Genomic DNA, 144179 nt, shown 5'->3' with positions numbered 1-144179 from the left:
AGCCTGTCTCTCCATGTGACTCCCCACAGGCTCCTCTTAAATAACTCATTTCCACTGCTCTCACTCTTGACTTGTGTCCTTCCAACAACGTCCAAGCTTCACTTCCATACGTTAGAGCTGGTATCACAATACTGTCATGTAGTAACTTTTTCACTTCCATGCTCACTTCCCTGTTTCTTATCACTGCTTTCAAAGAACCAGCAACCTTTCTTCCCTGCTGTACCCTTTCAAGCACTTCACCCTCCAAACCTCCATCCTTACTCATCACACTACCCAAGTACTTAAACGTACTCACATTTTCCAATTCCTCACCATCCAACCTCGCTGTACATTCACTGACTTCACCTCTCTCAAAGACCATCACTTTACTCTTCCCTACATTCACCTTTAGATTCCGTTTCTTACACACTCTCCCAAACTCAGAAGAAGCGATGAGAAATATGATTGATGGAGAGAACTCACTGACAGAAGAAGAGGGGAGACAGACTGGGAAAGGAAAATAAAATTCATCAGAAGAGGAATCACAAACTGAAGAGGAAGGTGAAAAGGCGAGGGAAAAGATGATTAGTGAAAAGAAAGCACATTAACAGAAGATAAAATTGACGTGTGGACAGAAGGGGAATAGGCAGAAGACCAGACAAGCGACAAAGAAGACTAGACACACCCATGTAAACAAAGGAAAATAAGACTCACGGATGGAGTTTCCGCCCGAGCTGGCGATTTCGGAGACCCATGAGTCCAGTGTACCGTCGTAGCCGCCGTTGCCGAAGTCGTAGCCATAGTTGTTCCAGGCGATGTTGCAGCCGTTCAGGAACACCTTCTCGCCCTTGTATGTCAGGTCCGTCCCAGACACCTGCCGCAATATTTACATTTATTTAGCTTGACTTCATACAAGTAATTTGCGTGCAGTACGTGCATTCCTAAAACTTCTCTATTAACTTACCATCATCGTTACGTACACACATATTTATTTACTCAAATTCTTCTTTTTTTATTATTGTTAGTTTTATGCTAAGTAGCATGCTCCTCCACATATAACTGTTTTGCCCTTTCAGGAAGTGAAAAGTCTCTCGTGTTACTTTTTTCCTACTGCAAAACTACTATATTAAGTAATGAAGTGATTTATCTTAATCTAAAGGTGAATGATCCTTCAGTTTTATTTTGCAAAATGTCAACTTTCAGCCTTTTCGCTCCTACTCTCGTATAAATTACACATTGCGTTTCTAACGCTGAGCACACCTCTTGGATGCAGAAGATATTGTCTGACACCGACACATGTCACCACCTGGGAATTTATACCAATTCTTCCTCACTGAATAGGTGTTACTGGTGCCTCATTTAGGACTGGCCAGTTGGAATTAGTGGTGTTGTGCTTATGACAATTTCGGTGTGTCTTGTACAGGACGTGTTAAGAATTTTTTGACGAAATTCAAATCCCCATGCTGGGATCGATGTGATATACAAGCAACTTCATTCCTAATAACCACATGTTACTGGTAAACATGAAGTGGTATGGATTATTTTACGAAAGTAAAATGCTTACCGAGAGTCTGGCAGCGGAGGTGGATCCAAGGAGAGCCAAGAGTGCTAGACACAGTGCTGTTGCCATGGTTGCGGCTGCTGCTGTTGCTGCTGGTCTGAGCTACTCTCTTCTTTTATACCCTTAGTGTCACCTCCTCCCCCACCCCCTCTGCCACCTCTCATCACTCTCACACTTGCTATTGCTGAGCGTGTTTATCTGGTGGGAGAGTGCAAATGACCAGACAGCTGACTGTCTAGCCGTGTTCATTTTTGTGCTGTTTTTATGAGTTCTGGTGATTTGGTGAGTGTGCGTGCCTGCGCGCTTGCGCGTGCGTGCATGTATGTATGTGTGTGTGTGTGTGTGTGTGTGTGTGTGTGTGTTTCAAGCTCATGTAACATCAAAGCATCACCTCAACACGTCATGCGATTTTTTGTCATTCAGTAATGAATTACGACTGTTTTTATTGGTTGAAGAGAGGAAGAAAAAAAAAACAGATTACTGGCTACAGGTTCCTATAATAATCTTTTGTAATATCACTATGCAAGCGTCTCTATACCCCGTTCACTCTAACCTGGCTAAAACTGCACAGTCCCTCGAATCCTGAGCTGAAACAATAGACTAACACGATGCTAGTCACGAATAAGTGCTGTGGAAAGGATGTGGAGCCGCAGCATTGTCTTTCTCTGCTACTTAGGTACCATGACACAACCTGCAAAAGGACAGGAATTTGGGCCAAGTTAAAATAATAGAGGCATAGTGCTAATTCTGCTTTATTTATGTTCTTGTTTTGTAAATTCTTTGTGTAATGTATATAGGAAATCATCAATAAACTGATTATCATTTTATTATTATTATTATTATTATTATTATTATTATTACTACGACTACTACTACTACTACTACTACTACTACTATTCTTCTTCTTCTTCTTCTTCTTATTATTATTATTATTATTATTATTATTATATTTATTTATTTATTTATTGCCAGACGCCATAATCCTGTAAGGGGTGGCCATTTGACTTTGAGTTATTTGTTTTACGAGGAGGGGCACTAACCCTCCACCAACCCACTTGTTGACACGTAGGGAGCGCGTATGGTTTGGTTATATGGTTACCACCCAGCGCTGTAAATGGTTTCCTGGCTTACAGGAAACCATTTGGCTTGTCACTCAATGTAAAGCCACCCGTAAAGGAAAGAAAAGCAATAAGACACTAATTACAGACTGGTAAAAGGACTAACAAAAGAAAATACTCCCATATTTCTCCATGACACACTGAACACAGAACAATCCAACTATGTCTTCTACCATCACAGTGTAAAAATGCCACATCAAATATAAACTGCCATAGAATCAGGATGAAGAGTAAATGCTAAACTGTACAATGAAGGGTTTTCAGTAAGTCTGGAGGATTGTCAAGTAGTGGGTTCATGGACAAAATCTGACTCATTGCCTATACAAAGTGATCCATACTCCACCTGAATCTCACCTATTATCACCATCCAATGATCTTAACATCGTCTAGCTCAGTATTCCATTTAGTATCAAGATCATCATTGCCTCTATAAACTCTTCCTTGACAAGATTTTAAAGACATGAACGGAAGCAACCAGCCAACTCATAATGGAATCTGATCCTTCAAGTTCATCTATTTAATTGTATGTTGATAGACTTGTGTCATTCTACGTTCATCTTAATTCTTCTGGCATCTATATCCAATTTATTATTATTATTATTATTTTTCAATTAATGATCCTTATCTTCCTTGCCTGTCTCGATGCTGCATGAATTTCCATCTGTTTTTCCGTAAGTGGGAAGAAACAGAGACTCTTTATTCAGTGCTAGAATTGTAGCTGATGGCAAATAACGAAAAAAAGTTGTTGATATATACACGTATTTGAATGACAATGAAATGATACCCATATAACGTTTTGAAATAAGTTTGTACTCGGGAGACCTCACCATCACACACACACACACACACACACACACACACACACACACAAGGAATTTACGATCACCATTAAGGGGAAGAAAAAAAAAACGACCTATGACTTCCAGGGTTTTAAAGCAATGTACCCTGACATGTCGAAGTGAGGGTATCTAGAATGTGGTTCTCTTTGTCCAATTTTATCCAGGAAGAACAGCTTTTCTGCAGACTTCCAGCGTTGGGTTCCTTCATCGTCGCATGGAAATTGTTTTTTTTGGGTTCGTTTTGGTCAGGCGATGGATGCGTGGGTCGTGGGAGCCAAGTCATCAGGGTGGGAAGGCGGCCGGGTGACGTGGGTTTGGGTTGACACTACGGATGCACGTGAATCATTATTTTTACTGTGATTTCTGTGCATCATTTTTGTGCATGTGGACTGTTGCTTTCTCACTTATTTCCTCATTGTGATAGAAACTCCCGCCAGTAATTGCCGTACCATTATCATTTTTACAAGGAAATGAGACACAAACAGTCACGTACTTCTCAGGCTGAAATTCTCTAAACCAGGAATTCCCAGTCTTTTTCGTTTTGCATGCCACTCAGTTTTTCCATCAACAGCAGCGTCCATGGTTGCTGTCACATGAGGAAAGGTGTACACGGGGCAGTTTTAGTCATGATTTCACTATGCCCTTTCTGCTCTAAACTTGGCCTAGAATTTCGTAGCTCAGTTGCTGAAAGAGACAATGCTACCGCTCTACATAATTTCCCTGTCATTTCTTTGTGACTACCGTCATAATCTGATGTCAGTTTTTCCTTACAAGTCAGGATTCAAGATGGAGAGATGGTAATTTTAGGCCAAGTTTAAGTAAAAAGAGTATAGTAACCAACAGCAGGATGATTACGCAAGTTCTAGCATTTCCTTCCGCTCTCATTCTGCAGACAGGGACTTGGACAGGTAAAGTAACAGTATAAAAGTGCCAGATAAATACGGAACTACATGGGCCTTGGCTGAAGTGATGCATCTCATGTGTGAAAATGCCCAGGGAGCTGACGTGTGGCATCGTACTGAGCCGCGCTTGAGTGCAGCATTCTGTTGTTGACCTTCCTTACGGTGTGAGTGGCCAGGGCGCTCCTAGAGATGATCCAGCTAAGAGAGAGAGAGAGAGAGAGAGAGAGAGAGAGAATCCCGTTAGTCTGTATATAAATGTACGGTACAGCTTTCCATACATACGGGAAAACTCACTTCTGAAATGCAGTAGAAAAAGAAACATTAGGATCTTTGGCAAATGCAATATTAAGTAATTGTTAATCTATTTTTGTGTACTTATACTACTGTCACGAAGGCATACTTATTCCGTCTCGCTGTATGCCATTTCCTACATCCAAACAAGAGTATGTAGGGATGGTACCGAAGCGCCCGTACTCCTTAACAAATATAATCCTTCCTGACCCCCCCAAAAAGGAAGTATTTAATATTCTTTAAGTATCTCGCCTTAATCCTCATGTCCTTCTATACCTAAAATTCTTCTAAATTACCAAAACATCTCCTAAAATACCCTAAACATATAAACTACCCCAGACATCCCCTAAAGTGCCTAAAAAGTTTCCCAAAGGACTCAAAATATCTCCTAAAGCACCCAAAACATCTAAAGTACCCCAAACATCTCCTAAAGTATCTAAAACATCTAAAGTTCCTAAAACATCTCCAAAAGTACCTAATACATCTCCTAAAGTACCCCAAACATCCCCTAAACGACTCAAAAGTCTCCTAAAGTACGCAAGACATCTCCTAAAGTACTCAGAACACCTAAAGTACCCAAAATCTCACCTAAAACATCTCCTAAAGGACCTAAAACATCTCCTATACCTAAAGCATCTCCTAAAGTACCTGAAACAACTCCTAAAGTACCCCAGACATCTCCTGAAGTACTCCAAACATCTAAAGTACCTAAAACATCTCCCGAAGGATTCAAAACATCTCTTAAAGTACGGAAGTATCTCCTCAAGGACTCAAAACATCTCCTAAGGTACCTACACATCTCCTAAAGTACCCAAAACATCTCCTAAAGTATCGAAAACCTTTAAAGTACCCAAAACATCTCCTAAAGTATCTAAAACATCTGAAGTACCTGAAATATCTCCTAGAATACCTAAAACATCTCATAAAGTTTCCAAAACATCTAAAGCACCTAAAACATCTCCGATAGTACTGCAAACACTGGGGGAGGCGGTGGCTGAAACAGTAGAGAGGCGGCCTGCAGTACTAATTGACCCAGGATCGAATCCAGGCTGGGGCAGGGAACAATTTAAGGATCTGAATTTCCTAAACGCAGACTTTCCTGATCTTTCCTGATGACCTGCCGAAATGTCGTAAAATTACCCCCACTAATACCAGTACACCAGTCCTGTATGAGACAGCCCCAGCATGTATTCAGTATGGACGGTGGGTGTTAGCGCCGAAGTGGTGACATGTGGAGATGTAGGAGGACTACTGGGCCTTGGGATAGGTCACTGCCCCAGAGAAAAAGGCCCTGAAGCCTTTGCCCAGAGTCGGACACGTAAAAAAAAAAAAGTACCCAAAACATATCCTAAAGTATCCAAAACATCTGAAGTACCTAAAACATGTCCTAAAGTACCCAAAACATCTCCTAAAGTACCCAAAACATCTCCTAAAACACCTAAAACATTTCTTGAACTATCTAAACGATACGACTACGATATATTTACAACTACGATATATTATTTTTGTGTCTGTGCCAGCGTTTGCTGATAACACCATTCCCACCACGGTTAAGATCGGTGAGTAGAATATTTACTTCCTTTATATACAATACACTGTGACAGACACAGTGATAGACAAACATTCTGCACAGACACAGTGATAGACAAACATTCTGCACAGACACAGTGATAGACAAACATTCTGCACAGACACAGTGATAGACAAACATTCTGCACAGACACAGTGATAGACAAACATTCTGCACAGACACACAAAACGTGCTTTAGAATGACAACTTACGACCACTAAATATAATATATCGTAGTTGTAAATATAATATATCGTAGTCGTCGCCAAGCTACTGTAACAGTGTGTTGATTTGTGGAGATTTTACAAAGGAGAGAAAGTTCTTTGTACTTGTCGTAGATGGCAGGAGAAAGATAAAGATGCATCTGGGGTTTGTTTGCAGTTTATTTTCTTCAAATGGGAGTATCTCACAAGAGTAGTACTGAGGTGAGTTTTCTAGGGAGTATCTCATACGAGCAGTACTGAGGTGAGAGCAGATTTATACTGGCTAACCCCACTCGCTCCTTCCTTCCTCTCCTCTCCGTGTTTCTATTCTCTTCCAACCCCTCCTGCCCTGTCTCTCCCGTTTTCCCTGTATATGACTGGTTGTGTCACATGTAGGGGGACGGGTGTGTGGAACCTTCCAGAGCCTGGGGAGTTTCCATTCGGTGTTACACTCTGTGTTTCTTTTCAATTCTTTTTCCTTTTTTTTTTTTTTTTCATAGTTGCTGAGTGTGTACAAGGGTCTTATTTGTTCACTATAACATACAGTTCTTAATTGCGTGTGTCTTGGGGGTAAGGGTCGGGTCTCCACTCTTTCTTAAGGAGGTGGGAATGTCCTTCATCTTGTCAAATCACTTCACATTCCCCGTCTAACTTTCCCTTCTCTTCGCAGTGGCGTTGCATCTGTGTGTGTGTGTGTGTGTGTGTGTGTGTGTGTGTGTGTGTGTGTGTGTGTGTGTTTTAAACTCTCTAGTACACACTCAATCTCGTCTTCCAATCTTTTATGTCTAGAAAATATTCAGCTCTGGTACAGTCTCTTCCACTTTACCTTACGTCCCTAACACCTTTTCCTGAGCGATTTATTTTGCTTGTTACACCTTAATGTATTCTGTTAACAAATAATCCCTCTTATATCGCCATTCTCTGCAAAAATAACGCACAAAAGAAAATTAACCAAGCATATCCAAAAATAAATCGCTAAAGAAAAGGTGCTAGGGAATACAGGGCTAGGCATCTCGGACTGAAATGATCATGAAACCTAAATTTTATTCTGCTGTTTTTCTTGGCGGGAGTTTCGTGTTTGGGGGGAATTTGGCCATTTCTCTTTTGCATAAACATTTAACATAGAGTATAATTATGTTTAAGTACAATTATATTTAGTACAATGATGTTTAGTAAAATTTTAGTACAATTGTGCATTACAGTTTGTCATGAGAGATAAAGAGAAGACCGACAGGAGTGGCTGATGCATGTTGAGGGGTTGGTGAAGTGCAAGGTTAATGGCGACCTTGAATACCTGGTTTGCTTTGTTATTACTCATTGCGTTTGGCTGTATCAGATCTGGCCCACCTGAGACTGTGTGTGAAGTTCTCAGGGGTGAAAGTTAGAACACACACACACACACACACACACACACACACACACACACACACACACACACACTTAGTTTTTGTTGTCTAGATATCCATTTAGGTGCTGGCGCTACCTTTACGTGACTCCACACTGAATGACAAGCACCTCTTCCCATTGCTCTCTCTCTCTCTCTCTCTCTCTCTCTCTCTCTCTCTCTCTGTAGACCAGGGAAACATTAACCACGTTGCATGATAACCACATAACCAAACGGAACGAGATCATCAAGTCGCGATGTGGTCAATTAGAGTTAACATTCAAAGGGCGATTAAGGCTTTTTATTTTTTAAAAGATGATGAAAAGAGGGAGAGCCTAATTAAATTTTTTAAAATCCATACATCATACAGGTGTTCTTTGTCGCGCTCTCACAATGCCACCTTCATCTTAAAATTCTCAGGTAAGCAGCCTAATCCAGAGTCTGTGTTCCTGTTATAGCAATAAGGTTTGGGTGATATGAAGATAATTCGGTATTCTTAACTTATAAAATGCATATAATGATACTTTGCAATCTATCTATCCATCTATCTGTCTATGTATCTATCTATCTATCTGTCTATCTATATCAGTGGTTCTTTACCCCTGAGTCGCCCCAAATCGAGAGGATCGGCAAGGATCTGTAGCGACTGTCCCAACTTGCCTTTGCACACCATCAGTGACTGCGCCGAGGATCCGAGATGCCACGGTGTACTGAGAGTCAAATTAGGTTTTACTGAGGAGAAGGAGGTTGAGATGACAGAACCTTCTCTCCTTAGTTTCTGAACCCATAGATTTGATGACTACCTTATTGACCCTTGAACAAACACACACACACACACACACACACACACACACACACACACACACACACACACACACTCACACTGGCGACTTTACCACCTCTTGGATGGGCGCTTCTGTGTTTAATGTAAATAACTGTGAATGAAGCAGCAATAGTTATCAGTGATTCCAAGGCAGCCACGACCCCTATGTCAAGGTAAGTCCTAAGAAAACCATTGGGCTATGTCTGAACACGGTTATTGTGGTGTTTTGTGTGTGTGTGTGTGTGTGTGTGTGTGTGTGTGTGTGTGTGTGTAGTATACATATGTAAACTGGATGCATAACCCCCCCAAAAATATCTATACATATTTTCAAAGTAATCTGAACGTACAGAAATAACCAATCAGGAAATTATGTAGTAGTATCTGGTAATTATTGTACTTTCTTTTCTCTGGCTGTCATGATATTAAAATAAGTTTCAGGTAGGCAAGTTATATTACCGATAATTTAGTCTGTCATCACCTGTATTCACCTGGATATGTTACCTGTGAAATCAATCGGTGTGACGTCATAGGTCTGCTTATTTCCGAAAAGGTTAAGAAGCATTGATCTCAATAAATGAAACGTTTACATTAACTCTAGAATTTATGATTTTTATTCTTCAATATATCATACTGTACTTTTTTTGCATTTATATTCTTATCAAAAACATAAGGATATATTTACCTTTACCTGCGTGATATTTGCCACTTGAAAAAAAAAAAATGACCCAGCAGTTTAAGATAAGGATAGTCAGAAAAACAATGCAGTGACGAGCAGCTAAACGATTAAGAGCTGAATTCAAGATGCTTTGGATCAATGCTAAATAGATAACAAGATATTTCTCAGGTGTTTTCATGTGGAAGTATTAAAAAAAATAATAATGCATGGAAAGGGACCTTTTACAACAATAAATATTTCAATTCTAATAAATGGTAAACTGGTTATATTTAAAGGGCAGAGCAGAAGGAATGTTCTATATAGAGGGACTTCATCACGACACAGTGTGCTCTTCACTTTTTCTCTTCAGATGAGCTGCAGAGACTCCGGTCCGCCAGTTGCTTTTACTCCCAGCCGAAACATTGAAACCAACACACACACACACACACACACACACACACACACACACACACACACACACACACACATACTTGTAACTAAAATTAACGAAATAATCAAGTCCCACAAAATTTCCTCCACTCACAAACAGATCTAACACTCAAACACCACAAGCAAGACAGAACATGCGATATGACAGGGAAGGGGTGGCCTCATTACCCTCAAGCCAATACACCGAGACATTCCAATTATCAACACAACAAACAATGTGTACCAGTGACATTACCCCCTGAAAGTTAAAAGTCAATAAAAAAAATACATAAAGCAACACGAAACATAGGTTAATTACAACCAACATATCTCCACCCAAATGATGCCCCTCACACTAAGGAACATCCCTAAGAGTTTTAAGAGGGTAAAGTGGGGGTGAAATAAGACTGGAGTTGACTGAAGAGTAAAACAGAAGATGAAAAAAGCGAGGGTCTGAAAGTTTCGGGGGCGGTCCTTAATGTGGTTGGCAGGAAGTTCTTGCCTCCCCGTTGCTTCTCGTTGTCTGGTGCTGCAAGTGGTGGGCGTAGGATACGAGGGTGGTTCCATTTGTGCGTTTTCTTGATGTTTTTGCTTCCTGATATTCTTAAAATGGCAACTGTTGTAAATGGCAAGCCACTGTTCAATCTGATTCTTCTACGACTAGATCTTCTTTGGTTTTGCTGTAACTTGCACTCCGTCGAAGTACTGTAGCATGTTCTTAGACGAGGAGCGCCCTGATCTTCAACAGATGGGTATGAGTCCTTTACCTTGACTTTCTCGTCGTCTTTTTCATCGTCTACTTCAGTCGGGTCTTGCTGATCGTCAAGAGCATTTTTTCTCTTCTCGGACTGCTTCTTCCTCTGTCCCCACATTCTTGGTCGAGCTTCTGTTAAGTAGGACGTCGAGTTGCAGCCATTTCTTCTTCGGTGTTTGCCTTGATTCTTCAAATCTCTTCTTCTTCCTCCTCACTCTCTCGCTCTTCCCAGTCTTTTTGATCGCAGCTGGAGAGGTGACCGAGTCGGGAATGGTGATGGTAAGCAGGCCATTAGCTGCATAGATCTCCGGCAGTATGTTGGTCATAACCCGATCGTCACCCTTCGCGAATACTCCACACACATTTGGACCTAAGTGGTAGTGCCAGCAACTCGACAGGGAGCAGAGCACAGGAGGTACGACTTAGGATCCACTCACACCTGGTACGGCCCTGGTGGCGCCTATAAGCATAAGAGGCACCCCTAACAACGGCTCCGCCAGGTACAGCAACCTGTTGAGCAACTATACTCCATTTCACCAACTCTGGCACCATCAGTGATGTCCTCAACCCCTGTAGTGTTGATGTAAATCCCCTGCATTTAAGTCAACCTCTATTTATTACCTTGGAAACTAGATATGAAAAGGCAATACAAAGAGGTATATCCAGTACTGAGAACCTTTATCAATGCTACAGGTCTTGAGGACATCACTTCTGGTGTCAGAGCCGGTGAAAAGTAGTGTAGGCACTTATCTGCACTGCCTATGGTGAAATCGACTACTCTCTCACCGGGGGATGTCGTAGGTTGTCTTTGACAATGGTAGACAGGTGGTCGGAGATGTCTGTCCCATTGTCTCCTCCAGTAATAAACACACAGTCGTCTCTTCAGTTGTACCATGCTACCACACCCTTGGTCTTCATGGTGAAAGTAGGAGAATGATTATAATGTTGCCATGTTTGTGGTGACCTCAGTGCAATAACCCTTCAGAACTAAACACTTAGACACAGAACAACCGATGGTTCCTAATTTTAGAACAATTCAAACCTCCAAACATCCTGACCAACCGTGACTCCCTAACACTGCCTATACATAGACATAACTAGAAAGCACTCACGGAGCGCATACCTCCGCCGACTCTAATAGAATTTTTGATTTATGCCTACATCATGATCCTGATCCTCCTAAAACTCTAACCAGGCAAATAAGGCCTCACATACGCATTCAAGTCTACAGTGTTAGTCTGCCCTATTATACATTCTCTTGGGAGTGCATACCTCCACCTGCGACAATAAAATTTATGGTTTATTCATGCATCCTGGTACGGATCCACATCAAAATGTAATAAACTCTTTCTTAACTCACTAATCGTCTATCCACCACATGTCATTCAAATCTGATGATAACCTTTTGTGATATACTGAAAAAAAACAAGTACACATACTTACAGACACGGGTGAATACATAACCTACTTCAAATTCGCTGAGGGCGATAATAACGATGTCTGTTCCCTCGCTTTCGCCTTTATCTACCCTTACAATATCACTTGCAAAACAGTCCATTATTTCCCATCAGTCCACTTCCCCATTATCATTTCACAACCAGAGCAACAACAGTCAAAAACACAATACCTCCACAAATTACAAGAAAGATGCCTGAAAATAAATTCAAAGTATGTATGGGGGCAGGTGGTGGCCGGATCAATAGGGAGGTCTGCTGTCTTAATGGACGCATACTCGGCTCCTGATTAGGGTAGGAATTTGAAATTTACAAGAAAACGTTGTACTAATCCACCATAAGCCCCTCCTACATGTCAAACCACCTCCGAAAATACCAATACACCAGGCCTGTGTGAGATTAAATGAAGCCTGATGATTTGATGGACCAAGCTGAATAAAACTGTCTTTAGGTTACATTCAAAAACATCATGGCGCGTAACAAGAGGTCATTGCACCCGTAGGTCTGAAGCTAGCTAGAAAAAAAAAAAATGCCACTGATCTGAAGCTGGTATACTTACACTGTGTCTCATCCCCGCGCCACCCTGGTGTATTATACAGAGAAGACAGCAGAGGACGGTGACAGACGACCTGATTGCGAATAAGGCAGCAGTGATGCGTCACTAAAACCGTAGTATTTCCACATATACCGTGGATACAGTGCAGTGTATGAAGATAAAACTCTCTCTCTCTCTCTCTCTCTCTCTCTCTCTCTCTCTCTCTCTCTCTCTCTCTCTCTCTCTCTACAGTATACATAATATACTTGTATATACACTCGCCAGACTGACATTATGGAAATTTTTCGTATTTGATGCAAGTTATTACCAAAGGAAGGTAAAGTAAAATAAAATAATGTATTATTGCTATTGAGTTTTATTGACTGATGTATAATCCAGAGAATATTCAAACAGGAAGCGCATGTAAATTCTTCTCAGCCTTCTAGAATGTTCCAGACCAATGGTACATACAGAAAAAATTTGCTTGGTTGATTAATGTAGGTGAGTGAGTCAGTATGGTGTTGTAATGAAGCTAGTTGTAGCAGACAGAACCGACATCTCTTGTAGGCAATGAACATCAGGCTGTGTGTGTGTGTGTGTGTGTGTGTGTGTGTGTGTGTTACATCAGAAATTCTCAGAAATGGCCTGTTGTATATTGACCCGTGACATCAGAGGTCAGGTGGGTAGGCAGGTGAGTTAGTCCACAACGATGTCCACGACGCCATTGTCAGTGCGTCCCGCCAGCTGGCCCAGGGCGTCCCTTTGGGCATCGCGGGAGTCGCTACACTCGCCAGAGGCCGAGTAGTGCCAACTCCATCCTCCCTGCACACACAAACATGTACACACTTAGTACTATACACAACACTCTTGGCTGTTTCACCTGTACACTATACCTCCAGCTATTTCACCCATCTACCACATTTACGGCCATTGTATTACCAACTACAACCACAAACTTGTTATTGGCCACACACAACATACATGATTTTCACTACAACCATGATTTTGAAACGTGAACACCTTCTTTATGCATTGACACAAATAATGTGAAATGATAGTCTCAGATTTATTTTCCATGAAAATGCTAGGTATTTGAATTAGTGGTATTGATAAACCTAAAATCCATTTATTACTACTCTCGTCACATTTACTGTATTGTCTATCAGCTTCAAAGATAATACAACAGTATTAACAACAGGGTTTTGTCAAAAGGTGATTAAGCCATATATATATATATATATATATATATATATATATATATATATATATATATATATATATATATATATATATATATATATATATACGACAATAACTTTTTTTTTTTTACTGCAGTTGTTTCTTTAATTTAGGAAACAAAACTACTTTTCGAACTGGAGGGGTTAGTTAAAGTCTTCATCAATTTTGTGCAATACAAGAGATTTTCCCTAAGTTGGATAAAATAGTCACGATATTGCAAGAAGAGGAAGAAAAGGAATAGGAGGAAGAGGAAGAGGAAGAAGAGGAGGAGGAAGATGAAGAAGAGGAGGAGGAAGATGAAGAAGAAGAGGAGGAGGAAGAAGAGGAGAGGAGGAAGAGGAAGAGGAAGAAGAAGACACTAAGACATGCATCTCCAAAATGAAGGGAATGACAAGGAGGGGAGTACTGAACAAAGCCTGGTACTGACACTGTAGCCGTGGGTGTAGGTGTACTGAACAAAGCCTGGTACTGACACTGTAGCCGTGGGTGTAGATGTACTGAACAAAGCCTGGTACTGACACTGTAGCCGTGGGTGTAGGTGTACTGAACAAAGCCTGGTACTGACACTGTAGCCGTGGGTGTAGGTGTACTGAACAAAGCCTGGTACTGACACTGTAGCCGTGGGTGTAGATGTACTAAACAAACCCTGGTACTGCTACTGTATTAATGGGTGTAGGTGTAATCAACAAAGCCTAGTATTAACTCTGTAGCCGTGGGTGTAGGTGTACTGAACAAAGCCTGGTACTAACACTGTTTTAATGGGTGTAGGTGTACTCAACAAAGCCTGGTACTCACACTGTAGCCGTGGGTGTAGCCGTACTCGTACAGGTCTCGCAGCGAGGTACCTGCGGCACACACAGACGCGTACTCTCCGATCACAATGGGTTTGTCAAGGCCGTAGTCAGAGGCGCTGACCTGCGGGATCAGGTCAGCTTAGGTTAGGGGTCATGTCTGGTGACCTTAGCAAGCATCCAACACCTCGACCTTAGTGACTTATATGCTTCAGGAACACATTCTCTTTTGTGCTTGTTATGTTTTCAATGTGGACAGTTTGGATTTCTTATGTATCATAAAAGAGAATATCAAAATGTTATATGCTGATATAAACTGGCAGGGAAATGATGATGGAAAGCCTCCTCACTCATCAAGAACACAACTCCTGGCAATGGAGGAGGGGAAACTATGGTTATGACAGACTTGTGCACAGCAATCATGAGTGACACTAGACAGATATCTATTCGCCACTCTCTCTCTCTCTCTCTCTCTCTCTCTCTCTCTCTCTCTGTAAATTTGGAAGTCATCCTCTTGGTGGTCCCAGCTTGATAACTGGGTGGGTCAGTTGGTGTAACCCAAGCAAAGGCAGCCAGCCGCCGCTTGTCAACTCACGGTGAAGGGAGCGTCGGGGCTCCAGCTGCCGCCCCAGTCGTAGGTGTGCATCTGGTAGAAGTCGAGATGAGCGTTGCTTCCCCCCGCGGCCTGGTTGAGGCAGGCGTCAGTGTAGTGGTTGTGGGAGTTGGAGAAGGCGTCGTTCTGGGAAAACTGACCTGATCCATACAAACACAAACCATTACCATAAATAACAAAGAGTTGGATACATGGTCTTCCCATCACTTTAACATCATCCATTACTATAATTAAATAAGTGCCTGATTAATGGCAATTTCAAGACACCAGCAGCAATCAATACTGTTATCAAGTGCTGCATACATGGTCATTTCACCAGCCGAACACCGACAATTCGTAATAATCAACAGGATTATTCTACCACATCCAACGTCAGCCATTTATATAAAGGATCAGGTGCTGGATACGTAGTCGTCCCATACAATCTGTGGCTAAAGGATGGTGTACCAGCCATATTGATATATACAGTTCTTCTTGTGATAACTGCTGCAGCCTACTAGCAGTGGGGGCCGGCCCAATAATGCATTAGTGTCTGAGTCACTCGTTGTAGCAAGGAGAGGACTGGGCTAGGCTGGAGCCTCCAGGACGGCTCCAACTATTATTCCTGTGTCTAACTGGATGCTAGCTGATGTTTACCAGACATAAGAAGTATTTTCACGAGGAGTGAAGTTGGAAAATTTTATATATACCTTAAGATTCTTTATGAATACGAAGTCAGATTTATAAAATAACCTCTCTAGGTTCATGTTAGGTTCTTACTCTTCCATTTTAGGCCAAGAACCCTGAAGGGTTGGGCAATAAATTGCTTGGCTGTTTTACTTAGTAGTGTACATAATTCCAAAAATATAATGTGTCACTATTCCCCACTGTTGTAGCCGGGAAATACTACTCGGCGGTTACGATGTTACTTAAGGTTAAAAGTACAGACTGTGTTGGTGTGACTGACCCCAGGAGCCGATGGTGATGAGAGCCTCTGAGTCGATGGCACGTACCGCCTGATTCTGCCGCCCGATGAACCTCAGGAATCTGCCACAGAAACTCGCCATAGTCAATGATTAGATTGACACTGATGATGTTTGTGGCTACCAATACAATGAGATGAAATGATCTAACCACTTATTTGTTCAGTTATTGCAAATATTTCGTGGTCTCTGATTCGGTATAAGTAAGCCAATTTGCCACATTAATTTATATTGACAAACCCGAGCCATTGGGTAAAATTTTAATCTCGGAAAACAATTAGGAACCAAACATTGTTCGCACCCAAACACACTACTGACTATAATGAGGCAGAGTTTCATCATCATTGCATCCCGTGACGAGTTCCTAAAGTCCTTGAATGGTTCAGTGAATACGATCATATATATATTTCTTGTAACCAAGGGTAACCTGATCACTGTTAACACTCGTAAACAGCCCTTGTAATCCGGAAAGGTTGATGAACTGGAGTCTATCACTGACTGGTGGCGAAGTGAGCTTAATGTTAGCAGTCACAAGTTGATAGGTTTATGATTTCTTCTTCTGGATATCAATTTATCTATCTATTCCTCTGTTCATCTGCCAACCTACCTACCGATACAGTGTGTGTATATGTGTGTTTGCCTACAAGTAATATTTCCAACATATATCACTGCATTCCTGTCACTGTCGTACCATAATAATTCCTGGAGTGTTTGCCACTACAGCAGTCCCAGTCAGGGCAATAACAAAAAATTATTGTTCACGGCAACTCTTGTGTGATGGTGGGTCTGATCTCATAACGTCCTCATAGGTATTTACAAGAAACTGCCAATTCCCTGACCCTAGTGACGTGGCCTGACCAAAGTAACCTGACCTGACTCCAGTGATGTGACCTGACCCCCGTAATGTGATCTGACCCCAGTGATGTGACCTGACCCCTTTAATGTGAGCCGATACTGACCTCTCCATGGGGACAGAGAGACCAGTCCAGCCAGCGCCGGCCTGACCGATGATGCTGGTGTCATAGCAGTAGTCACTGTTGCTCTCCACCTGCAGGAGGTTATCAAGGTTATAGCCAGTCCAGTCATAAAGGGCATAACCAGTCACATGGAACACTTACTACGGTATTCTTTAACAGCAAACAAATATGGAATTGCTTATTACTTAGGGTTAAAAGTACGAACTACTGTTGTTCTCGCCATGTGGGAGGTATCTGTGACTGTAACGCATCTCCCTCAATAATTTATTTTGCAAATGACTCCTTTTTGTCCTTTTGTGTGCTATCGTGGCAAAGCAGGTCTGTATTAGATATACATATTTAATATAAAAGTGAATATTTAGATGTAATATGTATTGAAATTCACTAATAACTCGGTGCTACTAAGTATATGACCCATAGATATACCCCACGTGACGTCACCTGGATGCTGGCTCACTTACCAGGACTGATCCCTCAGGCTCGTTCACCGCCTCAAAAGCTCCAAAGGCCGGGTGTCCCTTAATGGTGTTTATCAGGCTCTGAGGAAACACAGAGACATGTAAAAAAGCAGAAACAAAAAACAATTATACTTTGGCAATAATCACAGTAGAAATGTTTATATATTGGTTGTAACCATACTACCAATAAAAGAGATCTAAGAATGCACACACAAACATACACACTAGAACAAAAATCTTCCCTTTTTAATGATCACTGGTTCTCATTGTGAAGAGAGGGGAAGTGAAACTTTCTATTAGCGATGGACAATATGACACTGGAGTAGCTGGCATGTATACGTTCTTCCATTGAATAACTGAGTGATCCACAACACTTCCATGACGGCACATTTGATGGTGTTGTTGTTGGAAAGTGAAAGGATGACCTATATTTAAATGAAGTGTTCTCTGTTTATATTTAAGCGAAGTGTTGTCTCTATATTGAAGTGAAGTGCTGTCTGTCTATATTTAAGTGTTGTCTACTAAAGAGAGTACTCACGTTAAGGCAGTTGTTGATGTAGGAGTCCAGTTTGGAGTCGTCGTAAATCAAGTCGATTGCCGGCTGGTTGGTGAGGTAGGCCCCGTTCCACATGGTCAGAGTCACCAGGACGTCGTTGGCTTGTGCAGTGTCCAGGAGTTGCTTGACGTCGTTCTCAAACTGACCTGAGTTGTCACAGGAGGTCACGTAGCCGTCACCGTCGAACGCCGGCGTGCTGTAGCCCTCCACGTGCACCCATATACCTGACGTGTACATAACATGCTGTAGTCCTGCACGTGCACCCACACACCTCACGTGCACATAATATGCTGTAGACCTACGCATGCACCCACGCACCTGACGCGGACACAGACTTCTAACAAACTCATGAACCAAGTCCACACACCTGAAGAGCTCAGTAAGTAGCTATTTGAAGATAAGGCAAACAATCTGATTAGAGAAGAAAGAAGAGTAATTAAAATAAGGATGAGGAGGCAGATGGCCACATTAGCGAGGACGGATGGACCAGTGGATAGAGATGAATAAATATACAATAGAGGCAGACCAAAAACAAACCTTTCCGTACAATACAACCATATTTCACACTTACAGCATGCACATCACATCCCTCCCGGACTCGTTGTATCAAAGAGTATCATCCTTTGCCAGATAAATATATCAAGCCTCTCTCAGCCTAGGATCATAATGAACAATGGAAAGGGAGAAACAGAAGAGGTGATACGCGAACCTACCTCCCCGTACCCACACACGAAGGAGATTAATAAGTTAGGAAGTTTTAAAAGAAGACAGGATGGACAATGGGTGAGATTAGAAAGGCTATTGAGTAACCCACAGATGGATTGAATCAAATGGATTGGCATAATGACATTGTAGTCAGGGAAGAGAAGACTCATGGATTAAAAATAAAAAAATTAAGGATAAAGGAATATGGAGCAGAAGAATCTATCTATCTATCTATTGCCAGACGCATCAATCCCGTTTGGGGTGGCCACAAACAAATCGCCTCCAAGTCGCCCTGTCCCCCACCATTTCACTCCCCTGCTCCCAACTCACACCCCCCTCTCTCATGTACCTCTCCACCCCATCCCTCCATCTCATCCTCGGCCTCCCCCTCCCTCTTGCCCCCTCCACCTCACTTACATACACTCTCTTCGTCAGTCTTTCACCCTCCATCCTCTCCACATGGCTAAACCACCTCAGTATATTCCTCATAACGCTTCCTATCACATCCACATCCACACCACAACGCTCCTTTATATCCTCATCCGTCAGCCTGTCTCTCCATGTGACTCCCCACAGGCTCCTCTTAAATAACTCATTTCCACTGCTCTCACTCTTGACTTGTGTCCTTCCAACAATGTCCAAGCTTCACTTCCATACGTTAGAGTTGGTATCACAATACTGTCATGTAGTAACTTTTTCACTTCCATGCTCACTTCCCTGTTTCTTATCACTGCTTTCAAAGAACCAGCAACCTTTCTTCCCTGCTGTGCCCTTTCAAGCACTTCACCCTCCAAACCTCCATCCTTACTCATCACACTACCCAAGTACTTAAACGTACTCACATTTTCCAATTCCTCACCATCCAACCTCGCTGTACATTCACTGACTTCACCTCTCTCAAAGACTATCACTTTACTCTTCCCTACATTCACCTTTAGATTCCGTTTCTTACACACTCTCCCAAACTCAGAAGAAGCGATGAGAAATATGATTGATGGAGAGAACTCACTGAGAGAAGAAGAGGGGAGACAGATTGGGAAAGGAAAATAAAATTCATCAGAAGAGGAATCACAAACTGAAGAGGAAGGTGAAAAGGCGAGGGAAAAGATGATTAGTGGAAAGAAAGCACATTAGCAGAAGATAAAATTGACGTGTGGACAGAAGGGGAATAGGCACACCAGACAAGCGACAAAGAAGACTAGACACACCCATGTAAACAAAGGAAAATAAGACTCACGGATGGAGTTTCCGCCCGAGCTGGCGATTTCGGAGACCCATGAGTCAAGTGTACCGTCGTAGCCGCCGTTGCCGAAGTCGTAGCCATAGTTGTTCCAGGCGATGTTGCAGCCGTTCAGGAACACCTTCTCGCCCTTGTATGTCAGGTCCGTCCCAGACACCTGCCGCAATATTTACATTTATTTAGCTTGACTTCATACAAGTAATTTGCGTGCAGTACGTGCATTCCTAAAACTTCTCTATTAACTTACCATCATCGTTACGTACACACATATTTATTTACTCAAATTCTTCTTTTTTTATTAGTGTTAGTTTTATGCTAAGTAGCATGCCCCTCCACACATAACTGTTTTGCCATTTCAGGAAGTGAAAAGTCTCTCGTGTTACTTTTTTTCCTACTGCAAAACGACTATATTAAGTAATGAAGTGATTTATCTTAATCTAAAGGTGAATGATCCTTCAGTTTTATTTTGCAAAATGTCAACTTTCAGCCTTTTCGCTCCTACTCTCGTATAAATTACACATTGCGTTTCTAACGCTCAGCACACCTCTTGGATGCAGAAGATATTGTCTGACACCGACACATGTCACCACCTGGGAATTTATACCAATTCTTCCTCACTGAATAGGTGTTACTGGTGCCTCATTTAGGACTGGCCAGTTGGAATTAGTGGTGTTGTGCTTATGACAATTTCGGTGTGTCTTGTACAGGACGTGTTAAGAATTTTTTGACGCAATTCAAATCCCCATGCTGGGATCGATGTGATATACAAGCAACTTCATTCCTAATAACCACATGTTACTGGTAAACATGAAGTGGTATGGATTATTTTACGAAAGTAAAATGCTTACCGAGAGCCTGGCAGCGGAGGCGGATCCAAGGAGAGCCAAGAGTGCTAGACACAGTGCTGTTGCCATGGCTGCGGCTGCTGCTGTTGCTGCTGGTCTGAGCTACTCTCTTCTTTTATACCCTGAGTGTCACCTCCTCCCCCACCCCCTCTGCCACCTCTCATCACTCTCACACTTGCTATTGCTAAGCGTGTTTATCTGGTGGGAGAATGCAAATGACCAGACAGCTGACTGTCTAGCCGTGTTCATTTTTGTGCTGTTTTTATGAGTTCTAGTGATTTGGTGAGTGTGCGTGCCTGCGCGCGTGCGCGTGCGTGCATGTATATGTGTGTGTGTGTGTGTGTGTGTGTGTGTGTGTGTGTGTGTGTGTGTGTGTGTGTTTCAAGCTCATGTAACATCAAAGCATCACCTCAACACGTCATGCGATTTTTTGTCATTCAGTAATTAATTACGACTGTTTTTATTGGTTGAAGAGAGGAAGAAAAAAAAAAAACAGATTACTGGCTACAGGTTCCTATAATAATCTTTTGTAATATCACTATGCAAGCGTCTCTATACCCCGTTCACTCTAACCTGGCTAAAACTGCACAGTCCCTCGAATCCTGAGCTGAAACAATAGACTAACACGAGGCTAGTCACGAATAAGTGCTGTGGAAAGGATGTGGAGTCGCAGCATTGTCTTTCTCTGCTACTTAGGTACCATGAAACAACCTGCAAAAGGACAGGAATTTGAGCCAAGTTAAAATAAAAGAGGCATAGTGCTAATTCTGCTTTATTTATGTTCTTGTTTTGTAAATTCTTTGTGTAATGTATACAGGAAATCATCAATAAACCGATTATCATTACTTTATTATTATTATTATTATTATTATTATTATTATTATTATTATTACTACTACTACTACTACTACTACTACTACTACTACTACTACTACTACTATTCTTATTATTATTATTATTATTATTATTATTATTATTATTACTACTACTACTACTACTACTACTACTATTCTTATTCTTATTATTATTATTATTATTATTACTACTACTACTACTACTACTACTACTATTCTTATTATTATTATTATTATTATTATTATTATTATTATTATCATTATTATTATTATTATTATTACTACTACTACTACTACTACTACTACTACTACTATTATTATTATTATTATTATTATTATTATTATTACTATTACTGCAACTATTACCACCATCCAATCATCTTCAGATCGTGTAGCTCAGTATTCCATTTAGTATCAAGATCATCATCGCCTCTATAAACTCTTTTTCCCTTGACAAGATTATAAAGACATGAACGGAAGCAACCAGCCAACTCATAATGGAATCTGGTCCTTCAAGTTCATCTATTTAATTATATGTTGATAGTATTAAATTGTGTCATTCTACATTCATCTTAATTCTTCTGGCATCTATATCCAATTTATTATTATTATTTTTTTTCAATTAATGATCCTTATCTTCCTTGCCTGTCTCGATGCTGCATGAATTTCCATCTGTTTTTCCGTAAGTAGGAAGAAACAGAGACTCTTTATTCAGTGCTAGAATTGTGGCTGATGGCAAATAATGAAAAAAAGTTGTTGATATATACACGTATTTGCATGACAATGAAATGATACCCATATAACGTTTTGAAATATGTTTGTACTCGGGAGACCTCAGCATGACACACACACATACACACACACACACACACACACACACACACACACACACACACACACACACACACACACACACACACACACACACACACACACACACACACACACACAAGGAATTTATGATCACCATTAAGGTGGAAAAAAAAACGACCTATGACTTCCAGGGTTTTAAAGCAATGTGCCCTGACATGTCGAAGTGAGGGTATCTTGAATGTGGTTCTCTTTGTCCAATTTTATTCAGGAAGAACAGCTTTTCTGCAGACTTCCAGCGTTGGGTTCCTTCATCGTCGCATGGAAATTGTTTTGTTTGGGTTCGTTTTGGTCAGGCGATGGATGCGTGGGTCGTGGGAGCCAAGTCATCAGAGTGGGAAGGCGGCCGGGTGACGTGGGTTTGGGTTGACACTACGGATGCACGTGAATCATTATTTTTACTGTGATTTCTGTGCATCATTGTTGTGCATGTGGACTGTTGCTTTCTCACTTATTTCCTCATTGTGATAGAAACTCCCGCCAGTAATTGCCGTACCATTATCATTTTTACAAGGAAATGAGACACATAAACAGTCACGTACTTCTCAGGCTGAAATTCTCTAAACCAGGAATTCCCAGTCTTTTTCATTTTGCATGCCACTCAGTTTTTCCATCAACAGCAGCGTCCATGGTTGCTGTCACATGAGGAAAGGTGTACACGGGGCAGTTTTAGTCATCATTTCACTATGCCTTTTCTGCTCTAAACTTGGCCTAGAATTTCGTAGCTCAGTTGCTGAAAGAGACAATGCTACCGCTCTACATAATTTCCCTGTCATTTCTTTGTGACTGCCATCATAATCTGATGTCAGTTTTTTCTTACAGGTCAGGATTCAAGATGGAGAGATGGTAATTTTAGGCCAAGTTTAAGTAAAAAGAGTATAGTAACCAACAGCAGGATGATGACACAAGTTCTAGCATTTCCTTCCGCTCTCATTCTGCAGACAGGGACTTGGACAGGTAAATTAACAGTATAAAAGTGCCAGATAAATACGGAACTACATGGGTCTTGGCTGAAGTGATGCATCTCATGTGTGAAAATGCCAAGGGAGCTGACGTGTGGCATCGTACTGAGCCGCGCTTGAGTGCAGCATCCTGTTGTTGACCTTCCTTACGGTGTGAGTGGCCAGGGCGCTCCTAGAGATGATCCAGCTGAGAGAGAGAGAGAGAGAGAGAGAGAGAGAGAGAATCCCGTTAGTCTGTATATAAATGTACGGTACAGCTTTCCATACATACGGGAAAACTCACTTCTGAAATGCAGTAGAAAAAGAAACATTAGGATCTTTGGCAAATGCAATATTAAGTAATTGTTAATCTATTTTTGTGTACTTATACTACTGTCACGAAGGCATACTTATTCCGTCTCCCTGTATGCCATTTCCTACATCCAAACAAGAGTATGTAGGGATGGTACCGAAGCGCTCGTACACCTTAACAAATATAATCCTTCCTAACCCCCCCAAAAAGGAAGTATTTAATATTCTTTAAGTATCTCGCCTTAATCCTCATGTCCTCCTATACCTAAAATTCTTCTAAATTACCAAAACATCTCCTAAAGTACCCTAAACATATAAAGTACCCCAGACATCCCCTAAAGTGCCTAAAAAGTTTCCCAAAGGACTCAAAATATCTCCTAAAGCACCCAAAACATCTAAAGTACCCCAAACATCTCCTAAAGTATCTAAAACATCTAAAGTTCCTAAAACATCTCCAAAAGTACCTAATACATCTCCTAAAGTACCCCAAACATCTCCTAAACGACTCAAAAGTCTCCTAAAGTACGCAAGACATCTCCTAAAGTACTCAGAACACCTAAAGTACCCAAAATCTCACCTAAAACATCTCCTAAAGCACCTAAAACATCTCCTATACCTAAAGCATCTCCTAAAGTACCTGAAACAACTCCTAAAGTACCCCAGACATCTCCTGAAGTACTCCAAACATCTAAAGTACCTAAAACATCTCCCGAAGGATTCAAAACATCTCTTAAAGTACGGAAGTATCTCCTCAAGGACTCAAAACATCTCCTAAGGTACCTACACATCTCCTAAAGTACCCAAAACATCTCCTAAAGTATCGAAAACCTTTAAAGTACCCAAAACATCTCCTAAAGTATCTAAAACATCTGAAGTACCTGAAATGTCTCCTAGAATACCTAAAACATCTCTTAAAGTTTCCAAAACATCTAAAGCACCTAAAACATCTCCGATAGTACTGCAAACATTGGGGGAGGCGGTGGCTGAAACAGTAGAGAGGCGGCCTGTAGTACTAATTGACCCAGGATCGAATCCAGGCTGGGGCAGGGAACAATTTAAGGATCTGAATTTCCTAAATGCAGACTTTCCTGATCTTTCCTGATGACCTGCCGAAATGTCGTAAAATTACCCCCACTAATACCAGTACACCAGTCCTGTATGAGACAGCCCCAGCATGTATTCAGTATGGACGGTGGGTGTTAGCGCCGAAGTGGTGACATGTGGAGATGTAGGAGGACTACTGGGCCTTGGGATAGGTCACTGCCCCAGAGAAATAGGCCCTGAAGCCTTTGCCCAGAGTCGGACACGTAAAAAAAAAAAAAAGTACCCAAAACATATCCTAAAGTATCCAAAACATCTGAAGTACCTAAAACATGTCCTAAAGTACCTAAAACATCTCCTAAAGTACCCAAAACATCTCCTAAAACACCTAAAACATTTCTTGAAGTATCTAAACGATACGACTACGATATATTTACAACTACGATATATTATTTTTGTGTCTGTGCCAGCGTTTGCTGATAACACCATTCCCACCACGGTTAAGATCGGTGAGTAGAATATTTACTTCCTTTATATACAATACACTGTGACAGACACAGTGATAGACAAACATTCTGCACAGACACAGTGATAGACAAACATTCTGCACAGACACAGTGATAGACAAACATTCTGCACAGACACAGTGATAGACAAACATTCTGCACAGACACACAAAACGTGCTTTAGAATGACACCTTACGACCACTAAATATAATATATCGTAGTTGTAAATATAATCTATCGTAGTTGTAAATATAATATATCGTAGTCGTCGCCAAGCTACTGTAACAGTGTGTTGATTTGTGGAGATTTTACAAAGGAGAGAAAGTTCTTTGTACTTGTCGTAGATGGCAGGAGAAAGATAAAGATGCATCTGGGGTTTGTTTGCAGTTTATTTTCTTCAAATGGGAGTATCTCACAAGAGTAGTACTGAGGTGAGTTTTCTAGGGAGTATCTCATACGAGCAGTACTGAGGTGAGAGCAGATTTATACTGGCTAACCCCACTCGCTCCTTCCTTCCTCTCCTCTCCGTGTTTCTATTCTCTTCCAACCCCTCCTGCCCTGTCTCTCCCATTTCCCCTGTATATGACTGGTTGTGTCACATGTAGGGGGACGGGTGTGTGGAACCTTCCAGAGCCTGGGGAGTTTCCATTCGGTGTTACACTCTGTGTTTCTTTTCAATTCTTTTTCCTTTTTTTTTTTTTTTCATAGTTGCTGAGTGTGTACAAGGGTCTTATTTGTTCACTATAACATACAGTTCTTAATTGCGTGTGTCTTGGGGGTAAGGGTCGGGTCTCCACTCTTTCTTAAGGAGGTGGGAATGTCCTTCATCTTGTCAAATCACTTCACATTCCCCGTCTAACTTTCCCTTCTCTTCGCAGTGGCGTTGCATCTGTGTGTGTGTGTGTGTGTGTGTGTGTGTGTGTGTGTGTGTGTGTGTGTGTGTGTGTGTGTGTGTGTGTGTTTTAAACTCTCTAGTACACACTCAATCTCGTCTTCCAATCTTTTATGTCTAGAAAATATTCAGCTCTGGTACAGTCTCTTCCACTTTACCTTACGTCCCTAACACCTTTTCCTGAGCGATTTATTTTGCTTGTTACACCTTAATGAATTCTGTTAACAAATAATCCCTCTTATATCGCCATTCTCTGCAAAAATAACGCACAAAAGAAAATTAACCAAGCATATCCAAAAATAAATCGCTAAAGAAAGGGTGCTAGGGAATACAGGGCTAGGCATCTCGGACTGAAATGATCATGAAACCTAAATTTTATTCTGCTGTTTTTCTTGGCGGGAGTTTCGTGTCTGGGGGGAATTTGGCCATTTCTCCTTTGCATAAACATTTAACATAGAGTATAATTATGTTTAAGTACAATTATATTTAGTACAATGATGTTTAGTACAATTTTAGTACAATTGTGCATTACAGTTTGTCATGAGAGATAAAGAGAAGACCGACAGGAGTGGCTGATGCATGTTGAGGGGTTGGTGAAGTGCAAGGTTAATGGCGACCTTGAATACCTGGTTTGTTTTGTTATTACTCATTGCGTTTGGCTGTATCAGATCTGGCCCACCTGAGACTGTGTGTGAAGTTCTCAGGGGTGAAAGTTAAAACACACACACACACACACACACACACACACACACACACACACACACTTAGTTTTTGTTGTCTAGATATCCATTTAGGTGCTGGCGCTACCTTTACGTGACTCCACACTGAATGACAAGCACCTCTTCCCATTGCTCTCTCTCTCTCTCTCTCTCTCTCTCTCTCTCTCTCTCTCTCTCTCTCTCTCTCTCTCTCTCTCTCTCTGTAGACCAGGGAAACATTAACCACGTTGCATGATAACCACATAACCAAACGGAACGAGATCATCAAGTCGCGATGTGGTCAATTAGAGTTAACATTCAAAGGGCGATTAAGGCTTTTTATTTTTTAAAAGATGATGAAAAGAGGGAGAGCCTAATTAAATTTTTTAAAATCCATACATCATACAGGTGTTCTTTGTCGCGCTCTCACAATGCCACCTTCATCATAAAATTCTCAGGTAAGCAGCCTAATCCAGAGTCTGTGTTCCTGTTATAGCAATAAGGTTTGGGTGATATGAAGATAATTCGGTATTCTTAACTTATAAAAGGCATATGATGATACTTTGCAATCTATCTATCCATCTATCTATGTATGTATCTATCTATCTGTCTATCTATATCAGTAGTTCTTTACCCCTGAGTCGCCCCAAATCGAGAGGATCGGCAAGGATCTGTAGCGACTGTCCCAACTTGCCTTTGCACATCATCAGTGACTGCGCCGAGGATCCGAGATGCCACGGTGTACTCAGAGTCAAATTAGGTTTTACTGAGGAGGAAGAGGTTGAGATGACAGAACCTTCTCTCCTTAGTTTCTGAACCCATAGATTTGATGACTACCTTATTGACCCTTGAACAAACACACACACACACACACACACACACACTCACACTGGCGACTTTACCACCTCTTGGATGGGCGCTTCTGTGTTTAATGTAAATAACTGTGAATGAAGCAGCAATAGTTATCAGTGCTTCCAAGGCAGCCACGACCCCTATGTCAAGGTAAGTCCTAAGAAAACCATTGGGCTATGTCTGAACACGGTGGTTGTGGTGTTTTGTGTGTGTGTGTGTGTGTGTGTGTGTGTGTGTGTGTGTGTGTGTGTGTGTGTAGTATACATATGTAAACTGGATGCATAACTCCCCCAAAAATATCTATACATATTTTCAAAGTAATCTGAACGTACAGAAATAACCAATCAGGAAATTATGTAGTAGTATCTGGTAATTATTGTACTTTCTTTTTTCTGGCTGTCATGATATTAAAATAAGTTTCAGGTAGGCAAGTTATATTACCGATAATTTAGTCTGTCATCACCTGTATTCACCTGGATATGTTACCTGTGAAATCAATCGGTGTGACGTCATAGGTCTGCTTATTTCCGAAAAGGTTAAGAAGCATTGATCTCAATAAATGAAACGTTTACATTAACTCTAGAATTTATGATTTTTATTCTTCAATATATCATACTGTACTTTTTTTGCATTTATATTCTTATCAAAAACATAAGGATATATTTACCTTCACCTGCGTGATATTTGCCACTTGAAAAAAAAAAAAATGACCCAGCAGTTTAAGATAAGGATAGTCAGAAAAACAATGCAGTGACGAGCAGCTAAACGATTAAGAGCTGAATTCAAGATGCTTTGGATCAATGCTAAATAGATAACAAGATATTTCTCAGGTGTTTTCATGTGGAAGTATTAAAAAAAATAATAATGCATGGAAAGGGACCTTTTACAACAATAAATATTTCAATTCTAATAAATGGTAAACTGGTTATATTTAAAGGGCAGAGCAGAAGGAATGTTCTATAGAGGGACTTCATGACGACACAGTGTGCTCTTCACTTTTTCTCTTCAGATGAGCTGCAGAGACTCCGGTCCGCCAGTTGCTTTTACTCCCAGCCGAAACATTGAAACCAACACACACACACACACACACACACACACACACACACACACACACACACACACATACTTGTAACTAAAATTAACGAAATAATCAAGTCCCACAATATCTCCTCCACTCACAAACAGATCTAACACTCAAACACCACAAGCAAGACAGAACATGCGATATGACAGGGAAGGGGTGACCTTATTACCCTCAAGCCAGTACACCGAGACATTCCAATTATCAACACAACAAACAATGTGTAACCAGTGACATTACCCCCTGAAAGTTAATAGTCAATAAAAAAAATACATAAAGCAACACGAAACATAGGTTAATTACGACCAACATATCTCCACCCAAATAATGCCCCTCACACTAAGGAACATCCCTAATAGTTTTAAGAGGGTAAAGTGGGGGTGAAATAAGGCAGGAGCTGACTGAAGAGTAAAACAGAAGATGAAAAAAGCGAGGGTCTGAAAGTTTCGGGGGCGGCCCTTAATGTGGTTGGCAGGAGGTTCTTGCCTCCCCGTTGCTTCTCGTTGTCTGGTGCTGCAAGTGGTGGGCGTAGGATACGAGGGTGGTTCCATTTGTGCGTTTTCTTGATGTTTTTGCTTCCTGATATTCTTAAAAGGGCAACTGTTGTAAATGGCAAGCCACTGTTCAATCTGATTCTTCTACGACTAGATCTTCTTTGGTTTTGCTGTAACTTGCACTCCGTCGAAGTACTGTAGCATGTTCTTAGACGAGGAGTGCCCTGATCTTCAACAGATGGGTATGAGTCCTTTACCTTGACTTTCTCGTCGTCTTTTTCATCGTCTACTTCAGTCGGGTCTTGCTGATCGTCAAGAGCATTTTTTCTCTTCTCGGACTGCTTCTTCCTCTGTCCCCACATTCTTGGTTGAGCTTCTGTTAAGTAGGACGTCGAGTTGCAGCCATTTCTTCTTCGGTGTTTGCCTTGATTCTTCAGATCTCTTCTTCTTCCTCCTCACTCTCTCGCTCTTCCCAGTCTTTTTGATCGCAGCTGGAGAGGTGACCGAGTCGGGAATGGTGATGGTAAGCAGGCCATTAGCTGCATAGATCTCCGGCAGTATGTTGGTCATAACCCGATCGTCACCCTTCGCGAATACTCCACACACATTTGGACCTAAGTGGTAGTGCCAGCAACTCGACAGGGAGCAGAGCACAGGAGGTACGACTTAGGATCCACTCACACCTGGTACGGCCCTGGTGGCGCCTATAAGCATAAGAGGCACCCCTAACAACGGCTCCGCCAGGTACAGCAACCTGTTGAGCAACTATACTCCATTTCACCAACTCTGGCACCATCAGTGATGTCCTCAACCCCTGTAGTGTTGATGTAAATCCCCTGCATTTAAGTCAACCTCTATTTATTACCTTGGAAACTAGATATGAAAAGGGAATACAAAAAGGTATATCCAGTACTGAGAACCTTTATCAATGCTATAGGTCTTGAGGACATCACTGCTGGTGCCAGAGCCGGTGAAAAGTAGTGTAGGCACTTATCTGCACTGCCAATGGTGAAATCGACTACTCTCTCACCGGGGGATGTCGTAGGTTGTCTTTGACAATGGTAGACAGGTGGCCGAAGATGTCTGTCCCATTGTCTCCTCCAGTAATAAACACATAGTCGTCTCTTCAGTTGTACCATGCTACGACATCCTTGGTCTTCATGGTGAAAGTAGGAGAATGATTATAATGTTGCCATGTTTGTGGTGACCTCAGTGCAATAACCCTTCAGAACTAAACACTTAGACACAGAACAACCGATGGTTCCTAATTTTAGAACAATTCAAACCTCCAAACATCCTGACCAACCGTGACTCCCTAACACTGCCTATACATAGACATAACTAGAAAGCACTCACGGAGCGCATACCTCCGCCGACTCTAATAGAATTTTTGATTTATGCCTACATCATGATCCTGATCCTCTTAAAACTCTAACCAGGCAAATAAGGCCTCACATAGGCATTCAAGTCTACAGTGTTAGTCTGCCCTATTATACATTCTCTTGGGAGTGCATACCTCCACCTGCGACAATAAAATTTATGGTTTATTCATGCATCCTGGTACGGATCCACATCAAAATGTAATAAGCTCTTTCTTAACTCACTAATCGTCTATCCACCACATGTCATTCAAATCTGATGATAGCCTTTTGAGATATACTGAAAACAAACAAGTACACATACTTACAGACACGGGTGAATACATAACCTACTTCAAATTCGCTGAGGGCGATAATAACGATGTCTGTTCCCTCGCTTTCGCCTTTATCTACCCTTACAATATCACTTGCAAAACAGTCCATTATTTCCCATCAGTCCACTTCCCCATTATCATTTCACAACCAGAGCAACAACAGTCAAAAACACAAAACCTCCACAAATTTCAAGAAAGATGCCTGAAAATAAATTCAAAGTATGTATGGGGGGAGGTGGTGGCCGGGTCAATAGGGAGGTCTGCTGTCTTAATGAACACAAACTCGGCTCCTGATTAGGGTAGGGATTTGAATTTTACAAGAAAAAGTTGTACTAATCCACCATAAGCCCCTCCTCCATGTCAAAACACCTCCGAAAATACCAATACACCAGGCCTGTGTGAGATTAAATGGAGCCTGATGATTTGATGGACCAAGCTGAATAAAACTGTCTTTAGGTTACATTCAAAAACATCATGGCGCGTAACAAGAGGTCATTGCACCCGTAGGTCTGAAGCTAGCTAGAAAAAAAAAAAATGCCACTGATCTGAAGCTGGTATACGTACACTGTGTCTCACTCTGCCCTCAGACCTGTGCCCCCGCGCCACCCTGGTGTATTATACAGAGAAGACATCAGAGGACGGTGACAGACGACCTGACTGCGAATAAGGCAGCAGTGATGCGTTACTAAAACCGTAGCATTTCCACATATACCGTGGATACAGTGCAGTGTATGAAGATAAAACTCTCTCTCTCTCTCTCTCTCTCTCTCTCTCTCTCTCTCTCTCTCTCTCTCTCTCTCTCTCTCTCTCTCTCTCTCTACAGTATACATAATATACTTGTATATACACTCGCCAGACTGACATTATGGAAATGTTTCGTATTTGATGCAAGTTATTACCAAAGGAAGGTAAAGTAAAATAAAATAATGTATTTTTGCTATTGAGTTTTATTGACTGATGTATAATCCAGAGAATATTCATACAGGGAGCGCATGTAAATTCTTCTCAGCCTTTTAAAATGTTCCAGACCAATGGTACATACAGAAAAAATTTGCTTGGTTGATTAATGTAGGTGAGTGAGTCAGTATGGTGTTGTAATGAAGCTAGTTGTAGCAGACAGAACCGACATCTCTTGTAGGCAATGAACATCAGGCTGTGTGTGTGTGTGTGTGTGTGTGTGTGTGTGTGTGTGTGTGTGTGTGTGTGTGTGTGTGTGTGTGTGTGTGTGTGTGTGTGTGTTACATCAGAAATTCTCAGGAATGGCCTGTTGTATATTGACCCGTGACATCAGAGGTCAGGTGGGTAGGCAGGTGAGTTAGTCCACAACGATGTCCACGACGCCATTGTCAGTGCGTCCCGCCAGCTGGCCCAGGGCGTCCCTTTGGGCATCGCGGGAGTCGCTACACTCGCCAGAGGCCGAGTAGTGCCAACTCCATCCTCCCTGCACACACAAACATGTACACACTTAGTACTATACACAACACTCTTGGCTGTTTCACCTGTACACTACACCTCTAGCTATTTCACCCATCTACCACATTTACGGCCATTGTATTACCAACTACAACCACAAACTTGTTATTGGCCACACACAACATACATGATTTTCACTACAACCATGATTTTGAAACGTGAACACCTTCTTTATGCATTGATACAAATAATGTGAAATGATAGTCTCAGATTTATTTTCCATGAAAATGCTAGGTATTTGAATTAGTGGTATTGATAAACCTAAAATCCATTTATTACTACTCTCGTCACATTTACTGTATTGTCTATCAGCTTCAAAGATAATACAACAGTATTAACAACAGGGTTTTGTCAAAAGGTGATTAAGCCATATATATATATATATATATATATATATATATATATATATATATATATATACATATACGACAATAACTTTTTTTTTTTACTGCAGTTGTTTCTTTAATTTAGGAAACAAAACTACTTTTCGAACTGGAGGGGTTAGTTAAAGTTTTCATCAATTTTGTGCAATACAAGAGATTTTCCCTAAGTTGGATAAAATAGTCACGATATTGCAAGAAGAGGAAGAAAAGGAATAGGAGGAAGAGGAAGAGGAAGAAGAGGAGGAGGAAGATGAAGAAGAGGAGGAGGAAGATGAAGAAGAAGAGGAGGAGGAAGAAGAGGAGAGGAGGAAGAGGAAGAGGAAGAAGAAGACACTAAGACATGCATCTCCAAAATGAAGGGAATGACAAGGAGGGGAGTACTGAACAAAGCCTGGTACTGACACTGTAGCCGTGGGTGTAGGTGTACTGAACAAAGCCTGGTACTGACACTGTAGCCGTGGGTGTAGATGTACTGAACAAAGCCTGGTACTGACACTGTAGCCGTGGGTGTAGGTGTACTGAACAAAGCCTGGTACTGACACTGTAGCCGTGGGTGTAGGTGTACTGAACAAAGCCTGGTACTGACACTGTAGCCGTGGGTGTAGATGTACTAAACAAAGCCTGGTACTGCTACTGTATTAATGGGTGTAGGCGTAATCAACAAAGCCTAGTATTAACTCTGTAGCCGTGGGTGTAGGTGTACTGAACAAAGCCTGGTACTAACACTGTTTTAATGGGTGTAGGTGTACTCAACAAAGCCTGGTACTCACACTGTAGCCGTGGGTGTAGCCGTACTCGTACAGGTCTCGCAGCGAGGTACCTGCGGCACACACAGACGCGTACTCTCCGATCACAATGGGTTTGTCAAGGCCGTAGTCAGAGGCGCTGACCTGCGGGATCAGGTCAGCTTAGGTTAGGGGTCATGTCTGGTGACCTTAGCAAGCATCCAACACCTCGACCTTAGTGACTTATATGCTTCAGGAACACATTCTCTTTTGTGCTTGTTATGTTTTCAATGTGGACAGTTTGGATTTCTTATGTATCATAAAAGAGAATATCAAAATGTTATATGCTGATATAAACTGGCAGGGAAATGATGATGGAAAGCCTCCTCACTCATCAAGAACACAACTCCTGGCAATGGAGGAGGGGAAACTATGGTTATGACAGACTTGTGCACAGCAATCATGAGTGACACTAGACAGATATCTATTCGCCACTCTCTCTCTCTCTCTCTCTCTCTCTCTCTCTCTCTCTCTCTCTCTCTCTCTGTAAATTTGGAAGTCATCCTCTTGGTGGTCCCAGCTTGATAACTGGGTGGGTCAGTTGGTGTAACCCAAGCAAAGGCAGCCAGCCGCCGCTTGTCAACTCACGGTGAAGGGAGCGTCGGGGCTCCAGCTGCCGCCCCAGTCGTAGGTGTGCATCTGGTAGAAGTCGAGATGAGCGTTGCTTCCCCCCGCGGCCTGGTTGAGGCAGGCGTCAGTGTAGTGGTTGTGGGAGTTGGAGAAGGCGTCGTTCTGGGAAAACTGACCTGATCCATACAAACACAAACCATTACCATAAATAACAAAGAGTTGGATACATGGTCTTCCCATCACTTTAACATCATCCATTACTATAATTAAATAAGTGCCTGATTAATGGCTATTTCAAGACACCAGCAGCAATCAGTACTGTTATCAAGTGCTGCATACATGGTCATTTCACCAGCCGAACACCGACAATTCGTAATAATCAACAGGATTATTCTACCACATCCAACGTCAGCCATTTATATAAAGGATCAGGTGCTGGATACGTAGTCGTCCCATACAATCTGTGGCTAAAGGATGGTGTACCAGCCATATTGATATATACAGTTCTTCTTGTGATAACTGCTGCAGCCTACTAGCAGTGGGGGCCGGCCCACTAATGCATTAGTGTCTGAGTCACTCGTTGTAGCAAGGAGAGGACTGGGCTAGGCTGGAGCCTCCAGGACGGCTCCAACTATTATTCCTGTGTCTAACTGGATGCTAGCTGATGTTTACCAGACATAAGAAGTATTTTCACGAGGAGTGAAGTTGGAAAATTTTATATATACCTTAAGATTCTTCATGAATACGAAGTCAGATTTATAAAATAACCTCTCTAGGTTCATGTTAGGTTCTTACTCTTCCATTTTAGGCCAAGAACCCTGAAGGGTTGGGCAATAAATTGCTTGGCTGTTTTACTTAGTAGTGTACATAATTCCAAAAATATAATGTGTCACTATTCCCCACTGTTGTAGCCGGGAAATACTACTCGGCGGTTACGATGTTACTTAAGGTTAAAAGTACAGACTGTGTTGGTGTGACTGACCCCAGGAGCCGATGGTGATGAGAGCCTCTGAGTCGATGGCACGTACCGCCTGATTCTGCCGCCCGATGAACCTCAGGAATCTGCCACAGAAACTCGCCATAGTCAATGATTAGATTGACACTGATGATGTTTGTGGCTACCAATACAATGAGATGAAATGATCTAACCACTTATTTGTTCAGTTATTGCAAATATTTCGTGGTCTCTGATTCGGTATAAGTAAGCCAATTTGCCACATTAATTAATATGACAAACTCGAGCCATTGGCTAAAATATTAATCTCGGAAAACAATTAGGAACCAAACATTGTTCGCACCCAAACACACTACTGACTATAATGAGGCAGAGTTTCATCATCATTGCATCCCGTGACGAGTTCCTAAAGTCCTTGAATGGTTCAGTGAATACGATCATATATATATTTCTTGTAACCAAGGGTAACCTGATCACTGTTAACACTCATAAACAGCCCTTGTAAACCGGAAAGGTTAATGAACTGGAGTCTATCACTGACTGGTGGCGAAGTGAGCTTAATGTTAGCAGTCACAAGTTGATAGGTTTATGATTTCTTCTTCTGGATATCAATTTATCTATCTATTCCTCTGTTCATCTGCCAACCTACCTACCGATACAGTGTGTGTATATGTGTGTTTGCCTACAAGTAATATTTCCAACATATATCACTGCATTCCTGTCACTGTCGTACCATAATAATTGCTGGAGTGTTTGCCACTACAGCAGTCCCAGTCAGGGCAATAACAAAAAATTATTGTTCACGGCAACTCTTGTGTGATGGTGGGTCTGATCTCATAACGTCCTCATAGGTATTTACAAGAAACTGCCAATTCCCTGACCCTAGTGACGTGGCCTGACCAAAGTAACCTGACCTGACTCCAGTGATGTGACCTGACCCCCGTAATGTGATCTGACCCCAGTGATGTGACCTGACCCCTTTAATGTGAGCCGATACTGACCTCTCCATGGGGACAGAGAGACCAGTCCAGCCAGCGCCGGCCTGACCGATGATGCTGGTGTCATAGCAGTAGTCACTGTTGCTCTCCACCTGCAGGAGGTTATCAAGGTTATAGCCAGTCCAGTCATAAAGGGCATAACCAGTCACATGGAACACTAACTACGGTATTCTTTAACAGTAAACAAATATGGAATTGCTTATTACTTAGCGTTAAAAGTACGAACTACCGTTGTTCTCGCCATGTGGGAGGTATCTGTGACTGTAACGCATCTCCCTCAATAATTTATTTTGCAAATGACTCCTTTTTGTCCTTTTGTGTGCTATCGTGGCAAAGCAGGTCTGTATTAGATATACATATTTAATATAAAAGTGAATATTTAGATGTAATATGTATTGAAATTCACTAATAACTCGGTGCTACTAAGTATATGACCCATAGATATACCCCACGTGACGTCACCTGGCTGCTGGCTCACTTACCAGGACTGATCCCTCAGGCTCGTTCACCGCCTCAAAAGCTCCAAAGGCCGGGTGTCCCTTAATGGTGTTTATCAGGCTCTGAGGAAACACAGAGACATGTAAAAAAAGCAGAAACAAAAAACAATTATACTTTGCCAATAATCACAGTAGAAATGTTTATATATTGGTTGTAACCATACTACCAATAAAAGAGATCTAAGAATGCACACACAAACATACACACTAGAACAAAAATCTTCCCTTTTTAATGATCACTGGTTCTCATTGTGAAGAGAGGGGAAGTGAAACTTTCTATTAGCGATGGACAATATGACACTGGAGTAGCTGGCATGTATACGTTCTTCCAGTGAATAACTGAGTGATCCACAACACTTCCATGACGGCACATTTGATGGTGTTGTTGGAAAGTGAAAGGGTGACCTATATTTAAATGAAGTGTTCTCTGTTTATATTTAAGCGAAGTGTTGTCTCTATATTGAAGTGAAGTGCTGTCTGTCTATATTTAAGTGTTGTCTACTAAAGAGAGTACTCACGTTAAGGCAGTTGTTGATGTAGGAGTCCAGTTTGGAGTCGTCGTAAATCAAGTCGATTGCCGGCTGGTTGGTGAGGTAGGCCCCGTTCCACATGGTCAGAGTCACCAGGACGTCGTTGGCTTGTGCAGTGTCCAGGAGTTGCTTGACGTCGTTCTCAAACTGACCTGAGTTGTCACAGGAGGTCACGTAGCCGTCACCGTCGAACGCCGGCGTGCTGTAGCCCTCCACGTGCACCCATATACCTGACGTGTACATAACATGCTGTAGTCCTGCACGTGCACCCACACACCTCACGTGCACATAATATGCTGTAGACCTACGCATGCACCCACGCACCTGACGCGGACACAGACTTCTAACAAACTCATGAACCAAGTCCACACACCTGAAGAGCTCAGTAAGTAGCTATTTGAAGATAAGGCAAACAATCTGATTAGAGAAGAAAGAAGAGTAATTAAAATAAGGAAGAGGAGGCAGATGACCACATTAGCGAGGACGGATGGACCAGTGGATAGAGACGAATAAATATACAATAGAGGGAGACCAAAAACAAACCTTTCCGTACTATACAACCATATTTCACACTTACAGCATGCACATCACATCCCTCCCGGACTCGTTGTATCAAAGAGTATCATCCTTTGCCAGATAAATATATCAAGCCTCTCTCAGCCTAGGATCATAATGAACAATGGAAAGGGAGAAACAGAAGAGGTGATAGGCGAACCTACCTCCCCGTACCCACACACGAAGGAGATTAATAAGTTAGGAAGTTTTAAAAGAAGACAGGATGGACAATGGGTGAGATTAGAAAGGCTATTGAGTAACCCACAGATGGATTGAATCAAATGGATTGGCATAATGACATTGTAGTCAGGGAAGAGAAGACTCATGGATTAAAAATAAAAAAATTAAGGATAAAGGAATATGGAGCAGAAGAATCTATCTATCTATCTATTGCCAAACGCATCAATCCCGTTTGGGGTGGCCACAAACAAATCGCCTCCAAGTCGCCCTGTCCCCCGCCATTTCACTCCCCTGCTCCCAACTCACACCCCCCTCTCTCATGTACCTCTCCACCCCATCCCTCCATCTCATCCTCGGCCTCCCCCTCCCTCTTGCCCCCTCCACCTCACTCACATACACTCTCTTCGTCAGTCTTTCACCCTCCATCCTCTCCACATGGCTAAACCACCTCAGTATATTCCTCATAACGCTTCCTATCACATCCACATCCACACCACAACGCTCCTTTATATCCTCATTCGTCAGCCTGTCTCTCCATGTGACTCCCCACAGGCTCCTCTTAAATAACTCATTTCCACTGCTCTCACTCTTGACTTGTGTCCTTCCAACAATGTCCAAGCTTCACTTCCATACGTTAGAGTTGGTATCACAATACTGTCATGTAGTAACTTTTTCACTTCCATGCTCACTTCCCTGTTTCTTATCACTGCTTTCAAAGAACCAGCAACCTTTCTTCCCTGCTGTGCCCTTTCAAGCACTTCACCCTCCAAACCTCCATCCTTACTCATCACACTACCCAAGTACTTAAGTACTTAAACGTACTCACATTTTCCAATTCCTCACCATCCAACCTCGCTGTACATTCACTGACTTCACCTCTCTCAAAGACTATCACTTTACTCTTCCCTACATTCACCTTTAGATTCCGTTTCTTACACACTCTCCCAAACTCAGAAGAAGCGATGAGAAATATGATTGATGGAGAGAACTCACTGACAGAAGAAGAGGGGAGACAGATTGGGAAAGGAAAATAAAATTCATCAGAAGAGGAATCACAAACTGAAGAGGAAGGTGAAAAGGCGAGGGAAAAGATGATTAGTGGAAAGAAAGCACATTAGCAGAAGATAAAATTGACGTGTGGACAGAAGGGGAATAGGCAGAAGACCAGACAAGCGACAAAGAAGACTAGACACACCCATGTAAACAAAGGAAAATAAGACTCACGGATGGAGTTTCCGCCCGAGCTGGCGATTTCGGAGACCCATGAGTCAAGTGTACCGTCGTAGCCGCCGTTGCCGAAGTCGTAGCCATAGTTGTTCCAGGCGATGTTGCAGCCGTTCAGGAACACCTTCTCGCCCTTGTATGTCAGGTCCGTCCCAGACACCTGCCGCAATATTTACATTTATTTAGCTTGACTTCATACAAGTAATTTGCGTGCAGTACGTGCATTCCTAAAACTTCTCGATTAACTTACCATCATCGTTACGTACACACATATTTATTTACTCAAATTCTTCTTTTTTTATTAGTGTTAGTTTTATGCTAAGTAGCATGCCCCTCCACACATAACTGTTTTGCCATTTCAGGAAGTGAAAAGTCTCGCGTGTTACTTTTTTTCCTACTGCAAAACGACTATATTAAGTAATGAAGTGATTTATCTTAATCTAAAGGTGAATGATCCTTCAGTTTTATTTTGCAAAATGTCAACTTTCAGCCTTTTCGCTCCTACTCTCGTATAAATTACACATTGCGTTTCTAACGCTGAGCACACCTCTTGGATGCAGAAGATATTGTCTGACACCGACACATGTCACCACTTCGGAATTTATACCAATTCTTCCTCACTGAATAGGTGTTACTGGTGCCTCATTTAGGACTGGCCAGTTGGAATTAGTGGTGTTGTGCTTATGACAATTTCGGTGTGTCTTGTACAGGACGTGTTAAGAATTTTTTGACGCAATTCAAATCCCCATGCTGGGATCGATGTGATATACAAGCAACTTCATTCCTAATAACCACATGTTACTGGTAAACATGAAGTGGTATGGATTATTTTACGAAAGTAAAATGCTTACCGAGAGCCTGGCAGCGGAGGCGGATCCAAGGAGAGCCAAGAGTGCTAGACACAGTGCTGTTGCCATGGTTGCGGCTGCTGCTGTTGCTGCTGGTCTGAGCTACTCTCTTCTTTTATACCCTGAGTGTCACCTCCTCCCCCACCCCCTCTGCCACCTCTCATCACTCTCACACTTGCTATTGCTAAGCGTGTTTATCTGGTGGGAGAATGCAAATGACCAGACAGCTGACTGTCTAGCCGTGTTCATTTTTGTGCTGTTTTTATGAGTTCTAGTGATTTGGTGAGTGTGCGTGCCTGCGCGCGTGCGCGTGCGTGCATGTATATGTGTGTGTGTGTGTGTGTGTGTGTGTGTGTGTGTGTGTGTGTGTGTGTTTCAAGCTCATGTAACATCAAAGCATCACCTCAACACGTCATGCGATTTTTTGTCATTCAGTAATTAATTACGACTGTTTTTATTGGTTGAAGAGAGGAAGAAAAAAAAAACAGATTACTGGCTACAGGTTCCTATAATAATCTTTTGTAATATCACTATGCAAGCGTCTCTATACCCCGTTCACTCTAACCTGGCTAAAACTGCACAGTCCCTCGAATCCTGAGCTGAAACAATAGACTAACACGAGGCTAGTCACGAATAAGTGCTGTGGAAAGGATGTGAAGCCGCAGTATTGTCTTTCTCTGCTACTTAGGTACCATGAAACAACCTGCAAAAGGACAGGAATTTGAGCCAAGTTAAAATAAAAGAGGCATAGTGCTAATTCTGCTTTATTTATGTTCTTGTTTTGTAAATTCTTTGTGTAATGTATACAGGAAATCATCAATAAACCGATTATCATTACTTTATTATTATTATTATTATTATTATTATTATTATTATTATTACTACTACTACTACTACTACTATTCTTCTTATTATTATTATTATTATTATTACTACTACTACTACTACTACTACTATTCTTATTATTATTATTATTATTATTATTATTATTATTATTATAATTATCATTATTATTATTATTATTATTATTACTACTACTACTACTACTACTACTACTATTATTATTATTATTATTATTATTATTATTATTATTATTATTATTACTATTACTGCAACTATTACCACCATCCAATCATCTTCAGATCGTGTAGCTCAGTATTCCATTTAGTATCAAGATCATCATCGCCTCTATAAACTCTTTTCCTTGAAAAGATTATAAAGACATGAACGGAAGCAACCAGCCAACTCATAATGGAATCTGGTCCTTCAAGTTCATCTATTTAATTATATGTTGATAGTATTAAATTGTGTCATTCTACATTCATCTTAATTCTTCTGGCATCTATATCCAATTTATTATTATTATTTTTTTTCAATTAATGATCCTTATCTTCCTTGCCTGTCTCGATGCTGCATGAATTTCCATCTGTTTTTCCGTAAGTAGGAAGAAACAGAGACTCTTTATTCAGTGCAGGAATTGTGGCTGATGGCAAATAACGAAAAAAAGTTGTTGATATATACACGTATTTGCATGACAATGAAATGATACCCATATAACGTTTTGAAATAAGTTTGTACTCGGGAGACCTCAGCATCACACACACACACACACACACACACACACACACACACACACACAAGGAATTTATGATCACCATTAAGGGGGAAAAAAAAAACAACCTATGACTTCCAGGGTTTTAACGCAATGTACCCTGACATGTCGAAGTGAGGGTATCTTGAATGTGGCTCTCTTTGTCCAATTTTATCCAGGAAGAACAGCTTTTCTGCAGACTTCCAGCGTTGGGTTCCTTCATCGTCGCATGGAAATTGTTTTGTTTGGGTTCGTTTTGGTCAGGCGATGGATGCGTGGGTCGTGGGAGCCAAGTCATCAGGGTGGGAAGGCGGCCGGGTGACGTGGGTTGGGGTTGACACTACGGATGCACGTGAATCATTATTTTTACTGTGATTTCTGTGCATCATTGTTGTGCATGTGGGACTGTTGCTTTCTCACTTATTTCCTCATTGTGATAGAAACTCCCGCCAGTAATTGCCGTACCATTATCATTTTTACAAGGAAATGAGACACAAACAGTCACGTACTTCTCAGGCTGAAATTCTCTAAACCAGGAATTCTCAGTCTTTTTCATTTTGCATGCCACTCAGTTTTTCCATCAACAGCAGCGTCCATGGTTGCTGTCACATGAGGAAAGGTGTACACGGGGCAGTTTTAGTCATGATTTCACTATGTCTTTTCTGCTCTAAACTTGGCCTAGAATTTCGTAGCTCAGTTGTTGAAAGAGACAATGATACCGCTCTACATAATTTCCCTGTCATTTCTTTGTGACTGCCATCATAATCTGATGTCAGTTTTTTCTTACAGGTCAGGATTCAAGATGGAGAGATGGTAATTTTAGGCCAAGTTTAAGTAAAAAAGAGTATAGTAACCAACAGCAGGATGATGACACAAGTTCTAGCATTTCCTTCCGCTCTCATTCTGCAGACAGGGACTTGGACAGGTAAAGTAACAGTATAAAAGTGCCAGATAAATACGGAACTACATGGGCCTTGGCTGAAGTGATGCATCTCATGTGTGAAAATGCCAAGGGAGCTGACGTGTGGCATCGTACTGAGCCGCGCTTGAGTGCAGCATCCTGTTGTTGAACTTCCTTACGGTGTGAGTGGCCAGGGCGCTCCTAGAGATGATCCAGCCAAGAGAGAGAGAGAGAGAGAGAATCCCGTTAGTCTGTATATAAATGTACGGTACAGCTTTCCATACATACGGGAAAACTCACTTCTGAAATGCAGTAGAAAAAGAAACATTAGGATCTTTGGCAAATGCAATATTAAGTAATTGTTAATCTATTTTTGTGTACTTATACTACTGTCACGAAGGCATACTTATTCCGTCTCGCTGTATACCATTTCCTACATCCAAACAAGAGTATGTAGGGATGGTACCGAAGCGCCCGTACACCTTAACAAATATAATCCTTCCTAACCCCCCCAAAAAGGAAGTATTTAATATTCTTTAAGTATCTCGCCTTAATCCTCATGTCCTTCTATACCTAAAATTCTTCTAAATTACCAAAAACATCTCCTAAAGTACCCCAAACATATAAAGTACCCAAGACATCCCATAAAGTGCCTAAAAAGTCTCCCAAAGGACTCAAAATATCTCCTAAAGTACCCAAAACATCTAAAGTACCCCAAACATCTCCTAAAGTATCTAAAACATCTGAAGTTCCTAAAACATCACCAAAAGTACCTAATACATCTCCTAAAGTACCCCAAACATCTCCTAAACGACTCAAAAGTCTCCTAAAGTACGCAAGACATCTCCTAAAGTACTCAGAACACAAAAAGTACCCAAAATCTCACCTAAAACACCTAAAACATCTCCTAAAGCACCTAAAACATCTCCTATACCAAAAGCATCTCCTAAAGTACCTAAAAGAACTCCTAAATTACCCCAGACATCTCCTGAAGTTCTCCAAACATCTAAAGTACCTAAAACATCTCCCGAAGGATTCAAAACATCTCTTAAAGTACGGAAGTATCTCCTCAAGGACTCAAAACATCTCCTAAGGTATCTACACATCTCCTAAAGTACCCAAAACATCTCCTAAAGTATCGAAAACATTTAAAGTACCCAAAACATCTCCTGAAGTATCGAAAACATTTAAAGTACCCAAAACATCTCCTAAAGTATCGAAAACATTTAAAGTACCCAAAACATCTCCTAAAGTATCGAAAACATTTAAAGTACCCAAAACATCTCCTAAAGTATCTAAAACACCTGAAGTACCTGAAATATCTCCTAAAATACCTAAAACATCTCTTAAAGTTTCCAAAACATCTAAAGTACCTAAAACACCTCCCATAGTACTGCAAACATTGGGGGAGGCGGTGGCTGAATCGGTAGAGAGGCGGCCTGCAGTTCTATTGGACCCAGGATCGAATCCCGGCTGGGGCGGGGAACAGTTTAAGGATTTGAATTTCATAAAAGCAGACTTTCCTGATCTTTCCTGATGACCCGCCGACATGTCGTAAAAATATCCCCGCTAATACCAATACATCAGTCGTGTATGAGACAACCCTAGCATGTATTTAATATGGACGGTGGGTTTTAGGGCCGAAGTGGTGACATGTAGAGGTGTCTTTACTAGCTATTATGTAGTGTGCTATGATATTTTAGAGTTCTGACAAGTGTCCTCTTGATTTCGGAAGAAGTCAGGATCAAGTATTCAAAATATGATTAAAGACAGCGACATTTTGGTGAGCTAGGTCGACTCTGTGTTTCTTTTCAATTCTTTTTCCTTTTTTTTTTTTTTCTCATAGTTGCTGAGTGTGTACAAGGGTCTTATTTGTTCACTATAACATACAGTTCTTAATTGCGTGTGTCTTGGGGGTAAGGGTCGGGTCTCCACTCTTTCTTAAGGAGGTGGGAATGTCCTTCATCTTCTCAAATCACTTCACTTTCCCTGTCTGACGTTCCCTTCTCTTTGCAGTGGCGTTGCATCTGTGTGTGTGTGTGTGTGTGTGTGTGTGTGTGTGTGTGTGTGTGTGTGTGTGTGTGTGTGTGTGTGTGTGTGTGTGTGTGTGTGTGTGTGTGTGTGTGTGTGTGTGTGTGTGTGTGTGTGTGTGTGTGTGTGTGTGTGTGTGTTAAACTCTCTAGTGCACAGGCAATCTCGTCTTCCAGTCTTTTATGTCTAGAAAGTATTCATCTTGGGTACAGTATCTTCCACCTTACCTTACGTCCCTAATACCTTTTCCTGAGCGATTTATTTTGCTTGTTACACCTTAATGTTGTATTCTGTTAACAAATAATCCCTCTTATATCGCCACACTCTGCAAAAATAACGCAAAAAAATAAATAAATAAATAACCAAGCATATCCAAAAATAAATCGCTAAAGAAAAGGTGCTAGGGAATACAGGGCTAGGCATCTCGGACTGAAATGATCATGAAACCTAAATTTTATTCTGCTGTTTTTCTTGGCGGGAGTTTCGTGTCTGGGGGGAATTTGGCCATTTCTCTTTTGCATAAACATTTAACATAGAGTATAATTATGTTTAAGTACAATTATATTTAGTACAATGATGTTTAGTACAATTTTAGTACAATTGTGCATTACAGTTTGTCATGAGAGATAAAGAGAAGACCGACAGGAGTGGCTGATGCATGTTGAGGGGTTGGTGAAGTGCAAGGTTAATGGCGACCTTGAATACCTGGTTTGTTTTGTTATTACTCATTGCGTTTGGCTGTATCAGATCTGGCCCACCTGAGACTGTGTGTGAAGTTCTCAGGGGTGAAAGTTAAAACACACACACACACACACACACACACACACACACACACACACACATTTCGTTTCTGTTGTCTCGATATCCAGTTAGGTAATAAGTGCTGGCGCTACCTTTACGTGACTCCACACTGAATGACAAGCACCTCTCCCCATTGCTCTCTCTCTCTCTCTCTCTCTCTCTCTCTCTCTCTCTCTCTCTCTCTGTAGACCAGGGAAACATTAACCACGTTGCATGATAACCACATAACCAAACGGAACGAGGTCATTAAGTCGCGATGTGGCCAATTAGAGTTAACATTCAAAGGGCGATTGAGGCTTTTTTTTTTTTTTTAAACTGAAGATGAAAAGATGGAGTGCCTAATTAAATTTAAAAAATCCATACATCTTACAGGTGTTCTTCGTCGTGCTCTCACAATGCCACCTTCATCTTAAAAGTCTCAGGTAAGCAGCCTAATCCAGAGTCTGTGTTGTTCCTATTATAGCAATAAGGATTGAGTGATATGTAGATTATTCGGTATTCTTAACTTTATATAATGCATATAATGATACCTTGCAATCTATAAATCTATCTGTCTATCTATATCAGTGGTTCTTTAAACCTGAGTCGCCCCAAATCGAGAGGATCGGCAAGGATCTGTAGCGACTGTCCCAACATGTCTTTGCACACCATCAGTGACTGCGCCGAGGATCCGAGATGCCACGGTGTACTGAGAGTCAAATTAGGTTTTACTGAGGAGAAGGAGGTTGAGATGACAGAACCTTCTCTCCTTAGTTTCTGAACCCATATCAATGATGTCTACCTTATTGACCTTTGAAAATACACACACACACACACACACACACACACACACACACACACACTGGCGACTTTACCACTTCTTGGATGTGTGCCTCTGTTTTTAGTATATATAACTGTGGATGAAGCAGCAATAGTTATCAGTGCTTCCAAGGCAGCCACGACCCCTATGTCAAGGTAAGTCCTAAGGAAACCATTGGGCTATGTCTGAACACGGTGGTTGTGGTGTTGTGTGTGTGTGTGTGTGTGTGTGTGTGTGTGTGTGTGTGTGTGTGTGTGTGTGTGTGTGTGTGTGTGGTGTGTGTGTGTGTGTGTGTGTGTGGGGTATACATATGTAAACTGGAAGCATAACCCAACCAAAACTATCTATACATATTTTCAAAGTAATCTGAACGTACAGAAATAACCAATCAGGAAATTATGTAGTAGTATCCGGTAATTATTGTATTTTCTTTTTCTGGCTGTCATGATATTAAAGTAAGTTTCAGGAAGGCAAGTTATATTACCGATAAATTAGTCTGTTTTCACCTGTGTTCACCTGGATATGTTACCTGTAAAATCAAGCGTTGTGACGTCATAGGTCTGCTTATTTCCGAAAAGGTTAAGAAGCATCGATCTCTATAAAATGAAACGTTTACATTAACTCTAGAATTTATGATTTTTTTCTGCAATATATCATACTTATTTATTATACATTTATATTCTTATAAAAACCATAAGGATATATTTACCTTTACCTGCGTGATATATGCCATTTGAAAAAAAAAAAAAAATGACCCAGCAGTTACAGACAAGGATAGTCAGTAAAACAATGGAGTGACGAGCAGGTAAACGATTAAGAGCTGAATTCAAGATGGCATGGGCTTCGAAACACCTCTTCCTCAGCGACTCATTCCGTAATTGCACCTCAGCATGCCAGAGGGAGCATGTAAGGTAGATTGTCAGGCGTGAAAGGATTAACTTTGCTGGGGAGTCTCTTGAGTGTGTGGAGGAGTCTTATTGTTTGGTTTACAGGTTATGTGCTGTTTCTAGGGCAACGAGTGGTTGGAGGAAGTTCAGGGAGCTGCTGCCTCTCCTAACATTGAGAGCGCTCTCCTTCCATGCTAAGGGATCTCTGTATGCGGCATGTGTTAGGAGTGCAATGCTGTATGGTTGTGAGAGGTGGACAGAGAAGCAAGAGGATATTTGTAAACTGAAACGTATAGAAATAACAATGATTAGATGGATGTGTAGTGCGTCCTAGAATGCAAGGCCTGAGAGGGTGCTAGGATTGCAAATGAAGAGCTGAGAGAAAGGATGGAACTTGAATGTATTGCTGTGACGACGGGGGGTAGACTGATATGGTCTGAGCATGGTGAGGGGATGGAGGATGAGAAATGGATGCAGAAGGTGAGAGGTGTGAACGTCGGGAGAGGAGCTGCGAGACGCAGACCAAAAAAGTCCTAGGACGAGGTCATAGACTGTGACCTCAGGGATAAGGGACGGAAGAGGAATGCTGCCAGAGATCGAACAGCTTGGAGAGCCGCCGTTAGGTGGCCAAGGTTGACGTACGCAAACACTTTGGAGCCTTTATAACAATAATAAAAGATACGGTTCTAATTATTATTATTATTATTATTATTATTATTATTACTACTACTACTTCTATTACTACTACTACTACTACTATTAATACCTCCGCCAAAGAAGTTGGAGGAAGTTATTTATCTAAAGTACGTTTGTCTGTTTCCTTGCCCAAGCAATATCTCCAAAAGTTCTCAATGAATATCACTGAAATATTGTGGATGGATGGGTAGGTATGAGCTCTCTGAGTGCAAAAGTTCTCAATGAATTTCAATGAATTTTTGTGGAAGGGTGGGCCATGGATCAAGAAAGAATAGATCAAGTTTGGGGACGGATCCGGATCAGGATCTGGATCCTATGTATCCCGCACAGTTTCCCCAAAAGTTATCAAGAATGTCAATAAAATTTTGTGAAGGAGTGAGCCATGGGTCAAGGAACAATTGGTTAAATTTGGGAGTGGATCTGGATCCTATGTACTCAACACAATACCTACACGGATCCGGATCCGGATCCTTTGTAATGGCAATGGCATTGGCGGGGGTATGCTCTCTCTGAGCACTTATTATTATTATTTTATATTATTATTATTATCATTATTATTATTATTATTATTATTATTATTATTATTACTGTAATGTACCTAACGCCACTGACAGAATTATTTTTCACTTATATTATTCTTGCTACGACAGACGATCTGGTTCACTTTAGATATATTTTTCGACGAAGTGTGTTCGATAATAAACTTTACTATGTTCTCTGCGAGGAAGTCTTCCAATCTAAATAAAATTATATGGAATGAGGAAACACACACACACACACACACACACACACACACACACACACACACACACACTCAAAGATTTCACTAAACTGGAAGAGGAGTAAAACAACAACAATAAAAAGAAAAACAAGAACAAAGACAAAGCTAACCATATCACCACCACCACCACAACAACATTAACAGCAGCAACAACAACAGCAGTAAGACAACAAGAACAAGGATAAAACAACCAGAATACCACCACCACCATCACCACCACCACAACAAAAACATCAGCAACAATCACAGCATCATCAGGAAGACCACAACACACAGCACATGACACAGTAGAAGCTTTACAAATATCATCGTAAGTAACCACGAACCATGCACGCCCTGATCACGCCTTAGCACCGTCATCAAATCAACATCTTGCACGTGTAAAAGACGTCATAGCCAGTGAAATTCCCATCGCTCTCCCCCTCCTCCCTCCTTTTCTGCTTTTATCTCCGTGCCGTAATCAGATAGTGCTGTGTTTGCCATGTATACTGAGGCACATATATAAGGCACTGGTATAGATGGTACGAGCATAAAGGAAGCTCCAGCAGTTTAAGAAGACAGTAGCTGCAGTACTTTCACCAACGCCAGAAGCAGCAGTCATGAGGGTTTCATCTTCTCTTACTTTCTTGGCACTGCTTGGGACCACCTTTGCTGCCAGGCTCTCGGTCAGCAGTATACACATTTAGCTCCTTTAGCACTAGAACATTTTCTTTATCTATACTTATTTTCTCTGGATATCACAAGACAGTTTTATTCATCCCAGGGGCGAACCTTCTACCTGAGAGCTGCACTTAATTTGATATCGTGGGCAGTATACATGAAAAACTAGTTAGTCAAAGCCCCTTGCCTCTAAAAGGTGCTTTGATTGACCTAGAAGCAAACTATATGCATTACTTTATTCCAAATCTAATACATGTTATGCTATTAGAATCCACATATCTTGATAGGCACAGATTTTATGTTCATTTACATAGCTTTCTGATTTTTGTTTTGTCGTAATGCGTTGTTGCCTTAAAAACAAAATTACACTTGAAAAATTTGCATGATTTTAGAAAAGCATGAAGAGATTCGTCATACGTCTCCGGGTGTAAAGAAGTAGTCATGGAGCTAGTGCAGTTTTGAGCAATATTTTGTGCTCATCCTTCACCGACATCCATGGCTGAGAGGAAGTTCTAGCCTGTGCGCCACTGTTATTATAATTATTATTACTATTATTATCATTATTATTATTATTATTATTATCATTATTATTATTATTATTATTATTCAAGGTGTCAGGGACGGACCTGACGTACAAGGGCGAGAAGGTGTTCCTGAACGGCTGCAACATCGCCTGGAACAACTATGGCTACGACTTCGGCAACGGCGGCTACGACGGTACACTGGACTCATGGGTCTCTGAAATTGCCAGCTCGGGCGGAAACTCCATCCGTGAGTCTTACTTTCCCTTGTTTACATAGGCGTCTGTCTAGTCTTCTTCTTTGTCGCTTGCCTGGCCTTCTTCAATTCCCCTTCTGTCCACGTGTCTTCCTTATCTACTGTTTTTGTGTTTTCTTTCCACTAATCATCTTTTTTCTCGCCTTTTCACTCTCCTCCTCTGTCTGTGATTCCTCTTCTGATGAATTATATTTTCCTTTCCCAATCTGTCTCCCAACTTGTTTTGTCAGTGCGTTCTCTCCATCAATCATATTTTTTATCATTTCTTTTGCTCGATCTTCCTTTATCCTTTTTTTTTTTTTTTTTTTTAAATCCATGAGCCTTCTCTTCCGTGACTAAAATATCATTATGCCAATCCATTTGGTTAAATCCATTTGTGGGTTACTCAATAGCCTTTTTAATATCACCCAATGTCCATCGGGTCTTCTTTATAAAACTTCCTAATTTACTAATCTCCTTCGTGTGTGGATGCGGGGAAGTATGTTCGCCTATCACCTCTTCTGTTTCTCGCTTTCCTTTGTTCATTATGGTCCTAAGCTGAGAGAGGCTTGATATATTTCTCTGGCAAAGAATGACACTCTTTGATACAACGAGTCAGAGAAGTGACGCGCATGCTGTATATGTGAAATATGGTTGTATAGTACGGAAAGGTTTGTTTTTCGTCTGCCTCTACTATATACAGTATATATTGATCTTTATCCACTGCTCGATCCGTCCTCGCTAATGTCACTAATGTGGTTGTCTATCTCCTTTTCCTTATTTTAATTACTCTTCTTTCTTCTCTAATCAGATTGCCATATCTTCAAATAGCTACTTACTGCTTACTTCAGGTGTGTGGACTTGGGTTCATGAGTTTGTTAGAAGTCTGTGTCCGCGTCAGGTGTGTGGACTTGGGTTCATGAGTTTGTTAGAAGTCTGTGTCCGCGTCAGGTGCGTGGGTGCATGCGTAGGTCTACAGCATATTATGTGCACGTGAGGTGTGTGGGTGCACGTGCAGGACTACAGCATGTTATGTACACGTCAGGTATATGGGTGCACGTGGAGGGCTACAGCACGCCGGTGTTCGACGGTGACGGCTACGTGACCTCCTGTGACAACTCAGGTCAGTTTGAGAACGACGTCAAGCAACTCCTGGACACTGCACAAGCCAACGACGTCCTGGTGACTCTGACCATGTGGAACGGGGCCTACCTCACCAACCAGCCGGCAATCGACTTGATTTACGACGACTCCAAACTGGACTCCTACATCAACAACTGCCTTAACGTGAGTACTCTCTTTAGTAGACAACACTTAAATATAGACAGACAGCACTTAACTTCAATATAGAGACAACACTTCGCTTAAATATAAACAGAGAACACTTCATTTAAATATAAGTCACTCTGTCACTTTCCAGCAACACCATCAAATGTGCCATCATGGAAGTGTTGTGGATCACTCAGTTATTCACTGGAAGAACGTATACATGCCAACTACTCCAGTGTCATATTGTCCATCGCTAATAGAAAGTTTCCCTTCCCCTCTCTTCACAATGAGGACCAGTGATCATTAAAAAGAGAAGATTTTTGTTCCAGTGTGTATGTTTGTGTGTGCATTCGTAGATCTCTTTTATTGGTAGTATTGTTACAACCAATATATAAACATTTCTACTGTGATTATTGGCAAAGTATAATTGTTTTTTGTTTCTGCTTTTTTTACATGTCTCTGTGTTTCCTCAGAGCCTGATAAACACCATTAAGGGACACCCGGCCTTTGGAGCTTTTGAGGCGGTGAACGAGCCTGAGGGATCAGTCCTGGTAAGTGAGCCAGCATCCAGGTGACGTCACGTGGGGTATATCTATGGGTCATATACTTAGTAACACCGAGTTCTTAGTGAATTTCAATACATGTTACATCTAAATATTCACTTTTATGTTAAATATGTATATCTAATACAGACCTGATTTGCCATAATAGCACACAGAAGACTAAAAAGGAGTCATTTGCAAAATAAATTATTGAGGAAGATGCGTTACAGTCACAGATACCTCCCACATGGCGAGAACAACGGTAGTTCGTACTTTTAACGCTAAGTAATAAGTAATTCCATATTTGTTTACTGTTAAAGAATACCGTAGTAAGTGTTCCATGTGACTGGTTATGCCCTTTATGACTGGACTGGCTATAACCTTGATAACCTCCTGCAGGTGGAGAGCAACAGTGACTACTGCTATGACACCAGCATCATCGGTCAGTCCGGCGCTGGCTGGACTGGTCTCTCGGTCCCCATGGAGAGGTCAGTATCGGCTCACATTAAAGGGGTCAGGTCACATCACTGGGGTCAGATCACATTATGGGGGTCAGGTCACATCACTGGAGTCAGGTCAGGTTACTTTGGTCAGGCCACGTCACTAGGGTCAGGGAATTGGGAGTTTCTTGTAAATACCTATGAGGACGTTATGAGATCAGACCCACCATCACACAAGAGTTGCCGTGAACAAGAACTTTTTGTTATTGCTCTGACTGGGACTGCTGTAGTGGCAAACACTCCAGCAATTATTATAGTACGACAGTGACAGGAATGCAGTGATATATGTTGGAAATATTACTTGTAGGCAAACACACATATACACACACTGTATCGGTAGGCAGGTTGGCAGATGGATAAACAGATGAACAGAGGAATAGATAGATATATTGATATCCAGAAGAAGAAATCATAAACCCATCAACTTGTGACTGCTAACATTAAGCTCACTTCGCCATCAGTCAGTGATAGACTCCAGTTCATCAACTTTCCGGATTACAAGGGCTGTTTACGAGTGTTCACAGTGATCAGGTTACCCTTGGTTAGAAGAAATATATATGTGATCGTATTCACTGAACCATTCAAGGACTTTAGGAACTCGTCACGGGATGCAATGATGATGAAACTCTGCCTTATTATAGTCAGTAGCGTGTTTGGGTGCGAAGAATGCTTGGTTCCTAATTGTTTTCCGAGATTAAAATTTTACCCAATGGCTCGAGTTTGTCGTATAAATTAATGTGGCCAACTGGCATACTTATACCAAATCAGAAACCACGAAATATTTGCAATAACTGAACAAATAAGTGGTTAGATCATTTCATCTCGTATTGGTAGCCACAAACATCATCAGTGTCAATCTAATCATTGACTACGGCGAGTTTCTGTGGCAGATTCCTGAGGTTCATCGGGCGGCAGAACCAGGCGGTACGTGCCATCGACTCAGAGGCTCTCATCACCATCGGCTCCTGGGGTCAGTCACACCAACACAGTCTGTACTTTTAACCTTAAGTAACATCGTAACCGCCGAGTAGTATTTCCCGGCTACAACAGTTGGGAATAGTGACACATTATATTTTTGGAATAATGTACACTACTAAGTAAAACAGCCAAGCAATTTTTTTGCCCAACCCTTCAGGGTTCTTGGCCTAAAATGGAAGAGTAAGAACCTAACATGAACCTAGAGAGGTTATTTTATAAATCTGACTTCGTATTCATAAAGAGTCTTAAGGTATATATAAAATTTTCCAACTTCACTCCTTGTGAAAATTCTTCTTATGTCTGGTAAACATCACCTAGCATCCAGTTAGACACAGGAATAATGGTTGGAGCCGTCCTGCAGGCTCCAGTCTAGCCCAGTCCTCTCCTTGCTACAACGAGTGACTCAGAATCTAATGCATTAGTGGGCCGGCCCCCACTGCTAGTGGGCTGCAGCAGTTATCACAAGAAGAACTGTATATATCAATATGGCTGGTACACCATCCTTTAGCCACAAACTTTATGGGACGACTGCGTATCCAGCACCTGAGCCTTTATATAAATGACTGACGTTGGATGTGGTAGAATAATCCTGTTGATTATTACGAATTGTCGGTGTTCCGCTGGTGAAATGACCATGTATGCAGCACTTGATAACAGTACTGATTGCTGCTGGTGTCTTGAAATAACCATTAATCAGGCATTTAATTATAGTAATGGATGATGTTAAAGTGATGGGAAGACCATGTATCCAACTCTTGGTTATTTATGGTAATGGTTTGTGTTTGTATGGATCAGGTCAGTTTGCCCAGAACGACGCCTTCTCCAACTCCCACAACCACTACACTGACGCCTGCCTCAACCAGGCCGCGGGAGGGAGCAACGCTCATCTCGACTTCTACCAGATGCACACCTACGACTGGGGCGGCTCCTGGAGCCCCGACGCTTCCTTCACCGTGAGTTGACAAGCGGCGGCTGGCTGCACCCTCCTTTGCTTGGGTTACACCAACTGACTCACCCAGTCACCAAGCTGGGACCACCAAGAGGATGACTTCCAAGTTTACACACACACACACACACACACACACACACACACACACGCACGCACGCACGCACGCACGCACGCACGCACACAGTCAGAGGAGAGAGAGAGAGAGAGTGGCGAATAGATATCTATCTAGTGTCACTCATGATTGCTGTGCACCACTCTGTCATAACCATAGTTTCCCCTCCTCCATTGCCAGGAGTTGTGTTCTTGATGAGTGAGGAGGCTTTCCATCATCATTTCCCTGCCAGTTTATATCAGCATATAACATTTTGATATTCTTTTTTATGATACATAAGAAATCCAAACTGTCCACATTGAAAACATAACAAGCACAAAAGAGAATGTGTTCCTGTAGTATATAAGTCACTAAGGTCGAGGTGTTGGTTGCTTGCTAAGGTCACCAGACATGACCCCTAACCTAAGCTGACCTGATCCCGCAGGTCAGCGCCTCCGACTACGGCCTTGACAAACCTATTGTGATCGGAGAGTACGCGTCTGTGTGTGCCGCAGGTACCTCGCTGCGAGACCTGTACGAGTACGGCTACACCCACGGCTACAGTGTGAGTACCAGGCTTTGTTCAGTACACCTACACTCATGGATACAGTGTTAGTACCAGGCTTTGTTCATACACCTACACCCACGGCTACAGTGTCAGTACCAGGCTTTGTTCAGTACACATACACCCATTATTACAGTGTCAGTACCAGGCTTTTTTCTAGCACTGTCCTCCTTGTAATTCCCTTTGGTTTGGTGATGTATGTCTTAGTTTTTTCCTCCTCTTCTTCCTGTTCCTGTTCCTATTCCTCCTTGTCATCTTCTTTTTCCCCCTCTCTTCCTCCTCCTCCTCCTCCTCCTCCTCGTCTTCTTCTTCTTCCTCTTCTCCTTCTTCTCCTCCTCTTCTTCTTGCAGTATCCAGACTATTTTATTTAACTTAAGGGAAATCTCTTGTAATGCACAAAGTGATGAAGACTTTACCTAAGCCCTCCAGTTCGAAAAGTAGGCTATTTCCTAAATTAAAGAAACTCGTTAACTGTATTAAAAAATGCTAAATATGTTATTGTGCTAAATGTATTTATCACCTTTAGACAAAATCCTTTTGTCAAAGCTATTGTATTATCTTTGGAGGTAATAGACAATACAGTAACTGTGACGAGAGTAAATGGTAATGAATGAATTTTGGGATTAGTAATACCACTAATTCAAGTACCTAGCGCTTTTTGAAACAACCTTTTTTCAATCTAGGAGTAACATTTAGCATTAAGTATACCTGCGAATAACAGAAGGTGTTCAAATTTCAAAGTCATGGTTGCAGTGAAAATCATGAATACTGTGTGTGGTCAATAACAATTTTGTGGTTGTAGTTGGTAATACAATGGCCGTCAATATGACAGATGGGTGAAATAGCTAGATGTGTAGTGCGCTTTTTTTTTTTTTTTTTTTTTTTTGGTCTGACTCTGGGCAAAGGCTTCACAGCCTGCTCCCAAGGCCAAGTACTCCTCCTACATATCATACACTTCTACATGTCACTACTTCGGCGCTAACACCCACCGTCCGTATTGAATACATGCTAGGGCTGTCTCATACAGGACTGGTGTACTGGTATTAGTCGGGTACTTTTACGACATGTCGCCGGGTCTACTGGTAGATAAGCAAAGTCTGCATTTCCTAAATTCAAATCCTTAAACTGTTCCCTGCCCCAGCGGGGATTTGAACCTTGGTCTGGTAGGACTGCAGGCCACCTCTCTACCGACTGAGGTACCGTCTCTCCAGTGTTTGCAGTACTATGGGAGATGTTGTAGGTACTTTCGATGTTTTAGGTGCTTTAGATGTTTTGGAAGCTTTAAGAGATGTTTTAGGTATTTTAGGAGATATTTTAAGTACTTTAGATGTTTTAAGTGTGTACATGTTTGTGTGTGCAGGGAGGATGGAGTTGGCACTACTCGGCCTCTGGCGAGTGTAGCGACTCTCGCGATGCCCAAAGGGACGCCCTGGGCCAGCTGGCGGGACGCACTGACAATGGCGTCGTGGACATCGTTGTGGACTAACACACCTGCCTACCTACCTGACCTCTGACGTCACGGGTCAATATACATCAGGCCATTGATGAGAATTTCTAAAGTAACACACACACACACACACACACACACACACACACACACACACACACACACACACAGCCTGATGTTCATTGCCTATAAGAGATGTCGGTTCTGTCTGCTATACTGACTCACTCACCTACAATTATCTACAAAGCAAAAAATTTCTGTATGTACCATTGGTCTGGAACATGTAAAAGCTAAGAAAAATTCACATGTACTACCTGTCTGAATATTCTCTGGATTATACATCAGTCAATAAAATTCAATAGCAGTAATAGATTATATTATTTTACTTTACCTTCCTCTGGTAGGAACCTGCATCAAATACGAAATATTTGCATAATGTCAGTTTGGGGAGTGTGTTTGTGTGTGTGTGTGTGTGTGTGTATATATATATATATATATATATATATATATATACTATATATATATATATATATATATATATATATATATTATGTATACTGTAAAGAGAGAGAGAGAGAGAGAAAGTTTTATCTTCATACACTGCACTGTATCCACGGTATATGTAAAAATGCTACGGTTTTAGTAACGCATCATTGCACCTTATTCTCAGTCAGACCGTCTGTCACCGTCCTCTGATGCCTTCTTTGTATAACACACCAGGGTGGCGGTGGCACAGGTCTGAGAGCAAAGTAATGAGTGTCGTTGTTATGTTACAGTCTGAATACAGCAGGTGATCAGGGGGTTTCGCTCAAGTACACAGTAAATGCTGGCAGAGGTGTAGCTGAGAATGGTTAAAATGGTTCGGAGTACAGAAACAAAGCCTTGGTCTCACCTCTCCTTCTGGTCCCCTGGAGCTCCAAAAGTGGTCGGAGTTTTTTAAGCTACTGGATGCAGAACACCTCTTGCCCTTCTCTCATCCTTGCCTCTTTCTCACCAAGACCTTGCTGTGTGAGACTGCTGGCAACAGGTATTTTCCATATCCACCTGCTTAATCGCTACTCATTGCTAAGCCGAAGGTGGACGATGAGTGAATGTGGACGATGCTTTCAGAATTCAGTACTCTTTTGGATTCTTTTATAATATAAGTGGGATTAGGATCTTTAGCCGTGTGCACATGCAAGGGTGTACGTTCAAGGGCAGGCTGGGTTTACTTCTCACTCAGTGCTACTCAGGAAAGAGCAACCGGTCATTCTAACCTTATATGTCTGGACTAAGTAGCCTAGTCCTGGGTCCCTACGCTCTTGTTGAGGCAAAAAAAGAACTGGGTAACAAACAAGATGGATAAGTTTGCCAGGAGTACAAAAATTGCAAAATAAAATCTACTTAGCTTTATTTTGCATAACTGGAATGGACAGAAGTATGTGTCATTAGCCATCTACTGTGGTTACCTGCTTGCTTCTTATAAATTTACAGGGAAATCGTGTGTCTGTAATTATAGCAGAACTTGAGTCGTCTGCTTAAACCTGCAATCACAAAATGGAATGCCAAACCCCTAATTACTGAGGGTCATTTACAGAATACCTGTGGTCATCAGGTAAGGGTAGCCTGCATCCAATATTACAGAACGCAGTCAGCAACCATATAGGAAAATCACTTCTCCCACAAGTCATATTCACAGGGTATACTGTTCCTCTCCAGCTGCACCGCCCACTAACACTTCAGCCAATCCCACCCACTCCTTTACTCTCCATGCTCAATTTTTCAACCCAAGTTTTCAAGTTTCATGACACGACGCAGATAACGAGGTGGACGAAAGAATTTGTGTTACACCCATTGTACTCATAACGAGTCATTTTCTCGCTGATAAAAGGAGACGTCACTGCATTTCTCCTTCAGCTCCTTCAACCAAAATCAGGTTCTTCACATTCCGTTGTTTTTATCTCCCGGCTACTGCAATTCATCGTTGGATAGATTTTTTGAGCTGGAAGAGGTGGGCTACAATGTTTTGTGTGTGCGTGTGTGTATGGGGGGGTGTCCCCACGTACAGCTCTTTTAAATAGGTTGGAGTCAAAGGGTTTTCGCCTCATCAAATCTTCCTCTCTTTCTTACTCATCATTTTCTCTTTCTTTGCCGCACTGTTGCATAATGATCTCTTTACTATCGCCACTTCAATGGTCAATGCTCTTCTGAACTGTCTGCTTGCATCCTTCCTCCATTATGGCGGGCGATTAGCATCCGTATGGCAACACACTCTCAGCCCTTTTCTCTCCAGTTCTCTCACGGAAGAGTTAACATATACTCACTGGTTTATGACAGCAACAGACGAACAGAAGAAATGTCATCCTCGATCTGTATTTCCCTCTGCCTATGACCTCTGGTCTATTACTCGCAGTGTGTCCATGCATCTCGAGATGAACGGAGCTTGAATTTGTCTTTTTTGTTCGTTAATTTGTTTGTTTGCTTTTTTTTTTTTTCTTGGAGGGAACAATATTACATGCTCTCAGCCTCTGGTTCCTTCTTTGCATTAAAAAATGCACATCACAGCTCTTGCATGTTATCGGTGCAAACTGTGTTAATATTAAAGAAGTATAGATAACATGAAAGAGAACGTAAGCGGTAAGCTGAAATTAAATCACATAGGAAAAGGCATTACTAAGTCTCTTAACCCAACAATAATGCGGTACATAGCCTTAACGGTATTACTTAAATGAAAACAAAACAAAACCAAACAAACCGTGAAACATTAATGACAACGCCGCTTTATCTTTGGTGTGGATGTGATTCTCAGCGATTAAGAGGAGTAGCAGACAGGGATACCACCGATGTTCCTTCATCTCACTCCTGTATCGTCAGCGAGTGTCGGAACAGTACGATCCAAACTTTGAACCATCAGCCCTGGGAAAGAAATCTTGGTAATGTGAATAATTTTTGTATGACACATCAGAGTTACATAAATATTCCCGATGTGTGTCAGTGAGAAGTGTACAATAATGCCCGTTTACAGGTATTAAAACTAAAATTAAGCCTTGATCTCCGACGTTTGAATCAGGAGGTTCGAGACTTGCTCACTCAGTTGCGTCATGTTTACCCAAGCGTGACGAAACAGCCATGAGGTGAAGCTGCCAGACGCACTCTCTCGTTAGTATGTTATGAGACTGTGTGTGCGTGTCTTTGAGTGCGTGCGTCTCTGCGGTGAAAAAGCTATCCAAGGCCTCAAAAAAATTACCCTTTCCATTTAAGATCACTGTGTGGAATATAGAAGCTTACAGAGAAACAGACGAAGAAGAAGAATGAGACACTGTAATTTTAAAGGATGCTACCTGACATTAGGCGAGAAACAAAGGGTTACGGTGGAGCACGTGGACGGGATGGAAATTACAGTGAAAACCTTAGCAGTGATTTGGAACTAAAGGCCTTCAGTGAGAGAGACGGGGGCAGAATTTTAGACATGATAATTGTAATGGATTTTCGAAGTCATACAAAACTATACACTTTTCACTTTAACTTGATCTAAAAGTGACCCCTCTCTTAAGTGCTGACTTGTAGCAATAGATTAACACTTACAAACACTAAAATATGATGTTAGTCACGAAGAAGTGTTATGGAAAAGACGTACAGCCGTAATACTGTCTTTAATTAGCCATCAAACTACGGGAAGTAAGTCTATAAAAGACGAAAACATCACCCTCGTTAATGGTGGGAAAAAAATAAGTATAGGACATTATTAATACCGTATGTGTTTAAGAGACACGCAAGCTGAATCTTGTCTTTATTTCCAGGAAGGACTAATTGAGAAGCCGACATCGCCCTCTCCACCACGTGACAAGTGAGGCGCCAGGTGAACAGGCGTGATCAGTAGTTCTTTTACAGTCTCAAAACTCTCTTAGACCTTGATAGATTTAAGGGTAATATTGAAAGGGTTTGAAATCTAGCATCATAAATTTTCAAACCAGGGCATTGTAAAGGGATTAATGACTGAGGTTGTGAATTATCTCAGACATGGTACGACGAAAAAAAAAAAAAAAAAAAAGTCACTTCTCGCACCTGTACAAACTGAGCAGAGAACAGCTACCTTTCCTGCTTCCTGTCCTTTACTTGATTTTGACGCGCTTTCTTTAGCCATTCCGTGACACTTTTTCCATAGCGTTTTATTCTGGGTAATCTTTAATGCGACATAGTGACCACATTATTCTGAGTTTTTTTTTTTTCTGTCTTTCTTTTTTTCTGCTTTTTAACTTTTCATGGGATTCTTTGTGTATTTTCTGAGTGCGTTCTCAAGTTTTGATGTTTTTTTATTCTTCTAAAAGTGGTAAAGTGCATAAAATGCGGTGTTTGAATACAATTCCTAACAGCGCCGAAAACAGACAGATGCCATCTTAGAACGCCATGTCTGAACGAAATCAAAACCTAAAATAACCTAACCTAACCTAATTTTCGTAGCTTAAGCCAACCTTTTTTTTATTCTAACCTTACCTAACCTAACCTAACCTGTTTTATGCTAACCTAACCAGACATAAACTAAAATGAGCTATCTCCCGTCATCATATCTCCCTTGTTTATTGATGGATTTGCTTTATACTCTAAAACGTACTTGTGTACAGTTATAAAGTTACTAAATCAACCCAAAAGTAGTTTTTTATATATATAATTTTAGGTGGTGTTACGGAACAGAGAAAGATAATGTACACTTTAAGTGAGAATACTAAAAATCACTACTGTCCCGTAAAGTTCCAGGTTCAAAACAAAAGAGTTAGGTAAAATTACAAGTTAAAGTTTAATGCTCAAACTAACAACAAAACATTCAGGACTCATAAGGACAATGTAATGGCCAAAAAAAAAAAAAAAAAAAACAGGTTAAATATATGGTTAACTGCAATAGCCTCTATTAACACGAAATTAGCAAGGGTAAATTTACCTAAGTCAGCCCTGATAAAATGAAAATACACTGGGTAATGCTCAGTTAATGCAAGATAAATTATTACAGATACAAACTATTATCAAAAATGACTGACGTAAAACCCTACATTAATCACAAAAACCTCACTAGGCCTAAGAATTAACCTTATGCTACACAGTACAAGAAAAAATGCAACAACAGTTATACTCAAATTACACACAGCTGCTAGATGTTTGGAGATTTCTTGAGCACTCACAATAATAATAACTGTACAGGGGAGGACAGAGATGTGAACAAAATGAGGAGCAGATCTAAGTGGCAATGATGCAGAGACTGAGCTCATTATATAGGGGCCGGCAGAGCTTGATACAACTTGTAAGAAGGACGCGCAAATGAAGCCATGGGGACAAAGAGTTGACTATCCTGCTCTGAACTCCAGAAATGACGACTTACTCCACTATAACGGTAGAAGGGGGGAACTGAGGCAGAACACGCTCGTGATCAAACATGCAGCATACTGTGCGTTAAAATTACACAAAGGATGATGAAATCATAGGCTATGTAACACCTCCCCACAAAGAAAAAGAAATTTACGAAGGAAATTTCTTATTACTCTAAAACAATCTGTCTAAATTCTAGATAAGCAATCTGCAATAACATTTTCTTTCCCCTTGACATGTTGTATGTCTAATGAATACTCCTGAAGAAGTAGACTCCATCTTGTCAATCTCTGATTTTTATCTTTAAACTTCCTAAGGAATTTCAGTGGGTTATGATCGGTATAAATGACTATGGGGTTAAAACCAGAACACAAATAAAATGAAAAATGCTGTAAACCCAAAATCAAGGCCAAAAGCTCTTTTTCAATAGTTGAGTAATTCTTTTGAGGTGGAGTGAACTTCTTACTGTAGTAAGATACAGGGTGTTCAATACCCTGATCATCCTCTTGCAGCAAAACAGCCCCAGCTCCTGTATCACTTGCATCAACAGCCATCTTAAAAAGCTTAGCAAAATTTGGAGTAGCGAGCACTGGCTGACTTAACAGAATAGCTTTAAGTTTGTTGAAAGAGGATTCATAGTTATCGGTCCAGACAAATTTAACTCCCTTTTTCAGTAGGTCTGTAAGTGGTGATGCAAGAATTGAAAAGTTAAGAACAAATCTCCTGTAATAACCTACCATTCCCAAAAATCTTTGTAGCTCTTTCCTACTTTTAGGTCTGGGAAGATCACCTATAACCTGAACCTTAGCTGCTGGTGGTGCAACATGTCCATCACCAATTACGTACCCAAGGTACTAAACTTTAGCTTGACCAAACTCACACTTTGATAAATTAGCTACAAGATTAGCCTGAACTAAACACTCAAGAAATTTACTGACATGGCATAGGTGATCTTGCCAGTTGTCACTGAAGATTAATACATCATCAGTATAAACAACACACCCTGCCAAACCCTCTGTTACAACATTCATGAGCTTCTGAAATGTGGCTGGTGCATTCTTCATACCATATGGCATTACGGAACATGCAAAAGTCTTTCCTAGTGTTACAAAACATGAGATCTCCCTAGCACGTTCAGTCATAGGTACTTGCCAGTATCCCTTTAACAAATCAAACTTACTTATGTATCTAGCCTTTCCGATCTTGTCTATGCAATCTTCCACACGAGGGAGAGGGTAAGTGTCTGTTTTAGTTATCTGATTAACACGTCTGTAGTCGATGCAAAGCCGCTGTGACCCACCTGGCTTAGGGACCAGAGTGACAGGAGAACTCCACTCGCTCTGACAGGGCTCAATCATCTTGTGGTCCAACAGGTAGCCAAGCTCCTTCTGGATGAGAGGAACTTTCACTGGGTTCACACGGTAAGGAGGCAGTTTAATTGGCTTTGCGTCTCCAACATCGACATCATGCATCAACACAGTGGTTCTTCCTGGAGTGGCACGGAACACTTGCGGGTACTCCTGCAGTAATGCCGAAAACTCCTGCCGTTCCTCGGGAGCTAGATGAGAAAGCTTAGTCTGGAGATCATTCATGATATCAGGATTCTTCCCCAAACTATCACTCAGGCTCATACTGCATGGGAGAACTTCACTTGCAGACTCGGGTGGAACAGCTACAGTGCAGACTGGGTTATTTTCGTCCCGCCTGTGATATAACTTTAGCATGTTGATGTGACATAGTTGCTTGCTCTTTCTACGATCTGGTGTGGCGATGACATAGTTGACATCACTGAGTTTCTTCTTCACGAAATAAGGACCACTAAACTTGGCTTGAAGAGGTTGCCCATGAATTGGTAGCAGAATCAAAACCTGATCTCCTGGCTGAAAGTGGCGTAACCTGGACTTCTTATCATACCAAGTCTTCATCTTCTCCTGAACAGCTCCTAAATTCTCTCTCGCCAGCTGTAAAGCAGTGGACAGCCGTTCTTTGAACTTCATCACATACTCCAGCAGGTTGACGTCATCTTCCTCCGACAGCCAGCATTCCTTGAATAACTTAAGGGGTCCGCTTACTTCATGGCCAAACAGTAGTTCAAAAGGTGAGAAGCCCAGTGATTCATTTGGAGATTCTCTTGCAGCAAACACAACGAATGGAAGACCTTTATCCCAGTCTTTCTGATGTTCCAAACAGTATTTCTTGAGCATCGATTTGAGTGTTTGATGATATCTCTCCAACGCTCCTTGGGTCTGGGGATGGTAAGCTGAAGACATGATCTGGGTGATGCCCAACTCTTTCAGAGACTGCTTGAAAACATTTGACATGAAATTACTTCCCCGGTCGGACTGTACCTCCTTGGGCAGACCAAACATTGTGAAGAACCCTAGCATTTCCTTAACCACGTTCTTTGCTGAGATATTTCTAAGTGGAATGGCTTCAGGATAACGAGTAGCCATATCAATCAGGGTCAACACATAAGAAAATCCTGAAGAAGTCTTAGGAAGAGGGCCCACAATATCCACCAACACACGGGTGAAAGGCGCCTCAAAAGGAGGAATGGGAACTAGAGGTGCAACCTTTTCGGTCTGATTACACTTCCCCACAACTTGACAGGTGTGACAAGACTTACAATACCAGAAAAAATCCCTGAAGATACCTGGCCAGTAGAAGTGTTTCAAAATGCGTGCCACAGTCTTCCTCACTCCAAGGTGTCCTGCCAAACTGGAATCATGAGCCACTCTAATGATATCCTGCCTACAAACACGAGGGATGACAACCTGATGTACAACCTCCCATTCACAGTCGGCTGATGCTGTTGGGGGTCTCCACTTCCTCATAAGCACTCCTGACTTTATATAATAACAAGTAGAAGCACCGGCTGACTCTTCCTCACTGCAAGCAGAGTTAGCTAGACCTTTCAACTCAGGGTCAGCAACCTGCAACTCAACCAACTCTTGACGAGACAAATTATCAACACTACGGGGTACTGCCTCATCTGGTGAGTGGTCCAAATTAGCAAGAAAAGTGTCAGCTAGGATAACATCATCATCATCATTATCCTCTAAATCACCAGTAACTTTAGACTTAGCCCTAGTGACAGCACATGCAGGGAACACATCAGGGACATCACAATCCTGGGACGCAGCCACTGGCTCACTAGACAACTGAGGAGCTGGACACACTTGACTTCCACCAATATCATTTCCAAGTAAGAAAGTTACACCTGACATTGAGAGTGTCTCAACCAACCCAACCATAACGGAACCATTAACAAAACCAGACTCTAAATTCACTCTGCACAGAGGGACAGAGAAGTAATTATTCCCTACACCTTGTAAGAATACAGTTTCATCAGAGGAATTAACATTAGAGCCTAGAACATTGGTCAGCATAAGGGATTGGCAAGCACCTGTATCACGATATATTTTAACTGATTTCCTGTCATTACTGTCCAGAGGACTGACAAAACTATCAGACAGGAAATTAGCACATGAACTCTTGAGAGTGTCACCCACGTTACTGCTCAAAAGAGGAGCTCCATCATGAGAATTTAAGTTACCCCTCAAAGCAGGTTCAGTTAACTCAGTTAAAGAATTCTGGGAACTCTCAAGAGTGGACACTAGACCAATTGACTGAATATTTAAAGACTCCTTTTTGTTCACATCACGCTGTCTCCTGAAACATTTCTCCGTAGTATGACCAAGCTTACTACAATAAGTACATTTACTTTTCTGAAATCTAGAGGTGAAGATGGTATTTACTTCCTGAGAAACATCATCTTTATTCTCTTTCCTGTTACCTGTACTCTGAGTAGAGGCAACGTACTTACTGTCAGCTTTCCCTTTTTCTTTAGAATATCTCTTGTGAGTGAGAACATATTCATCAGCTAAAACTGCAGCATCAGACAAATTATCTATTCTTTTCTCATCAAGATATAGGCTTACATCTTTATAAATACACCTCTTGAAGTCCTCCAGCAAAATCATCTGCTTAAATTTACCAAAATCAGAATCCACATTCCTAGAATTTAACCACTGCTCTAACAGATCTTCTTTGATTTTTGCATACTCAACATGGGATTGCTAATCTTGCTTGTAAGTTGTCCTAAATTTTACTCTATAAGCTTCAGGAACAAGCTCATAGGCCTTAAGAATCAAGCTCTTAACTACATCATAATTATCAGATTGATCCTGAGGCAAAGATGCATAAGTTACTTGAGCTTTACCGGTGAGAACAGTTTGAAGGAGTACTGGCCAATACTTTTTGGGCCAATTAAAACCTGTAGCTACCCTCTCAAACAACTGAAAATACTTTGTTAAATCAGATTCATTAAAAGGAGGGACAAGTTTAACATTTTTAGCCACATCAAAATCATCAGAGCTAGATGATCCAGTTCCACCTTGTTTCATGCGATACTCATGGTCTGCCTGAATCCTAGCAATTTCAACTTGTGCCTCAGCCTCCTTAGAACGGGCCTAAAAATTCAGCCTCCTTAGCACTTGCTTGAAATTCAGCCTCCTGAATACGAGCCTGAGACTCAGCTTCCTTAGCACGTGCTTGAAATTCAGCCTCCTTAACCTGAGCCTCCTACAGGGCTAGCTGTAACTTAGCTAATTCAATCTGCGTTTGCTCATTTGGAGGAGTTACATTAAACAAGCTTTCATTAATCATGTCAACAATTTGATCTTTAGAATGATGAGAGCGAACAGCAATTCCCAATTGTTGAGCAACAAGCTTAAGTTCATTCTTTGTTCTGTTTTCTACATCACACACTGTTTGCACATTTGACAAAAAATCTTTGGCTTCATCAAGTGTAGTAATAGTAGACATCATGAATAAGTCACAAAATATCGAGCAATATCCTTATGATAATATCCTGAATATCCTGATATGAGGTCGCCAAATTTATGTTACGGAACAGAGAAAGATAATGTACACTTTAAGTGAGAATACTAAAAATCACTACTGTCCCGTAAAGTTCCAGGTTCAAAACAAAAGAGTTAGGTAAAATTACAAGTTAAAGTTTAATGCTCAAACTAACAACAAAACTTTCAGGACTCATAAGGACAATGTAATGGCAAAAAAAAAAAAAAAAAAAAAACAGGTTAAATATATGGTTAACTGCAATAGCCTCTATTAACACGAAATTAGCAAGAGTAAATTTACCTAAGTCAGCCCTGATAAAATGAAAATACACTGGGTAATGCTCAGTTAATGCAAGGTAAATTATTACAGATACAAACTATTATCAAAAATGACTGACATAAAACCCTACATTAATCACAAAAACCTCACTAGGCCTAAGAATTAACCTTATGCTACACAGTACAAGAAAAAATGCAACAACAGTTATACTCAAATTACACACAGCTGCTAGATGTTTGGAGATTTCTTGAGCACTCACGATAATAATAACTGTACAGGGGAGGACAGAGATGTGAACAAAATGAGGAGCAGATCTAAGTGGCAATGATGCAGAGACTGAACTCATTATATAGGGGCCGGCAGAGCTTGATACAACTTGTAAGAAGGACGCGCAAATGAAGCCATGGGGACAAACAGTTGACAATCCTGCTCTGAACTCCAGAAATGACGACTTACTCTACTATAACGGTAGAAGGGGGGAACTGAGGCAGAACACGCTCGTGATCAAACATGCAGCATACTGTGCGTTAAAATTACACAAAGGATGATGAAATCATAGGCTATGTAACAGTGGTCATATGTCTCCTTAAAGATTACCTTACTCTGAACTTCGCGTCTTAGTAGTCTCGAACTATACTTTTCTGAGGCAAACCATGTCGATCCTAAAAATGCACAAATAACAATAGAAGAATACGAAGGTGTAGCCTAACATGCATGACTAAGTGCGAGGGTAGAAGTTTCGCGAAGTGTTCTGTACTAAGCATGTTCATCGAAAGAAGTCACGAGTCTCATCCAACTCTGTCAATTTCTCAGGCCTTTTCCTTAAATTCCTCCTCCAGCAAACGTTTTCCCAGACTTGGCAAACGTTTACTCAGTCGTGTTTATGTGGTGATTGGGGTTGACGCGCTCCCGTTCATCACGTCTTGGGGCGTTGACAGTCAAGAGTTTTTATGTTTTGAAATCTTTTAGTGCGAATTACCCACTTTGAACTCCATTTAGGAAAAACGTGAGAGGATTTTACTAGCCTCAATACAAAGCTAGAGGATGAGAAACGTTTAAGCTCTCGTAGTGAACGTTTTATATCTTGTGAACGTTTTTGTCAAAAATATAGAGAAACTTGTGGCAGTCAGAGCGCTAGTTCATTGCGAGAAAGTATACAGTAATTCCTTCTCGTTATCTCCAGTGTTTGTATTCATTTTACGATTGGTATTTCGAAAAGGAGGGTTTAAATCTAGCTCACGTTAATTCTTTTCTTTTAACTCTTCTTTATCTCCGCTTAACTTCTTTAACTCTCTTCATTATCTCTCTTCTTTAACTCTCTTCTTTATCTCTCTTCTTTAACTCTTCTTTAACTCTCTTCTTTAACTCTTCTTTAACTCTCTTCTTTATCTCTGTTCTTTAACTCTCTTCTTTAACTCTTCTTTAACTCTCTTCTTTAACTCTTCTTTAACTCTCTTTAACTCTCTTCTATAATTCACTTCTTTAACTCTCTTCTTTAACTCTCTTCTTTCTCTCTCTTCTTTAACTCTCTTCTTTAACTCTCCTCTCTTTTTTAACTCTTCTTTAACTCTCTTCTTTATCTCTCTTCTTTAACTCTCTTCTATAATTCTCTTCATTAACTCTTCTTTAACTCTCTTCTTTAACTCTCTTCTATAATTCTCTTCTTTAACTCTCTTCTTTATCTCTCTTCTTTAACTCTCTTCTTCAGCTCTTCTTTAACTCTTCATTAACTCTCCTCTTTAACTTTTCTTTAACTCACTTCTTTAACACTTTTCTGTAACTCTTCTTTAACTCTCTTTTTTAATTCTTCTTTAACTCTCTTCTTCAACTCTTCTCTTCAACTCTCCTCTTTAACTCAGTTCTTTAACTCTCTTCATAAACTCTTTTCTTTATCCCCTCCTCTATTAAAAATTAAAATTCACTGGATTCAGGAGCTTAAAGCGGTCATTCTATGTAGCTCAAAAAAGTTTATATTTCTGAGTCTCCTTGGTTACTAATCAAAATGTTCCACCCAACGTGGGTTGGGGTTGACACTACGGATGCACGTGAATCATTATTTTTACTGTGATTTCTGTGCATCATTGTTATGCATGTGGGACTGTTGCTTTCTCACTTATTTCCTCATTGTGGTAGAAACTCCCGCCAGTAATTGCCGTACCATTATCATTTTTACAAGGAAATGAGACACATAAACAGTCACGTACTTCTCAGGCTGAAATTCTCTAAACCAGGAATTCTCAGTCTTTTTCATTTTGCATGCCACTCAGTTTTTCCATCAACAGCAGCGTCCATGGTTGCTGTCACATGAGGAAAGGTGTACACGGGGCAGTTTTAGTCATGATTTCACTATGCCTTTTCTGCTCTAAACTTGGCCTAGAATTTCGTAGCTCAGTTGCTGAAAGAGACAATGCTACCGCTCTACATAATTTCCCTGTCATTTCTTTGTGACTGCCGTCATAATCTGATGTCAGTTTTTTCTCACAGATCAGGATTCAAGTTGGAGAGATGGTAATTTTAGGCCAAGTTTAAGTAAAAAGAGTATAGTAACCAACAGCAGGATAATTACACAAGTTCTAGCATTTCCTTCCGCTCTCATTCTGCAGACAGGGGCTTGGACAGGTAAAGTAACAGTATAAAAGTGCCAGATAAATACGGAACTACATGGGTCTTGGCTGAAGTGATGCATCTCATGTGTGAAAATGCCCAGGGAGCTGACATGTGGCATCGTACTGAGCCGCGCTTGAGTGCAGCATCCTGTTGTTGAACTTCCTTACGGTGTGAGTGGCCAGGGCGCTCCTAGAGATGATCCAGCTGAGAGAGAGAGAGAGAGAGAGAGAGAGAGAGAGAGAGAGAATTCCGTTAGTCTGTATATAAATTTACGGTACAGCTTTCCATACATACGGGAAAACTCACTTCTGAAATGCAGTAGAAAAAGAAACATTAGGATCTTTGGCAAATGCAATATTAAGTAATTGTTAATCTATTTTTGTGTACTTATACTACTGTCACGAAGGCATACTTATTCCGTCTCGCTGTATACCATTTCCTACATCCAAACAAGAGTATGTAGGGATGGTACCGAAGCGCCCGTACACCTTAACAAATATAATCCTTCCTAACTCCCCCAAAAAGGAAGTATTTAATATTCTTTTAGTATCTCGCCTTAATCCTCATGTCCTTCTATACCTAAAATTCTTCTAAATTACCAAAAACATCTCCTAAAGTACCCCAAACATATAAAGTACCCCAGACATCCCCTAAAGAGCCTAAAAAGTCTCCCAAAGGACTCAAAATATCTCCTAAAGTACCCAAAACATCTAAAGTACCCCAAACATCTAAAGTATCTAAAACATCTAAAGTTCCTAAAACATCTCCAAAAGTACCTAATACATCTCCTAAAGTACCCCAAACATCTCCTAAACGACTCAAAAGTCTCCTAAAGTACGCAAGACATCTCCTAAAGTACTCAGAACACCTAAAGTACCCAAAATCTCACCTAAAACACCTAAAACATCTCCTAAAACACCTAAAACATCTCCTATACCTAAAGCATCTCCTAAAGTACCTAAAAGACCTCCTAAATTACCCCAGACATCTCCTGAAGTACTCCAAACATCTAAAGTACCTAAAACATCTCCCGAAGGATTCAAAACATCTCTTAAAGTACGGAAGTATCTCCTCAAGGACTCAAAAGATCTCCTAAGGTACCTACACATCTCCTAAAGTACCCAAAACACCTCCTAAAGTATCGAAAACATTTAAAGTACCCAAAACATCTCCTAAAGTATCGAAAACATTTAAAGTACCCAAAACATCTCCTAAAGTATCGAAAACATTTAAAGTACCCAAAACATTTCCTAAAGTATCGAAAACATTTAAAGTACCCAAAACATCTCCTAAAGTATCTAAAACACCTGAAGTACCTGAAATATCTCCTAAAATACCTAAAACATCCCTTAAAGTTTCCAAAACATCTAAAGTACCTAAAACACCTCTCATAGTACTGCAAACATTGGGGGAGCCGGTGCTGAATCGGTAGAGAGGCGGCCTGCAGTTCTAATGGACCCAGGATCGAATCCCGGCTGGGGCGGGGAACAGTTTAAGGATTTGAATTTCATAAAAGCAGACTTTCCTGATCTTTCCTGATGACCCGCCGACATGTCGTAAAAATATCCCCGCTAATACCAATACATCAGTCCTGTATGAGACAGCCCTAGCATGTATTTAATATGGACGGTGAGTTTTAGCGCCGAAGTGGTGACATGTAGAGGTGTCTTTACTAGCTATTATGTAGTGTGCTATGATATTTTAGAGTTCTGACAAGTGTCCTCTTGATTTCGGAAGAAGTCAGGATCAAGTATTCAAAATATGATTAAAGACGGCGACATTTTGGTGAGCTAGGTCGACTCTGTGTTTCTTTTCAATTCTTTTTCCTTTTTTTTTTTTTTTTTTCATAGTTGCTGAGTGTGTACAAGGGTCTTATTTGTTCACTATAACATACAGTTCTTAATTGCGTGTGTCTTGGGGGTAAGGGTCGGGTCTCCACTCTTTTCTTAAGGAGGTGGGAATGTCCTTCATCTTGTCAAATCACTTCACTTTCCCTGTCTGACTTTCCCTTCTCTTCGCAGTGGCGTTGCATCTGTGTGTGTGTGTGTGTGTGTGTGTGTGTGTGTGTGTGTGTGTTAAACTCTCTAGTACACAGGCATTCTCGTCTTCCAATCTTTTATGTCTAGAAAATATTCAGCTCTGGTACAGTCTCTTCCACCTTACGTTACGTCCCTAACACCTTTTCTTGATCGATATTTTTTGCTTGTTACACCTTAATGTTGTATTCTGTTAACAAATAACCCCTCTTATATCGCCACACTCTGCAAAAATAACGCAAAAAAATAAATAAATAGATAACCAAGCATATCCAAAAATAAATCGCTAAAGAAAAGGTGCTATGGAATACAGGGCTAGGCATCTCGGACTGAAATGATCATGAAACCTAAATTTTATTCTGCTGTCTTTTTTTGGCGAGAATTTCGTATTTCGGGGGAATTTTGTCATTTCTTTTTTGCGTAAACATTTAACATAGAGTATAATTATGTTTATGTAGAATTATATTTAGTACAATGATGTTTAGTACAATTTTAGTACAATTGTGCATTACAGTTTGTCATGAGAGATAAAGAGAAGACCGACAGGAGTGGCTGATGCATGTTGAGGGGTTGGTGAAGTGCAAGGTTAATGGCGACCTTGAATACCTGGTTTGTTTTGTTATTACTCATTGCGTTTGGCTGTATCAGATCTGGCCCACCTGAGACTGTGTGTGAAGTTCTCAGGGGTGAAAGTTAAAACACACACACACACACACACACACACACACACACACACACACACACACACACACACACACACACACATTTCGTTTCTGTTGTCTCGATATCCAGTTAGGTAGTAAGTGCTGGCGCTACCTTTACGTGACTCCACACTGAATGACAAGCACCTCTCCCCATTGCTCTCTCTCTCTCTCTCTCTCTCTCTGTAGACCAGGGAAACATTAACCACATTGCATGTAACCACATAACCAAACGGAACGAGGTCATTAAGTCGCGATGTGGCCAATTAGAGTTAACATTCAAAGGGTGATTGAGGCTTTTTTTTTTTTTTTAACTGAAGATGAAAAGAGGAGGGAGAGCCTAATTAAATTTTTAAAAATCCATACATCTTACAGGTGTTCTTTGTCGTGCTCTCACAATGCAACCTTCATCTTAAAAGTCCCAGGTAAACAGCCTAATCCAGAGTCTGTGTTGTTCCTATTATAGCAATAAGGATTGAGTGATATGTAGATAATTCGGTATTCTTAACTTTATATAATGCATATAATGATACTTTGCAATCTATAAATCTATCTGTCTGTCTATATCAGTGGTTCTTTAACCCTGAGTCGCCCCAAATCGAGAGGATCGGCAAGGATCTGTAGCGACTGTCCCAACATGTCTTTGCACACCATCAGTGACTGCGCCGAGGATCCGAGATGCCACGGTGTACTGAGAGTCAAATTAGGTTTTACTGAGGAGAAGGAGGTTGAGATGACAGAACCTTCTCTCCTTAGTTTCTGAACCCATATCAATGATGTCTACCTTATTGACCTTTGAAAATACACACACACACACACACACACACACACACACACACACACTGGCGACTTTACCACTTCTTGGATGGGTGCCTCTGTTTTTAGTATATATAACTGTGAATGATGTGTCAAGGTAAGTCCTAAGGAAACCACTGGGGTATGTCTGAACACGGTGGTTGTGGTGTTGTGTGTGAGTGTGTGTGTGTGTGTGTGTGTGTGTGTGTGTGTGTGTGTGTGTGTGTGTGTGTGTGTGTGTGTGTGTGTGTGGTGTGTGTGTGTGTGTGTGTGTGTGGTATACATATGTAAACTGGAAGCATAACCCAACCAAAACTATCTATACATATTTTCAAAGTAATCTGAACGTACAGAAATAACCAATCAGGAAATTATGTAGTAGTATCCGGTAATTATTGTATTTTCTTTTTCTAGCTGTCATGATATTAAAGTAAGTTTCAGGAAGGCAATTTATATTACCGATAAATTAGTCTGTTTTCACCTGTGTTCACCTGGATATGTTACCTGTAAAATCAAGCGTTGTGACGTCATAGGTCTGCTTATTTCCGAAAAGGTTAAGAAGCATCGATCTCTATAAAATGAAACGTTTACATTAACTCTAGAATTTATGATTTTTTTCTGCAATACACAATACTTATTTATTATACATTTATATTCTTATAAAAACCATAAGGATATATTTACCTTTACCTGCGTGATATATGCCATTTGAAAAAAAAAAAAAATGACCCAGCAGTTACAGACAAGGATAGTCAGTAAAACAATGGAGTGACGAGCAGGTAAACGATTAAGAGCTGAATTCAAGATGGCATGGGCTTCATAACACCTCTTCCTCAGCGACTCATTCCGTAATTGCACCTCAGCATGCCAGAGGGAGCATGTAAGGTAGATTGTCAGGCGTGAAAGGATTAACCTTGCTGGGGAGTCTCTTGAGTGTGTGGAGGAGTCTTATTGTTTGGTTTACAGGTTATGTGCTGTTTCTAGGGCAAGGAGTGGTTGGAGGAAGTTCAGGGAGCTGTTGCCTCTCCTAACATTGAGAGCGCTCTCCTTCCATGCTAAGGGATCTCTGTATGCGGCATGTGTTAGGAGTGCAATGCTGTATGGTTGTGAGAGGTGGACAGTGAAGCAAGAGGATATTTGTAAACTGAAACGTATAGAAATAACAATGATTAGATGGGTGTAGTGCGTCCTAGAATGCAAGGCCTGAGAGGGTGCTAGGATTGCAAATGAAGAGCTGAGAGGAAGGATGGGACTTGAATGTATTGTTGTGACGACAAGGGGTAGACTGAGATGGTCTGAGCATGGTGAGGGGATGGAGGATGAGAAATGGATGCAGAAGGTGAGAGGTGTGAAAGTCGGGGGAGGAGTTGCGAGAGGCAGACCAAAAAAGTCCTAGGACGAGGTCATAGACTGTGACCTCAGGGATAAGGGACGGAAGAGGAATGCTGCCAGAGATCGAGCAGCTAGGACAGCCGGCGTTAGGTGGCCAAGGTTGACGTACGCAAACGCTTTGGAGCCTTTATAACAATAAGAAAAGATACGGTTCTACTTATTATTATTATTATTATTATTATTATTATTACTACTACTACTTCTATTACTACTACTACTACTACTATTAATACCTCCGCCAAAGAAGTTGGAGGAAGTTATTTATCTAAAGTACGTTTGTCTGTTTCCTTGCCCAAGCAATATCTCCAAAAGTTCTCAATGAATATCACTGAAATATTGTGGATGGATGGGTAGGTATGAGCTCTCTGAGTGCAAAAGTTCTCAATGAATTTCAATGAATTTTTGTGGAAGGGTGGGCCATGGACCAAGAAAGAATAGATCAAGTTTGGGGACGGATCCGGATCAGGATCTGGATCCTATGTATCCCGCACAGTTTCCCCAAAAGTTATCAAGAATGTCAATAAAATTTTGTGGAAGAGTAAGCCATGGGTCAAGGAACAATTGGTTAAATTTGGGAGTGGATCTGGATCCTATGTACTCAACACAATACCTACACGGATCCGGATCCGGACCCTTTGTAATGGCAATGGCATTGGCGGGGGTATGCTCTCTCTGAGCACTTATTATTATTATTTTATATTATTATTATTATCATTATTATTATTATTATTATTATTATCATTATTATTATTATTATTATTACTGTAATGTACCTAACGCCACTGACAGAATTATTTTTCACTTATATTATTCTTGTTACGACAGACGATCTGGTTCACTTTAGATATATTTTTCGACGAAGTGTGTTCGATAATAAACTTTACTATGTTCTCTGCGAGGAAGTCTTCCAGTCAAAATAAAATGATATGAAATGAGGAAAACACACACACACACACACACACACACACACACACACACACACACACACACACACACACACACACACACACACACACACACACACACACACACACACACACACTCAAAGATTTCACTAAACTGGAAGAGGAGTAAAACAACAACAATAAAAAGAAAAACAAGAACAAAGACAAAGCTAACCATATCACCACCACCACCACAACAACAACATTAACAGCAGCAACAACAACAGCAGTAAGACAACAAGAACAAGGATAAAACAACCAGAATACCACCACCACCATCACCACCACAACAACAAAAACATCAGCAACAATCACAGCATCATCAGGCAGACCACAACACATAGCACATGACACAGTAGAAGCTTTACAAATATCATCGTAAGTAACCACGAGCCATGCACGCCCTGATCACGCCTTAGCACCCTCATCAAATCAACATCTTGCACGTGTAAAAGACGTCATAGCCAGTGAAATTCCCATCGCTCTCCCCCTCCTCCCTCCTTTTCTGCTTTTATCTCCGTGCCGTAATCAGATAGTGCTGTGTTTGCCATGTATACTGAGGCACATATATAAGGCACTGGTATAGATGGTACGAGCATAAAGGAAGCTCCAGCAGTTTAAGAAGACAGTAGCTGCAGTACTTTCACCAACGCCAGAAGCAGCGGTCATGAGGGTTTCATCTTGTCTTACTTTCCTGGCACTGCTTGGGACCACCTTTGCTGCCAGGCTCTCGGTCAGCAGTATACACATTTAGCTCCTTTAGCACTAGAACATTTTCTTTATCTATACTTATTTTCTCTGGATATCACAGGACAGTTTTATTCATCCCAGGGGCGAACCTTCTACCTGAGAGCTGCGCATAATTTGATATCGTGGGCAGTATACAATGAAAAACTAGTTAGTCAAAGCCCCTTGCCTCTAAAAGGTGCTTTGATTGACCTAGAAGCAAACTATATGCATTACTTTATTCCAAATCTAATACATGTTATGCTATTAGAATCCACATATCTTGATAGGCACAGATTTTATGTTCATTTACATAGCTTTCTGATTTTTGTTTTGTCGTAATGCGTTGTTGCCTTAAAAACAAAATTACACTTGAAAAATTTGCATGATTTTAGAAAAGCATGAAGAGATTCGTCATACGTCTCCGGGTGTAAAGAAGTAGTCATGGAGCTAGTGCAGTTTTGAGCAATATTTTGTGCTCATCCTTCACCGACATCCATGGCTGAGAGGAAGTTCTAGCCTGTGCGCCACTGTTATTATAATTATTATTACTATTATTATCATTATTATTATTATTATTATTATTATTATTATTATTATTCAAGGTGTCAGGGACGGACCTGACGTACAAGGGCGAGAAGGTGTTCCTGAACGGTTGCAACATCGCCTGGAACAACTATGGCTACGACTTCGGCAACGGCGGCTACGACGGTACACTGGACTCATGGGTCTCTGAAATTGCCAGCTCGGGCGGAAACTCCATCCGTGAGTCTTACTTTCCCTTGTTTACATGGGCGTCTGTCTAGTCTTCTTCTTTGTCGCTTGCCTGGCCTTCTTCAATTCCCCTTCTGTCCACGTGTCTTCCTTATCTACTGTTTTTGTGTTTTCTTTCCACTAATCATCCTTTTTCTCGCCTTTTCACTCTCCTCCTCTGTCTGTGATTCCTCTTCTGATGAATTATATTTTCCTTTCCCAATCTGTCTCCCAACTTGTTTTGTCAGTGAGTTCTCTCCATCAATCATATTTTTTATCATTTCTTTTGCTCGATCTTCCTTTATCCTTTTTTTTTTTTTTTTTTTTTTAAATCCATGAGCCTTCTCTTCCTTGACTAAAATATCATTATGCCAATCCATTTGGTTAAATCCATCTGTGGGTTACTCAATAGCCTTTTTAATATCACCCAATGTCCATCGGGTCTTCTTTATAAAACTTCCTAATTTACTAATCTCCTTCGTGTGTGGATGCGGGGAAGTATGTTCGCCTATCACCTCTTCTGTTGCTCGCTTTCCTTTGTTCATTATGGTCCTAAGCTGAGAGAGGCTTGATATATTTCCCTGGCAAAGAATGACACTCTTTGATACAACGAGTCAGAGAAGTGACGCGCATGCTGTATATGTGAAATATGATTGTATAGTACGGAAAGGTTTGTTTTTGGTCTGCCTCTACTATATACAGTATTTATTGATCTTTATCCACTGGTCGATCCGTCCTCGCTAATGTCACTAATGTGGTTGTCTATCTCCTTTTCCTTATTTTAATTACTCTTCTTTCTTCTCTAATCAGATTGCCATATCTTCAAATAGCTACTTACTGCTTACTTCAGGTGTGTGGACTTAGGTTCATGAGTTTGTTAGAAGTCTGTGTCCGCGTCAGGTGTGTGGGTTCATGCGTAGGTCTACAGCATATTATGTGCACGTGAGGTGTGTGGGTGCACGTGCAGGACTACAGCATGTTATGTACACGTCAGGTATATGGGTGCACGTGGAGGGCTACAGCACGCCGGTGTTCGACGGTGACGGCTACGTGACCTCCTGTGACAACTCAGGTCAGTTTGAGAACGACGTCAAGCAACTCCTGGACACTGCACAAGCCAACGACGTCCTGGTGACTCTGACCATGTGGAACGGGGCCTACCTCACCAACCAGCCGGCAATCGACTTGATTTACGACGACTCCAAACTGGACTCCTACATCAACAACTGCCTTAACGTGAGTACTCTCTTCAGTAGACAACTCTTAAATATAGACAGACAGCACTTCACTTCAATATAGAGACAACACTTCGCTTAAATATAAACAGAGAACACTTCATTTAAATATAAGTCACTCTGTCACTTTCCAGCAACACCATCAAATGTGCCATCATGGAAGTGTTGTGGATCACTCAGTTATTCACTGGAAGAACGTATACATGCCAACTACTCCAGTTTCATATTGTCAATCGCTAATAGAAAGTTTCCCTTCCCCTCTCTTCACAATGAGGACCAGTAATCATTAAAAAGAGAAGATTTTTGTTCCAGTGTGTATGTTTGTGTGTGCATTCGTAGATCTCTTTTATTGGTAGTATTGTTACAACCAATATATAAACATTTCTACTGTGATTATTGGCAAAGTATAATTGTTTTTTGTTTCTGCTTTTTTTACATGTCTCTGTGTTTCCTCAGAGCCTGATAAACACCATTAAGGGACACCCGGCCTTTGGAGCTTTTGAGGCGGTGAACGAGCCTGAGGGATCAGTCCTGGTAAGTGAGCCAGCAGCCAGGTGACGTCACGTGGGGTATATCGATGGGTCATATACTTAGTAACACCGAGTTATTAGTGAATTTCAATACATATTACATCTAAATATTCACTTTTATGTTAAATATGTATATCTAATACAGACTTGATTTGCCACAATAGCACACAGAAGGATAAAAAGGAGTCATTTGCAAAATAAATTATTGAGGGATATGCGTTACAGTCACAGATACCTCCCACATGGCGAGAACAACGGTAGTTCGTACTTTTAACCCTAAGTAATAAGCAATTCCATATTTGTTTACTGTTAAAGAATACCGTAGTAAGTGTTCCATGTGACTGGTTATGCCCTTTATGACTGGACTGGCTATAACCTTGATAACCTCCTGCAGGTGGAGAGCAACAGTGACTACTGCTATGACACCAGCATCATTGGTCAGTCCGGCGCTGGCTGGACTGGTCTCTCTGTCCCCATGGAGAGGTCAGTATCGGCTCACATTAAAGGGGTCAGGTCACATCACTAGGGTCAGATCACATTATGGGGGTCAGGTCACATCACTGGGGTCAGATCACATTATGGGGGTCAGGTCACATCACTGGAGTCAGGTCAGGTTACTTTGGTCAGGCCACGTCACTAGGGTCAGGGAATTGGCAGTTTCTTGTAAATACCTATGAGGACGTTATGATATCAGACCCACCAGCACACAAGAGCTGCCGTGAACAAGAACTTTTTGTTATTGCCCTGACTGGGACTGCTGTAGTGGCAAACACTCCAGCAGTTATTATGGAACGACAGTGACAGGAATGCAGTGATATATGTTGGAAATATTACTTGTAGGCAAACACACATATACACACACTGTATCGGTAGGCAGGTTGGCAGATGGATAAACAGATGAACAGAGGAATAGATAGATAAATTGATATCCAGAAGAAGAAATCATAAGCCTATCAACTTGTGACTGCTAACATTAAGCTCACTTCGCCACCAGTCAGTGATAGACTCCAGTTCATCAACCTTTCCGGATTACAAGGACTGTTTACGAGTGTTCACAGTGATCAGGTTACCCTTGGTTAGAAGAAAATATATATATATGTGATCGTATTCACTGAACCATTCAAGGACTTTAGGAACTCGTCACGGGATGCAATGATGATGAAACTCTGCCTCATTTTAGTCAGTAGTGTGTTTGGGTGCGAACAATGCTTGGTTCCTAATTGTTTTCCGAGATTAATATTTTGGCCAATGGCTCGGGTTTGTCATCTAAATTAATGAGGCCAACTGGCATACTTATACCAAATCAGAAACCACGAAATATTTGCAATAACTGAGCAAATAAGTGGTTAGATCATTTCATCTCATTGTATTGGTAGCCACAAACATCATCAGTGTCACTCTAATCATTGACTATGGCGAGTTTCTGTGGCAGATTCCTGAGGTTCATCGGGCGGCAGAACCAAGCGGTACGTGCCATCGACTCAGAGGCTCTCATCACCATCGGCTCCTGGGGTCAGTCACACCAACACAGTCTGTATTTTTAACCTTAAGTAACATCGTAACCACCTAGTAGTATTTTCCTGACTACAACAGTGGGTACCAATGACACATTATGTCTTTGGAATAATATACACTGCTAAGTAAAACAGCCAAGCTATTTGTTACCCAACCCTTGAGGGTTATTGGCTTAAAAAGGAAGAGTAAGAACCTAACATGAACCTAGAGAGGTTATTTCATAAATCTGACTTCGTATTCATAAAGAATCTTAAGGTATATATAAAATTTTCCAACTTCACTCCTTGTAAAAATACTTGATATGTCTGGTAAACATCACCTAGCATCCAGTTAGACACAGGAATAATGGTTGGAGCCGTCCTCGAGGCTCCAGTCTAGCCCAGTCCTCTCCTTGCTACGACGGGTGACTCAAAAAATAATGCATTAGTGGGCCGGCCCCCATTGCTAGTAGGCTGCATCAGTTATCACAAGAAGAACTGTATGTAATCTCTATGGCTGGTACACCATCCTTTAGCCACAGATTGTGTGGGTTGACTACGTATCCAGCACCTGATCCTTTATATAAATGGTTGACGTTGGATGTGGTAGAATAATTCTGTTGATTCTTACGAATTTTCGGTGTTAGGTTGGTGAAATGACCATGTATGCAGCACTTCATAACAGTATTGATTGCTGCTGGTGTCTTGAAATAACCATTAATCAGGCACTATTTAATTATAGTAATGGCTGATGTTAAAGTGATGGGAAGACCATGTATCCAACTCTTAGTTATTTATAGTAATGGCTTGTGTTTGTGTGGATCAGGTCAGTTTGCCCAGAACGACGCCTTCTCCAACTCTCACAACCACTACACTGACGCCTGCCTCAACCAGGCCGCGGGGGGAAGCAACGCTCATCTCGACTTCTACCAGATGCACACCTACGACTGGGGTGGCAGCTGGAGCCCCGACGCTCCCTTCACCGTGAGTTGACAAGCGGCGGCTGGCTGCACCTGCCTTTGCTTGGGTTACACCAACTGACCCATCCAGTCACCAAGCTGGTACCACCAAGAGGATGACTTCCAAGTTTACACAGACACACACACACACACACACACACACACACACACACACACACACACACACACACACACACACACACACACACACACACACACACACACACACACGCACACACACACACACACACACATAGTCAGAGAGAGAGAGAGAGAGAGAGAGAAAGTATAGTATAGATATCTGTCCAGTGTCACTTATGATTGCTGTGCACCACTCTGTCATAACCATAGGTTCCCCTCCTCCATTGCCAGGAGTTGTGTTCTTGATGAGTTAGGAGGCTTTCCATCATCATTTCCCTGCCAGTTTATATCAGCATATAACATTTTGATATTCTCTTTTATGATACATAAGAAATGCAAACTGTCCACATTGAAAACATAACAAGCACAAAAGAGAATGTGTTCTTGAAGTATATAAGTCACTAAGGTCGAGGTGTTGGATGCTTGCTAAGGTCACCAGACATGACCCCTCACCTAAGCTGACCTGATCCCGCAGGTCAGCGCCTCCGACTACGGCCTTGACAAACCCATTGTGATCGGAGAGTACGCGTCCGTGTGTGCCGCAGGTACCTCGCTGCGAGACCTGTACGAGTACGGCTACACCCACGGCTACAGTGTGAGTACCAGGCTTTGTTGAGTACGCTTACACCCACAGCTACATTGTGAGTACCAGGCTTTGTTGAGTACACCTACACCCACGGCTACAGTGTCAGTACCAGGCTTGTTCATACACCTACACCCACGGCTACAGTGTCAGTACCAGGCTTTGTTGAGTACACCTACACCCACGGCTACAGTGTCAGTACCAGGCTTGTTCATACACCTACACCCACGGCTACAGTGTCAGTACCAGGCTTTGTTCATACACCTACACCCACGGCTACAGTGTCAGTACCAGGCTTTGTTCAGTACACATACACCCACGGCTACAGTGTCAGTACCAGGATTTGTTCAGTACACATACACCAGTTAATACAGTGTCAGTACCAGGCTATTTTTTAGTACTGTCCTCCTTGTAATTCCCTTTGGTTTGGTGATGTATGTCTTAGTTTTTTCCTCCTCTTCTCCGTTCCTGTTCCTATTCCTCCTCGTCATCTTCTTTTTCCCCCTCTCTTCCTCCTCCTCCTCCTCGTCTTCTTCTTCTTCTTCTCCTTCTCCTCCTTCTATTCTTCTTGCAATATCCAGACTATTTTATTAAACTTAAGGGAAATCTCTTGTAGTGCACATAGTGATGAAGACTTTATCTAAGCCCTCCAGTTCGAAAAGTAGGCTATTTCCTGAATTAAATAAACTCATTAACTGTATTAAAAAATGCTAAATATGTTATTGTGCTAAATATATTTATCATCTTTAGACAAAATCCTTTTGTCAAAACTATTGTATTATCTTTGGAGGTAATAGACAATACAGTAAATGTGACGAGAGTAAATGGTAATGAATGAATTTTGGGATTCGTAATACCACTAATTCAAGTACCTAGCTCTTTTTTAAACAACCTTTTTTCAATCTAGGAGTAACATTTAGCATTAAGTATACCTGCGAATAACAGAAGGTGTTCAAATTTCAAAGTCATGGTTGCAGTGAAAATCATGAATACTGTGTGTGGTCAATAACAATTTTGTGGTTGTAGTTCGTAATACAATGGCCGTCAATATGACAGATGGGTGAAATAGCTAGATGTGTAGTGCGGTTTTTTTTTTTTTTTTTTTTTTTTTATGTCCGACTCTGGGCAAAGGCTTCACAGCCTGCTCCCAAGGCCCAGTACTCCTCCTACACATCATACACTTCTACATGTCACTACTTCGGCGCTAACACCCACCGTTCGTATTGAATACATGCTAGGGCTGTCTCATACAGGACTGGTGTATTGGTATTAGCCGGGTACTTTTACGACATGTCGGCGGGTCTTCTGGTAGATAAGCAAAGTCTGCATTTCCTAAATTCAAATCCTTAAACTGTTCCCTGCCCCAGCGGGGATTTGAACCTTGGTCCGGTAGGACTGCAGGCCACCTCTCTACCGACTGAGGTACCGCCTCTCCAGTGTTTGCAGTACTATGGGAGATGTTTTAGGTACTTTAGATGTTTTAGGTGCTTTAGATGTTTTGGAAGCTTTAAGAGATGTTTTAGGTATTTTAGGAGATATTTTAGGTACTTTAGGTGTTTTAAGTGTGTACATGTCTGTGTGTGCAGGGAGGATGGAGTTGGCACTACTCGGCCTCTGGCGAGTGTAGCGACTCCCGCGATGCCCAAAGGGACGCCCTGGGCCAGCTGGCGGGACGCACTGACAATGGCGTCGTGGACATCGTTGTGGACTAAATCACCTACCTACCTACCTGACCTCTGACGTCACGGGTCAATATACATCGGGCCATTGATGAGAATTTCTGAAATAACACACACACACACACACACACACACACACACACACACACAGCCTGATGTTCATTGCCTATAAGAGATGTCGGTTCTGTCTGCTACATCTAGTGTCATTACACCATACTGACTCAGTCACCTACAATTATCTATCAAGCAAAATTTTTCTGTATGTACCATTGGTCTGGAACATGTAAAAGCTAAGAAGAATTCACATGTACTTCCTGTCTGAATATTCTCTGGATTATACATCAGTCAATAAAATTCAATAGCAGTAATAGATTATATTATTTTACTTTACCTTCCTCTGGTAGGAACCTGCATCAAATACGAAATATTTGCATAATGTCAGTTTGGGGAGTGTATATATATTATGTATACTGTAAAGAGAGAGAGAGAGAGAGAGAGAGAGAGAGAGAGAGAGAGAGAGAGAAAGTTTTATCTTCATACACTGCACTGTATCCACGGTACATGTATAAATGCTACTGTTTTAGGAACGCATCACTGCCGCCTTATTCGCAATCAGACCATCTGTCACCGTCCTCTGATGCCTTCTTTGTATAACACACCAGGGTGGCGGTGGCACAGGTCTGAGAGCAAAGTAATGAGTGTCGTTGTTATGTTACAGTCTGAGTACAGGAGGTGATCAGGGGGTTTCGCTCAAGTACACAGTAAATGCTGGCAGAGGTGTAGCTGAGAATGGTTAAAATGGTTCGGAGTACAGAAACAAAGCCTTGGTCCCTCCTCTCCTTCTGGTCCCCTGGAGCTTCAAAAGTGGTCGGACTTTTTTAAGCTACTGGATGCAGAACACCTCTTGCCCTTCTCTCATCCTTGCCTCTTTCTCACCAAGACCCTGCTGTTTGAGACTTCTGGCAACAGGTATTTTCCATATCCACCTGCTTAATCGCTACTCATTGCTAAGCCGAAGGTGGACGATGAGTGAATGTGGACTATGCTTTCAGAATTCAGTACTCTTTTGGATTCTTTTATAATATAAGTGGGATTAGGATCTCTAGCCGTGTGCACATGCAAGGGTGAACGTTCAAGAGCAGGCTGGGTTTACTTCTCACTCAGTGCTACTCAGGAAAGAGCAACCGGTCATTCTAACCTTATATGCCTGGATTAAGTAGCCTAGTCCTGGGTCCCTACGCTCTTGTTGAGGCAAAAAAAGAACTGGGTAACAAACAAGATGGATAAGTTTCCCAGGAGTACAAAAATTGCAAAATAAAATCTACTTAGCTTTATTTTGCATAACTGGAATGGACAGAAGTATGTGTCATTAGCCATCTACTGTAGTTACCTATAAATTTACAGGGAAATCGTGTGCCTGTAATTATAGCAGAACTTGAGTCGTCTGCTTAAACCTGCAATCACAAAATGGAATGCCAAACCCCTAATTACTGAGGGTCATTTATAGAACACCTGTGGTCATCAGGTAAGGGTAGCCTGCATCCAGTATTACAGAGCGCAGTCAGCAACCATATAGGAAAATCACTTCTCCCACAAGTCATATTCACAGGGTATACTGTCCCTCCCCAGCTGCAGCGCCCACTAACACTTCAGCCAATCCCACCCACTCCTTTACTCGCCATGCTCAATTTTTCCACCCAAGTTTTCAAGTTTCATGACACGACGCAGATAACGAGGTGGACGAAAGAATTTGTGTTACACCCATTGTACTCATAACGAGTCATTTTCTCGCTGATAAAAGGAGACGTCACTGCATTTCTCCTTCAGCTCCTTCAACCAAAATCAAGTTCTTTCATTCCGTTGTTTTCATCTCCCGGCTACTGCAATTCATCGTTGGATAGATTTTTTGAGCTGGAAGAGGTTGGCTACAATGTTTTGTGTATGTGTGTGTGTGTGTGTGTGTGTGTGTGTGTGTGTGCCTCCCTAAGCTGGGAAAAATTTGGCAGAAAAAATCTACAAGAAAGAATGATCGCACTATATGGGTTAAGGATTTTTTTTTTTTTTTTTTTTTGCATTTTCGCCTTTTTTCCCCCACCTATCGCCTTTCCATCAGCTTCTCACAGCGTTCATCACAGCAGTTACTTTAGCAGTCATGGGATGAGGTTATGGCACACCTAATTTTTAACTTGGCTCATATTTCTGGGGTAAAAGGGACATTGCTATTTTTAATACATCAAATTCCCAGTTCCTTCACCTTTCGACCCGCCAAAATCTTCCGTTCAATATCCTTTAACTTTCAACAATATGCAAGTTGATTCCTCATCTCTCAATATCCTTGGGGTTTCATTCTCTCGGGTAATAAAGATCACATTACCTTCTTGCCTAATCAGCTTTCAACAGATTAGGTGTGCTAAGCCGACTCCGTGCCTTCTTTACCCTAGCACGACCGTTGACTTTGTACAGGGGTTTTATTTGCCCCTGTGTTAAGTACGAATCTCTTGTGTGTGCGTGTGTGGGGGGGGGAGTGTCCCCACATACAGCTCTTTTAAATAGGTTGGAGTCAAAGGGTTTTCGCCTCATCAAATCTTCCTCTCTTTCTTACTCATCATTTTCTCTTTCTTTGCCGCACTGTTGCTTAATGATCTCTTTACTATCGCCACTTCAATGGTCACTGCTCTTCTGAACTGTCTGCTTGCATCCTTCCTCCATTATGGCGGGCGATTAGCATCCGTATGGCAACACACTCGCAGCCCTTTTCTCTCCAGTTCTCTCACGGAAGAGTTAACATATACTCACTGGTTTATGATAGCAACAGACGAACAGAAGAAATGTCATCCTCGATCTGTATTTCCCTCTGCCTATGACCTCTGGTCTATTACTCGCAGTGTGTCCATGCATCTCGAGATGAACGGAGCTTGAATTTGTCTCTTTTGTTCGTTAATTTGTTTGTTTGATTGTTTGTTTTTTCTTGGAGGGAACAATATTACATGCTCTCAGCCTCTGGTTCCTTCTTTGCATTAAAAAATGCACATCACAGCTCTTGCATGTTATCGGTGCAAACTGGGTTAATAATAAAGAAGTATACATAACATGAAAGAGAACGTAAGCGGTAAGCTGAAATTAAATCACATAGGAAAAGGCATTACGAAGTCTCTTAACCCAACAATAATACGGTACATAACCTTGACGGTATTACTTAAATGAAAACAAAACAAAACAAAACAAACCGTGAAACATTAATGACAACGCCGCTTTATGTTTGGTGTGGACGTGATTCTCAGCGTTTAAGAGGAGTAGCAGACAGCGATACCACCGATGTTCCTTCATCTCACTCCTGTATCGTCAAAAGGTGTCGGAACAGTACGATCCAACCTTTGAACCATCATCCCTGGGAAAGAAATCTCGGTAATGTGAATATTTCTTGTGTGACACATCAGATTTACAGAATTATTCACTATATGTATCACTGAGAGGTGTAGAATAATGTCCGTTTACAGGTATTAAAACTAAAATTAAGCCTTGATCTCTAACGTTTGAATCAAGAGGTTCGAGATTTGCTCACTCAGTTGCGTCATGTTTACCCAAGCGTGACGAAACAGCCATGTGGTGAAGCTGCCAGACGCACTCTCTCGTTAGTATGTTATGGGACTGTGTGTGCGTGTGTTTGAGTGCGTACGTCTCTGCGGTGAAAAAGCTATCCAAGGCCTCAAAAAAATTACCCTTTCCATTTAAGGTCTCTGTGTGGAATATAGAAGCTTACAGAGAAACAGACGAAGAAGAAGAATGAGACACTGTAATTTCAAAGGATGCTACTGACATTAGGCGAGAAACAAAGGGTTACGGTGGAGCACGTGGACGGGATGGAAATTACAGTGACAACTTTATCAGTGATTTGGAACTAAAGGTATTCAGTAAGAGAGACGGGGGCAGAATTTTAGACATGATAATTGTAATGGATTTTCGAAGTGATATAAAACTATACACTTTTCACTTTAACTTGACCTAAAAGTGACCCCTCTCTCTTCTATAATTCTCTTCTTTAACTCTCTTTTTTAACTCTCTTCTTTCTCTCTCTTCTTTAACTCTCCTCTTTAACTCTTCTTTAACTCTCTTCTTTATCTCTCTTCTTTAACTCTCTTCTATAATTCTCTTCTTTAACTCTTCTTTACCTCTCTTCTGACTTGTACCAATAGATTAACACTTACAAACACTAAAATATGATGTTAGTCACGAAGAAGTGCTATGGAAAAGACGTACAGCGGTAATACTGTCTTTGTGTAGCCATCGAACTACGGGAAGTAAGTCTATAAAAGACGAAAACACCACCCTCGTTAATGGTGGGAAAAAAATAAATATAGGACATCATTGATGCCGTATGTGTTTAAGTGCCACGCAAGCTGAATCAAGTTGTCTTTATTTCCAGGAAGGACTAATTGAGAAGCCGACATCACCCTCTACACCACGTGACAGGTGAGGCCCCAGGTGAACAGGCGTGATCAATAGTTCTTTTACAGTCTCAAAACTCTCATAGACCTAGATAGACTTAAGGGTAATATTGAAAGAGTTTGAAATCTAGCATCATAAATTTTGAAACAAGGGCATTGTAAAGGAATTAATGACTTGAGGTTGTGAATTATCTCAGACATGGTACAACGAAAAAAAAAAAAAGAAAATGTCACTTTTCGCACCTGTACAAACTGAGCAGCGAACACGGCTACCTTTCCTGCTTCCCTTCCTTTACTTGATTTGAGACGCATCCAAATATTGCTTTTGACGCGCTTTCTTTAGGCATTCCGTGACATTTTTTCCATAGCGTTTTATTCTGGGTAATCTTTAATGCGACATAGGGACCACATTATTCTGAGTTTTTTTTTTTTTTTTTTAACTTTTCATAGGATTCTTTGAGTATTTTCTGCGTGCGTTCTCAAGTTTTGATTTTTTTTTTTCCTCTAAAAGTGGTAAAGTACTTAAAATGCGGTGTTTGTATACAATTCCTAACAGCGTCGAAAACAGACAGATGCCATCTTAGAACGCCATGTCTGAACGAAATCAAAACCTATCTCTATCTATCTATATACCTAGGCTGCTTCCCCCAAGGAAAGGGAGGTAGCCGAGACAGGACGACTCACTCTCCATTTACTCATCCATTCAAACACATTTATTCGCATCTTAGCCCCAAAGGGGAGAACGGACAGATCCTCACCGCACCACACCGCACAAGGGTCAACTGCACAATGCAATCAGTGACATCCGCAGCAGGGCCCGACAGCAGAACTGGTTTACCCCTGCCACATCATAATACACCCATCCCCTTACCCGCACCTGACCTGACTAGCTGATCAGACCAAATGCGGGAGAATATCCCCTCAGGGCTGCGTCATCACTTATTCATTCACAATTTCTCTCCATTTATTTCTGTCACGCACAGCCACTCTTCCATGCTCAACAGACATCCCTCTCGCATCCAGCGCTCTCTTCACACTGTCCATCCATCCTATTCGTGGTCTTCCTCTCAGCCTTACACCTCTCACATCAGATCTAGTTATCTTTTTCACCAATCGCTCATTTTCCATTCTCTCCATATGCCTAGACCATTGCAACACCCTCTGCTCAACTCTACCAGCCATCTCCCGAACAACTCCAGTTCTTCGCACTTCATCATTTCGCACTCGATCCATACGCGTCACTCCACACATACTCCTCAGACACCTCATCTCCATTACATTCAAACTTTTCCTCTCTGCTACACCCATATTCCATGTTTCAGCCCCATATAATGCAGTCGGTACCACAACACCCTCATACAGCCTTCTCTTTACATCCATTCTAAGCGAACGACATTTAAACACTTTTTTCATTCCTCCCAGCCTAACCTAACCTAACCTAATTTTCGTAACTTAACCCAACCTTTTTTTTTATTCTAACCTTACCTAACCTAACCTAACCTGTTTTATGCTAACCTAACCAGACTTAAACTAAAATGAGCTATCTCCCGGCATCATATCTCCCTCGTTTATTGATGGATTTGCTTTATACTCGAAAACGTACGTCTGTACACAGTTATAAAGTTACTAAATCAACCCAAAAGTAGTTTTTTATATATATATATATATATATATATATATATATATATATATATATATATATATATATATATATATATATATATATATATATATATATATATATATATATTTAGGTGGTCATATGTCTCCTTAAATATATATATATATATATATATATATATATATATATATATATATTTAGGTGGTCATATGTCTCCTTAAATATATATATATATATATATATATATATATATATATATATATATATATATATATATATATATATATATATATATATATATATATATAATTTTAGGTGGTCATATATCTCCTGAAAGATTACCTTACTCTGAACTTCGCGTCTTAGTAGTCTCGAACTACAGTTTTCTGAGGCAAACCATGTCGATCCTAAAAATACATAAATAACAATAAAAAAATACGAAGGTGTAGCCTAACATGCATGACTAAGTGCGAGGGAAGAAGTGCCGCGAAGTGTCCTGTACTAACCATGTTCATCGAAAGAAGTCGCAAGTCTCATCCATCTCTGTCAATTTCTCAGGCCCTTTCCTTAAATTTCCTCCTTCAGCAAACGTTTTCCCAGACTTGGCAAACGTTTACTCAGTCGTGTTTATGTGGTGGTTGGGGTTGACGCGCTCCCGTTCATCACGTCTTGGGGCGATGACAGTCAAGAGTTTTTATGTTTTGAAATCTTTTGGTGCGAATTACCCACTTTGAACTCCATTTAGGAAAAACGTGAGAGGATTTTACTAGCCTCAATACAAAGCTAGAGGATGAGAAACATTTAAGCTCTCGTAGTGAACGTTTTATATCTTGTGAACGTTTTTGTCAAGAATATAGAGAAACTTGTGGCAGTCAGAGCGCTAGTTCATTGCGAGAAAGTATACAGTAATTCCTTCTCGTTATCTCCAGTGTTTGTATTCATTTTACGATTGATATTTCGAAAAGGAGGGTTTAAATCTAGCTCACGTTAATTCTTTTCATTTAACTCTTCTTTATCTCCGCTTAACTTCTTTAACTCTCTTCTTTATCTCTCTTCTTTAACTCTCTTCTTTAACTCTCTTCTATAATTCTCTTCTTTAACTCTCTTTTTTAACTCTCTTCTTTCTCTCTCTTCTTTAACTCTCCTCCTTAACTCTTCTTTAACTCTCTTCCTTATCTCTCTTCTTTAACTCTCTTCCTTATCTCTCTTCTTTAACTCTCTTCTATAATTCTCTTCTTTAACTCTTCTTTACCTCTCTTCTTTAACTCTCTTCTATAATTCTCTTCTTTAACTCTCTTCTTTATCTCTCTTCTTTAACTCTCTTCTTCAGCTTTTCTTTAACTCTTCATTACCTCTCTTCTTAAATTTTCTTTAACTTACTTCTTTAACTCTTTTCTTTAACTCTTCTTTAACTCTCTTTTTTAACTCTTCTTTAACTCTCTTCTTCAACTCTTCTCTTCAACTCTCCTCTTTAACTCAGTTCTTTAACTCTCTTCATAAACTCTTTTCTTTATCCCATCTTCTATTAAAAACTAAAATTCACTGGATTCAGGAGCTTAAAGCGGTCATTCTATGTAGCTCAAAAAAGTTTATATTTCTGAGTCTCCTTGGTTACTAGTCAAAATGTTCCCCTAACGTGTGTTGGGGTTGACATTACGGATGCACGTGAATCATTATTTTTACTGTGATTTCTGTGCATCATTGTTGTGCATGTGGGACTGTTGCTTTCTCACTTATTTCCTCATTGTGATAGAAACTCCCGCCAGTAATTGCCGTACCATTATCATTTTTACAAGGAAATGAGACACAAACAGTCACGTACTTCTCAGGCTGAAATTCTCTAAACCAGGAATTCCCAGTCTTTTTCATTTTGCATGCCACTCAGTTTTTCCATCAACAGCAGCGTCCATGGTTGCTGTCACATGAGGAAAGGTGTACACGGGACAGTTTTAGTCATGATTTCACTATGCCTTTTCTGCTCTAAACTTGGCCTAGAATTTCGTAGCTCAGTTGCTGAAAGAGACAATGCTACCGCTCTACATAATTTCCCTGTCATTTCCTTGTGACTGCCATCATAATCTGATGTCAGTTTTTTCTCACAGGTCAGGATTCAAGATGGAGAGATCGTAATTTTAGGCCAAGTTTAAGTAAAAAGAGTATAGTAACCAACAGCAGCATGATTACACAAGTTCTAGCATTTCCTTCCGCTCTCATTCTGCAGACAGGGACTTGGACAGGTAAAGTAACAGTATAAAAGTGCCAGATAAATAAGGAACTTCATGGGTCTTGGCTGAAGTGATGCATCTCATGTGTGAAAATGCCAAGGGAGCTGACGTGTGGCATCGTACTGAGCCGCGCTTGAGTGCAGCATCCTGTTGTTGAACTTCCTTACGGTGTGAGTGGCCAGGGCGCTCCTAGAGATGATCCAGCTGAGAGAGAGAGAGAGAGAGAGAGAGAGAGAGAGAGAGAGAGAGAGAGAGAGAGAATTCCGTTAGTCTGTATATAAATTTACGGTACAGCTTTCCATACATACGGGAAAACTCACTTCTGAAATGCAGTACAAAAAGAAACATTAGGATCTTTGGCAAATGCAATATTAAGTAATTGTTAATCTATTTTTGTGTACTTATACTACAGTCACGAAGGCATACTTATTCCGTCTCGCTGTATACCATTTCCTACATCCAAACAAGAGTATGTAGGGATGGTACCGAAGCGCCCGTACACCTTAACAAATATAATCCTTCCTAACCCCCCCAAAAAGGAAGTATTTAGTATTCTTTAAGTATCTCGCCTTAATCTTCATGTCCTTCTATACCTAAAATTCTTCTAAATTACCAAAAACATCTCCTAAAGTACCCCAAACATATAAAGTACCCCAGACATCCCCTAAAGAGCCTAAAAAGTCTCCCAAAGGACTCAAAATATCTCCTAAAGTACCCAAAACATGTAAAGTACCCCAAACATCTAAAGTATCTAAAACATCTAAAGTTCCTAAAACATCTCCAAAAGTACCTAATACATCTCCTAAAGTACCCCAAACATCTCCTAAACGACTCAAAAGTCTCCTAAAGTACGCAAGACATCTCCTAAAGTACTCAGAACACCTAAAGTACCCAAAATCTCACCTAAAACACCTAAAACATCTCCTAAAACACCTAAAACATCTCCTATACCTAAAGCATCTCCTAAAGTACCTAAAAGAACTCCTAAATTACCCCAGACATCTCCTGAAGTACTCCAAACATCTTAAAGTACCTAAAACATCTCCCGAAGGATTCAAAACATCTCTTAAAGTACGGAAGTATCTCCTCAAGGACTCAAAAGATCTCCTAAGGTACCTACACATCTCCTAAAGTACCCAAAACACCTCCTAAAGTATCGAAAACATTTTAAAGTACCCAAAACATCTCCTAAAGTATCGAAAACATTTAAAGTACCCAAAACATCTCCTAAAGTATCGAAAACATTTAAAGTACCCAAAACATTTCCTAAAGTATCGAAAACATTTCAAGTACCCAAAACATCTCCTAAAGTATCTAAAACATCTGAAGTACCTGAAATATCTCCTAAAATACCTAAAACATCTCTTAAAGTTTCCAAAACATCTAAAGTACCTAAAACATCCCCCATAGTACTGCAAACATTGGGGGATGCGGTGGCTGAATTGGTGGAGAGACGGCCTGCAGTTCTAATGGACCCAGGATCGAATCCCGGCTTGGGCAGGGAACAGTTTAAGGATTTGAATTTCATAAAAGCAGACTCTCCTGATCTTTCATGATGACCCGCCGACATGTAAAAATATTCCCGCTAATACCAGTACATCAGTCCTGTACGAGACAGCCCCAGCATGTATTCAATATGGACGGTGGGTTTTAGCGCCGAAGTGGTGACATGTAGAGGTGTCTTTACTAGCTATTTTGTAGTGTGCTATGATATTTTAGAGTTCTGACAAGAGTCCTCTTGATTTCGGAAGAAGTCAGGATCAAGTATTCATAATATGATTAAAGACAGCGACATTTTGGTGAGCTAGGTCGATTCTGTGTTTCTTTTCAATTCATTTTCCTTTTTTTTTTTTTCATAGTTGCTGAGTGTGTACAAGGGTTTTATTTGTTCACTATAACATACAGTTCTTAATTGCGTGTGTCTTGGGGGTAAGGGTCGGGTCTCCACTTTTTTCTTATGGAGGTGGAAATGTCCTTCATCTTGTCAAATCACGTCACTTTCCCCGTCTAACTTTCCCTTGTCTTCGCAGTGGCCTTGCATCTATGTGTGTGTGTGTGTGTGTGTGTGTGTGTGTGTGTGTGTGTGTGTGTGTGTGTGTGTGTGTGTGTGTGTGTGTGTGTGTGTGTGTGTGTGTGTGTGTGTGTGTGTGTGTGTGTGTGTGTGTGTGTGTGTGTGTGTGTGTGTGTGTGTTAAACTCTCTAGTACACAGGCAATCTCGTCTTCCAATCTTTTATGTCTAGAAAATATTCAGCTCTGGTACAGTCTCTTCCACTTTACCTTACGTCCCTAACACCTTTTCCTGAGCGATTTATTTTGCTTGTTACACCTTAATGTTGTATTCTGTTAACAAATAATCCCTCTTATATCACCATTTTCCGCATGAATAACGCACAAAAGAATATTAACCAAACATATCCAAAAATAAATCGCTAAAGAAAAGGTGCTAGGGAATACAGGGGTAGGCATCTCAGACTGAAATAATCATGAAACCTAAATTTTATTCTTCTGTTTTTCTTGGCGGGAGTTTCGTGTTTGGGGGGAATTTGGCCATTTCTGTTTTGCATAAACATTTAACATAGAGTAAAATTATGTTTAAGTACAATTATATTTAGTACAATGATGTTTAGTACAATTTTAGTACAATTGTGCATTACAGTTTGTCATGAGAGATAAAGAGAAGACCGACAGGAGTGGCTGATGCATGTTGAGGGGTTGGTGAAGTGCAAGGTTAATGGCGACCTTGAATACCTGGTTTGTTTTGTTACTACTCATTGCGTTTGGCTGTATCAGATCTGGCCCACCTGAGACTGTGTGTGAAGTTCTCAGGGGGTGAAAGTTAAAACACACACACACACACACACACACACACACACACACACACACACACACACACACACACACACTTAGTTTTTGTTGTCTCGATATCCAGTTAGGTAGTAAGTGCTGGCGCCACCTTTACGTGACTCCACACTGAATGACAAGCACCTCTCCCCATTGCGCTATCTCTCTCTCTCTCTCTCTCTCTCTCTCTCTCTCTCTCTCTCTCTCTCTCTCTCTCTCTCTCTGTAGACCAGGGAAACATTAACCACGTTGCATGATAACCACATAACCAAACGCAACGAGGTCATTAAGTCGCGATGTGGCCAATTAGAGTTAACGTTCAAAGGGCGATTGAGGCTTTTTTTTTTTTTTTTTTAATAGAAGATGAAAAGAGGGAGAGCCTAATTAAGTTTTAAAAAATCCATACATTTTACAGGTGTTCTCTGTCGTGCCCTCACAATGCCACCTTCATCTTAAAAGTCTCAGGTAAGCAGCCTAATCCAGAGTCTGTTTTGTTCCTATTATAGCAATAAGGATTGCGTGATATGTAAATAATTCGGTATTCTTAACTTTATAAAATGCATATAATGATACTTTGCAATCCATAAATCTATCTGTCTATCTATATCAGTGGTTCTTTACCCCTGAGTCGCCCCAAATCGAGAGGGTCGGCAAGGATCTGTAGCGACTGTCCCAACTTGTCTTTGCACACTATCAGTGACTGCGCCGAGGATCCGAGATGCCACGGTGTACTGAGAGTCAAATTAGGTTTTACTGAGGAGAAGGAGGTTGAGATGACAGAACCTTCTCTCCTTAGTTTCTGAACCCATATCAATGATGTCTACCTTATTGACCTTTGAAAATACACACACACACACACACACACACACACACACACACACACACACTGGCGACTTTACCATTTCTTGGATGGGCGCTTCTGTTTAATGTAAATAACTGTGGATGAAGCAGCAATAGTTATCAGTGCTTCCAAGGCAGCCACGACCCCTATGTCAAGGTAAGTCCTAAGGAAACCATTGGGCTATGTCTGAACACGGTGGTTGTGGTGTTGTGTGTGAGTGTGTGTGTGTGTGTGTGTGTGTGTGTGTGTGTGTGTGTGTGTGTGTGTGTGTGTGTGTGTGTGTGTGTGTGTAGTATACATATGTAAACTGTAAGTATAACCCCCCAAAAATATATATACATATTTTCAAAGTATTCTGAACGTACAGAAATAACCAATCAGGAAATTATGTAGTAGTATCCGGTAATTATTGTACTTTCTTTTTCTGGCTGTCATGATATTAAAGTAAGTTTCAGGTAGAGAAGTTATATTACCGATAAATTAGTTTGTCATCACCTGTATTCACCTGGATATGTTACCTGTGAAATCAATCGGTGTGACGTCGTAGGTCTGCTTATTTCCGAGAAGGTTAAGAATCATTGATCTCTATAAATGAAATGTTTACATTAACTCTAGAATTTATAATTTTTATTCTTCAATATATCATACTGTACTTTTTTTGCATTTATATTCTTATCAAAAACATAAGGATATATTTACCTATACCTGCGTGATATTTGCCACTTGAAAAAAAAAAAAAAAAAAAGACCCACCAGTTTAAGACAAGGATAGTCAGAAAAACAATGCAGTGACGAGCAGGTAAACGATTAAGAGCTGAATTCAAGATGGCATGGGCTTCGTAACACCTCTTCCTCAGCGACTCATTCCGTAATTGCACTCAGCGTTCCAGAGAGAGTATGTAAGGTAGATTGTCAGGCGTGAAAGGATTAACTATGCTGGGGAGTCTCTTGAGTGTGTGGAGGAGTCTTATTGTTTCGTTTACAGGTTATGCGCTGTTTCTAGGGCAAGGAGTGGTTGGAGGAAGTTCAGGGAGCTGTTGCCTCTCCTAACATTGAGAACTCTCTCCTTCCATGCTAAGGGATCTTTGTATGCGGCATGTGTTAGGAGTGCAATGCTGTATGGTTGTTAGAGCTGGACAGTGAAGCAAGAGGATATTTGTAAACTGAAACGTATAGAAATAACAATGATTAGATGGATGTGTAATGCGTCCTAGAATGCAAGGCCTGAGAGGGTGCTAGGATTGCAAATGAAGAGCTGAGAGGAAGGATGGGACTTGAATGTATTGTTGTGACGACAAGGGGTAGACTGAGATGGTCTGAGCATGGTGAAGGGACGGAGGATGAGAAATGGATGCAGAAGGTGAGAGGTGTGAACGTCGGGGGAGGAGTTGCGAGACGCAGACCAAAAAAGTCCTAGGACGAGGTCATAGACTGTGACCTCAGGGATAGGGGACGGAAGAGGAATGCTGCCAGAGATCGAGCAGCTTGGAGAGCCGCCGTTAGGTGGCCAAGGTTGACGTACGCAAACACTTTGGAGCCTTTATAACAATAAGAAAAGATACGGTTCTACTTATTATTATTATTATTATTATTATTACTACTACTACTACTACTACTACTACTACTACTACTACTATTACTACCTCCGCCAAAGAAGTTGGAGGAAGTTATTTATTCATCTAAAGTACGTTTGTCTGTTTCCTTGCCCAAGCAATATCTCCAAAAGTTCTCAATGAATATCACTGAAATTTTGTGGATGGATGGGTAGGTATGAGCTCTCTGAGTGCAAAAGTGCTCAATGAATTTCAATGAATTTTTGTGGAAGGGTGGGCCATGGATCAAGAAAGAATAGATTAAGTTTGGGGGCGGATCCGGATCAGGATCTGGATCCTAGGTATCCCGCACAGTTTCCCAAAAAGTTATCAAGAATGTCAATAAAATTTTGTGGAAGAGTGAGCCATGGGTCAAGGAACAATTGGTTAAATTTGGGAGTGGATCTGGATCCTATGTACTCAACACAATACCTACACGGATCCGGATCCGGATCCTTTGTAATGGCAATGGCATTGGCGGGGGTATGCTCTCTCTGAGCACTTATTATTATTATTATTATTACTGTAATATACCTAACACCACTGAAAGAATTATTTTTCACTTATATTATTCTTGCTACGACAGACGATCTGGTTCACTTTAGATATATTTATCGACGAAGAGTGTTCGATTATAAACTTTACTATGTTCTCTGCGAGGAAGTCTTCCAGTCTAAATAAAATGATATGAAATGAGGAAAACACACACACACACACACACACACACACACACACACACACACACACACACACACACACACACACACACACACACACACACACACACACAAAGATTTCACTAAACTGGAAGAGGAGTAAAACAACAACAATAAAAAGAAAAACAAAAACAAAGACAAAACCAACCTTACCACCACCACCACCACAACAACATTAACAGCAGCAACAACAACAGCAGTAAGACAACAAGAACAAAGACAAAACAACCAGAATACCACCACCACCATCACCACCACAACACCAAAAACATCAGCAACAATCACAGCATCATCAGGCAGACCACAACACATGACACACTAGAAGCTTTAAAAATATCATCGTAAGTAACCACGAGCCATGCACGCCCTGATCACGCCTTAGAACCCTCATCAAATCAGCATCTTGCACGTGTAAAAGACGTCATAGCCAGTGAAATTCCCATCGCTCACCCCCTCCTCCCTCCTTTTCTGCTTTTATCTCCGTGCCGTAATCAGATAGTGCTGTGTTTGCCATGTATACTGAGGCACATATATAAGGCACTGGTATAGATGGTACGAGCATAAAGGAAGCTCCAGCAGTTTAAGAAGACAGCAGCTACAGTACTTTCACCAACGCCAGAAGCAGCGGTCATGAGGGCTTCATCTTGTCTTACTTTCCTGGCACTGCTTGGGACCACCTTTGCTGCCAGGCTCTCGGTCAGCAGTATACACATTTAGCTCCTTTAGCACTAGAACATTTTCTCTAGGTATACTTATTTTCTCTGGATAGCACAGGAGAGTTTTATTCACCCCAGGGGCGAACTTTCTGCCTGAGAGCTGCGCATAATTTGATATCGTGGGCAGTATACATGAAAAATTAGTTAGTCAAAGCCCCTTGCCTCTAAATGGTGCTTTGATTGACCTAGAAGCAAACTATATGCATTACTTTATTCCAGATTTAATACATGTTATGCTATTAGAATCCACATATCTTGACAGGCACAGATTTTAAGTTCATTTACATAGCTTTCTGATTTTTGTTTTGTCGTAATGCACTGTTGCCTTAAAAACAAAATCACACTTGAAAAATTTGCATGATTTTAGAAAAGCATGAAGAGATTCGTCATACGTCTCCGGGTGTAAAGAAGTAGTCATGGAGCTAGTGCAATTTTGAGCAAAAATTTGTGCTCATCCTTCACCGACATCCCTGGCTGAGAGGAAGTTCTAGCCTGTGCGCCACTGTTATTATAATTATTATTACTACTATTATCATTATTATTATATTATTATTATTATCATTATTATTATTATTATTATTATTATTATTATTCAAGGTATCAGGGACGGACCTGACGTACAAGGGCGAGAAGGTGTTCCTGAACGGCTGCAACATCGCCTGGAACAACTATGGCTACGACTTCGGCAACGGCGGCTACGACGGTACACTGGACTCATGGGTCTCTGAAATTGCCAGCTCGGGCGGAAACTCCATCCGTGAGTCTTATTTTCCCTTGTTTACATGGGCGTCTGTCTAGTCTTCTTCTTTGTCGCTTGCCTGGCCTTCTTCAATTCCCCGTCTGTCCACGTGTCTTCCTTATCTACTGTTTTTGTGCTTTCTTTCCATTAATCATCTTTTTCCTCGTCTTTTCACTCTCCTCCTCTGTCTGTGATTCCTCTTCTGATGAATTATATTTTCCTTTCCCAATCTGTCTCCCAACTTGTTTTGTCAGTGATTTCTCTCCATCAATCATATTTTTTATCACTTCTTTTCCTCGATTTTCCTTTATCCTTGATTTTTTTTTTTTTTTTTAATCCATGAGCCTTCTCTTCCGTGACTAAAATATCATTATGCCAATCCATTTGGTTAAATCCATCTGTGGGTTACTCAATAGCCTTTTTAATATCACCCAATGTCCATCGGGTCTTCTTTATAAAACTTACTAACTTACTAATCTCCTTCGTGTGTGGATGCGGGGAAGTATGTTCGCCTATCACCTCTTCTGTTACTCCCTTTCCTTTGTTCATTATGGTCCTAAGCTGAGAGAGGCTTGATATATTTCTCTGGCAAAGGATGACACTCTTTGATACAACGAGTCAGGGAAGTGACGCTCATGCTGTATGTGTGAAATATGGTTGTATAGTACGGAAAGGTTCGTTTTAGGTCTGCCTCTACTGTATACAGTATTTATTCATCTTTATCCACTGGTCGATCCGTCCTCGCTAATGTCACTGATGTGGTTGTCTGTCTCCTTCTCCTTATTTTAATTACTCTTCTTTCTTCTCTAATCAGATTGTTTGCCATATCTTCAAATAGCTACTTACTGCTTACTTCAGGTGTGTGGACTTGGGTTCATGAGTTTGTTAGAAGTCTGTGTCCACGTCAGGTGTGTGGGTGCATGCGTAGGTCTACAACATATTATGTGCACGTGAGGTGTGTGGGTGCACGTGCAGGACTACAGCATGTTATGTACACGTCAGGTATATGGGTGCACGTGGAGGGCTACAGCACGCCGGCGTTCGACGGTGACGGCTACGTGACCTCCTGTGACAACTCAGGTCAGTTTGAGAACGACGTCAAGCAACTCCTGGACACTGCACAAGCCAACGACGTCCTGGTGACTCTGACCATGTGGAACGGGGCCTACCTCACCAACCAGCCGGCAATCGACTTGATTTACGACGACTCCAAACTGGACTCCTACATCAACAACTGCCTTAACGTGAGTACTCTCTTCAGTAGACAACTCTTAAATATACAGTAGACAGACAGCACTTCACTTCAATATAGAGACAACACTTCGCTTAAATATAAACAGAGAACACTTCATTTAAATATAGGTCACCCTTTCACTTTCCAACAACACCATCAACTGTGCCGTCATAGAAGTGTTGTGGATCACTCAGTTATTCACTGGAAGAACGTATACATGCCAACTACTCCAGTTTCATATTGTCCATCGCTAATAGAAAGTTTCCCTTCCCGTCTCTTCACAATGAGGACCAGTGATTATTAAAAAGAGAAGATTTTTGTTCTAGTGTGTATGTTTGTGTGTGCATCCTTAGATCTCTTTTATTGGTAGTATGGTTACAACCAATATATAAACATTTCTACTGTGATTATTGGCAAAGTATAATTGTTTTTTGTTTCTGCTTTTTTTACATGTCTCTGTGTTTCCTCAGAGCCTGATAAACACCATTAAGGGACACCCGGCCTTTGGAGCTTTTGAGGCGGTGAACGAGCCTGAGGGATCGGTCCTGGTAAGTGAGCCAGCAGCCAGGTGACGTCACGTGGGGTATATCTATGGGTCATATACTTAGTAACACCAAGTTATTAGTGAATTTCAATACATATTACATCTAAATATTCACTTTTATGTTAAATATGTATATCTAATACAGACCTGATTTGCCACAATAGCACACAGAAGGATAAAAAGGAGTCATTTGCAAAATAAATTATTGAGGAAGATTTGTTACAGTCACAGATACCTCCCACATGGCGAGAACAACTGTAGTTCGTACTTTTAACCCTAAGTAATAAGCAATTCCAAATTTGTTTACTGTTAAAGAATACCGTAGTAAGTGTTCCATGTGACTGGTTATGCCCTTTATGACTGGACTGGTTATAGCCTTGATAACCTCCTGCAGGTGGAGAGCAACAGTGACTACTGCTATGACACCAGCATCATCGGTCAGGCCGGCGCTGGCTGGACTGGTCTCTCTGTCCCCATGGAGAGGTCAGTATCGGCTCACATTAAAGGGGTCAGGTCACATCACTGGGGTCAGATCACATTATGGGGGTCAGGTCACATCACTGGGGTCAGGTCAGGTTACTTTGGTCAGGCCACGTCACTAGGGTCAGGGAATTGGCAGTTCCTTGTAAATACCTATGAGGACGTTATGAGATCAGACCCACCATCACACAAGATTTGCCGTGAACAAGAACTTTTTGTTATTGCCCTGACTGGGACTACTGTAGTGGCAAACACTCCAGCAATTATTATGGAACGACAGTGACAGGAATGCAGTGATATATGTTGGAAATATTATTTGTAGGCAAACACACATATACACACACTGTATCGGTAGGTAGGTTGGCAGATGGATAAACAGATGAACAGAGGAATAGATAGATATATTGATATCCAGAAGAAGAAATCATAAACCCATCAACTACATTAAGCTCACTTCGCCACCAGTCAGTGATAGACTCCAGTTCATCAACCTTTCCGGATTACAAGGGCTGTTTACGAGTGTTCACAGTGATCAGGTTACCCTTGGTTAGAAGATATATATATGCGATCGTATTCACTTAACCTTTCAAGGACTTTAGGAACTCGTCACGGGATGCAATGATGATGAAACTCTGCCTCATTAAAGTCAGTAGTGTGTTTGGGTGCGTATATTCCTTAGTTCCTAATTGTTTTCCGAAATTAAAATTTTACCTAATGGCTCGGGTTTGTCATATAAATTAATGTGGCAAATTGGCTTACTTATACCGAATCAGAGACCACGAAATATTTGCAATAACTGAACAAATAAGTGGTTAGATCATTTCATCTCAGTGTATTGGTAGCCACAAACATCATCAGTGTCACTCTAATCATTGACTATGGCGAGTTTCTGTGGCAGATTCCTGAGGTTCATCGGCCGGCAGAACCAGGCGGTACGTGCCATCGACTCAGAGGCTCTCATCACCATCGGCTCCTGGGGTCAGTCACACCAACACAGTCTGTACTTTTAACCTTAAGTAACATCGTAACCGCCGAGTAGTATTCCCGGCTACAACAGTGGGGAATAGTGACACATTATATTCTTTGGAATAATGTACACTACTAAGTAAACCAGCCAAGCAATTTATTGCCCAACCCTTCAGGGTTCTTGGCCTAAAATGGAAGAGTAAGAACCTAACATGAACCTAGAGAGGTTATTTCATAAATCTGACTTCGAATTCATAAAGAATCTTAAGGTATATAAAAAATTTTCCAATTTCACTCCTTGTGAAAATACTTCATATGTCTGGTAAACATCAGCTAGCATCCAGTTAGACACAGGAATAATAGTTGGAGCCGTCCTGGAGGCTCCAGCCTAGCCCAGTCCTCTCCTTGCTACGACGGGTGACTCAGACACTAATGCATTAGTGGGCCGGCCCCCACTGCTAGTAGGCTGCAGCAGTTATCACAAGAAGAACTGTATATATCAATATGGCTGGTACACCATCCTTTAGCCACAGATTGTATGGGACGACTGCGTATTCAGCACCTGATAAATGGCTGACGTTGGATGTGGTAGAATAATCCTGTTGATTATTACGAATTGTCGGTGTTCGGCTGGTGAAATGACCATGTATGCAGCACTTGATAATAGTATTGATTGCCGCTGATGTCTTGAAATAACCATTAATCAAGCACTTATTTAATTATAGTAATGGATGATGTTAAAGTGATGGGAAGACCATGTATCCAACTCTTTGTTATTTATGGTAATTGTCTGTGTTTGTATGGATCAGGTCAGTTTTCCCAGAACGACGCCTTCTCCAACTCCCACAACCACTACACTGACGCCTGCCTCAACCAGGCCGCGGGGGGAAGCAACGCTCATCTCGACTTCTACCAGATGCACACCTACGACTGGGGCGGCAGCTGGAGCCCCGACGCTCCCTTCACCGTGAGTTGACAAGCGGCGGCTGGCTGCCTTTGCTTGGGTTACACCAACTGACCCACCCAGTTATCAAGCTGGGACCACCAAGAGGATGGCTTCCAAGTTTACAGAGAGAGAGAGAGAGTGAGTGAGAGAGAGAGAGAGTGGCGTATAGATATCTGTCCAATGTCACTCATGATTGCTGTGCACCACTCTGTCATAACCATAGTTTCCCCTCCTCCATTGCCAGGAGTTGTGTTCTTGATGAATGATGAGGCTTTCCATCATCATTTCCCTGCCAGTTTATATCAGCATAGAACATTTTGATATTCTCTTTTATGATCAATAAGAAATCCAAACTGTCCACATTGAAAACATAACAAGCACAAAAGAGAATATGTTCCTGAAGTATATAAGTCACTAAGGTCGAGGTGTTGGATGCTTGCTAAGGTCACCAGACATGACCCCTCACCTAAGCTGACCTGATCCCGCAGGTCAGCGCCTCCGACTACGGCCTTGACAAACCCATTGTGATCGGAGAGTACGCGTCCGTGTGTGCCGCAGGTACCTCGCTGCGAGACCTGTACGAGTACGGCTACACCCACGGCTACAGTGTGAGTACCAGGCTTTGTTGAGTACACATACACCCATTAATACAGTGTCAGTACCAGGCTTTGTTGAGTACACCTACACCCACTGCTACAGTGTGAGTACCAGGCTTTGTTGAGTACACCTACACCCACGGCTACAGTGTCTGTACCAGGCTTTGTTTAGTACATCTACACCCATTAACACTGTACAGTGTCAGTCCCAGGCTTTGTTTAGTACACCTACACCCACGGCTACAGTGTCAGTACCAGGCTTTGTTTAGTACATCTACACTCACGGCTACAGTGTCAGTACCAGGCTTTGTTCAGTACACCTACACCCACGGCTACAGTGTCAGTACCAGGCTTTGTTCAGTACACCTACACCCATTAATACAGTGTCAGTACCAGGCTTTGTTCAGTACACATACACCCATTAATACAGTGTCAGTACCAGGCTACTTTTTAGTACTGTCCTCCTTGTAATTCCCTTTGGTTTGGTGATGTATGTCTTAGTTTTTTCCTCCTCTTCTTCCTGTTCCTGTTCCTGTTCCTCCTCGTCATCTTCTTTTTCCCCTTCTCGTCCTCCTCCTCCTCCTCTTTGTCTTCTTCTTCTTCCTCTTCTCCTTCTCCTCCTCCTCTTCTTCTTGCAATATCCAGACTATTTTATTTAACTTAAGGGAAATCTCTTGTATTGCACAAAGTGATGAAGACTTTATCTAAGCCCTCCAGTTGGAAAAGTAGGCTATTTCCTAAATCAAAGAAACTCATTAACTGAATTTTAAAAAAAATGCTAAATACGTTATTGTGCTAAATTTGTTTATCACCTTTAGACGAAATCCTGTTGTCAAAACTATGGTATTATCTCTGGAGGTGATAGTCAATACAGTAAATGTGACGAGAGTAAATGGTGATGAATGAAGTTTGGGATTAGTAATACTTAAATCAAGTACCTAGCGCTTTTTGAAACAACCTTTTTTCAATCTAAGAGTAACATTTAGCATTAAGTATACCTGCGAATAACAGGTGTTCACATTACAAAGTCACGGTTGCAGTGAAAATCATGAATACTGTGTGTGGTCAATAACAATTTTGTGGTTGTAGTTGGTAATACAATGGCCGTCAATATGACAGATGGGTGAAATTGCTAGAGGTGTAGTGCGCTTTTTTTTTCTTTTCTTTTTTATGTCCGACTCTGGGCAAAGGCTTCACAGCCTGCTCCCAAGGCCCAGTAGTCCTCCTACATACCATACACTTCTACATGTCACTACTTCGGCTCTAACACCCACCGTCCGTATTGAAAACATGCTAGGGCTGTCTCATACAGGACTGGTGTATTGGTATTAGCCGGGTACTTTTACGACATGTCGGCGGGTCTTCTGGTAGATAAGCAAAGTCTGCATTTACTAAATTCAAATCATTAAACTGTTCCCTGCCCCAGCGGGGATTTGAACCTTGGTCTGGTAGGACTGCAGGGCACCTCTCTACCGACTGAGGTACCACCTCTCCAGTGTTTGCAGTACTATGGGAGATATTTCAGGTACTTTAGATGTTTTAGGTACTTTAGATGTTTTAGGTGCTTTAGATGTTTTGGAAGCTTTAAGAGATGTTTTAGGTATTTTAGGAGATATTTTAGGTACTTTAGATGTTTTAAGTGTGTACATGTCTGTGTGCAGGGAGGATGGAGTTGGCACTACTCGGCCTCTGGCGAGTGTAGCGACTCCCGCGATACCCAAAGGGACGCCCTGGGCCAGCTGGCGGGACGCACTGACAATGGCGTCGTGGACATCGTTGTGGACTAACTCACCTGCCTACCCACCTGACCTCTGACGTCACGGGTCAATATACATCAGGCCACTGATGAGAATTTCTGAAGTAACACACACACACACACACACACACACACACACACACACACACACAGCCTGATGTTCATTGCCTACAAGAGATGTCGGTTCTGTCTGCTACATCTAGTGTCATTACAACACAATACTGACTCACTCACCTACAATTATCTACCAAGCAAAATTTTTCTGTATGTACCATTGGTCTGGAACATGTAAAAGCTAAGAAGAATTCACTTGTACTTCCTGTCTGAATATTCTCTGGATTATACATCAGTCAATAAAATTCAATAGCAGTAATAGATTATATTATTTTACTTTACCTTCCTCTGGCAGGAACTTGCATCAAATACGAAAAATTTGCATAATGTCAGTTTGGGGAGTGTATATATATTATGTATACTGTAAAGAGAGAGAGAGAGAGAGAGAGAGAGAGAAAGTTTTATCTTCATGCATTGCACTGTATCCACGGTACATGTAGAAATGCTACGGTTTTAGTAACGCATCATTGCTGCCTTATTCGCAATCAGACCGTCTGTCACCGTCCTCTGATGCCTTCTTTGTATAACACACCAGGGTGGCGGTGGCAGAGGTCTGAGGGCAAAGTAATGAGTGTCGTTGTTATGTTACTGTCTGAATACAGCAGGTGATCAGGGGGTTTCGCTCAAGTACACAGTAAATGCTGGCAGAGGTGTAGCTGAGAATGGTTAAAATGATTCGGAGTACAGAAACAAAGCCTTGATCTCTCCTCTCCTTCTGGTCCCCTGGAGCTCCAAAAGTGGTCGGAGTTTTTTAAGTTACTGGATGCAGAACACCTCTTGCCCTTCTCTCATCCTTGCCTCTTTCTCACCAAGACCCTGCTGTTTGGGACTGCTGGCAACAGGTATTTTCCATATCCACCTGCTTAATCGCTACTCATTGCTAAGCCGAAGGTGGACGATGAGTGAATGTGGACGATGCTTTCAGAATTCAGTACTCTTTTGGATTTTTTTATAATATAAGTGGGATTAGGATCTCTAGCCGTGTGCACATGCAAGGGTGTACGTTCAGCGGAAGGCTGGGTTTACTTCTCACTCAGTGCTACTCAGGAAAGAGCAACCGGTCATTCTAACCTTATATGTCTGGACTAAGTAGCCTAGTCCTGGGTCCCTACGCTCTTGATGAGGCAAAAAAAAAAAAAACTGGGTAACAAACAAGATGGATAAGTTTGCCAGGAGTACAAAAATTGCAAAATAAAATCTACTTAGCTTTATTTTGCATAACTGGAATGGACAGAAGTATGTGTCATTAGCTATCTACTGTGGTTACCTGCTTGCTTCTTATAAATTTACAGGGAAATCGTGTGTCTGTAATTATAGCAGAACTTGAGTCGTCTGCTTAAACCTGGAATCACAAAATGGAATGCCAAACCCCTAATTACTGAGGGTCATTTACAGAATACCTGTGGTCATCAGGTAAGGGTAGGCTGCATCCAATATTACAGAACGCAGTCAGCAACCTTATAGGAAAATCACTTCTCCCACAAGCCATATTCACAGGGTATACTGTTCCTCCCCAGCTGCACCGCCCACTAACACTTCAGCCCATCCCACCCACTCCTTTACTCGCCATGCTCAATTTTTCAACCCAAGTTTTCAAGTTTCATGATACGACGCAGATAACGAGGTGGACGAAAGAATTTGTGTTACACCCATTGTACTCATAACGAGTCATTTTCTCGCTGATAAAAGGAGACGTCACTGCATTTCTCCTTCAGCTCCTTCAACCAAAATCAGGTTCTTTACATTCCGTTGTTTTCATCTCCCGGCTACTGCAGTTCATCGTTGGACAGATTTTTTGAGCTGGAAGAGGTGGGCTACAATGTTTTGTGTATGTGTGTGTGTGTGTGTGTGTGTGTGTGTGTGTGTGTGTGTGTGTGTGTGTGTGTGTGTGTGTGTGTGTGTGTGTGTGTGCCTCCCTAAGCTGGGAAAAATTTGGCAGAAAAAATCTACAAGAAAGAATGATCGCACTATATGGGTTAAGGATTTTTTTTTTTTTTTTTTTTTTTGCATTTTCGCCTTTTTTCCCCCACCTATCGCCTTTCCATCAGCTTCTCACAGCGTTCATCACAGCAGTTACTTTAGCAGTCATGGGATGAGGTTATGGCACACCTAATTTTTAACTTGGCTCATATTTCTGGGGTAAAAGGGACATTGCTATTTTTAATACATCAAATTCCCAGTTCCTTCACCTTTCGACCCGCCAAAATCTTCCGTTCAATATCCTTTAACTTTCAACAATATGCAAGTTGATTCCTCATCTCTCAATATCCTTGGGGTTTCATTCTCTCGGGTAATAAAGATCACATTACCTTCTTGCCTAATCAGCTTTCAACAGATTAGGTGTGCTAAGCCGACTCCGTGCCTTCTTTACCCTAGCACGACCGTTGACTTTGTACAGGGGTTTTATTTGCCCCTGTGTTAAGTACGAATCTCTTGTGTGTGCGTGTGGGGGGGGGGAGTGTCCCCACATACAGCTCTTTTAAATAGGTTGGAGTCAAAGGGTTTTCGTCTCATCAAATCTCCCTCTCTTTCTTATTCTTCATTTTCTCTCTCTTCGCCGAGCTGTTGCGTATTTATCTCTTTACTATCGCCACGTCAATGGTCACTGCTCTTCTGAACTGTCCGCTTGCATCCTTCCTCCAATTTGGCGGACGATTAGCATCCGTATGGCAACACACTCTCAGTCCTTTTCTCTCCAGTTCTCTCGTGGAAGAGTTAACATATACTCACTGGTTTATGATAGCAACAGACGAGCAGATGAACTGTTATCCTCATTTTGTAATTCCCTCTGCCTATGACCTCTCGTCTTTTACTCGCAGTGTGTCTGGGCATCTCGAGATGAACGGTGCTTGAATTTATCTCTTTTGTTTGTTAATTTGCTTGTTCGCTTGTTTGTTTGTTTTTGGAGGGAACAATTTTGCATGCTCTCAGCCTTTGGTTCCTTCTTTGCATTAAAAAATGTACGTCACAGTTCTTCCATGTTATCGGTGCAAACTGTGTTAATATTAAAGAAGTATACATAACATGAAAGAGAACGTAAGCGGTAAGCTGAAATTAAATCACATAGGAAAAGGCATTACGAAGTCTCATAACCCAACAATAATACGGTACATAACCTTAACGGTATGACTTAAATGAAAACAAAACAAAACAAAACAAACGATGAAGCATTAATGATAACGCCGCTTTATGTTTGGTGTGGAGGTGATTCTCAGCGTTTAAGAGGAGTAGCAGACAGCGATAACACCGATGTTCCTTCATCTCACTCCTGTATCGTCAGCGGGTGTCGGAACAGTGCGACCCAAACCTTGAACCATCAACCCTGGGAAAGAAATCTTGGTAATGTGAATAATTTTTGTATGACACATCAGAGTTACAGAAACATTCCCGATGTGTATCAGTGAGAAAGGTACAATAATGCCCGTTTACAGGTATTAAAACTAAAATTAAGCCTTGATCTCTAACGTTTGAATCAGGAGGTTCGAGACTTGCTCACTCAGTTGCGTTATGTTTACCCAAGCTTGACGAAACAGCCAAGAGGTGAAGCTGCCAGACGCGCTCTCTCGTTAGTATGTTATGGGACTGTGTGTGCGTGTGTTTGAGTGTGTTCGTCTCTGCGGTGAAAATGCTATCCAAGGCCTCAAAAAAATTACCCTTTCCATTTAAGATCTCTGTGTGGAATATAGAAGCTTACAGAGAAACAGACGAAGAAGAAGAATGAGACACTGTAATTTTAAAGGATGCTACCTGACATTAGGCGAGAAACAAAGGGTTACGGTGGAGCATGTGGACGGGATGGAAATTACAGTGACAACCTTAGCAGTGATTTGGAACTAGAGGCCTTCAGTGAGAGAGACGGGGGCAGAATTTTTGACATGATAATTGTAATGGATTTTCGAAGTGATACAAAACTATACACTTTTCACTTTAACTTGACATAAAAGTGACCCCTCTCTTAAGCGCTGACTTGTAGCAATAGATTAACACTTACAAACACTAAACTATGATGTTAGTCACGAGGAAATGCTATGGAAAAGACTTACAGCCGTAATACTTTCTTTATTTAGCCATCAAACGGCTGAAAATAAGTCCATAAAAGACGAAAACTCCCCCTCGTTAATGGTGGGAAAAAAACTAAATATAGGACATCATTAATACCGTATGTGTTTAAGTGCCACGGAAGCGGAATCAAGTTGTCTTTATTTCCAGGAAGGACTAACTGAGAAGCCTTCATCGCCCTCTCCACCACGTGACAGGTGAGGATCCAGGTGAACAGGTATGATCAATAGTTCGTTTACACAGTCTCAAAACTCTCTTAGACCTTGATCGACTTAAGGGCAATATTGAACGGGTTTGATATCTAGCATCATAAATTTTCAAACCCGGGCATTGTAAAGGGATTAATGACTGAGGTTGTGAATTATCTCTTACTTGCTACGACGAAATAAAAAAAAAAAATGTCACTTTTCGCACCTGTACAAACTGAGCAGAGAACACGGCTACCTTTCCTGCTTCCTGTCCTTTACTTGATTTGAGACGCGTCCAAATATTGCTTGTTTTGACGCGCTCTCTTTAGGCATTCCGTGACATTTTTTCCATAGCGTTTTCTTCTGGGTAATCTTTAATGCGACATAGGGACCACATTATTCAGAGGTGCTTATTTTTTTTTTTTTTTTAACTTTTCATAGGATTCTTTGAGTATTTTCTGAGTGCGTTCTCAAGTTTTGATGTTTTTTTTATTCTTCTAAAAGTGGTAAAGTGCATGAAATGCGGTGTTGCTATACAATTCCTAACAGCGCCGAAAACAGACAGATGCCATCTTACAACGCCATGTCTGAACGAAATCAAAACCTAACCTAACCTAATTTTCGTAACTTAACCCAACCTTTTTTTTATTCTAACCTTACCTAACCTAACCTAACCTGTTTTATGGTAACCTAACCAGACATAAACTAAAATGAGCTATCTCCCGTCATCATATCTCCCTTGTTTATTGATGGATTTGCTCTATACTCGAAAACGTACGTCTGTACACAGTTATAAAGTTACTAAATCAACTCAAAAGTAGTTATATATATATATATATATATATATATATATATATATATATATATATATATATATATATATATATATATATATATATATATATTAGGTGGTCATATGTCTCCTTAAATATATATATATATATATATATATATATATATATATATATATATATATATATATATATATATATATAGGTGGTCATATGTCTCCTTAAATATATATATATATATATATATATATATATATATATATATATATATATATATATATATATATATATATATATATATATATATATATATTTTTAGGTGGTCATATGTCTCCTTAAAGATTACCTTACTCTGAGCTTCGCGTCTTAGTAGTCTCGAACTATAATTTTCTGAGGCAAACCATGTCAAACCTAAAAATGCACAAATAACAATAGAAAAATACGAAGGTGTAGCCTAACATGCATGACTAAGTGCGAGGGAAGAAGTGCCGCTAAGTGTCCTGTACTAGCCATGTTCATCGAAAGAAGTCGCGAGTCTCGTCCAACTCTGTCAATTTCTCAGGCCCTTTCCTTAAATTCCTCCTCCAGCAAACGTTTTCCCAGACTTGGCAAACGTTTACTCAGTCGTGTTTATGTGGTGGTTGGGGTTGACGCGCTCCCGTTCATCGCGTCTCGGGGCGTTGACAGTCAAGAGTTTTTATGTTTTGAAATCTTTTGGTTCGAATTACCCACTTTGAACTCCATTTAGGAAAAACGTCAGAGGATTTTACTAGCCTCAATACAAAGCTAGAGGATGAGAAACGTTTAAGCTCTCGTAGTGAACGTTTTATATCTTGTGAACGTTTTTGTCAAGAATGTAGAGAAACTTGTGGCAGTCAGAGCGCTAGTTCATTGCGAGAAAGTATACAGTAATTCCTTCTCGTTATCTCCAGTGTTTGTATTCATTTTACGATTGATATTTCGAAAAGGAGGGTTTAAATCTAGCTCACGTTAATTCTTATCTTTTAACTCTTCTTTTTCTCCGCTTAACTTCTTTAACTCTCTTCTTTATCTCTCTTCTTTAACTCTCTTCTTTAACTCTCTTCTTTAACTCTCTTCTTTATCTCTCTTCTTTAACTCTCTTCTTTAACTCTTCTTTAACTCTCTTCTTTAACTCTCTTCTTTAACTCTTCTTTAACTCTCTTCTTTAACTCTCTTCTTTAGCTCTCTTCTTTATCTCACTTCTTTAAATCTCTTCTATAATTCTCTTCTTTAGCTCTTCTTTAACTCTCTTCTTTAACTCTCTTCTATAATTCTCTTCTTTAACTCTCTTCTTTATCTCTCTTCTTTAACTCTCTTCTTTATCTCTCTTCTTTAACTCTCTTCTTTACCTCTCTTCTTTAACTCTCTTCTATAATTCTCTTCTTTAACTCTCTTCTTTATCTCTCGCCTTTAACTCTCTTCTTCAACTCTCTTCTTTATCTCTCTTCTTTAACTCTCTTCTGTAACTCTCTACTTTAACTTTCCTTTTTAACTCTCTTCTTTAACTCTCTTCTTCAACTCCTCTTTAACTTTTCTTTAACTCTCTTCTTTATCTCTCTTCTTTAACTCTCTTCTATAATTCTCTTCTTTAACTCTTCTTTAACTCTCTTCTTTAACTCTCTTCTATAATTCTCTTCTTTAACTCTCTTCTTTATCTCTCTTCTTTAACTCTCTTCTATAATTCTCTTCTTTAACTCTTCTTTAACTCTCTTCTTTAACTCTCTTCTATAATTCTCTTCTTTAACTCTCTTCTTTATCTCTTCTTTAACTCTCTTCTTCAGCTCTTCTTTAACTCTTCATTAACTCTCCTCTTTAACTTTTCTTTAACTCACTTCTTTAACTCTTTTCTTTAACTCTGTTCTTTAACTCTCTTCTTCAACTCTTCTCTTCAACTCTCCTCTTTAACTCAGTTCTTTAACTCTCTCCATAAACTCTCTTCTTTAACTCTTTTCTTTATCTCCTCTTCTATTAAAAACTAAATTTCACAGGATTCAAGAGCTTAAAGCAGTCACTCTGTGTAGCTCAAAAAAGTTGGTATTCCTGAGTCTCCATGGTTACTAGTCAAAATGTTCCTCCAATCTCACCAAGGGAGCCAGACCACTCATACAACTTGACTGTTTAGTGTGAAATTTGATGTCCTAGCTATGAAGTAGGAATGAATATCCTTGGTTATTAGTCAAATTTGTCCTCCCATCTGACTAAAGGAGCATGAATACTTGGCGCGAAATTTGATGTTTTAGTTATGAGGTAGGAATGAGTCTCCTTGGTTACTAGTCGAATTTGCCCTACAGTCTGCCTACATCTGGCCATTAACTGAGCTGAGAGAGGTTAAGGATCTTTGCCAAACGAGATTTAACGGACTATATCTACTCCTGGGATAGCACTGATGTTGGGTCCATGTTTCTTTACTACTCGATTTTTTTTCACTCATACCGTCACTGCAGAATGGACTTTATTGATTTATTTATTTTTTTAAGTACCTGGGCATACCTGGTTTACCTAATGTTTACCAATTTTAACCTTTCATCATGGTGAGAGATTTCTTCATATTCTATCTCTCCCCCCAACATACACTCTATCAATTCCTGGGGCTTTCTCCATTCTGACTTCATTGCTTCCACTACATCCATCCTATTGATCTCCTCCTCTCTCCTCATCACCCTCCTTCTCCCAGCCATTCCCCAGCCACTTATCCTAGAGTTACTTTCCTTCTATGTTTAACAGTGTCTTAAAGTGTTATTCTTGCGGCCACCAATCGAGTGTATTTAATTTACGAGACCTGTATTACTGAAAGAGGGTTAAAGAAAGTTATATCAGTTTTTTCCACTTCAAAATCTCTGCAGAACTTAATACAATAGACTGCTGCTACGAATAATACAGCGGAAAATACAGTACGTCTTTGGAGTGAAGGGGTTAATGCTAGAAATGGAAGAGGAAAAGTTGTGGGAAAGGTATGATTAAAGTTTTAGTTCATGCCGTTAAGGAAACATTGATGTGGATCTGTAAACATCGTCTTTTGTCCATCGTCTACTTAGCAGTTGATATTGTCTTTACTACTCTCTCTCTCTCTCTCTCTCTCTCTCTCTCTCTCTCTCTCTCTCTCTCTCTCAGCAGAAGCCAAACATCCTGGTATTAGCAAGAATCCAGCCCTTAAATCCGATGGCGAAATTTTGCCCCCCCCCCCACTTCGCAAAAAGGGGTGAGGGAGATTAACATGGATTTTGAGCTATAACGTTAATGTACAGTCGCCAAACGTTCCACCTGGGCCACCTAGCCGCGAGAGGTGGGTAACGGGTGCTGGCATCGGTGTATATGAAGAGAGAACCTGTATTTTTTACACGGTATGCTGCCTGGCTCTCACCTGAGAGTCCCGGGTTCGATTCCCGGCATATTGGTAATTTCTCTGATCGGTGTATATGTTTGTTCGTGTGTACATGCTCGACGGAAGTTCAGATCTTCAGCTCTCTTCGTCCGTAGTGAACCTCCGGCAGAGTTCGTCCCAATATTCGGTCAACAATTTCTAGCCAATAGAATTTCAAAGGAACTTCTTGAAAGTATTGGATAATGCGAATATTGAAAACAATAAATAGAATAATCTAAAAGACCGGATCTTTATACATATTGCATATTTATAAACGTATTCATTTTCATTATTACATGATAAACCCATGGCTAAAAATTGTACTGAATACTGGGGGGAAGAACCGTCGTGTGATCGGCTCTTACGGTAGAATAGTAGATACCGGTGTCTGACTGTTCGCTTTACATTTCGCCAGTCCTGGGTCGGTCTTGATTAAACCTATTGAAATACCATTCTTGATCCGAGACATGATCACATAAGTTAGGTCAACTCATTGGGCGGATATTAATTTACACTAAGTGGGCGAGATAGGAACTGTAGATGTCGGAGGTTGAAACTCGTTCGTTGAGCCAAGGCAGAATACCGCCTCGAGTCAGATAGTCACGAGTCGACGGGAGCTAAAGCGCCTAGGTTCGTTTCATTCATTCATTCATTCATTGCCAGACGCCATGTATCCCAAACGGGGTGGCCAAGAGCTTAGAGTTAATTGTTTTACAGGGAGGGGCACTAATCCTCCACCAACCCCACTTGAGACGTAGGGATGCCAACAGCATCTGGTGTTCCCAGGCGGTCACCCATCCAAGTACTAACCAGACCCAACGTTGCCTAACTTCGCTGATCGGACGGGAAGCGGTGTACTCAACGTGGTATGGCTGTTTTACCTAGGTTCGTGCGATTAAAAAAAAAAAAAAAAAAAAAAAAATCAGTGTTTCAGCTTGTAATGATAATTTCATGTTATGTTGCATTTACCAGTCACTTAAGTAATATCACAGGCAATGGTGATATAAATGTCCCAGTGATTCATGAATCAATAGCAGTTGTGCTTAAAATGACTGGAAGCTTTTGCATACTGTGATGGAGAGGTGGTGTCTTCATCTTGCTATAATGTGAGATAATGTTGTTCGGTGAATAATCGATGAGCGTGTAAATATGTGACCTCACACATAAGCGGCACCGCTCACAATCAATATTCCTTGTAATGTGTAATTCAGTCATTCGCTAGATGAATGGACTATAAAGGTGTGCTGTTATGACCATAGTCATATGAAATATGATACGGTAAGTCATTAACATAGCTGATATAATAGCCACATCGACAGCAGTATGCATAAACTATACCTGTTGAAGTGACAGTATTTTAACCTCCTACCTCTTCGTGGTGCTCCACAGAACACACAAAAACCTGAAGTACTACCAACGAGGAAATAAGCAACCGTTAACAGTGTCTGAACATCATCCTAATGTTTATTGGTCAGTGTCATTCATGATGTGAATATGGCAGGTAATCTTACTTGTAACTGGACGTTGGTGTTAGGTAAATGCATTCCTCTTCAACCTATACTGATAATGGTATCAAGTGATAATCCTATGAAATGGAATTACTGATATAAGGAGAGAGTGAGACGGAGAAAGGTTAGGAGCGATTACAGTATATAGTGTTATGGTAACAATGTAAAAACAACATAGGAAATAAAATGTTTAGTATTGTTAAGAATACAAATAGTTAGTAGAATGCTAATGGATCTCAAAAACTAGTTCGGCAATGATTATCACTGACGGTATGAACAACGTAACCCCCCCCCCCCGGTCCTGCGCCTGCCCTGGCCTTCACTATGCCAAGCTGCCCCTTAAGCAGCTCTCCCACCGGCTTGACCAGTTGCAGGAAACCGGTTGCATGGAATTGTTGCGTGCCACAGGTTGCACGGACCAAGGCCAAGTAAGTATAGTATGATAAATATTATTGTATTATATATAATAGTATATATTTATATCATAGTATTAGTATATATTACCCTATTATAGAATTAATATAGTCATATTTATTTGGCCTTGGTCAGCGCGACTGTGGCACACAACAATTTTCCGTGCGACCAGTTTCATGCAACTGGCTGAGCCGATGGGAGAGCCGCCTTACTCCTGAGACATTTTTCTCCCCAGCCAACTCCGTACCCAGCCATCTATGGGATGAACTCTGACTCTGACGGAGGTTCACTACGGACGAAGAGAGTTGATGATCCGAACTTTCGTCGAGCATGTACACACGAACAAACATATACACTGTTGCCAGCACCCGTTACCCACCTCTCGCGGCTAGGTGGCCCAGGTGGAACATTTGGCGACTGTACATCGCCCGATTTCAAATAGATTAGCCTTAATAATTGTCCATGTGAACAAATTGGTTATGATTAATATTAGTATGTCATTAGTCAACGGATTGGTTTAGGGCAAAAAAAAAAAAAAAAAAATAGTCATCAATAAAACGCTGAAATTTTTAGAAAGATTTTAAGGACCAAAAGTAAAATCAATAAAACGTGAATTTTTGGAGGATGATTTAAAGGCCCCGTCCTCAAAAAAAAAAAAAAAAGACAATAAAACGCTAAATTTTTGAGGAATTCTCTAGGGGAAAAAAAAAAAAAACAATAAAACACTAAATTTTCGAGGAAGTTTTTAGGGAGCCCCCAAATAAATAAATAAAATCATCATAAAACACTAAGTTTTCGAGGAATAAACATAGTCATTAGTAAAACGCTAAATTTTCAAAGAAGTTTTTAGAAACAAAAAAATAAAGTCATCAATAAAAACTTAAATCGATGAGGAAATTTTTCCGGGCAAAAAAGAAAAGCCATCAATAAAACGCCAAATTTTCGAGGAAGTTTTTCGGGGGTAAAAAAAAAAAAAAAAAAAAAAAAGTCATTAATAAAGCACTAGATTTTCGAGGAAATTTTAAGGGGCCAAAAAAAAAAAAAAAAAAAAAAGACATTAATACTACGCCAAATTTTCGAAGAAGTGATTAAAGAAATAAAAACTGTGGATGGGATGGGGTATGACACACTTCGGGTTTCGAGTTATCTGCGTTTATACTACCTGTACAAAGATGATGGTGTGGGGTAGGAATGGGGAGGGGGAGGGGAAGGAGAATGTGGTACAGGAGGGGGGAGAAGGAAGGGGAATATGGCATTAGAGTGGGGGAGAGAGTGGGGAAAGAGAAAATGGTACAGTTTTACTTGATAATGTTTATAAAAATCAAACGACTTTCATTCAGTTTTGCGTCAGTGACTGTACCGGCGAAGACCAACGCTTGTGCAGAGAGAGAGAGAGAGAGAGAGAGAGAGAGGGAGAGAGAGAGAGAGGGAGAGAGAGAGAGAGGTGACACACAGACAACACTAACTCTTATGCTTTCTTTCACGTGTCTCCAAAAAAAGATAATTCCTATAGATCAGCATTCGTAGGAGCGGATGAATTAAGTTACTCTAATCTGCACCCTCAATTTTGTCTTTGCTGTCTCAAGATGAATTTAATTAGTCTCTAAATAGGAAGAAAAAGAAAAAATAGGGTCTCGTGCAGAAGGGGTTAAATAGAAGAGACGTTCTAATAGTGAAGAGGTTAACTTGCTTCATAGTACTATATCATGTCACTCCATCCTCTCATCTGCCTGTCTCTTCCGTAGCCTCCTCTCTCTCTCTCTCTCTCTCTCTCTCTCTCTCTCTCTTTTACTCCTATCCTCTCTCCCCTCACCCTTTTTTCCCTGTTTTCTGATTTCCCCCTTCCCTCTTACCCCCGTCTTCTTTCCTCTCCCCTCCACTCCCCTTTCCTCTCTCCTCTTCCCTCTCTTCCTATTCTTCCCTCTTCTCCACTACCTCCCCCTCTTCCCTTCTCCCCTCTCTGATTCCCTTTTCATCTCTCGCTTTTTCCTCTCAGCCCTGTCCTCTTTTTCTCTTTCCCCTCACCTCTCCCTTCTCATTTCCTCCCCATCCCTCCCCTCTTTCTCTCCTCTCGTCCCTCTCCCTTTTTCTCCCCACCTCTTCACTGCCTCCCTGTTTCCCTCCCCTCTCTTTATATTCCTTTCCCCTCTCCACTATCACCTCTTCCTTCTCCCCTCACCCTCTTCTTCCTTCCCTCACCCTCTCATTATTTTCCCTGTTCTCTTTTCCCTTCTGCTTTCTTCCATTTCCCTTTTCCTTCTCTACCATCTCATATTTCCCCTCCCTCTCTACCATCTCCCATTTCCCCTCCCTCTCTCCTCTGTCCCCCTCACCCCTCTCCTCTCTCCCCTCACCCGTCTGTCCAAAGTCTCCCCCTCACCCTCCCCCATCACCCCGTTTCTGCTTTCTTCCGTTTCCCCTTTTCCTTCTCTTCTGTCTAATATTCCCCTCCCTCTCTACCATCCCCCGTTTTCCCTCCCTCTCTCCTCTGTCCCCCTCACCCCTCTCCCCTCTCCCCTCATCTGTCTGCCTGTAGTCTCCCCATCTCCCCCTCACCCTCTCCCCACCACCCCGTCCACAGCCAAAGAAGTCATAACCCCGCCAAGTGATCACACGCCCCGTCACTTAGCTTTATAGTCTCCCCTCCGCTCCCTCCCCCCTCGTCTCCCCTCCCCTCCCCTCCCCTCCCTCTCTCCCCTACAGTCAGGAAGCCGCAGGGTCGGGTTTCGCCTGGGGAGGGAGGGGGAGGGGGATATGGAGGGAGGGGAGGGAAAGACAGTGAGAGTGGGAGGAGGGAGAGAGGAAAGTGAAAATGTGAGAAAAGAGGAGGGGAAGGAAATGCAGTGAGAGAGAGAGAGAGAGAGAGAGAGAGAGAGAGAGAGAGAGAGAGAGAGAGAGAGAGAATATGGAGGTGAGAGAAAGGGAAAATTTGATGAATGAAAAATGAAAGGGAGAAGCATGATGAAAATGGAAAGGAAGAGGAGAGGAAAGAAAGCAGGTGGAGAGTGAAAGAAATAAAACGTACTCACACACACACACACACACACACACACACACACACAGAGGGAGGGAGAAAGAGAGAGAGAGAATTTGAATGACTGAGTGGTTGAATAAATGATTGATTGCCTTGTTGACTGAATGGTAGATTGATTGAGTCCTTGACTGGCTGATTGACAGAGTAAGTGATGGAGCGAGTGACTGATTGATTGATTGATTGACCGACTGATAGACTGATTGATCGAGGGATGGAGACAAATGAGAGGAAAAGAAAGCACTGACGAGGAAAAAAAGCAGTACACCAACAGCACCAGTAAGAGGAAGACGACAACACTCCTTAGATACGATTATTTCGTGTGTGTAAAATTTTTCCAAGATAGTACAATTCATCTTCGGAAAATATTGTCGAAATATTATAGTCTTTACTAACTTAACTACCAGGGCTCTTTTCTTATTAAATTTTCAATGTCTAGAGGTAATAAGGTTCAATTAGGCGCCACCCCAATGAAGGATCTACCGTGGAAGGGAAGTAGTTTGGGGGAAGGTTATCTTTGAGTTGGTACGAAAGAATTCTGAATGAGAGAGTAACACACAGAAGCAGTGGTGGAGACTGGGACTACAATGATGAGGAGTAACAGAGAAGGTGGAAAGATGGGGGAGGGCAAAGACTTGAAAGAGGTGATTCAGTGGCTCGATTGGTTTAGTACTGGACTCATGTTTGTAGGATCACGAGTTCGAGTCCTTTGGCTGCCATCGAGCTTGTCTGATGGATGTTTACAATCTCCTGACACCTACATATCTCACTGTCTTTTGCACAGTACCAGTATCTATTACACACACTCTTCTTTTTCTCTGTCTGTGCCTCATATCTCTCCTACGTCCTTCACTATACCACTTTGTACTGCAATTTCACCGTGTGTTCCTTGTACCTATCCTACCCTACTCTTAATCCTCCCTATTATTTTACCCTTTACCCCATGAGCAATGGGGTAATGAAGCCAGGAAACAGGAACAGAGAGGGAGTGACTTTGAAGGCAGAAGTGACGGCTGGGAGAGAAGTGATAGATGCGAAGGGTGGGAGGTGAGTGAGGAGGCTAACATTTACAATAATTGAGGAAATGGATACCTATGTTTGGAATATAGAGAGAGGAAGCGATGGGAAGGGATTGGAGGGGGGAACTGAGAGGCCTATATTGTCAAAGGGACCCAGAGAATGAGGAAGGAATGATGAGAAGGAACGGCTGAAGAGGGAAGAGATGTGAGATGCAAAAGGAAAGAGGTACGTTTGAGGAGGAATGCAAATGATAGTCACCCGATTTGGAACATATGGACAGGAAAGGATGGGAATATTTTGGAGGACATTTGTGAGGCTGTCAATGGAGAGGGAAGGATAGGGATAGATTTAGAGGAGACTGAAGTGGCCTGTATAAGGAAAGGGAACCTGAGGATGAGGAAGTATGGATGAGGTATGTAGGAGAATGAGTAGAGAAGGAAGAGGGGCATGATGGAATGAAATTAGGGGAATGTTAGAGGAATGGGAAGATGAAAAAACTCCCTTGGTTTGAGAATTAAATGACAGGATGCCGAGGGAGTTATATCCTCCAAGGCTTTAAAATCGTGAGCCATTAAAATTAGAAAATGAAGCCATAAACACTATAGTTCTTTCATCTCAACTTGGCTCAAATTCTCACTTTTCGTAGGTTATTTCATGTACTCTAGTGGCAGGAAATGATGGTGTTATGGTTCTGCTTTCCTTCTATGGCACTTCTTCGTGACTGTCATGATATTTTTGATCTACTGTTACAACTCGAGAAGGAGAGATGGCAGGTCTGGGACAAGTGAAAGTAAAATAGGCACAAAATTTCCCCTCCCCCCTCCACCACTTGCCCTCTCTCTCTCTCTCTCTCTCTCTCTCTCTCTCTCTCTCTCTCTCTCTCTCCCTCTCATTTCAATAGGTTGGCTTGTGGGAAGAAATGAGGTTCTGTCTAGTGGGTGAAAATGAAATTGTTATTAGAGTATAATTGTATGGTTAAGGTTACGTATTGTTGTTTCGGTTTTGTTGTGTGTGTGTGTGTGTGTGTGTGTGTGTGTGTGTGTGTGTGTGTGTGTGTGTGTGTGTGTGTTTCTGCTTGTATTTTTGTTTGAGTTGTGTTTTGTGTCCATTTGTCTGTGCTTGTGTGTTTATGTTTGCTGTGCTTGTGTGTTAGATTGTGTGTAAGTTTGCTTTTGTGTCTGAATTGTGTTTACCTGTGTATGTGCGTTTTAGTGTATGCTTGTATGCTTGTGTGTTTGTGCGTGCTTGTGTGTTTATGTGTGCCTATGTCTGTGTATGTACTCGTATACAGAATTTGTTTACATTCCCTCATATACAGCTCCATTATGTATAGCTATAGAGTAAGAAGTTTCCTTTTACCCCATTACTATCTGTTAATTATATAAAAATAGAGGAATTGGCCTACTTTGTCGAAGCCAAAATAAAACACTGCAGACGTGAGGAATTTTGATCTTACCACGAGACGAAAGAAATCGAGATGACACCTGCATCCCTCTCACACCTCCATTTATTTATCTATCTGTTTATCAGTCTATTTATTTATTTATTTATTTATTTATTTATTCATTGTGTCGTCTCTGCACGCATTTTATTCGAGTAATTGCAGAACCAAGTTGTCGTCACGAACAGACTGTAAATCTACGCAATGGTCGTCACAGAAATGGCCCTGTCACGCAAATGGATGTCACACGAATGGATGTCACACGAATGGATGTCACACGAATGGATGTCACATGAATGGATGTCACACGAATGGATGTCACACGAATGGATGTCACATGAATGGATGTCACACGAATGGATGGCACACGAATGGATGTCACATGAATGGATGTCACACGAATGGATGGCACATAAATGGATGTCATACGAATGGATGTCACACGAATGGATGGCACACGAATGGATGTCACACGAATGGATGTCACTCGAATGGATGTCAGTCAGTGTTAGTATAGCATGAGACTGAGAGAAGGTGGGAGAAAGGGAGCTACTGGGGGAGTTAGGGAGCTCTGCTGGGAGACACTAGGACGGCTGGGAGAGGCTAGGGAGACTGGGAGATCAAGGAGAATATAGAAAGGGTTGGGAGAAGTAGAAGGGTGAGGGTGAGGATGAGGGTGAAGGTGAGAGTATGAGTGTAAAGGTGAGGGTGAGGGTGATAGATGAAAGTAAAGACGAGGGTGACACGTAGAAGTAGCTGGGTGAGGGTGAGGGTGAGGGTGAGGGCTGGAAGTAATAGGGTGAGGGTGAGGGTGAGGGTGAGGGGGGCAGTGACAGAGAACTTGCAGCTGTTCCCCAGACAACCCCACTTAACTTCCCGGCACCGAATTTTCGCGCTCACGTTTGCACCTCACCGCCAAAATTAGACGTCCTTGTGGGGGGTGTACTTTTGTGTGCTTTGGTACATTTGTGCTTTGTTACATATGTGCTTTGTTACATTTGTGCTCAGATATTTTTGTTTTAATGTTCTTGCTTGCTTTCTCTCGTAGTACCTAACATTTTTATTTTAGTGACTTATTTTGTGGCATTATTTTTGCTGTCTGAAGACTTTTCGATTTTAATCCATGGAGTGATTGAAAATTTCGAATCTGTATTAATCAGGTAAACACACACACACACACACACACACACACAGCAGAGAGATAGGTTGTTACTCATTAAGGACGTCCAAATCATCAGGTGTGTTTTTTTACCTGTATCATCGGCGTCACCTGTCACGTAACATTCATGTCGTGTTGATTGCTGATTGTGAAGGAAATTATTTTGCTTTCGACTGATGCAGAGTTTTGAAAATGTTTTGAGAGACGAGAAATGGAAGTCAATGTACAAAGGAATATATCAGAGAGAGAGAGAGAGAGAGAGAGGGAGAGAAAGACTGATATAGCGGAGAGTTCAAGCACACACATTAAAAAGTTATCAGTCAGGAGTCTTCAGCTCTGAAATGATGTAAATTAGCCTCAGATATCCAAGAAAACTCATCTCTTATCACCCTGACGTGTAAGTGATAACAGTACAAACAAGGAAATGTGATAAATAAGCGCTATATGGCACCCTTAAGAAATAAGGCTAAGCAGGGTGGAGTAAAATCGCTAGAATTATAGACTTTTGGACTTGCTATCGACTATGGGGTTAGATTCCTTTACGTATGTGAGCTGATATTTTTTTTGGTCGAATTTACCGTGGTGGGCTGAGTGAGCAAACGGAATGTGTTAAGGAAGAGGAGGGTCCAGTTGTTGTTGTTGTTGTTGTTGTTGTTGTTTATTTCCGATCCACCTGGCCAAGCAGACCTGTCAATCGCAGGAAAGTACTACGCTTATTGGGGTCGTCCCTTACGTTCATCACACCTTTGATGATGTGTCTGTGGCTCGTCGGATATGAAAGCTCCCTAACACCTCTTCCTTAGCCACTTATTGTTTTATATGGGTGGTTACTATCCTTTTGTACTTTATACAGAGTGTGGCGATATTGGAAGGATTTATGCCGCGCAAAAGAGGACAGTAAGGTGTATCAAGCAAAATAAATCGCTTGGAAAATGGTGTCAGGGAGCTTTCTTAACCGACGGGAATATGGGCATGTGTCCTAGAGGGGTGTGTGTTGTGCAGTGTTCCATCTTGTGTTGTATGGAAGCGGGAAACGTGCCATCTATAACACCACCTGGCCTGAGTGGAAGCTGGTGACTGAGGAGGGCTAGGTGACGTCCTGATCCAAGCCTAGCCAGGTGCCCTCAGGTGTACTTAAGGACACATCTGATGGGTGGGTGTAGGGAGGGGGGGCTCCTTTTCCTAAGTGATTTCTCTTCCATGCCACACTCAACGTTCTTTTACATATTTGTGTTTTTCAATATCGACATTCTTTGCGCTTATAACATACAGGAGAATATTGAGGCGCTATGTCAAGAATAAATCACTGAGGGAACGGTGACACGTATCTCGAAAGCCACGTAGATACAACCCTAGGACTAAACCCAGATCATGTTTCCCACACCCGGTGTAAGAGTCATCCATCCACGCTTCACTGACGGGATGAGATCTGGGATGAGGTATAAGTAGATGTAGGAATAGGGAAATCTGTAGTAGGGGATCTGAGAAATGGGATATGGGAGTTTTAGGAAGGTATGAGGCGATGAAGAATGAAGAAGAGTGAAACAAGGAAGAAGAACATGGAAAGGGAAGTGATAGTGGAGAAAAGTAGGGAGGGATTTTGTGTTTGTGGTGGTGGTGGTGTAGGTGGGGGGGAGGTGAGGAGCAGAACTTTGAGAGAGAGAGAGAGAGAGAGAGAGAGAGAGAGAGAGAGAGAGAGAGGTAAGTAGGAAGGGATGACGTCAGGGATTTTGGGGGGAGAAGGGGAAAGAAAAGAGTGAGCGAGAGACGAACGTTGCATGTGAGAGAAGAAAGCGAGCGAGAGACAAACGTTGGATGTGAGAGGAAAAACTGAGCAAGACAAGTTGGATGTGAAAGTGAGCCAGAGACAAACGTTGGATGTGAGAGATAAAAGTGAGCGAGAGACAAACGTTGGATGTGAGAGATAAAAGTGAGCGAGAGACAAACGTTGGTGTGAGAGAAGAAAGTGAGCGAGAGACAAACGTTGGAAGTGAGAGAGAAAAATGAGCGAAATACAAACGTAGGATATGAGAGGAAAAAATATGAGAGACAAAAACGCTGGCTGTGAGCTAATGATAAAAATTCTTCAGTAAATAATGTGAGGGATATGAGGAGTATCGCCCTGTAAGTTAAGTAAATTGACCAATACTTCCATTTCAAAATCTTTCACTTTTCTGGGCAGCAAAACGTGAATAGTGCAGGTAACAATAGTCCATATGTGTGTGTTTATGTATGTATGTCTATCTATCTACAGTATCTATCAGTCATCATATTTCCCATAGCATATCAATGCATTAGAAGTACGTGAATCTGTGAGGTCTTGAGGTGTTCTGTGTTTATCTCATGGGGCATCAGACCAATTTAATTCAATCATCCCCCTCGTCGTCTCCTTGTGCCCCAGTCAGCTCGCCCTTTTTATATATGTGTGGTGTTACCGTCAATGTTTCCTCTGATTCCTCTGTTGTAGGGCAGTTAAATTAATCTGGAAATTATAGAGGTATATTATGTTTCTTCTCCAAAATTTCAGACATAATGGTGCCTCAGTAAATTCACAGTGAAGTAACAGGTTTGATAATGGCAAGATAGAGTACATGGAAGCACACGTGAATTACATGTACGAGGAGTCTTTTTAGATTCTGTCTGTCTGTCTCTCTCTCTCTCTCTCTCTCTCTCTCTCTCTCTCTCTCTCTCAAGATATATAGATGTCAAGTGGGTGTGAGGGCGGATTTGGAGATCAGGGGAGTGTGAGGGTGGAGGGTGGGGGGAGGCTTAGAGCTGGGTGGAGGGGTGGGGAGAGAGAGAGAGAGAAAGAGGGGTGAGGAGAGTAATGAAGGGGAGAGGAGGAGGAATGTGAGGCAAGAAAAGTAGTCTAGAGGAGGAGATGAAACATACAAAAGAAAAATGAAGGCAACAGTAGGATGAAGATGATGAAAGAGGAAAAGAGAGAAGGAAAAGTGAAAAAGAAAGTGAGACGTGAGAGAAGGGCGGAAGAAAATGGGTAGGATATGAATTGAAGGCAATGAATGATGAGAAATGAGAAGATGGGAGGGAGGCACTGACAGGATGATAGTGAAAAAGGGAGGGAAAGAGGAAAAGATGGAGGTGGATGGGATGAGAGAGGAAGGAGTGTTTCTGAAGACAGATTTGCGCTTCTATATTCAAACGCACATTATAGTACTAAGGTGCACGACGCAGAGCAATACACACACACACACACACACACACACACTACACAGACCAGGAAGATGAAGTCATTTGCCTCTCAGAAAACTAATAGGAAGTCAGTTTTTTTTCTCTCTCTCTAACATTAAAATAGGCTATAGATACTGATAGTATTATTAAACCCAGTCGCGGCCACGAACGCATATGGGCATTTTATCCAGACTAAATCCAGGCCATTAATCCTTCTGGGGTATTTATTAGCTTCCTAGGGATTACTAGAGAGATAATATTAAACCGTCTGACCGCCATAGTTCCCCCCAGCTTATCCAAATCGTCTTGTGGGAGCCTATGTAGAAAAAAATCATATCTCTTATCGCCAATACAAGTCTTACCTTCAGCCTTAAGGTGTTAGTAATGTCACCACTCATCCTCTTATCGCTTGCACCACACTCTTATCTTACCCAAGCTGGCCAGACGATTTTAAGCATCTGAGAGTCATAGGAGCTTGAGAAATGGGTTCTGGGAAAGCGTAAGGGATAACTGAGACCATCTAAGCATGCAGGTGTATAGTGATGATTGAGAAACGATGTAGTTCTTGTTGATCCGTCTACAGAAAGAGAAGTTTGTCCGTCGCTCACTTTTTTCTCTCACATCCAGCATTTGTCTCTCGCTCACTTTCTTCTCACATGCAAACTCGCTCACTTTCGTCTCACATGCAGCGTTTGTCTCTCGCTCACTTTCTTCTCACATGCAAACTCGCTCACTTTCTTCTCGCATCCAGCGTTTGTCTCTCGCTCACTTTCTTCTCCAGGGTTTGTCTCTCGCTCGCTTTCTTCTCTCACATCAATGTTCGTCTCTCTCTCACTTTTATCTCACAGCCACCGTTTCTCTCTCGCTCACTTTCTTCTCCAACGTTTGTCTCTCGCTCGCTGTCTCTCACATCAACGTCCGTCTCTCTCTCACTTTTATCTCACATCCAGCGTATGTAGGAGCGTAGGGATGATTAAGACGTCAGATGCAGTGCCTCTTCTTTACTATAGAATATATACATTACAGGTACTGTGTCGAAATAATGGGCTGAGTTTGCAGTCTCCCCTCTCGGTGTGTGGTCACTGGCTTGCATTCGCGTCGGGTAAGAAAGCTCCCTCATGCCTGTTTCTTAGCGATTTATTTTGGATATGGCGGGTTAATATCCTTTTTTACGTTATTAGAGTTTGGTCATATTGCAAGGACTTATTTCACAGAACAGAACATAAAGCGTAATAAACAAAATAAATCGCTTAGGAAAAGGTGCTAGGGTGCTTCGTTAAATGATGAGAATACCAGCTATTAACCCTCTCACTGTGGGAATAACTCTAGTTCTCTATTCTAGGCAATATAAGGAGATTTTACTTGAGGAGTCAGCGGAGTATAACTGTTAAAAATTCCAGTGCTTACTCTCCCATGGCGTAATTTAAGTAAGATATTCCACTAATTTAGACGCCCTTACTCAGCCAAGAACCAATTAAGTTTTGCTATTCAGGTAAGGAAGCTCCCTAACACCTGATCCGTAGTGACTAATTCTTGGATATGGGTGGTTAGTATCCTTTTGTACGTTATTTATGCTGAGAATGGCAATGTTAGAACATCACAGAAAAGAAGAGCAAGGTGTAATAAGCATAATAAATCGCATACGAAAATATGTTTGGAAGCTTCCTTACTAGAACACCAGGCAAGAAGTCTGAGGGAGGTGGTGCGGTTAGGAAGCTTACTAACACCTCTTCCTTAGCGATTTATTTCTGTATCTGCTTCGTTACTATACTCTTGTGTGTTATTTATGCAATCAATCGATATTAAAAAGATTCAAAAAGCAAAAAATACTATTAATTAGTTAAGAGACTAAATCGCGAAGGAAGAGGTGTTAGGGAGCCTCCTTACGATGAAAAACCCAGCCAGAGAGAGCTAATGCATAAAAACACTGCCAGTTCGATCACACTACAGCTTACAAAAATTACAAAAGTCATCCTTGATAGCATAATATCCCTGTTTTTTATTACAATTTTGAAGGCTCGGAAAAAAATGTACCCCAGACTTACAACAATTTTTATATTTAGAAGTGGCCAGAGAGAGTTAAAATTTCAGCATTGCCACTGTTTGAAAGAACGACAATGCTAAGGGATGTAGAGTCGTATTATCACAACTGAGAGACCTAGGAATGAAATCTGACAAGTCATTTATGGATCAGATGTGAGTATTTTCCTCATCTTACTCTAACTTGGCCCAGATTTTCGTCCTTTTGCAGCTTATTATACGTGGGACAGTGTCAGAAAAATTGCTACGGCTCTACACCCTTTCCATAACACTTTTTCGTGACTAGGGTTATATTCACGCATTAGTATACTGTTACAACTCATAATTCAATATGGAGAGTTGACACTTTTAGGCCACGTTAGAGTAAAGAGGATATAGTTAAAGATGGCTTGCAGGTTCCTTCACAAATCGCCTTCAGCAACAAGGTACGCAGGCCAAACACACTTTCTCTCAGCCAAATACACTTTACTCTCAACATGGGTTTAACAAATGACTGTCAGACTCTACGGCCCATCTCGTCGATTAAGGAAGCTCCCTAACACCTTTTCCTAAACGACTTATTTTACTTATTACACCTGACTGTCCTCATCCGTGTTACAAACCATTCCAATATCGCCTTACTCTGAGTATATATCGTACAGAAGGATAATAACCCGCCATATCCAAAAATAAATCGCTATGGAAACGGTAAAGGAACCTCTACAATAAACGAAAATGTATTTTTCTGTATTCAAGAAATTCCAGTTTCCATACAGCGGCAGTCATCTCTTTTTTATTATTATTTTTTATTTGACTGCATACTTCCATTTATCAACCACATGGACGGGTAGCGTTTCAAAAAGGCACTAGGTACAGGACGAATTTGGTTTTCTATATATAAAGTGCATCATCATATACATATATATTGGAAACCATTACTACTGCTGACATGTTTCTCCCTCCTGCTCCTTGCTTAAATAACTCTGATCCTTCCTCTTACCTTTCTTAAGTTCTCCACCCAACCAACCACACCCGCCACACCCTCACTCTACATTCTACGATTTACCATAAGTAGTTCAGGAATGGTTCATTTATACTGAGAATGGATACTGACATCCGTGGTACCAATTCTTATCTCAATACATGTGTGATTTTGGAACATTTCTGGCTTTGAAATAAGGACAGAGAAAGGGCAAAACTTTTTGATTCTGGATATTCATCATGTGTGTACTCGCTGCATAACATGTGAGGTTGTCATGTAATTCCTATGCAGTTTTAAAAAGGAAGGGAAAAAACGTCTGTAAGAGGAAGAAACTACAGGGAAGGAGGGAGAGACTATGCCATACTATAATTAAATATTTACATGTACACAACACTTCCTTGTCATCTTGGAAAGAAAAAAAAAAAGCACAATTCTTGACATACAAAATAATGTTACAGTTAGAAATAAACTTTGCGCCTACCATAAAATAAAGGAATTAGCAGATCCCGCAGAGAATCATAGACACATCTGAATAACTGCGATAAATATGTAATGACGTCAGAACAGCGTAAAAATAAAGATCAGTAATGTTAAAACTGAGTATGAAGGCGTGGAAAAGCCCTCTTCCTCCCCCCTTTTTATTTTATTACAAATTCTGAGGCATGTAAGGATGATTAATTATGCCTGAACTATATTTGTAATTGTTAGCTATACTGTAATGTGGGATGCTAGTCTATTACATATATAAATTACTAGGGTTCCGTAAATAACTGTAAAATATTAGGGCCTTCCTTACACCTTCGCATACTCAGTTTTAATAACCTCGACAGTGCCTGAAACAGCGGTCACTGGGCGCAGGGGGGAATGGGGAGGGGGAAAAGGGGTGGGGGTGATGGTGGGGGATGGGGAAGGGGGGTGAGAGAGAGAAAAACACGTCTCCCTTTTTCTCGAGCCTAAATCACGCCAGTCCTGTAGTTGGTGAGCGCTGGGTTAAGTTTTTCAGGCGTCTTGGTTTTTTGTATAGAACACTGCCAGCCAACTCACGTAACGGCAACTGTTCTCTTGTTTTTTTTTCACCGGGGAAATAACAGATGAACACATACATACATCTACTGTAGTAAATTAAGCACTGAATATACAACAGTAGCATCTCTCGCAGCGATAAAAAAGAATTCAAAACGTTAGGAGAGGAAGGTGTTAGTGGATAATCGTCATGTCACTTTTCCTCTCGCCATCGCTCCACTTCAGAGTGCTGTTCTCCTTTCACTTTTTCTGTAGTGTACTCAGGGTCACCTTAGTACATTCTTGCATGAGTCTTGTGCTGTCGAAGAACCTGTGAACACCGTAAGATTTATCGACAAGGCACAAGAAGCGATAAATGGGTAGGTAAGATGGAGTATTGAGAAGAAACGCAGAGGAGTAACATTGTCGTGTGTTTACCTTGCACTTCCTATTGTGTCGAAACTAAGACGTTTTTTTTCTTAAGTAATTTAATCTTGTTACTTCCAGGCATTTAAATTTTCTTGAGAGGGCGCCCTTGTAGTGAAAGTGTTAAAGAAGATTATACTTGACATTCCATCTCGAAAAATCTCCCAAAAACTGAATAAAACCGTGCAGAAAAGGCAGTAATAATAATAATAATAATAATAATAATAATAATAATAATAATAATTAATAATAATAATAATAATAATAATAATAAAATGAGAACGCCATCGTAGAGAAGACATCAAGAGCCTTTCTTTATGTGTTTTCCTCAAAGTTTTCACACATAAAATTTTCACAGAGATATGTAACGCTAAAAAAAACTGCCTTCTTGGACAGCAATATACAGTATGTACTGCATCACTGTTTCGTGAATTCCCGCAGCATTTATATTCATTAAGGAACGTGAAATATTGATTATCATTTTTTTCTGTTCACACATACATGGTTAAGGGCGCCTCTTTTTCTTACGTCAATCGGCCAGTTTAAATATAGAGTTTGGGACTGCACAACCAACCCACTTCTTAGCTGAACGATTATGACAGTTTTGCCTAATATTATGAAAAGTTTGATGGTTTTCAAAGGTCACATTAATGGGTTTCGAAAAGTATTGTTCACTGCTTCGCTGTTTATCGTAAAAAAGTGAATCAGTTTTTATTGTCCACAGCTGTACTCTCATAAGCAAAAATTCTGTGTCTTGGCGTACGTATTTCTCACTCCTCCCCCAGCGTCAAAGAGCGCCCTTCCTTCTCGAACTCCTTCTCCTCCTCTTTTGCTGTGTGCTTCATATCATTTCTGGCCTTTGATTCCTTCTTCCTTGCACACACACACACACACATACACACACACACACACACACACACACACACACACAAAATACTTCCCGCAACGCCCTCCATCGCTACAGTCGGTTGGGCAGTACAGGGGGACATTTAATTGAGGAAGTACATATCCACAGTATATTTCACGTCTAAATAAGGCAAACCCCACTTTAATGGACGGACAGCTACTGAAACTGATCTCTCTCTCTCTCTCTCTCTCTCTCTCTCTCAGGAGACTTCGTAGTGCTTTCCCATTACTAATTCAACTCATATTACACCTTGCTTTCTCTTGTTCCTTGATGCATTTATGTGATCGACTTATCTTCCATCTTACACCTTGCTTTCTATTGTTCCTTGATGCACGCTCCTTCCGCTTTATTCTCATTGACATAGGAGGTACGTAGCGTCTTCTCCATGGTGATTTATTTTCAGTTTTTTACTTTCTCATGCATCAAAATTCTCACCCTTTTCAATTTCGATTTTCACTCTTCGGGACCACATTCTGATCGGTATAGGTCCTTAGCTACTTTTCCTACGCGATTTATTTTCATCTTCTTTATTATCCCCTTTAGTTTATGTATTTCTGTATACCACTGAGAAAAATTACATGAATCACATACAAAAAATGATTAGTAAAGAGTGGTGTGTTAAATAAATCACTGAGGGAGTGGTGTCACGAAATCTCCATGACCAATTGGAATATGAACCTCTATCTGACGTCAGGAGTGTTTAAAAGATATGGAGGAAAGTGACGAGGAAAAATGATTGAGGGAAGTGACGGAGGAAAATGATGGAGGAAAGTGAAGTAGGAAAGTGACGGAGGAAAATGATGGAGGAAAGTGAAGTAGGAAAGTGACGGAGATAAGTGAAAGATGTGCCCTACGTGTAAAGCAGCCACATTGAATAGTGAATAACAGACGCATTTTTATCCTTGAACGTACACACGACCACTCCACGTCCCTCACCTGAACGTCTGAGATTCCTTAAGCATTTATAAGACTCATTTCCTGAAGGTCTTAGAGGTCGGTCTTTCTTACCTGGCGAAGACCTAAGACCCCAGTGTATTTTCTGTAATCGCAGTTGCCTTGTATTCTTAGTAGGTACGCTGGAATTACCCTCTTTTGGCCTTGATGCATCTTAAGTCTTTTCTTGCTAACGTCTTGGGTGAGGAGAAGGAAGTGTTGGGGCCTTGCAACAGCACAGAAGATCGCTGTATTTTCCTCTTGCGTCACACTAGCTTGTTGCATGTTGGTCCTGCAGATTTGGTGAGGAAAATGCAAATGGTAGAGAGGAAGGTTTGCACGAGTCCACTGCACCTGAGGTGAAGTTCTGGAAAGGTCATGAGAGAGAGAGAGAGAGAGAGAGAGAGAGAGAGAGAGAGAGAGAGAGATTGTGTGTGTATGGGAGGAAGTTGGAAATAGGCAAGAACGGGAAGTATTGGAAAGGAAGTGATATGTGTGTGTGTGTGTGTGTGTGTGTGTGTGTGTGTGTGTGTGTGTGTGTGTGTGTGTGTGTGTGTGTGTGTGTGTGTGTGTGTGTGTGTGTGTGTGTGTGTGTGTGTGTGTGTGTGTGTGTGTGTGTTTGTGTGTGTGTGTGTGTGTGTGTGTGTGTGTGTGTGTGTGTGTGTGTGTGTGTGTGTGTGTGTGTGTGTGTGTGTGTGTGTGTGTGTGTGTGTGTGTGTGTGTGTGTGTGTGTGTGTGTGTGTGTGTGTGTGTGTGTGTGTGTGTGTGTGTGTGTGTGTGTGTGTGTGTGTGTGTGTGTGTGTGTAATTCACCGGGTCGGTCAGGATCACTTGATGGTCGTGATGGTCAGCTTTTACCCTCCCGGAAGGGAGCTGAGAGCTCATATAGTCCGATCTAAGGGCAAGGCTGTGACCTACACACACGCACACACCCGTCCCCTTGCTCAAGGGGGACAGTAACCACCCACTTCGTCAGTGAAACTTTTCGCAACCTGAGCGAGGCGCGAACTCCCGTCCACCAGTTGGCAAGAGGGAACGTTACCACTGCACCAGCGAGCGGTGTGTGTGTGTGTGTGTGTGTGTGAAATGGAGTACAGAAAAGGAAGTTATTTGAATGTATGTGGGAGTATGCAGGAGATGAAAAAAATATATATGAACGTGTGGAAGACCAAGAGATGCTGAGTAAAGACACCTGTTTCAAGGTGAGGAACGCAGTCTAATAGGGAGGAGGGGAAGAGGGCAAGGTGTGTGCGCGAGGGAAGGGCAGGTGCTCTGAAGCTGGGACGTGTTTCTAGCTGGCCTCAGGGATCCGCAGCGCTTTTTCCTTGGCGATTTATTTTGCACAATACACCTTTATTATTTTCTGATGTTTCTGATACAAACTATCTACCTGCAGGAGAAAGGTGGCATTTTTGTTCGTTTAAGAGCTGTATCACCTCTTCCTAAGCGATTTATTTTGCCCGTCATACCATAATATTCTCGTGTTTGCTACTAAACTCTGTCGATATTAGAAAGATATGGGTAATACACGGGAGGACATTTAAGTGTAATCTGCAAAATAAGTCGCTTAAGGAGAAGTGATACAAGCCTCCCATTCCAAGGAGAACATGAGCCTAAGTCGCTAAGAGAAGGCATTACGGAGCGTCCCAAGGCAACAAGAAGGCGGTCACTATGGGGGTGGGGTGCGCCGAAGATGTGTTGACAGGACAGATGGGCAGCGATTTATCCATCTCTCCTCTTATCCTTTATCCGTCAGCTCCCCAGTCTTGTGCGTCCATAATCCTATCATTGTAACCTGGAACACAGAGAAAATACTTATCACACATTACTTCATGCTTTTTAAATACAGTTAAAGTTGTTTTCTATCGAGGGAGGAAAAAAGGAATGAAAGAAAAAATCATATTCGAATCCCGGCTGATACGGGGAATAGTTTATAAAGTTGTATTTCGTTGATGCTGACTTACTGATGTATCATAAGAGCCGACGACGTGTTATAGTAATACCCCCGCTAATACCAATACACCAGTCCTGTATGAGAGAGCCATAGCGTGTATTGAATATGGACAGTGGGTGTTAGCGTCTAAGTGGTGACATGTGGAGGTGTACGGGTCGAAGGAAAACAGCAGCCACACACACACACACACACACACACACACACACACACACACACACAAACTACTACTACTACTACTTTTGCTACTAGGATCGATAAACTGACGGTGTATATAGATATTACATGCAAACATGTATCAGAATATCATGCTTAACTGTGGGGACATCTGAGCAATAAAAAATAAATAAAAAAAATAATCACTGAACCCCTTCTCTGCTACAACGAAAGAGTCAACATTTAATCATCTCAAAATACAAACTGTAGTTCTTAATTTCATGGCCTCGTTTATGATAGGAGAGCTAAGAGAGAGTCATAGAAGCCTGGGAGGGGTAAAGCTCTATGGTTCCATTGTGTAGCATCCATACCCAGCTCACCTGCCGTGCTAGAGCTTGGAGTCCGGCCAGCAGGGGTAGTAGGAGAGGGGGGTGAGCTGGGAGGAAGCGGTAGAGTCCCCCTGACGCCGACACGCACTCAATCCTGACCCGTAACTGCTGCCCCCGCCACCTGCAACACAGCAACTTTATAACGCACCTCACCCACATACAACAACACACTCATTCACTCTGTCACTCAAGCACAACACACTACTTCACTCACATACGAAACACAACGCACTGACATACAACATAACACTCACAACACAACACAACACAACACATTCATTCACTCACATAAAACACACACACACACACACACACACACACAAACACACACACACACACACACACACATTCCCTGGCATGACACTAGAACACACGTATATAGGGACCTTGTATCATTTATAATCGTTCCAATTTGATGTTGGTTTGGTTTGACATTAGGCTTGTGTATTTAGACTCGTAATTTCCTTTTAGGTCACGTCTCATTCCACTGATTTTAGGGATTCACTACCTTAAATTGTGACAATGTTCTTAAAAGTATATTCATCGCTCTACCAGTCTGAGGATATACCATATCTGAAAATTATACTACTTGCCTTTAAATTTTACGTCATTTAAATTCAGAATATGTTATTTATCTCGAGGCTATAATAATTTGGTTTGAGATTAGGATAAAACATTAGGATTAAGGTTTCTAGTTTTGGTAATGCTGTAGTTGATAAAGGGATGCTTTTTTCTGCATGAGGGAAGAACTGAACAGGTGGTGATGATCTGAGAAGTGACATATTTTGTAAACACCGACATGCGCCTTTGTGCTGGATTCTTTTATTGTAGTTTTTAGCTATAGTTTAAATCGTGTCCAATAGGTGCAATACAGTACTAAACGGGTCAGTGTTTTGAAGACCTCAGGATAATGAAGTATGCTGAAAATCTTGAATTCTTTATGCAGCTATTCTTACATGATTGCATTTGGCATTCACAACGTACAAGAGAAAACTGATGTGTAATAAGAATAAATCGCTAAGGAAGAGGTGTAACGCAATATCCAAGAACCACATAAAATACAGCTCTATTGTTTGTAGCTTTTCTTGGTCAACCTCCGCTACTTACTACTACTACTACAACAACTACTACTACTACTATATTATTATTATTATTATTATTATTACCGTACTACTACTACTATTATTATTATTACTAAATTCTATTACAGTACCTGACTTATACATATCAGGGATCAAACACCGGTACTAACTGCAGACACAAAGCACTTTATATATATATATATATATATATATATATATATATATATATATATATCTATATATATATATTTTGCCAGACGCCTCAATCCCGTTTGGGGTGGCCACAAACAAATCGCCTCCAAGTCGCCCTGTCCCCCGCCATCTCACTGCCCTGCTCCCAACTCACCCCCCTCTCTCATATACCTCTCCACCCCATCCCTCCATCTCATCCTCGGCCTCCCCCTCCTTCTTCCCCCCTCCACCTCACTCACATACACTCTCTTCGTCAGTCTTTCACCCTCCATATATATATATATATATATATATATATATATATATATATATAGACAGATAGGTAGATATATATCATCATCATCATCATCATCAGCCGTTGAGGTCCACTTTAGGACCGGCCTATCCCTACCGAAGCAGGGACGATACAGCCAATGTATCTCTACCCAGTGGCTTAGGTTGTCTGGTCGAGACTGTATGTAGGATGAGAAGTGCTTGTAAGTGTAACTGTAGTGTTGTAGTGGCTTTGGATGTGTGTGTAGTCTGTGAACCAAGTGTAATCGGCCCGCCTTAAGCCGATTGGGTGCAAGCATACTAGTATGCGACATATATATATATATATATATATATATATATATATATATATATATATATATAAATAGGCTGCTTCCCCCAAGGAAAGGGAGGTAGCTGAGACAGGACGACTCACTCTCCATTTACTCGTCCATTCAAACACATTCATTCGCATCTTAGCCACAAAGGGGAGAACGGACAGATCCTCACCGCATCACACCGCACAAGGGTCAACTGCACAATGCAACCAGTGACATCCGCAGCAGGGCCCGACAGCAGAACTGGTTTACCCCTGCCACATCATAACAGACCCATCCCCTTACCAGCACCTGACCTGACTAGCTGATCAGACCAAATGCGGGAGAATATCCCCTCAGGGCTGCGTCATCACTTATTCATTCACAATTTCTCTCCATTTATTTCTGTCACGTACAGCCACTCTTCCTTGCTCAACAGACATCCCTCTAGCATATATATATATATATATATATATATATATATATATATATATATATATATATATATATATATATATATATATATATGTGTGTGTGTGTGTGTGTGTGTTCGTCTAAAAAGCAAAATTGTGAATAATTTTGCTTGTGAGACAGATCCGGAAACAAAGATGATTTGGGTGAAGGGATGGAGGTGTGAATCAGTTTGCCAGACGTCCTGTTCATACTTCTAATACATCTATGGTTTAATTTCCAGTATTTCTAGATTTTTTTTTTTTTTAGGGATAGTGAAGACTCGTATTTCAAAATTTGTAGGACACGTACCTGTAAGATACAAAATTAACTCATCCACCACTTTAACGTACTCGTATTTTTCCTTTTATTTTTACAACCAACAGACTATTTTCAGCTTCGAACAGAATGCTAGTAGTGAAGGGGTTAAATAAGACAATATCTAAGGCTAAAATGAACGTAGTTTGGATGTGGACCTACCAAACGATGGCTGGAAGGGCGGGGTGGATGGAGTGGCCAGGCTGCTACTGGAACCAAGGAAGCCCCCCGCTCCCAGCCCCGAAGAGAGTGAGGACCCAGACCCAGACGTCCATAGGGGGGGCGCCGACCCCAGGCTGCCGGGGGTGGTGCCAGGCGTGGATATAGAGGTGGAGGAGCTGCCCAAGAGTCCACTGCTTAGGTGACCCGGGAAACTGGATCCAAGAGTGCCTGAGGAGAGGACGTTTGTGTGATTATGAGTTCCTGAGAAAAGGCCATTTTTTTTTAATGCAAGGAAGAAGGAACCAAAGGCCAAAAAAAATGAAATAAAATAAAAACGCAAATTCAAGGTCCGTTCATTGCCAGAAGCCCGCAAAATTACTCCCGCCAAGAAAAAATAACTACAAAATAACAGAGAGCCAAATTCAAGATCGGTTCATTTCGAGATGCCTGGACACATTGCATTCAAAGGACTGGAGGTCATAGGCAGTAGCCTGTCCTGAATCACCATTACCTGCATGAAGAATTCTGTTAATGAGCGGTACTGTATGTGAGATGAGCCAATTTTGACTTGTTTACAAATTACACTTCGAAATTGATAAGAGAGGGAGGTGTTAGTTGGGGGAAAGGGCAGCGAAATGGCATGGGACAGGACGGCATGGAGGCAATTTGTTTCTGGCCACTCCTTACGGGATAAGGGCGTCTGGCTCTAGATAGATAGATAGATAAGTTTGATACGGACACGGGGCAGCTCTAATCAACCTGAAGTGACATCTTGTGGAGTTATTGTCAGGTAAAGGCTTTTCAAGGGAGATACAGTCCTAAATGAGATAGCCCTAGCATACAGTATATTTAGACCTAGTGTGATTGTAGTGTGATAAGTGAAAAATAAGTCGTATTTAGAGTGACTTAGGATAACTACTGCGCCTCAGGGAACGGGCTAAGTATGACAGAATCAGACATATAAAAAAGAAAAGTGTGAGTATTGAATATGTTAAATCCTGGTTATATATCAGGGATGTCAGAAATTATCAACTGCTATCAAAATGAACTGGTCTTGAATTGGCTCTGTTATCTTGTTTTTTTTTTTCTTGGAGGGAACAGTCTTGCGGGCTTCTGGCCTTTGGTTCCTTCTTCCTTGCATAACAAAAAAAAAGTACTGTAAACAGGAAGAAAGTGGTAGATCAGGAACATAAATGTTTTTTTTAAAACTTATTTTGGACAAATGCGATACATAAAGAAATAGATAAATAAATAAAAACTAATGTAAAAAGAGGGCTTACTGTATGAAATTACCAATAAAGGTGCGTGTTACCTGGAATTCCTGTATCAAATTACTAATAAAGACGCGTGTTACCTGGACTTACCCCATGAAATTACTAACAAAGGTGCGTGTTACCTGGAGTTCCTGTATCAAATTGCCAATAAAGTTGCGTGTTACCTGGACTTACTGAATCAAATTACTTTACTAATAAAGGTGCGTGTTACTTGGGAGTACTGAAGCTAATTGCTAACAAAGGTGCGTGTTACGTGGAGTTCCTGTATCAAATTATCAATAAAGGTGTGTGTTACCTGGCATTACCTCATCAAATTAGACCTACTAATAAAGGCGCGTGTTAACTGGACTTACCGTACAAAATTGCTAATAAAGGGGCGTGTTACCTGAAGCTAGAGGTGTTGATCCCAGCGCCGCCGTGCCTAGCGATCCACCCAGCTGCTGATACCCACTTCCCAGCTGCATCTGACTCTGTAACTGAGACATTACCACAAGTCAGTGAGAGAGAGATTTATTCCTTTTGTAGATGATCCATGGCGACAAGTGGCAAGGTGAGGTGGGAGAGAGACAGGTAAGAGCTTTAAGTCTTTTTCTCTAATGTTTGGAGCTCCACAGAAACGTCAGAGGAAAGATGTGAAGCTCTAACTTGTCACAGGTTAGAGCTTGCATTGTTTATATTCTCTAACGTTTAAGGTCTACAAAGAAATGTTAGAGAGAGAGAAACAAAATGAACATAAGCTCTAACCTGTCTCTCTCCCACCCAACCTATACCCTTTTTACTCTAACTTGGCCTAAAATTGCCATCTGTCCACCTTGAATACCGAGAAATAGCATTAGATTTAACACTAGAATATGGCAGAAAACACTAGATTACAGTGCTAGCCAAGAAGACGTGCTATGGAAAGGATGTAGAGTCATAACTTTGTCTTCTCCTGCCTCTGATCTACGTGAATTTAGCTGCAAGTGGACGAAAATCTGGGCCAAGTCGATGTGAAAGAACTATATATTTTATCGAATTACATTTTTGTCCTGACATTCAGAAAACAATTTTTTTTTTTTTTTAATTCGTTACAATCCAGACTTTAGTGTTCCGTTCAAGAAGACATGTGACCTTGAAGGAGATAATGAAGGATGTGTTTAACCTCTCTTGAACAAATATGACCTAATACTGCCTTCTATGTAAAATATAATGATCTGCATTTAGCATGAGTAATATATAAGACGTCATCGGGGTAAAGTGGCTAATCCCTTCACTCCAGACGATTCACAAAGTCTCTCTCTCTCTCTCTCTCTCTCTCTCTCTCTCTACCTGGTTCATCTGTGGGTAGGGGTAGGAGTGTGGTGTGTGGGCGCGGTGATTCTGTGGGTACCCCCCCTGCATCTGTCCAAGACCCCAGCTGCCACTTCTGCAAGAGGGGAAGATAGTCAGTGAATGCCAGGGAAATAGGTCTGTGGGAGTCAAAATACAGATCATCTTCTAGTCAGTGATTGCCCGGGAAATAGGTCTGTCAGAGTCATAATAGGAATCATCTTTTAGTCAGTGCGTGCCGAGGAAATATGTCTGAGAGTCAAAACACGAAGAATCTTTTAGTCAGTGAATGCCCAGGAAAAAGGTCTGCGAGAGTCAAAAAAGGAATAATCTTTCAGTCAGTTAGTCAGTGAGTGCCAGAGAAATAGGCGTGTGTGTCAGTATACGAATACTCTTTTAGTCAGTGAATGCCCAAGAAACAGGCCTGTGAGTCAAAAACTATTTATCTTTTAAATTTCTTGTTTTTTTACAGTTTTCTTGAAGGCGTCAGTGATTGGTGTGTGGGTAATTTGTAGTGGGATTTCTGTTGCTGGTTCTCCTTTGTCATTTCTGGGAAGGAGGGTGATGATGATGATGATGATGATGATGTTGGTGATGATGATGATGATGATGATGATGATGATGATGATGACGATGACGATGACGATGATGATGATTGATGATGATGATGATGATGATGGCAATGGTGATGGTGATGGTAATGGTAATGATGATGGTGATGGAGATGGTGGGGTGATTATGATGGTACTGATGATGACGATGATGATTATGATAATGCTGATGATGATGATGACGGCGATGATGCTGATGATTATGATGATAGTGATGATGACGATAACGACGATGATGATAATGGTGGTGATGATAATGTCCTCTTTTAAAGCCTTCAGCTATTAACAATTTCCCTTCGTTTGTGTTCTTTACTATCGTCTAACAGCCCTTCTTTCCCTTTTTATTTTATTTTCCTTTATTTTTTCCACAATGCTTCATCTCTCAAGCTTTCGTTCAATTTATTTTTAAATAATACAATATTCCTGTTTGATTTTCCCTTTTTTCTGACCAAAAGTCTTCCCTAAATGTCAGTGATATTTATTCACATTGTACCCTTCACTAAATAATGTTAAGATTTTGAATGACTTTTTTTTGTAATGGAGATGGGAACACAAAAAACAGGTTCGAAAAGCAGGGAAGAAAAATCGTGGAAAAAAACTTTAAACAAAAAATTTAGAAACACCATCTTTCCTCCCCAAATCTCAAGGTGACTGACGGAGACATTGATCAAGTACACAGGTTAGGGAGGTAGGGAACAGGGGAGGGGGAGGGAGAAGCCTGTGAGGAGAAGGGAGAGGAAAAAAAAATAAGAGGAGGTAAACACAAAAATCCATTCACCTCTCCTGTGTGTGTGTGTGTGTGTGTGTGTGTGTGTGTGTGTGTGTGTGTGTGTGTGTGTGTGTGTGTGTGTGTGTGTGTGTGTGTGTGTGTGTGTGTGTGTGTGTGTGTGTGTGTAGTTCCATTACCTCAGAAAATCTAATATTCACATCTAACACCAGACGGTTATATGTAGCAGAGAATAAGCATAGAAGTATATTAGTATTAAAATCAACCCCCCTATGATCCTAACAGAGCTGGTAGTATGTCCCAGCAAATGCCAGTCGATTTTATTAAGTCGCAGCTTGGAAGTGTTGAGAATTCTGTCTATATATGCGAAGGATAATTCTTGAGTGTGCCATGAATTTGTGAACGCAACTGTACATCAAGGCAATTGTAGGAGTAATCTATGCTCACTTTTGTCAGGGGTATTATTATTATTATTATTATGATTATTATTATTATTATTATTATTATTATTATTATAGCTGATGTTGTTTTTGTTACTATTATTATTATTAGCAGTAGTGGTAGTAGTAGTATTGTTGGTTGTTATTATTATTATTATTATTATTATTATTATTATTATCATTATTATTATGTCGGGAGTTACATTTATATTCAAGAATTGCTCAGTGCCTTGCTAAGAATAGTTTTTAAAAAGCTATATTAATCTTAAGCAGCCTACACGTATTTTAAGTGATACGTCTACTCATCGGCTGTGCTAAAGATAGATAGATAGACAGATAGATAGACAGATAGATAGATAGACACAGATAGATAAATAGATAGATAGATAGATAAATTGTCTGGCGATTCAATGTAAGATCTGGCATAAGGGTTTGAGGCCGAATTAATTTTAAGACAATACTGCAAATTTTTTCTAGAATTCAGATACGTATATATTTTTTCTAAACTTTCGCCTTTTTTTTTTTATTATGAAGAGAAAGAGTAGATTTTGGCTATATCTACCCCCCCCCCAGTTCGAAAAATCTCCCTTTAAGCCAAAAACAACTATACTCCTTTCGCTCTAACTTGGCCTAAAACTGCCTTCCTTCCATCATGAATGCTGAGTTGTAAGGATAGATTAACACTGGAATATGATGCTCGTCACGAAGAAGTGCTATACTTCCTTTGCTCCAAGCTGGTCTAAAATTACCTTCCCTCCATCATGAATGCTGAGTTGTAAGGACAGATTAACACTAGAATAAGATGCTTGTCACGAAGAAGAGCTATACTCCTTTCACTCTAACTTGGCCTGAAATTGCCTTCCCTCCATCATGAATGCTGAGCTGTAAGGATAGATTAACACTAGAATAAGATGCTTGTCAAGAAGAAGTGCTATGGAGGGACGTGGAGCTCTATCACTGTTTTTTCCGTCACTGAGCTCCGTGAAATAAGCTGCAAAAGGACGAAAATCTGGGCCAAGTTACAATAAAAAGGGTATAGCTGGAAGAATAAGGTTAAAGGTAAAGTATTGTTAGTAAAGGGATGACAAGAGTCAATATCTACCTTCTACTCATTATTATTTTGAGTATAAAAGCGATACAAGGCAGGGTATCAGGGCCAAGTACTTTAAATTTAATGGCTGAACACTTTAAATTTAAGGGATGAATACTTTAAATTTCAGGGCTGAATACTTTAACCTTAAAAATCGCAAGGGCCGAGGCAAATCCCTAATATTTAGAGACATTTATGGGACACCTTTATTAAACTGGGTTAGCCTGCATCCCACATTATAAAGTGCAGTTAGCAATGAGGTGGGCAGATCTGGTACGTTCTGCCTTCATCACATCCTCCAGATACTATTGTTTTGAATAATTGTTTACAGTTTTAAATCATATTCCCAAAAAGAAAGGCTAATTACTGACATGTAGAAGAAAGAGGGTGGCGAGGATAATGACAGGAAGAGGGGGAGGAGGGGGAGGAGGAAGAGGAGGAAGAGGAGAGGATGGAAGATGAAGATGAAGAGGAGAAAGAAAGGAAGAAGGAGACAATGAGGAGGAAGAGGGGAAAGGAAGGAAGAAGTGCAAAAGGAAAAGAGGAGGAAGAGGGGAAGGAGTAGAGGTCATGAGAAAATAATATTAGGAGAAACGTCTAAGCCTGCGACAGAGACAGACAGGCGTGGTTAAGTGCTGGAGGTGAAGTGTGTGGGTAAGTGATGAAGTGGGTACGTGAAGCGTGGGGGTGAAGTGATGAGATGGAGAGATGGCAGCGTGAAGGCGGACAGGTAATATTAGCCAGAAGTAAGATCTAGGTCAGAAATATTACCGTCCTCTAAACACACTTACTTTTGGCTATTAATATTACTCTCTTCACTTCGATTACCCATATTAAAATTCCCTCTTTTTTTTACTATATTATTTTACTTAAACTTTTCCTTTATTGATTATACTTTCCTTAAGATAAATTAAAGTGTTTTGATATAGATTTAAAAAAAAAAAAAGGAATATTAAAGATACATCATTGGAAGGAATGGGTTAAATGTAAATAAATTAATTACACTAGTCGCGTTCTTACGTAAATGTAACGAGGAGGAGGAGAAGGAGGAGGAGGAGAAGGAGGAGGAGGAGGAGGAGGAGAAGAGAAAGACGAAGACGAAAACGAAGAGGAAGAAAAAGAAATGAAAAAAAGCTACTACTGCTACTACTACTATTACTACTAGCACAGATTATTACCTGCAGACTACAAGAAGATTATAGAGTGAGACAGTCATTATTAG

The 144179-nt window shown here is 41.1% G+C and overlaps 7 protein-coding genes and 1 non-coding gene across 8 annotated transcripts in view; 3 read left to right on the top strand and 5 right to left on the bottom strand.

The window, feature by feature from the left end:
* LOC145401364 (mannan endo-1,4-beta-mannosidase-like) overlaps positions 1-1609 on the bottom strand; it is a 7978-nt gene extending 6369 nt beyond the window's left edge. The window contains exons 1-2 of the mRNA XM_080273688.1: positions 1544-1609; positions 694-853 (exon numbers count right to left, since the gene is read on the bottom strand). Of these exons, the coding sequence (XP_080129814.1) occupies positions 694-853; positions 1544-1609 (226 nt within the window). The remainder of the gene's footprint in view (positions 1-693; positions 854-1543) is intronic.
* An 11584-nt stretch (positions 1610-13193) lies between these two features.
* Positions 13194-20952, bottom strand: LOC145401363 (mannan endo-1,4-beta-mannosidase-like). Its single transcript, XM_080273687.1, has 9 exons — positions 20887-20952; positions 20036-20195; positions 18076-18317; positions 17541-17618; positions 17062-17150; positions 16087-16166; positions 15123-15280; positions 14532-14651; positions 13194-13319 (listed from the first exon to the last, which is right to left on the bottom strand). Exons 1-9 carry the CDS (start codon positions 20950-20952, stop codon positions 13194-13196), a joined length of 1119 nt encoding a protein of 372 aa, XP_080129813.1.
* Positions 20953-32433: 11481 nt separating this feature from the next.
* LOC145401362 (mannan endo-1,4-beta-mannosidase-like) lies at positions 32434-40185 on the bottom strand. Its single transcript, XM_080273686.1, has 9 exons — positions 40120-40185; positions 39269-39428; positions 37298-37539; positions 36765-36842; positions 36286-36374; positions 35312-35391; positions 34348-34505; positions 33745-33864; positions 32434-32559 (listed from the first exon to the last, which is right to left on the bottom strand). Exons 1-9 carry the CDS (start codon positions 40183-40185, stop codon positions 32434-32436), a joined length of 1119 nt encoding a protein of 372 aa, XP_080129812.1.
* Positions 40186-49202: 9017 nt separating this feature from the next.
* LOC145401197 (mannan endo-1,4-beta-mannosidase-like) lies at positions 49203-56399 on the top strand. Its single transcript, XM_080273501.1, has 9 exons — positions 49203-49268; positions 49875-50034; positions 51065-51306; positions 51762-51839; positions 52230-52318; positions 53221-53300; positions 54104-54261; positions 54794-54913; positions 56274-56399. Exons 1-9 carry the CDS (start codon positions 49203-49205, stop codon positions 56397-56399), a joined length of 1119 nt encoding a protein of 372 aa, XP_080129627.1.
* Positions 56400-75981: 19582 nt separating this feature from the next.
* LOC145401196 (mannan endo-1,4-beta-mannosidase-like) lies at positions 75982-83446 on the top strand. Its single transcript, XM_080273500.1, has 9 exons — positions 75982-76047; positions 76646-76805; positions 77788-78029; positions 78485-78562; positions 78953-79041; positions 79991-80070; positions 80878-81035; positions 81627-81746; positions 83321-83446. The coding sequence occupies exons 1-9, from the start codon at positions 75982-75984 to the stop codon at positions 83444-83446; spliced, it is 1119 nt and encodes a 372-aa protein (XP_080129626.1).
* A 14878-nt stretch (positions 83447-98324) lies between these two features.
* LOC145401195 (mannan endo-1,4-beta-mannosidase-like) lies at positions 98325-105702 on the top strand. Its single transcript, XM_080273499.1, has 9 exons — positions 98325-98390; positions 99008-99167; positions 100152-100393; positions 100854-100931; positions 101322-101410; positions 102306-102385; positions 103183-103340; positions 103808-103927; positions 105577-105702. Exons 1-9 carry the CDS (start codon positions 98325-98327, stop codon positions 105700-105702), a joined length of 1119 nt encoding a protein of 372 aa, XP_080129625.1.
* Positions 105703-114966: 9264 nt separating this feature from the next.
* On the bottom strand, positions 114967-115085 carry LOC145401432 (5S ribosomal RNA). Its single transcript, XR_013897583.1, has one exon. It is a non-coding gene; the product is annotated as a 5S ribosomal RNA (ribosomal RNA).
* Positions 115086-134733: 19648 nt separating this feature from the next.
* Positions 134734-144179, bottom strand: part of LOC145401360 (uncharacterized) — a 51209-nt gene continuing 41763 nt past the window's right edge. The window contains exons 7-10 of the mRNA XM_080273685.1: positions 140090-140186; positions 139167-139257; positions 137508-137735; positions 134734-134855 (exon numbers count right to left, since the gene is read on the bottom strand). Coding sequence (XP_080129811.1) covers positions 134734-134855; positions 137508-137735; positions 139167-139257; positions 140090-140186 — 538 coding nt within the window. The remainder of the gene's footprint in view (positions 134856-137507; positions 137736-139166; positions 139258-140089; positions 140187-144179) is intronic.

The sequence above is a fragment of the Coenobita brevimanus genome, chromosome 55 (assembly GCF_032717465.1).
Source record: "Coenobita brevimanus isolate Jiangsu-jjx chromosome 55, ASM3271746v2, whole genome shotgun sequence".
In the NCBI taxonomy this organism is placed as follows: domain Eukaryota; kingdom Metazoa; phylum Arthropoda; class Malacostraca; order Decapoda; family Coenobitidae; genus Coenobita; species Coenobita brevimanus.
Note: the sequence above shows the minus strand (reverse complement) of the source record. Positions and strands in the feature narration are given on the sequence as shown.

Coding starts and splice junctions, on each gene's coding strand:
- LOC145401363 (XM_080273687.1), bottom strand. CDS start 20,952: ATGGCAACAGCACTGTGTCTAGCACTCTTGGCTCTCCTTGGATCCGCC. Junction 18,318..20,035: donor CTCGGGCGGAAACTCCATCC/GTGAGTCTTATT, acceptor TGTACACGTCAG/GTATATGGGTGCACGTGGAG. Junction 15,281..16,086: donor CATCACCATCGGCTCCTGGG/GTCAGTCACACC, acceptor TGTATGGATCAG/GTCAGTTTTCCCAGAACGAC.
- LOC145401362 (XM_080273686.1), bottom strand. CDS start 40,185: ATGGCAACAGCACTGTGTCTAGCACTCTTGGCTCTCCTTGGATCCGCC. Junction 35,392..36,285: donor CTCTCTGTCCCCATGGAGAG/GTCAGTATCGGC, acceptor TTTCTGTGGCAG/ATTCCTGAGGTTCATCGGGC. Junction 33,865..34,347: donor GCCCCGACGCTCCCTTCACC/GTGAGTTGACAA, acceptor CTGATCCCGCAG/GTCAGCGCCTCTGACTACGG.
- LOC145401197 (XM_080273501.1), top strand. CDS start 49,203: ATGAGGGTTTCATCTTCTCTTACTTTCTTGGCACTGCTTGGGACCACC. Junction 49,269..49,874: donor CCTTTGCTGCCAGGCTCTCG/GTCAGCAGTATA, acceptor TTATTATTCAAG/GTGTCAGGGACGGACCTGAC. Junction 50,035..51,064: donor CTCGGGCGGAAACTCCATCC/GTGAGTCTTACT, acceptor TGTACACGTCAG/GTATATGGGTGCACGTGGAG.
- LOC145401196 (XM_080273500.1), top strand. CDS start 75,982: ATGAGGGTTTCATCTTGTCTTACTTTCCTGGCACTGCTTGGGACCACC. Junction 79,042..79,990: donor CTCTCTGTCCCCATGGAGAG/GTCAGTATCGGC, acceptor TTTCTGTGGCAG/ATTCCTGAGGTTCATCGGGC. Junction 81,036..81,626: donor GCCCCGACGCTCCCTTCACC/GTGAGTTGACAA, acceptor CTGATCCCGCAG/GTCAGCGCCTCCGACTACGG.
- LOC145401195 (XM_080273499.1), top strand. CDS start 98,325: ATGAGGGCTTCATCTTGTCTTACTTTCCTGGCACTGCTTGGGACCACC. Junction 99,168..100,151: donor CTCGGGCGGAAACTCCATCC/GTGAGTCTTATT, acceptor TGTACACGTCAG/GTATATGGGTGCACGTGGAG. Junction 100,932..101,321: donor AGCCTGAGGGATCGGTCCTG/GTAAGTGAGCCA, acceptor AACCTCCTGCAG/GTGGAGAGCAACAGTGACTA.